The 144,179-nt window shown below is 40.7% G+C and overlaps 2 protein-coding genes and 1 long non-coding RNA gene across 4 annotated transcripts; all 3 read right to left on the bottom strand.

Moving 5' to 3' along the window:
• Positions 1–61,551: 61,551 nt before the first annotated feature.
• On the bottom strand, positions 61,552–108,244 carry LOC125383717 (ganglioside GM2 activator-like). 2 transcript variants are annotated; one of them, XM_048402502.1, is made up of 4 exons: positions 108,080–108,244; positions 105,859–106,057; positions 92,352–92,532; positions 91,980–92,084 (listed from the first exon to the last, which is right to left on the bottom strand). In XM_048402502.1, the coding sequence occupies exons 1-4, from the start codon at positions 108,168–108,170 to the stop codon at positions 91,995–91,997; spliced, it is 561 nt and encodes a 186-aa protein (XP_048258459.1). In that variant the 5' UTR covers positions 108,171–108,244; the 3' UTR covers positions 91,980–91,994. The 2 variants fall into 2 exon arrangements, with proteins under 2 accessions (XP_048258461.1, XP_048258459.1); XM_048402504.1 differs by lacking the exons at positions 91,980–92,084; positions 92,352–92,532 and adding an exon at positions 61,552–61,788.
• On the bottom strand, positions 70,342–70,987 carry LOC125383720. Its single transcript, XR_007222884.1, has 2 exons — positions 70,810–70,987; positions 70,342–70,508 (listed from the first exon to the last, which is right to left on the bottom strand). It is a non-coding gene; the product is annotated as an uncharacterized LOC125383720 (long non-coding RNA).
• Positions 108,245–126,950: 18,706 nt separating the features above from the next.
• On the bottom strand, positions 126,951–137,978 carry LOC125383718 (ganglioside GM2 activator-like). The gene is made up of 5 exons (XM_048402505.1): positions 137,819–137,978; positions 136,963–137,283; positions 134,838–135,036; positions 127,403–127,580; positions 126,951–127,101 (listed from the first exon to the last, which is right to left on the bottom strand). The coding sequence occupies exons 2-5, from the start codon at positions 137,051–137,053 to the stop codon at positions 127,012–127,014; spliced, it is 558 nt and encodes a 185-aa protein (XP_048258462.1). The 5' UTR covers positions 137,054–137,283; positions 137,819–137,978; the 3' UTR covers positions 126,951–127,011.
• Between the last annotated feature and the right edge of the window lie 6,201 nt (positions 137,979–144,179).

Raw genomic sequence — 144,179 nt, 5'->3', positions numbered from 1 at the left:
ACGCATCCCCTAGTATACACTGTCATTGTAAGGCATCCCCTAGTATACACTGTCATTGTAACACTTCACCTAGTATACTCTGTCATTGTAACGCATCCCCTAGTATACTTTATCATTGTAACGAAAACCCTAGTATACACTGTCATTGTAACGCATCCTCTTGTATACACTGTCATTGTAATGCATCCCCTAGTATACATTACCATTGTAACGCATCCCCTAGTGTACACTGTCATTGTAACGCATCCCCTAGTATACACTGTCATTGTAACGCATCTCCTTCTAAACACTGTCATTGTAACACATCCCCTAGTATACACTGTCATTGTAAAGCATGACCTAGTTTACACTGTCATTGTAACGCATCCCCTAGTATACACTGTCATTGTAACACATCCCCTAGTACACACTGTCATTGAAGCACATCCCCAAGTATACACTGTCATTGTAACGCATACCCCAGTATACACTGTCATTGTAACATATCCCCTAGTATACACTGTCATTGTAACACATCCTCTAGTATACACTGTCATTGTAACGCATTCCCTAGTATACACTGTCATTGTAACACATCCCCCAGTATACACTGTCAATGTAACACATCCCCTAGTACACACTGTCATTGTAGCACATCCCCAAGTATACACTGTCATTGTAACGCATGCCCTAGTATACACTGTCATTGTAACGCATCCCCTAGTATACACTGTCTTTGTAACACATGCCCTAGTATACACTGTCATTGTAACACATCCCCCAGTATACACTGTCAATGTAACACATCCCCTAGTACACACTGTCATTGTAGCACATGTCCTAGTATACACTGTCATTGTAACACATCTCCTAGTATACACTGTCTTTGTAACACATGCCCTAGTATACACTGTCATTGTAACTCATCCATTAGTATACACTGTCATTGTAACGCACTTTTCTCAATTTACTTAAACCTCGCCTGGAAACTCAGCTCATGGGTACGTGAATTGGTAAAGTCGCTCACCACATATTAATCTGAATGGTAACTCCGCTAACCTAGCTATTGTTGGTCCGAGACAGATACTCAGCTTAACCCATGTGTGACTGAGTTTGAAATTGTGCTTACCTTTTGTTAATTTTCCCTGGAAACTCCGTTCACCACATGCTAATCTGATCTAGAAACTCGGCTCACACCATATTAATCGTATCTGGGAACTCAACTCACCACACGTTAATCTGATCTTTAATCACCACTCGCCATATCTTAATCTAATCTAGAATACAGAATTTGAAAGAACGTTCACCCTCATGTCCCTCAAATTCGCCCACCACCTCACATCAATCTGATATTGAAAATACTCTCATTCCGTGTTAATCTGAAATGGAAACTCTGCGCACCCCATGTTAGTTCTACATGAATTCTCCCCTTGCCTCATGTAAATATAAGATGGTAACTGCGCTCCCTACATCTTGTATATGCGAGTTTCAAAGTACTAAAACATGTTTCCACCCATTGTGTAATTGTTGGTGTTTGGTTAAGACGTTTAATGTGTTCTGGCACGGCTATAATATGTCGTCTTTCATTTTATCACAAAACCTAATTCCTGCATAGGCATGCTGTCACTTTCTTAAACTTTGTCTTTAACATTTACATCCTCTTGTTAATCATCTCCAGCAAGGCAACACCCCCAACCGCCACCCCCCACCGCTTACCAGATGCTGACATCACACTTACTCAATACTTACCACGTGCTGACATCTCACTTACTCAACGCTTACCCTGTGCCAGCATCAAACTTACTCAACACTTACCATGTGCCGACATCACACTTACTCAACACATGCCATGTGCCGACATCACATTTTCTCAAAACTTACCATGTGCTGACATCAAACGAACTCAACATTTACCATGTGCAGACATCACACTTACTCAACACTTACCATGTCCTGACATCACTCTTACTCAGCACTTACCAGATGCTGACATCACACTTACTCAGCACTTACCATGAGCTGATATTTCACTTACTCAGCACTTACCATGTGCTGACATCTCACTTACTCAGCACTTACCAGATGCTGACATCACACTTACAAAATACTAACCACGTGCTGGCATCTCACTTACTCAACACTTACCAGATGCCGACATCACACTTACTCCACGCTTACCATGTGCCGACATCAAACTTACTCAACACTTACCACGTACAAACATCAAACTTACTCAACACTTACCCTGTGCCAGCATCAATCTTACTCAGCACTTACCATGTTCAGACATCACACTTACTCAACACTTACTCAGCACTTACCAGATGCTGATATTACACTTACACAATGCTTACCGCGTGCTGACATCTCACTTACTCAGCACTTACCAGATGCTGACACCAAACTTACTTAGCACTTACCAGATGCCGACATCACACTTACTCCACGCTTACCATGTGCCGACATCAAACTTACTCAACACTTACCACGTGCTGACATCACACTTACTCAACACTTACCACGTACAGACATCAAACTTACTCAACACTTACCCTGTGCCATCATCAATCTTACTCAGCACTTACCTTGTGCCGACATCACTCTTAATCAACACTTACCCTGTGCCGTCATCACTCTTACTCAACACTTACCATGTGCAGACATCACACTTACTTAACACTTACCACGTGCCGACATCACACTTACTCAACGCCTACCAGTGCTGACATCACACTTACTCAACATTTACCACGTGCTGACATCTCACTTACTCCACGCTTCTCCTGTGCCAGCATCAAACTTACTCAACACTTACCCCGTGCTTACATCAAACGTACTCAACACTTACAATGTGCAGACATCTCACTTACTCAACACTTACTATGTGCCGACATCAAACTCACTCAACACCTACCACGTGCCAACATCAAACTTACTCAACACTTACCACGTGCCGACATCACACTTACTCAACACTTAATATGTGCTGACATCAAACGAACTCTGAATTTACCCTGTGCTGACATTACACTTACTCAACACTTACCCTGTGCCGACATCACATTTACTCAACACTTACCCTGTGCCGACATCAAACGAACTCAGCACTTACCATGTGCAGACATCATATTTACTCAACACTTATCATGTGCTGACATCAAACTTACTCAGCACTTACAATGTACCAACATCAAACTAACTCAGCACTTACCATGAGCCGACGTTAATGAATCTCAGCAAAAGTGATGTGCTGCCGAGACTACCATACACATGGCAGGGCATAATCACGAAACGTCCGAGCAGGTTCTTCTCAATGAGAGCGTCCAGTGTGACCTGGTCAGCGAGATTGTGTTTGATTTCTCCCTCAAAGGACACGGTCATATCTCCGGGAAGCTTAATGGGGCTTGGCTGGATGTCGAACTGCTTCACGGAAACCCACGAGTCACCGACACCTGACATGGGAAAACAAATTATATAATTATCTCAAGGAAAAACCAGCTTAGTCAAACATCAGTAGTTGTGTGTATTTTTTACAGAGAACAAGCAGCTGGTCCAGAAAGACGCGAGACGTGCCTTACGGGAAAAAGACTCTGATGCACTCTCACATGTCCACTTTAACATACCGAGGCATGCATTACAGCATATAGACTTCAATACACTCTCACATGTCGACTTAACATACCGAGGCATGCATTACAGCATATAGACTTCGATACACTCTCACATGTCCACTTAACATATTGACGCATGCATTACATCATAAACACTCCGATACACTCTCACATGTCCACTTAACATATCGAGGCATGCATTACAGCATATAGACTCGGATACACTCTCACATGTCCACTTAACATACCGAGGCATGCATTACAGCACATAGACTTCGATACACTCTCTCATGTCCACTTAACATATTGACGCATGCATTACATCATAAACACTCCGATACACTCTCACATGTCCACTTAACATACCGAGGCATGCATTACAGCATATAGACTTCAATACACTCTCACATGTCCACTTTACATACCGAGGCATGCATTACAGCATATAGACTCGGATACACTCTCACATGTCCACTTAACATACCGAGGCATGCATTACATCATATAGACTCGGATACACTCTCACATGTCCACTTAACATATCGAGGCATGCATTACAGCATATAGACTCGGATACACTCTCACATGTCCACTTAACATATCGAGCATGCATTACAGCATATAGACTCGGATACACTCTCACATGTCCACTTAACATACCGAGGCATGCATTACATCATATTGACTCGGATACACTCTCACATGTCCACTTAACATACCGAGGCATGCATTACAGCATATAGACTCGGATACACTCTCACATGTCCACTTAACATACCGAGGCATGCATTACAGCATATAGACTCGGATACACTGTCACATATCCACTTAACATACCGAGGCATGCATTACAGCATATAGACTCGGATACACTCTCACATGTCCACTTAACATATCGAGGCATGCATTACAGCATATAGACTCGGATACACTCTCACATGTCCACTTAACATATCGAGGCATGCATTACAGCATATAGACTCGGATACACTCTCACATGTCCACTTAACATATCGAGGCATGCATTACAGCATATAGACTCGGATACACTCTCACATGTCCACTTAACATACCGAGGCATGCATTACAGCATATAGACTCAGATTGTGAATTGCATCTTCAAAGTGATATCCACAAGTGCAGTCTGGTATGTCTGATACATGTCGTCTAAACTTAACAGCGTTTAAGTCACTGCAACCGAGCCTAAGTCGACAGTGGACAATTTGGCATAATCTATGACCGAGTCAAAATTATTAATAATTGTATCAGAAAGATTAATTAAGGAATTGATTTCTTTTAATGAGTGAGTGAGTATGGTTTAACGCCGCTTTTAACAGTATTCCAGTTATATCGCGGCGTGTCAGCTTAATGTGGGAGGAAAGCCCGAAGTGATGCAGGTCTCAGACGTTTACCACTTCGGTGAAACCCACGAGCACGGGTATATCGCTGACAACAAATCTAGAAACATAATCGAGGCAAACCGGGATTCGAACTCACAATCATAGGTGTCTGGTGTGCCCAAGGGATGTAATTCTGCACAGAGAATCGCGGCGCCTCAGACGACTGGGCCACCCGTGCCCCCGATTTCTTTTAATGAACGAGCATTAGTTACTTCATCGGGTAGAGTGTTCAACAGGTTAATCGTATTCGGGAGAAAATTATTTAGCAAAGGTCTGGGTTCTACATTTGATTGTTTGTATGTTATATCTAGTTCTAAGTTTATTATTGCTATTATCAGAGACATGACTTGGAATGAGATCTTTGAGATTTACAGGTGAATTACCGTTTTTCATTTTGTAAAATGTAATCAATTAGAAGCGGTATCGTCGTTCTTCTAAAGATTGAAAATTTGTTTCGTTATAAATTTTAACATGACTGGTACCACGAACCGCCCCACAAATAGTTCCCAATTCGTCCAAATGTAAATTATCGAGTAACAATGATTGTTCGTTTGTACAGTTGTCCCTAATATGACAACAGTAGTCGAAGTTAGTTAGAATAAAAGATGTGTACATAATTTCAAGCTTATTTTTGTTAGTCTGTATTTAAAACTCCTTAGGCAGTTGATCATTGGACTAACTTTTCTAATGATTTCGTTTATATGTATTTTCCATGAACAATCAGACTAAGTGTAATTCCTAAATGTTTATGACTTTGTGTTTCATAAATAAGAGTACTCTCCAATGTTTAAATTTGGTCTAAAACCAGAATCGACTTTGCGAATGAATGTTATAGTTTTGGTCTTATCGGGATTGAATCCTACGTGCAATTTTCGGGCCCAGTTTGAATTGTTTGCCAAATCATTATTGATACAATTTGCTGCACAACTATATGATACAGATATGATGAATTGTTCATGATTTGAAACAGTAAAACACAATCATTTAAGGGGTTTTATACATATGTTCGTTGATGAGGTTCTTGGTCATTGTTGGGAACCATCCAAATGATAATATGTTGGATTTTGTTTTCAAAATATGTGATCAGCGTCCACAATATTTCTGAGTGTGAGAGTGAAATGGGTTTAACGCCCCTTTGAACACTATTTCAGTTATATGACGGCGTGTCATCTTGACGTGGAGGAAAGCCCGAAGGACTACATGTTTTAAAGTTTGGACTTTAGAGAACACATCACCTGGATATGGTGCAGACAAACCTAGAATCGTATTCGTGGCGAATCTGGGAATCGAACCTCCGACTATGTAGGATGTGTTCTCGTCGCTGTAGTGCTGACATATTAATTCACTCAATCAATTTACATACCACAGTCCCTCCACTCGAGAGTGCCGGTGTCTGTGAATCCTGGGCGGGCCCCCAGGGCAGGAACGATGAGAGCTACGACCAACAGCAACATGATGAACCTTACACTGACCGAGTAGAGCCAGACACTGACTGGCAACCTGTATATACACTCCGATAGCGAGGTCGAGTCCACGTGACCATAGGGAAGGTACCGGGGTTCGCCGAATCGGGTGGCCCGAGTTGACACGTTCTGAATACATTATTGACATCTAAATCATATCTGGTTTACAGATACCCCGGTTGTCAAGAAGCAGATAGTTTACTCTTTGAGAAGCATTCATCACAAAAGTTGTAATACCTTCGTTGCAAACCTGAGACGTCAATCGGCCACTCTGGGACTCAGCATATGGACGATTACATATTGTCGCCTGCACTCTGTTGCCTGTTATACTTTTAAATACTAATAATACCTGTGCATGGCTGACTATCATGGGAAATAATAGATAAACGCAAACAAAGAACGATTTCGCAACAGAACAATATATTGATGTCCATGAAACACGAATTAATCATGACTGCGTCAATACATGTCCAATGTAAACGAGGTCTGTCGTACGTAGCTGGACCAACGTCACTGGGCATTGCCTAAAAGTCGGGCCGGGCCGGGCCAAGACGGGCCAAAGTGTTATTGGCAAATTACTTTATTATCGGCGACCATACCTACATATTATTGATGAGACATACACACATGACCACAATTAAGTAATTCGGAGTAATTCGCTTGAAAACCAGAAAGTGGAGCCGTGTGTAAGCGTCGCTGATCTAAGTAACATGTAAAAAAGCAATCTTTTAACGAAATAAGATTTGAAACGTATCAAATACTTCTAGCTATCGTGATATAAATTTCTATCTGTCGGCATAGCGTTTATATTTATAGGATAGTACTATATCTAAGTAAATACCACTTTATAATGTCACTGTTCATCGCATTTAAAGCAGACACGTTGGTTAAAGTGGACCTCTTCTCCCTATACTCTCAACAGTCTCACAAGTGTTCGGTCCGACTTGGCCCGGGCTGTCAAAATCAACTTAAACCTCACAGATGTAACATGAAATGGATTCACATCTATAGATTAAAGTTATATCTACCTATAAACCTACAAAGTGCCTCTGATCCCGGTATTTAAAGAAAACAAGGTGCTCAAAGTGAAGCCCTTTTCCCTCTACATTTTCAACATAGTCTCTATCAAAAGTGTTTGGCTTGTGTTGGGTCCGACTTGGCCCGGGCTGTCAAAATCAACATTAAACACACAGACGTATCTTCAAATGTGTTTACATCTATAGACTAGCATTATATTAACCTATATGTCACTTCATAATGTCACAGTAAATCGCATTTAAAGACAACTTTTACTGTATTTTCGTAAGAAAATCTCTGTCATAAAGTTGTATATAGGAGGATATAATGCTAGTCTATAACTGGGCCTCAACCCAACAAAACCAACAAATCCAACAGATCCTTAAAACTAACATAAGCCCCAGACTCCAAGCTCTAGCTCGCAAAAACCCACAATTAATACCAATCTCTCAACGCATAATAAATTACCTAAATACACACAACCTAAATAATTTACAATTAAACACAGCAGCAAATAACACCTTAACACCCAAACTCCAAACACCCAAAATCGACATATCTCTCTCCACCAGACTAAAAAAAGAAACTGATCCAAATACCGCTAAATCCACCACACTAGCATACATTCACGAAAAATGGCCAAATTTACACAGACGGGTCCTTTGACCCGGGCTCAGAACGCACAGGATTCGGCATCCTTATCAACAAACCCAAAAAAGAAACACAATCCTATAGGCTCCCAAATAATCAATCCATTTTCACAGCCGAATTAATGGGGATAGTAACAGCACTGCACAGCGATCAAATAAATAGACACCAAAAAACACTCATATTTTCAGAGTCATTAAATGGGCTCCAGGCCATAAAAGCAAAAACACAAAAAGCGCCTAAAACTAATACAAGAGATTATTAAAAGTGCCAACAATCTACGTAAACCAGGTAAAGACATAGAAATAGTTTGGATCCCTGCCCACGTTGGAGTGTCTAGCAACGAACGACAAAGCACCCAAATCAGCACTAACATTAGAAGAAGTAAGCATCAACCTACCAATATCAAAAAACGAAATTAAAAGTATCAGAAGGGAGAAAATCTTCCAAAAGTGGCAAAATAACTATAAGAAATCTGATTGCAAACTAAAACACCTGCTACAAAAGCCATTAAAAAAAACAAAAATCAATCATAAAACCAAAAAGGTTGACAGAGTAATAAGTAAACCACAAACAGGCCACACTAAGTTAAACACCCACCTACAACAAATTAAAAAACACTTAACCGGTACATGCCCCCACTGCAACTAAAAAGAAACGCCTGAACACGTAATACTATATTGCACACATTACTAGCAACACAGAACAACACTCCAATCCACACTAAATTGCAACAATCAAATGACACCAGCAACGATACTAAACCCCCTAAATGACTTACAAACCTTTTAATCACAAGGCATATAAGTAATCAAAACAGGCACCTTTTGCATGGCATATTTCAAAATTCCGAATTTGTTCACATTTGCGCATCTTTTCGGACATAACCTTTTTGACCAAACACTAAATAGCCTGGCGGGCCCGTGCCCTAAATACGCATATGTCGGAAAGCGCACGTTAAATTTCCAATTTAAGTAAGTAAGTGAGACTGACTTTTCTACTGGGACTCACGGTATGTAGTCATAATTATCAGTTTATTACATTGTTGAAGATGCATTTTGATTCAAACTCAATTAAATGACCAAAACTATACGTGGACATTTGAGACCTGCCTTGATATGCACGTTTCGTTTTATTATTCTGCAATCCATTTTTAGCATAACCCGCTGGCCCGGCCCGGCCCGGCCCGACTTTTCTTGGCCCGACTTTAGGCAATCCAACGTCACTGGTTGGCTTGGAAGTAAACGGCGCTGCATTTTATTCCACACTGATGTAAAGTGATGTGACGTCCATGGATCTGAAGGAACGGGGATGGGGAGCGGGTGCGGGGGATAAGTTAGTGCACCTGTCACATTTCCATCGAACACCACCTGAGAGGTCCTGTGATGTGCAGTGATGGTTCCTCGCATTACGGGATGCAGAACGTTGAACGTCTAGTTAACGCTCCATCCTACATCGATAAACACGCTGACAGCCATCATTGCTGTCTAGATGAAATCTGAACTCATCTGTGAAGCGGACCAACAAACCGATTTCAAAGTACAAACTTTATTAACAACTTCTATGTTTACTATAAATATGACGTTTCGGTATAGATCCTTGGACCGTTGTCAGGCAAGGTTGAATAATGAACATAGTACAGAATGTATATAGTATGGTGTCCGTGTATAGTATCGCTTTCTCGCTTTCTCGCGGTAAAGCCATATCCCCCCTTGACCACTATAGGGACCGCTTGTGTTATCTGTTTCAATATGGGGGGTTGAACTTTTCTCACTATTTACTTAAAACATAATTTAACTGTACAGACGTAGGTGATTTTAAAACAATCCACATATTTCTGCGTAAAATGTCATTCATTGATTTATGGCCCTATTTAGTTTTATGTGACCTTCACGCCGAAAGCGATGACAATGCGCTCCAAATAAATCAGGTTAAAATCTAAATATATACTTTTCAAAGGAGACTATAGTTAATTAGTCATGGCGGATTGAATTGCAAAATACAATCTTATTATTGTGGGTGTTCTATAACTTGTTTTCAGGAGTATATGATGTTACAGTGTATCATACTGTTGTACGTAAATATTCTTTTTGAAATTTTGTTTAGGATCAACTTGTATTGTGTCTCTTGTCTTGTGCAAATCTACAAGTATATGTACTTGTAATAGTTCATTGATAAACACCGCTGTGAGTGAGTTTACTTAGCTTTTAACAATAATCCAGCAATATCACAGCGGGGGAACACCAGAAATGGGCTTCGCACATTGTGCCCATGCGGGGAATCGAACTGGGTCTTCGGCGTGATGAGGGTATACTTTAACCAAAAGGCTACCCCACTGCCCATAAGGAGAGACATCCTAATTAGTGTGGCCACATAGTTAATGTTGATGACAATATAAAGTGCATTAATATGATTATCTATAACATATGTTAAAATCAACTATTAGCATTAAATTTAATTCCCGATGACAGTTTGATCGAAAGGAATTATAAGAAACGAGTTGTTTTTAAATAATATTTACATCGCATTCCATTTTTTCACGGGTCACGAGTTAATGACGCTCTCAAAAATCGTATATGTGACTGAAGGTAGAGATACATATCTTATCGATATGTATTTTAAAAGGGAAACAACTTTGTACGCGTATAACTTTTGTCTGCATAATGTACATGCATCTTTATTAATATAATTGTCATCTCGAAATCGGACGAGCACATATTCGGCTTCAACTCTGTTGACTGACAAAATAATTCTTTGGAGAATGCAAACAGTGGCTGATAATTCTGACAATTATTTGTCAAAATATGATCTACTTGTAAATCATTATTTGTTTCCGTTTACTTTATCCTTTAAAGTTTCATTCTTAAGATTGATGGAAGAAATGGGTGGTATTATGAACAAAATGAAAATATGAATAGCGACTATTCTGTTGAAGTCTGTGAATCTTGCTTATTTACTACACCACAAAAAAATAAACACATGCGTGTATACAAACTAAATTAGATAGCATTATGTATGTATATGTAACATATTTATCCACTACAAGATGTTGGAAAACTAATTACAAGAGGCAAAATAGCGGTGAGAATTGCTGGAATGGATCACTGAATATCAGCAAAACGGTTTTAATGTACGGCATTATGGGAAATATCGCTTCCTGCTCTATCGCTTAATTGCTTTCTCGCCATCGCTTTATCGCTCTCTTGCTTTCTCTCATGACTAACAATAGTCATATGAAAGAATCAGGTCTTCTGTAACTTCTTTTGAATAGTATGTACTATAAATATTGAAATTAATGTTAGAGTTAATTATAAATGCAAAAAAAGAGAGTGGACTTTATTAATTAATCTTTGCATTTATGTCTCAGAAATGACTGTTGATAAGATCTGGTCATGGCGATTGTTGTTGTTTCACTGCTCCGGCAACAATTGTGTGAAAAGAAGAAAAAGTTTTCCAAACAAACGGAGGTGCATATGCTGTCTTAGTATATGGTGATCGCAAATAGCAGGTATGGGGATAGATAGCAGTATCTTGGGAGTTAGAATAGGACGTTTTGGTCCACGAGGTCGACGAGTCGGCGCTAGATACCCCGTTATGAAGCTACCAGGGGGTACCCGGCTGGGACTTAGACTGTTGCTTCTTTCTATTACCCCTGTACTTGTCGCCGGAGATGTCGAGTCGAACACACACACACACACACACACACACACACACACACACACACACACACACAGATGTTATGGAGGCCCAATCACATCGAAATAATCTGATTTTTCACGGCATACCCGACAAGAGAGGTAGAGAGTGAGAAGGCAGTGAGAGATTTTATGGCCTCAACACTCCATCTTGACTCGATGTGGCAAGGAAAGAGTTAAAAAGGAGTAATGACTTTAGAGTAGCTGATGATTTTATGCAGAGAGTTCGAAATGTGCGAAATTGTTTCCCTTCATGAAGCAGACCAAAGACGATGGTAAAACTGCCTATCTGAGTAATGATAAGCTGGTGGTCGAGGGATCTGTGTTTGTGTTGGATGAGGAACAGAGGGCCTCTCTAAAGTGGGACAAAGACGTCACTGGGTGTCACACAGACAGCCTATCGCAGAAACAACTTCAGCTGGGAGTGCTTATACCTAGGCTGGCAGTGCTTATACCCAGGCTGAGAGAGACTAGGGGTGCGGCCATGGCTACAGTCATAATCAGAGTAGCACTTGTAAACATCACCATGATGAGAAAAACGCTTGCTTTACATTCCTAGGTCATAGTTTTGTTGGTACTTCAGACAAGTGTACAAACATTACGACAAATGTTATCGGTACATCAGGTACTGTTAATAATGTGATAGTTACAGTAGCAACAGATAGAGTACTTGACAGTACTGCCAAGTCTCAGAACGCAGAGTATCAATCTGAACCCAGTGTTTCAGCCAGGAATGGTCAAGCCGTCGATGTGGACATCACAACTGGAATCTGTACTTGGAATATTCACGACTTGAGATCAAAAGCTGAATGTTCTGATTTTATTTTGTAAAACTTTTGATATAATTTGTCTCTTGGAAACTATGACTGATGATCTATGACTATGACTATATCTATGTTAAACAACAATTTCAGTAATTACAACATTTTCAAATGTAAGGAGAAGCGATCTGTAAACCGTGGTCGGTTCTCAGGTGGCATTTCCGTTTGTATTAAACATCATTTCCCAAAATGTCTGGTGTTTGTTTACATCTAACCTGAGGTCTCTCCAGTATATGCTAATGAGGAGGACAGTGGTGTAGACAAGTTAGAACACCAGTTAATACATATTATCCATGATCGTGGTGACTTGTGTCAATTCATCCTATGTGGAGATTTTAATGCAAGGACTGGTGAGGGATTATCTACCTATTGATAACGAATACACTTCAGATGAATTTTACCAACAACGATGTGTCAGAGATTTCCATATAAAAAACTATGGTAGAGCCTTACTTGACCTGTGTAAGTTACTTTGGGGTTCACATCGTTAATGGTAGGACCAACGCAGATAGTCCAGGTAATCTTACTTGCATTTCTCACACAGGAAGTAGTACTGTGGATTATTATATGGTTTCATCGAGATTTTTTTCATCTATTACAGATATGTCAGTGGTTGAACGAACAGACTCATTTGTCTTTTGTCTGTCACTTCAAAGATCCTATTCCTTTTTTATTTTCAACAAAATAATAATGTCAACGCTGCATATGCCTCATTAACCCCTGTCCCAAAATATAGACTTCCTCCTGAGCAAGTTGTTTCCTACCACCCCCATCTTGGTAAGTGGAGAAATGTTTAATAAGTTTGCAGTTATTTTGAATAATAACCTTAACTCAGCAGTTAATAAGCTCACTGACATTGTGATATGTTGTGATACAAGTGCTGGCACTGTTTATTCTTGGTCCAGTAAATGTCGTGTGTCTCAGTTAGCCTGGTTTGACAGCGAATGTCAAAATATGAAATCTAGAAACTATTTATATCTCAACAACTTCAGAAATCATAAGTGTGATTTAAACTTGCACAGATATTTTAGTGCAAAAGCAGAATTAAAAAGGATTTTTTAACTTAGGATGAAAATGTATAGCACATAATTGAGTGAAGAAATTAAGTTAGCAGCGCTTTATGGATATTGTAAAACGTTTTGGAAACTACGTAAAAAATCTTTACGTAAAAAATCACCAGACAGTTCTATAACTCCTAATGTATGGCTTTCCCATTTTCAGAATTTATTGATTCCGATGTGCATGACGGCCAAAACAAAATTTGATATATTAATATCTGATTTTTAGAAGTGAGGGAAGCATTACAAAGTCTTAAAAATGGTAAAGCGCCAGGCGTTGATGGAGTCCCACCAGAATTTTCCAAAATATCAGCAGATTTTATTCAATAAAATCCTTGTTTCAGGTATTTTCCCCGATGCATGGAATATTGGAATGATAATGTCTTTATACAAATCAGGAAATGTCAGTCAACCAAACAATTACAGAGGTTGATCTGTTTTAAATGTCATGGGAAAATATTTGCATTTATTGTTCAAAAACGACTTAGAATTTGGCTTGAAATAAATTATATGATATCTGAAGCTCAAGCAGGGTTTCGCTCTGGGTATTCTACAGCTGACAATATCTTTGTCCTACAGTCACTTTGCTCAAAATATTTATGTAAACCTAGGGTCGTTTTTTATTGCGCCTTTGTTGATTTCCGCAAAGCCTTTGATTACGTTGATAGAAAAACTGCTGTACCTATTGATCACTAAAGGATGTAGTGGAAAACTGTCAATAGTTCTTAAGAATGTGTATTCCTCAGTCAAAGCATGTATTAAAACTGACTCGGGTACAACTCCTTGTTTACTACTTCCAGTGGTGTTCGTCAAAGTTGCATCTTGAGCCCAGTCGTATTCATCTTTTTTTTTATAAACGAACTTGTTTCTGAAATTTACAAAGATTGTCATCAAGGTGTGTTTGTGACACAAGATATTATAGATATTATGTTATTGCTGTCCGTGGGTGATGTTGCTCTGGTGTCCTACTATGTGGTAGGCTTGCAGAAACAGCTTAATGTATTGCAGTCCTTTTGTCCTTTTGTACTTAGTGGGGTTTAGAAGAAAACCTTGAGAAAACCAATGTTATTGTTTTCAGAAATAGTGAAATTGCATCGAAGCATGAAAATTGGATATATGGTGATAAACATTTAAAAGTTGCAAGTTATTATAAGTATTTAGGACTATTAATGTCCTCGAGATTAAATTGGACCAAGGCTTGTAAGACCTTAGTTCTACAGGCATCTAAGGTAATGTTTCCTGTTTATAAATTATTCAAGGAAAACAAATTTATCTCATTTTCAACAGCAAATTCGATATTTGATGGTAAAATTCTACCCATTTTGTTGTACGGCTCGGAAATAAAGGGCATCCAATGAGAAAGTTCACACTTTTTATTTTAATCAGTTTTTTTTGCATTGGTAAATGCTTCAAATAAGGCAGTACTTGGTGGAACTGGTCGCTGTAGTATATATGTACATAGCCAACTGCGTGTTGTTAAATATTGGATAAAATTATTAAAAATAGAAGCTCACAGGTACCCATTTCAATGTTACAAAATGCTAAAGCAATTAGATCGTGAAGGGAAAACGAATGGGGTGTCAGGTGTAAGAAGCATATTATTTATTAATGGATTTTCCTTTGTATGGATCTCACAAGACACTGGTAAGGAAAAACTATTTTTGCTTAAATTTAAACAAAGATCATTAGACATATTTCAGCAAAACTGGCACCAGCAAGTTTCCTCTTCACACTTTCTCAAGCATTATGCTGGTATTAAATCATTGTTACATCCAAGAAAAATATTTAAGCATATTACAAGATAAAACTCAATTGAGAGCTCTTTGTAAATTTAGAATATCTCTCCATAACTTCCTTGTCAATAAATATCGTAGAACCAAGGATAGTGATTTTGAAAATTATATATGGTCTTACTGTACCAACCAGGATATTGAAGACGAGTTTCATGTTCTTTTTATATGTGAAAAAAAAAAAACGTTGAGATTAAAGTTTCTACCTATTTTAGATATTACACTCAAAGACAATTCAATTGATGATCAATTTGTTGACTTCGACCAATGGAGAAGTTATCAAATCTTTAGCAATGTATTTGAAACATGTATTTAGAATACATTATACTTTGTTCAAGATCACGTTGATTTTTATGTATCTGTTAAAACTGAACTGTACTGGGGGCCATATGGCCTTGCATACTGAATAAACTGTCTGTCTGTCTGCCTCACTGCACACTTTGAATAGCGGAAATACCAACTTGAATATAAACCAAACAACTATATATTTCCTCATTACGGTTATTGAGAACAATAGAAATTACAAAATGGACATGCGGTAGTGTTACCATTGCTGGGGTGTGGACTTCCAGTACGATGACATCTACTTCGCAAACAGAATAAACATTGATATAATCTAAGTGTTCTTTTTAGGAAAACACTGTTGTTTTTGAGGAAGTACTCTACTCAGCGCTAATGAACTGTGTTATTTGCTGTTTGTTTTGATAACTTGGCTTGGGGGCGGGGGATCCCATAAAACTCCTAAATGGGGCCATAAATCAATCAATTACTTTTTAAGCAGAAATCCGTGGATTGTTATAAAATCACCAACGTCGGTACAGTTAAATTATGTTTAAGTAGATAGTGAGAAAATATCAACATTTCCTCAATATTTATAATTTGAAATGTGATTGGAAAAATCCTAGCTCTCTTTTGTGATTAAAACCCACCTCAGCTCCCCCTTGGTTGTTGGAGATGATTTTGACGTTGTCCCATTTGATGTTGCGATTAAGGTTGCTGCTGATATGGTCTGAGATGGCTGATTTACTGTCTAATGTGATGGTTTAAGTTTTGTTCTCTTTGATTCTGGTGTTGGCGGGGCGGGATGTTTCCGATTTCGCAGATGAACGTGGCGGATGTGATAATCTGCCCGATATGCCGTTACTCCCACTGTTCCCAGTCTGTGTTCCCCAGACATACACCAAAACACCCAATAACCTATTGTGCAATTCCGGTGTCAAACATTGCAATTGAACGCAACCGCTCATTTTCAATCACAAGTACAAAACTCAAATTTTATAAGCTTGCCGGCCAAAAAAGTATACACCCATGTTCAATAGTGGCAACAAATGAAACGGCTTTCTTATACGCATATTTGATATGGATATCATAGGCGATATTACATGCATGACATCAATGTGTATCTCCCAACGGTGACGTGCACATGACGTCTCCATGGACGCGGAGGTCACAATTTCACAGTAGACAGTAACACACAGAGTAAAGCGGGTATTGTCATGGCTAGTTTAAGTTGGTTTACAGATACAAGACATTCTCAACAGCGAATATGGCCACCACAAGCTCCATGCACGCCAAGACTCGTCGTACTCTGAGAGACTCTTGGTTTGTACTGTAAGAGACTCTTGGATTGTACTGTAAGAGACTCTTGGGTTGTTGTACTGTAAGAGACTCTTGGGTTGTCATACTGTAAGAGACTCTTGGGTTGTTGTACTGTAAGAGACTCTTGGGTTGTACTGTAAGAGACTCTTGGGTTGTACTGTGAAAGACTCTTGGGTTCTCGTACTGTGAGAGACTTTTGGGTTGTACTGTAAGAGACTCTTGGGTTGTACTGTAAGAGACTCTTGGGTTGTACTGTAAGAGACTCTTGGGTTGTACTGTAAGAGACTCTTGGGTTGTACTGTAAGAGACTGGGTTGTTGTACTGTAAGAGACTTTTGGGTTGTACTGTAAGAGACTCTTGGGTCGTACTGTAAGAGACTCTTGGGTTGTACTGTGAGAGACTTTTGGGTTGTACTGTAAGAGACTCTTGGGTTGTACTGTAAGAGACTGGGTTGTTGTACTGTAAGAGACTCTTGGGTTGTTGTACTGTAAGAGACTTTTGGGTTGTACTGTAAGAGACTCTTGGGTCGTACTGTGAGAGACTCTTGGGTTGTTGTACTGTAAGAGACTCTTGGGTTGTCGTACTGTAAGAGACTCATGGGTCATACTGTAAGAGACTCTTGGGTTGTCGTACTGTAAGGGACTCTGGTGTTGTACTGTAAGAGACTCTTGGGTTGTCGTACTGTAAGAGACTCTTGGGTTGTCGTACTGTAAGAGAATCTTGGGTTGTCGTACTGTAAGGGACTCTGGTGTTGTACTGTATAAGAGACTCTTGGGTTGTTGTACTGTAAGAGACTCTTGGGTTGTTGTACTGAAAGAGAATCTTGGGTCGTACTGTAAGAGACTCTTGGGTTGTACTGTAAGAGACTCTTGGGTTGTACTGTAAGATACTCTTGGGTTGTTGTACTGTAAGAGACTCTTGGGTTGTTGTACTGTAAGAGACTCTTGGGTTGTTGTACTGTAAGAGACTCTTGGGTTGTCGTACTGTAAGAGACTCATGGGTCATACTGTAAGAGACTCTTGGGTTGTCGTACTGTAAGGGACTCTGGTGTTGTACTGTAAGAGACTCTTGGGTTGTACTGTAAGAGAATCTTTGGTTGCACTGTAAGAGACTCTCGGGTTGTACTGTGAGAGACTCTTGGGTTGTACTGTGAGAGACTCTTGGGTTGTACTGTGAGATACTCTTGGGTTGTACTGTAAGAGACTCTTGGGTTGTTGTACTGTAAGAGACTCTTAGGTTGTACTGTAAGAGACTGGGTTGTTGTACTGTAAGCGACTCTTGGGTTGTACTGTAAGAGAATCTTTGGTTGTCGTTCTGTAAGAGACTCTTGGGTTGTACTGTAAGAGAATCTTTGGTTGTCGTTCTGTAAGAGACTCTTGGGTTGTACTGTAAGAGACCCTTGGGTTTTTGTACTGTAAGAGACTGGGTTGTTGTACTGTAAGAGACTCTTGGGTTGTACTGTAAGAGAATCTTGGGTTGTCGTACTGTAAGAGACGCTTGGGTTGTACTGTAAGAGACTCTTGGGTTGTCATACTGTAAGAGACTCTGGGGTTGTCGTACTGTGAGAGACTCTGGATTGGGGTAAATGACCACAACTGGGACTTGAGCGATGTGTAAATGATCAAGGATGAGTTTTTAAGGATATATTGTATCTGAGGAACGGACAGTATGTCACAGATTATCGCCCACACTCACTTTAACTTCAAACAAATAGAAACTATGGCTTATGTTCCATATAAGTTACATTCATACAATCAGAAAGTTCCTAGACAAGGATATGCTGAACAAATATTTCAAAACACGATAAAGGGATTTCGCAGAACCCATCACACAGACCTATCATCCAGACCAATCACACATTCCCATCAGACATTTCTAATATATAGAAACTCACAGTTATCCAATCCCCTGAAATCCGTAAAACATCTTGACGGAATGCAGATAAACAAAGGGTTTTCTCACCGGAAAGCATGGTACTCGCCAAATATCCCAAGGGAGCTAAACAATACTTGCCACGAACGAGGAGACACAATAAAGCGCTCTTATTTACACACTGATACCGACTACCGTTACACTCCCCCGAAATCAGTATCAACCTAATCTACATTAAACAATGAGAAATGCCGATGTGGTATAAATATAAACACAATGGTTTGGCTAACAATAAAGTATTGCTAAGTTGAAATATTAAGCTAAGAAAATATAGCCAAGTGTCATTCCCTGACAATGAACAAAGGTCAATGCTTTCTGGCAAAACATATAATCATACAAACTATAAAAAATGAAAATACACATAATTGTTTATAGTTTATAGCTCGGATCGGATTCGGAATCATCACTCACAAAGTTCAATGTACCTGAAATAAATTTAGCAAAGTTCGGAACACAATACTGCAAATGAATTCACACACATTTGAAAACAGTAAGTTTTCTTTTTCTAAGAGAAGCACAAATTTGTGAACTGGTCTCACAAAGTTTGATTCATCACATTCTACTTTCACAGTTCTGACTACACCATCTTCACTAAGGTACACTTCTGAGATGCGTCCAAGTTTCCAATGATTCCTTGGACTATTGTCGTCCTTGATTATCACGATGTCGTTTACAGAAAGATTTCTGCATGGGGCAGTCTACTTCTGCCGCAACTGAAGACTTTGCAGATACTCTTTCCTCCAACTACTCCACAATTCATTAGCGATGTATTGAACTCTGCGCCATCGCTTCCTGGAATACATGTCCTCCTTAATAAATGTTCCAGGTGGTTGAAGGATTACCTTAGACTTAAATGTAAGAAGGTTCTTTGGTGTCAGAGGTTCTGGAGAGGACGGATCGCACAGAGTGTCAACAGTTAAGGGTCCGTTGTTTACAATGGCAGAAGATTCACACATCACAGTACGAGGGGATTCATCATCCAACTGTGATCCAAAGTCATGAAGTAAAGCAGTTATCACATTTCTTGCAGTTCTAATCTGCCTCTCCCAGACACCACCCATATGGCTTGTATATGGTGGGTTAAACTTGAACTCAGAGAAATCACAGTCTCTCTGCAATAGGAATTGTCTCACATTTCTTTGATCAAGAACTAATAGAACACCATACAGTTTGTTCTTTGCCCCTACAAAGTTAGTACCTTGATCGCATCATAGTTGACGGATCGGAAAACGCACTGACATAAAGCATCTTAGGGCGTTGATAAATGAGTCTGTACTCATTGGCACAACACTCTCTATGTGTATTGCTCGGCAACACAGGCATGTGAACAGAACACCGAACTGCTTTAACTCCTTTCTCCCTTCCTTTATATATAAGGGTCCGAAACAGTCTACTGCATAGAATGAAAATGGTGAAACTTCTTTTGTCCTATCAATGGGAAGATTTGAGCCTTGCTCCTGAGTTTCCTACACGAAACACATTTCAAAATGTAGTAGGACACTCCTGAGCTACAGCCTATGATCCAGTATCCACTTGATCTGATCTGATTGAGTGTTAGACCTCTTCCCTGATGATGAACTTGTTCATGGCAATGGCGGATAACAAGTGTTGTTATGTGGTGTTTCTTTGGCAAGATAACAGGGTGCTTAAGGTCTTCACTAATCTGAGCATGTTCTAACCGTCCACCGGCACGTACGATCCCATTGCTGTCCAGGAATGGATCTAGAAGATACAAGGCACTGTTGACTGTTGACTGTTTTCAAAAATGTGTTGCGTTCAGTTGCCTTCTCGTTCTTGAATGGTCCTGTTTGATTCAAGGACTGAAGCACTTTCAGTTCTTCGCCAAATGCTTCTTCAAGATTACGATCTCTGCCTGTTCAATTTCTTTGACTTGCACTGAACAAGCGACTGATTCACAATCACTTTGTTTACTTTTCAGAAGCTTGCGTTTCAGATTCAGACAGTGAACAACAGCACGCTTGGCATGGAACCAGTCGGAGATATATTCCAAGCGATGAAGTATTGAGTACGGAGGGCTGTTCTCACAGTACCACAGATTTCTTTCCTTACATTTCAGGGTCATCAGCTGCCACGAAGTATTCAGAAGCAGAGACTGTTGATAGAATCTCCTTTTCTGAAAGGAAGTCTGGGCCACTTAACCACTTGGATGTCAACAGTTTGTTGACGGTTAACCCTTTGGATGCACAATCAGCAGGATTGTCAGATGAACTTACATGATGCCACTGTTCAGGTGACGTTTTGTCTCTGATCTTTAGGACAGGATTGGCTACGTACACATGAAATCTGCGAGAGTCATTTGAGATGTAGCCCAACACTATTACGTAGAAGTAGAAGTTTTGCACTTCGCCGAGATCCAATTCATGAGTTAGGAATTGTCCAAATTTGACTGATGTAAGTGCAGCGGTCAGTTCAAATCTCGGAATGGTGACGGATTTGATTGCCGCAACCCGTGCCTTACCCATTATCAGAGAACAATGTACCTGTTCATGTTCATTCATTAATCTGAGGTGGGAGCACTGTCCATAACCAGTCATGCTTGCGTCAGAGAAGTGCAACAGCATTCCCAAAGTCATGTGTTTTCACACATCTTGGAATTCTCAAATCATGAACTGATTTCAAGTCTGTTTTCCAAGAATTCCATGCCTTCAGGATACCATCAGATAGCAGAGTGTCCCAATCATACTTATCCTTACACAACTCCTGAAGAATTGCTTTACCTCGGAGAATAACTGGGGCTAGTAGTCCAATTGGATCAAAGATGGAACTAACCATTGACAATATTGTGCGTCTTGTGACAACTTTGTCCTGGTGACTGCCAACTTGAATCTGAAACATGAAACAGTCCGATTCTGCACACCACTGTACGCCTAAAGCTTTTTCTGTTGGCAAAGTGTCACAATCAATCTCAATGTCCTGAACACCACTTACATGATCCTCAGGCGGTATAGCTGACATGACCTCCTTAGAGTTGGAGAAGAACTTATGCAAATAAAGGACTTTCATTGAACATACACTTCTGCTTTCATTGATGAGTGTCACTGCATCACAGGTTGTAGGAACAGAACACAGCGCCGAAAAGATGCACTTTCATTCGGAATTCGACAACTTCATCCTCAACGTTCCCATTTCTCCACCAAAGGAACCTTAGATATTCCCTGTGTCACTTCAAGCCTAAATCTGCAGAGCACGCCTAACAGATTATTGGTTAAGTCGGGTCCTTTCAGGAGACAGTCATTTAAGCACTTGCCATTATATCTCGCACTACAGTCGAAAACGACGATTTGTATCTGGCTTCTTAGGGTGATAGACCCCATAGGCGGGATATACCATCTGTCACATGCATGTAGTTCACCTACATGAACTTCTTCTGCATATTCACCTTCAATCATGGCATTTATGAAGGCGGAGTAGTCACTATGGAACTTTGGATTTCCACGGAAACGTGATTTTAGTCCATCAAGTCTTTGAAATGCCATCCTCTTGTTATCTGGAAGATCTGGAGTTCCAGTCTTGAACGGAAGCAGCATTTCATAATGTCCTTCTGCTACATGAATGCCTTCTTCCATCTGTTTCATGAATATCCTATCATCATGAGAGATGTTTGAAGCATTGTAGTCATTCTCATTAAAGTCTACAGACAACATGCGGATCATATCATTTGGAACAAACTGCTCCTGCACAGATGTTCTGTGAGATAGATGAACTTCGGATGGCGACGTAGCTTGAGCGGATTTTCACATGATATCCTTTCTGACTGATGCCAATTGAATCAGAGTTCTCAATTTGTGTTTGATCAGTGATACCGACCACACCCCATCCTAGGTCGGTACGTTTTCCATATGGTTGACCTTCCAGAACTTGTGCGATAACCCACGAGGTATGAGGGCTTGTGGGCAATTATAGCCTATCAATAGACCGATGTCAACATCATATGTTGGCTTCAATACATCACACAGTTGTCGTAAGTGTGACCATGCTTTCACTTTGTCAGGGGTCGGAATATGGTCCTTATTGGCTGGTATCACATCCCTTGAATATGTTCCAGGGAGAGCAGGCATTTGTTCTGGAAGTGAGATAAAGGGCCAGTGGGTGGTAGGATAGAGCCATTGTGGTGTACACAGACAGTGTTGTGGCAAAGTCTGTGATTAACAAAGGGAGGAGTAAAAACAAGCTGGTTGTTTTGGTTTTGTGCGCATTGGAACTTCACAATAAAAGCGATTCACATACCCGGCAGATTGAACATCATTCCAGATACTATTTCTCGACTCCATGAGCCTCACATGCTTAAAAAATTATGCACATTACTCAGTAACTGGTTTCAGTCCTGTAAGCCAGTACTCAGGGTGCTTTTAGACTTTGTAAATTCAATGTCCCTCCAGTCCAGGATGTTTTTGTATTGCAGATGGGCAGAGCAAGCTGGCAGAAGAGCTCATCCAGGACGTTTCTGAGTACCGTGTATCGACATTCTCAGAGAACACTGTGAGAACGTACAAGTGGCATTTGAGTGTATATCTGAAGTTAATAGGGAGTTAATAGGGAAGGCTCTCGTCCCAGTCACAGTGTGGCATGTTGTGCTCCATGCCGCCTTCCTAGCAAGAAGATTGAAGCCTACTTCAATCAAACAGTATTTGAATATTGTGCGAATTTTGCATCTTGAGTGCGGGTATGAGCACCCATTTCAAGATAGTTGGCTTCTGAAGTCTACTCTCTGAGGAATTTCAAGAATTAAAGGATGTGTTGTACATAGAAAGACACCTATGACTCCGATCATGTTGCTACAACTCAAGGGAGTGCTCGAATTCAGCAACCTTTCACATGTAAACTTGTTGGCTGCTATGCTGTGGATGTTTTTTGGGATTATTTCGCAAGTCCAACCTTTTCACTGAAGTTATTCAAGCACGAAGCAGTTTTCAAGAGGAAGTTTCGTTTTGTACTCGGACTGTTCTCTTGGAGTGAGAGTGAATTGGTCCAAAACTATTCAGTTTAAGGACAGAATGTATGAAGTGAGACTACCATGTATTCACCCACATCCCCTTTGTCCAGTTAGAGCTTTCCTTACTTGTTCAATGTGAACAATTGCGGTTCTCTGGAATCACCAGTTTTCCTCAATTACCAGAAGGATAAACCAGTTGTTATGACCAGCTCAAAATTCACTACAGATCTCAAAGCTCTCGCTACCAAGGCCAGGGTAGAGGGTGATGTATCAAGTCATACCTTCAGGCGAGGTGGCGCCACCTGGGCGCTTGGCTGTGGTGTGCCGGGGGAAATTGTGAAGCTCATGGGCGATTGTAAAAAAGAACTGCCTACTTGGCATATGTTGATCAAATTCCTCAAACTGTTCTCAATCATTACAGGACTGTTGTTACAAATATGCTTCCCGATTGTTTCTAGGCGTGTGTTGGGGTAAAAGAGTGTCTTTCTCTTTTTGAGGGGTTAAGAGTTTCTGCTGGCTTTTTCCCTTTTGCTTAATGAAAAGTTTCCCATGTCATTAAACGAGACCCTCTCTTTCACCCAACACATGTGGTTTTTTTCTCATTCCTTAATGTTCTGCATTTGCTGTTCCAATATGTTTGCATTGTGCCTACTCTGTTAGAAGTTTAAAGCGACAAAATCTCTACCAAAAGCAGAGTCGATTGTACGACCGCGACCACACTACGAGCATGTGTTTATGAATCACCATAAAACAGCGACGATACCATTTTATAGTATGCTTGTACAAATGGAAAGGTAGTAAAGGTTGGTCATCTAGGAATAATCATACACTACTGGTCTATGGATTTGGATTTGTTTGGCAAGAACAGATGGTTAGAACTGAAACGTTACTTTTAAATGAATTGTTTAGACTTAATGTTTCTTATCAATCAGACTGGTATTCTGCATTTAGTAAAGGGCACAAAAACATGTGGATACCCGTTGTTTCATCCTATTTTCAGTGTTGAACCATATATCAAACTATTTGAAAGATAAATGTTCTCTTTCTCAGTTTAGATCGGGTTCTCATAAACTATGAATAGAATCTTGCAGGTATATTCGAGAAGCTAGAAATGAGAGATCGTGTAATATCAGTAAACTGACATATATAGCAGATGAATATCATTTCTTACACATTTGCAATAAATATCAAGCAATGCGATGTATGTACATTCTTTTAAAATTGTATGTATGTCCAATAATCTGTCAAATTATGCAACCATATATATACATATCCAGCTGTGTTAGTTTGTCTTCAATATAACATACTTTCTCACTCTGTACTTCTCGATGTGTAATACGGGCCTAAGCTATGGCCTATATTACTTCTGAAAAAGACTACTACTACTACGATGACGACAACGAAGAAAAGTACTACTACTACTATTATTTTTGTTTTGTCAGTATTATACAACATTGCTCGCTTTTGATTGTTTGAATGCCATTAACCAAGCAGACCAACAAAAGCCACCAAACCGACGTGTAATAGACTACCAACTAATGCTTAGGTCACGCCAAATAAGAAACAATTGACCAAATGAACGCGCTACCATTCTTTTGACTGTTGTAGAGGATACTTACAATAAATAATAAGAAATATGAATTGTTTGATAGGCATTACTTAGAGGTTGACGGATGACAAAGTAGACACAATTTATGGATAACAACTTCTTTAATACTGTAAAGGCGACAAAGGAGTAAGTAGATACTCCGAAACGTTGTGTTCCTCATATTAAAGAAGTTAACATCCATAAATTCCTTTACTTATGAAATTTGAAGGGTTGTTATCAATAGACAATGACATGTCTACAGAGACAGACAGAAACTCATCTTATTATATTACTTATTGTCTTTATTTTCTATCATCAAAAAAACATGTACAGGTATTTGACTTGGTATCACACCGCGATTACCAGGTACGTCTCCGCACAACCACGAAGTTGTTTAGTCACCTTGTCATTCATGGAGATTTTTATGTGGTACTCGCCCTGGAAATTAAAAACACTTGAAAACAGGAATATATCAACCACGCGATGAATCACTGTGACATCTTATAGATCTCTAAACGTCACCAAACGGTGATTCGCTTTGTTTCACTATTGTCAGTCTTTGGCTCTGAACGAGAAGAACACCCTGACAAGCACACATTGTCAATTATTATATCAAAATGGTCTTGCCAAGATTCGGCAATTCATCATATCACAGACAGATAGACAAGAAAAGGTGTGTCTTTTCTCACGTGTGGTGAAAATCAATAATCATTTGGTTTATAGTCTTTACTTACATCAATCAACAATCTCCAGGCATCACTGATGCTGACGGTGAACGTGGTTGGAGGCATGTGGTGCGTTTTAGGGCTGAAGGGGCAGATGCAGGAGAGGCCGTAGGCAGACAGCTGGGGCGAACATGATCCCTGTTGTTGCAATGTGTACAGGAAGTTGCAGGGGTCGGTGTGGTGGCTGTGAGCGAAACAATATATTCTCACCGACAAAAGAAACGCGAATAACACCAATGTTGGTTAATATATGAAGAAATGCTCATATTCAAGAAATATTAAATTGGTTCGATGCACAAACGAACATACCGGTATGCTGTGTGAACTGACGCTCAAGAACACATCACATGTGATGGCACAGGTCCATGTCTCGAGATGCACCATTTGTCTCGTGCAGGATCAGCAATTTTTTAATTTTTTTTCACTTTTTTTATTCATTCCAGAAATATATACAGAGAAAGCATGACATATGATACTATACATTGTTGACAGGATATAATATGATCGATTACAATATATTTTCATGTTACAACATGATGGGGTGTTGTTTTATCCCAGATATATACTCAAACATTATAACTTATCGTTGAAATTGGGAATGTTATTATTCTTTATTGCTATGTATATTTACAGACAGACAGGCAGATTCATTTGTATTAGACCATTTGACCCATTGTACAAAATACATTTACATTATATTTATCTAAGAATTACCTAATTGATACTTTTTTGTGTGTGTTGGAACACTTACATTAGAAATTTTGTAAAAATTATCATTGTATCGTTGTTGGATAGTTGACAGAGTCTTTCTAAACAAAAATGATTATGATTAACTGTCTTTGGGATATACATTTCCCGCCGACTTGCATAAAGAGGACAGTTGTATATAACATGAAGTTCATCCTCAATTACATGACAGTGTTTACATGAGACGGCATCCTCCTCAATATAAGCAACACCCCTACAAATAAGTTGAATACCAAGAGTATTCTGTCCGCATCTAAATTTGGCTATTAGCCTTCTATATTCACAATGCTTAATATTTGATAAATATTTTTCACAAACGATATAAGATTTATGCAGTTTATAGAATGAGAGGGTCTTGCTGCCTAGAGATGCATGCCAATATTGTACGAACAATCTTTAACTCTTTCCCTGAACATATGTCCAAATAATTCTGCATTGCCAACGCTTTGTGCAGCCCATACATCCCCAAAATCATAATGACTTAGCAAAAGTCTGATATGCGACGATCAGTTAGGACGTTTTCTATCAGCAATGGATAATAACATTTTATAGCACTGGTATGGGTATCTGTTTGGACTCATTTGCAAAATCTTAAGCCAATATTTAATGCATTTTACATTATGAAGTGGATACCTGCCACATTCACCATAGGCTACTGCATTTGCAGTTCTGTAGCCCAAAATTTGCGCTGAACAATATCAACCATATTCCATTTTTGGTATCCCCAAATCTCAGCACCACACATTAATTATCGGATCAATATTTTTATCAAATATAAAGAATGTTTTCGTAACCGAAATGTCATAATGTCTTATTAACGATTTAACTGACCAAAGTGCTTTGCTTGCTTGCTTACATCAAGTTTTACAGGCCTTAGTCCAAATTAATTTGGGAGAGAAAACAAGTCCTACATATTTATAGGCGTTAACCGTATTCATACGTTCACTGTTAAAGTACCATTTCTCATTAATTGACAAGGGTCCTCCCATTTTAAACACAATAATTTTACTCTTCTCAGTATTAATATCCATACCCCATTTATAAGAGTATTAATATAATTCATCAAGATGTTTTTGTAATTTTAAGGCACTGTCTGCAACAAGTATTAAATCGTCGGCAAACAACAGGGCAATTATATTTAACATTTCCTCTGCGATAAAAACAGCATCCTGGAATTTACTTTCCTAACATATAACTAATTCGTTGATAAACAAAGAAAACAGTACTGGACTAAGAGTACAACCTTGTCTTACCCCACATGAACTATCAAAATACTCAGTAATTTTCTTGCCATAATCGTATGTTATAGTTGCTTTAACATGATTTATACATACTCTGGATAATACATAAAAACTTGCCATAAATACCATTTTGCAATAAAATATACATTAACTTACTCCTATTAGCCATATCATATGCTTTTCGAAAATCAATAAAAGCGCAACATACTTTTCCTTTTTCGCGAGTTATATACTTTTGTATAATAGCTTGCAAATTGAAAATGTTATCAATAGTTGAATGATCTTTCTTAAACCCCCCTTGATATTCACCAATTATGCCTTGGTAGTCTAAGAAACATTGTAGTCTTTTATTCAAAACATAAGAAAACATTTCACCCATTATAAGTGATATACACCCAAGTTATTAGGATCACTTTTACTACCTTTTTTTTTGCAGTGGCATTATTATTCCCGTTGACCATAATATTGGGTAATGTCCACTGGACAACACTGCATTAAACAAAATGACAAGATATGGAGTTAATACATATTCAACAGATTTGTAAAATTTTGGTGGGAGTCCATAATCACCAGGTGATTTTCCCCACTTTAAATGGTGAAGAGCGTTTACAACACCTTGTTCGATAAAATCACACGATAAAATATCATCTTGATTTTGACATTCTGGGCATAAGCTATCATTATGATGTTGAAGAAACTCACTAACTTCAGTTCAGAAATTCTTATCCCCTATTGACACTGGATTAAGTAATTCCTTAAAATAATCTACCCAAGTAACGGGCACGATGCTAGAGTCCTGCGAGCGTGAGGTGATATAACATTTAACAAGTCTCCAAAAAGATCATTCGCAGCATTAACTAATGCCTTTGTAATGCTCTTCTTAAAATGAGTCTGTTTCTGTTTACATAAAGATTTAAATTTGTTTCTAATGTTCTTGTATAAGTTATAGTTTTCCGAAGAAGACACCTTTCTAAATGTATTCAAGAGTTCATACTTTTATCTCTTCATGATCTAGTGTTCAAACTCTTCATCAAACCATGCTGGTTGTTACTTAAAGCATATATATTTGGACCTCTCCACTTTCATATTCCTTCCACAGTATTGTATTATGTGCTGTAACTTCTCTGTGGCTTTATCAACATCCATTTCCACACAGGTTATACATTCATTTAACATTTCTTGCACTAATTCACTTTCAAAATTATTCTTATAGTCTTCACTCTTATTCGCGTTCCATATATATCTGTCCTCACCTAGGCTGTAATCCTGATCTAGAGTGTCTACGACATTAAACAATGATGAGAAAGAAGCAAATATGGGAAGATGGTCTGACTCAGTGCGACTTATAACTTTAAAGTCCTCTACATACTTGTAAATGGATGCTGACACACAAGTATAATCTGGTGAGCTAACACCTGTTGCTCCAACATAGGTATAATCCCCTTCTTTTGAAAACCTGCAATTTAGTGAATATAAACCAAACGTCTTACAAACGTCTAAGAAATCTTTCCCATAATTGTTAACGACTTGGTCCTTGTTCTTTCGCTCTGCAAGGCTGTCATACTGATCGTACACAATATCATCCATTGGTAGATGATCAACTGCATCAAAATCAATATAATCTAATTCGGTTCCAGTTCTGCTATTAAAATCACCACATAAGATGTAGTCACTTTCCGGGATTTCGTCCATGAGCACTGCAAGAATATTTTCGAAAACGTCAATGCCCTCATTATTGCCCAATGTTTCAGGTTTCAAGTACACACATCCAACTATTAGCCTTCTACCAGTGATGAGTACACCATTAGATACAACACAGTCAACCCATTCGTCATGTATCCTTGAAAAATACGATGAAAGTTTATCACTAACATATACCGAGACACCTCCACTGTATCGACCTGCCTGCTACTCTTTAGGTCGAACTGACTGAAATTAAATGAAATCAGGAAAAACAAACTTAAGGTCAGCTAAACATTTTGCCCACGTTTCGGTTAAACAGATAATATTCTCCTTACACACAAAGTCAAGGAAGTCATTATTTTTTATCTTAGAGTATAAACAGTTCATATTCCAATACAACACATAAGTGGGTTGCTCTGCTTGAGAAGTGCACTTGCATTTCGTGTTGACGCCATCTGGTGAAGTTATTTCTGGGTCAGGACCTCATCGTTATAAGGCTTCGTAACGTGTGTCAGATGAGAGTTCACTTGGCGGTGACTTCCCATAATCTCTTTCCTTCGTTACTTTCACAAGGTCTTCTGTCTGATCATCAAAAAAGTACATTTCACCATTGATAAATAAATAGTCATTCTTCAAAAATACACATTGACCTTTTTCTCTAGCATTTATCATGAACCCGACAAGTTTCTTTCTTCTTTCCCTGGTTTTGAACGAAAAGTCCTCTGACACACGGTACGTGGTAGTTCCCTTTAACTGTTCTTTGGCTTTGAAGTATACAGATGCTTTATCGTCCCTTGACACAAACCGTACAATTATAGGCGGGTTTGATCCTTGTTCACGTTTAGCACCCAGTATATGAACCGTATCAAAATGAATGTCGTCATAATTACTCATGTCAAGCTTTTTCTTCAAGAAATTTCTTACTTTTTCTTTGGTTTCATACGGTTCTTCCTTCCCGTCCATTTCAATGCCGAAGAAAAGTAGATTATTTTTTCTTGAGTAATTCTCGCTTCTATCTAATTTGTCATCTAAGGCCGCAATCTTAATAGATTGTTTGGACACAGTTGACTTAAGTTCACAGTTTTCTTTCTGAATATCGTCTAACTGTGTACTCACTCGTGCGTTATTTTCTTCAACTGTGAGTGTCAGGGCTGTCAGTGTTGAACTCATTGTCCTCATAGTCGTTGTCAATGTTACCATTTGGTTGGATAGTCCTTCAATGGCGTCCTTTTATGAGGCTGTGGCGAGATCCTGATCTTCTTTCTCACGACTCTGTTCCGTATTTCTTGCCGACCTTGGTGCTGGGTTTAACTCAATATCACCAGACGTAAGGAGTCTCCAAACTGGGTCAAATGATTATGTCAACATTATGTATATTTATAACGTGCATAGTCCTGAGATCACGTGCAGCTTATCGTGATAGTTAAGAATAATGACACTCTGTGGTAACATTTCACCGATTTTTGGTTTTGTCATTAGTGGTACACATTGTAAAAATTTCTTTTTAACGTACATACTTCTCTATATGTTTCAATGGTTTGCGTTTGAGTTGTTGTTGGGTATGTATCAGGTCGTTTCTTTTATCAGAATCTTAAATACGTATTTTTTAGTTGTATTGGATTATCTCCATTTGTATTATTATATGGGTTCGCGTAAAATTTAATCAAATATGTAACTGTGTTTCCTTATCACTCAGTCAATTGTACCAACCGAGCATCGTTTATACACACACTGTACCAACCGAGCATCGTTTGTACACACTCTTACCATCCGAGCATCGTTTATACACACTCTTACCATCCGAGCATCGTTTATACACAAACTTACCATCCGAGCATCGTTTATACACTCTTGCCATCCGAGCATCGTTTATACACACATTGTACCTTCCGAGCATCGTTTATACACACACTTACCATCCGAGCTTCGTTTATACACACACTGTACCATCCGAGCATCCTTTATACACACATTGTACCTTCCGTGCATCGTTTATACACACATTGTACCTCCCGAGCATCGTTTATACACACACTGTACCACCCGAGCATCGTTTATACACAAACTTACCATCCGAGCATCGTTTATACACTCTTGCCATCCGAGCATCGTTTATACACACATTGTACCATCCGAGCATCGTTTATACACACATTGTACCTTCCGAGCATCGTTTATACACACACTTACCATCCGAGCATCGTTTATACACACACTGTACCATCCGAGCATCCTTTATACACACATTGTACCTTCCGTGCATCGTTTATACACACATTGTACCTCCCGAGCATCGTTTATACACACACTGTACCACCCGAGAATCGTTTATACACACATTGTACAATCCGAGCATCGTTTATACACACACTGTACCTTCCGAGCATCGTTTATACACACACTTACCATCCGAGCATCGTTTATACACACACTGTACCATCCGAGCATCGTTTATACACACATTGTACCTTCCGAGCATCGTTTATACACACACTGTACCATTCGAGCATCGGTTACACACACACTTTCCACTCGAGCTTCGTATATACACACACATACCATCCGAGCATCGTTTATAAACACTCTGTACAATCCGAGCATCGTTTATACACAGACTGTACAATCCGAGCATCGTTTAAACGAACTCTTGCCATCCGAGCATCGTTTATACACACACTGTACAATCCGAGCATCGTTTAACACACTCTTACCATCCGGGCTTCGTTTATACACACTCTTGCCATCCGAGCATCGCTTATGCACACACTGTACCAACCGAGCATCGTTAATACACACACTGTACCATCCGAGCATCGCTTATACACACACTGTACCATCCGAGCATCCTTTATACACACATTGTACCTTCCGTGCATCGTTTACACACACACTGTACCACGCGAGCTTCGTTTATACACACACTTTACAATCCGAGCATCGTTTATACACACACTGTACCACCCGAGCATCGTTTATACACAAACTGTACCACCCGAGCTTCGTTGATACACACATTGTACCTCCCGAGCATCGTTTATACACACACTGTACCACCCGAGCATCGTTTATACACAAACTGTACCACCCGAGCTTCGTTTATACACACACTGTACAATCCGAGCATCGTTTATACACACATTGTACCTTCCGAGCATCGTTTATACACACACTGTACCACCCGAAAATCGTTTATACACACATTGTACAATCCGAGCATCGTTTATACACACACTGTACCTTCCGAGCATCGTTTATACACACACTTACCATCCGAGAATCGTTTATACACACACTGTACCATCCGAGCATCGTTTATACACACATTGTACCTTCCGAGCATCGTTTATACACACACTGTACCATTCGAGCATCGGTTACACACATACTTTCCACTCGAGCTTCGTATATACACACACATACCATCCGAGCATCGTTTATACACACTCTGTACAATCCGAGCATCGTTTATACACACACTTTACAATCCGAGCATCGTTTAACACACTCTTACCATCCGGGCATCGTTTATACACACTCTTCCCATCCGAGCATCGCTTATGCACACACTGTACCAACCGAGCATCGTTAATACACACACTGTACCATCCGAGCATCGCTTATACACACACTGTACCAACCGAGCTTCGTTTGTACACACTCTTACCATCCGAGCATCGTTTATACACACACTGTGCCATCCGGGCTTCGTTTATACACACACTGTACCATCCGAGCATCGTTTATACACATTCTTACCACCCGAGCATCGTTTATACACACACTTACCACACCAGCATCGTTTATACACACACTGTACCAACCGAGCATCCTTTATACACACACTGTACCATCCGAGCATCGTTTGTACACTCACTGTACCATCCGAGCATCGTTTGTACACACACTGTACCACCCGAGCATCGTTTATACACACACTTACCACCCGACCATCGTTTATGCACTCTGGCCATCCGAGCATCGTTTATACACACTCTTGCCATCCGAGTATCGTCTATACACACTGTACCATCCGAGCATCGTTTATACACACACTGTACCATCCGAGCATCGTTTATACACACACTGTACCATCCGAGCATCGTTTATACACACTCTTGCCATCCGAGCATAGTTTATACACACACGTACCACACGAGCATCGTTTATACACACACTTACCACACGAGCATCGTTGATACACACACTGTACCAACCGAGCATCGTTTTCACACACACTGTACCAACCGAGCATCGTTTACACACACACTGTACCAACCGAGCATCGTTTACACACACACTGTACCAACCGAGCATCGTTTATACACACACTTACCACACGAGCATCGTTTATACACACACTGTACCAACCGAGCATCGTTTATACACACACTGTACCATCCGAGCATCGTTTATACACACTCTTACCATCCGAGCATCGTTTATACACACACTTTCCACTCGAGCATCGTTTATACACACATACCATCCGAGCATCGTTTATACACACTCTTACCATCCGAGCATCGTTTATACACACTCTTACCATCCGAGCATCGTTTATACACACACTTTTCACTTGAGCATCGTCTATACACACACATACCATCCGAGCACCGTTTATAAACACACTGTACAATCCGAGCATCGTTTATACACACACTGTACAATACGAGCATCGTTTATACACACTCTGTACCAACGACCATCGTTTATATACACACTGTACGATTCGAGCATCGTTTATACAAATTCTTCCCATCCGAGCATCGTTTATACACACACTTACAATCCGAACATCGCTTATACACACTGTACCATACTAGCATCTTTTATACACACTCTTACCATCCGAGCATCGTTTATAGACACACTTACCACACGAGCATCGTTTATACACACACTTAAAACACGAGCATTCTTTATACACACACTGTACCAACCGAGCATCGTTTATACACACACTGTACCATCCGAGCATCGTTTGTACACTACCTGTACCATCCGAGCATCGTTTGTACACACACTGTACCACCTGAGCATCGTTAATACACACACTGTTCCATCCGAGCATCGTTTATACACACACTGTACCATCCGAGCATCGTTTATGCACTCTTGCCATCCGAGCATCGTTTATAAACACTCTTCCCATCCGAGTACCGTCTATACACACACTGTACCAACCGAGCATCGTTTATACACACACTGTACGAACGGTGCATCGTTAATACACACACTGTTCCATCCGAGCATCGTTTCTACACACACTGTACCATCCGAGCATCGTTTATTCACACACTGTACCATCCGAGCATCGTTTATACACACTCTTACCATCCGAGCATCGTTTATACACACACTTACCACACGAGCATCGTGTATACACACACTGTACCAGCCGAGCATCGTTTATACACACAGTGTACCATCCGAGCATCGTTTATACACACTCTTGCCATCCGAGCATCGTTTATACGCACACTTACCACACGAGCATCGTTTTTACACACACTGTACCATCCGAGCATCGTTTATAAACACACTGTACCATCCGAGCATCGTTTATACACACACTTACCACACGAGCATCGTTTATACATACACTTACCACACGAGCATCGTTTATACACACACTGTACCAACCGAGCATCGTTTACACACACACTGTACCAGCCGAGCATCGTTTACACACACACTGTACCATCCGAGCATCGTTTATAAACACTCTGTACAATCCGAGCATCGTTTATACACACACTGAACCAAACGAGCATCGTTTATACACACACTGTACCATCCGAGCATCGTTTATACACACTCTTACCATCCGAACATCGTTTATACACACTGTTCCAACGGAGCATCGTTTATACAAACACTGTACCATCCGAACATCCTTTATACACTCTCTTACCACACGAGCATCGTTTATACACACACTGTACCAACCGAGCATCGTTTATACACACACTGTACCATCCGAGCATCGTTTACACACGCACTGTACCAGCCGAATATCGTTTATACACACTCTTACCATCCGAGCATCGTGTATACACACACTTACCATCCGAGCATCGTTTATATACACTCTTACCACCCGAGCATCCTTTATACACACTCTTACCATCCGAGCATCGTTTATATACACTCTTACCACCCGAGCATCCTTTATACACACACTTACCATCCGAGCATCGTTTATATACACTCTTACCACCCGAGCATCCTTTATACACACTCTTACCACCCGAGCATCCTTTATACACACTCTTACCATCCGAGCATCGTGTATACACACACTTACCATCCGAGCATCGTTTATATACACTCTTACCACCCGAGCATCCTTTATACACACTCTTACCATCCGAGCATCCTTTATACACACTCTTACCATCCGAGCATCCTTTATACACACTCTTACCATCCGAGCATCGTGTATACACACACTAACCATCCGAGCATCGTTTATACACACTCTTACCATCCGAGCATCGTTTATACACACACTGTACCAATCGAGCATCGTGTATACACACATTCACCCGAGCATCGTTTATACACACTCTTACCACCCGAGCATCCTTTATACACACTCTTACCATCCGAGCATCCTTTATACACACTCTTACCATCCGAGCATCGTGTATACACACTCTAACCATCCGAGCATCGTTTATACACACACTTACCATCCGAGCATCGTTTATACACACACTGTACCAATCGAGCATCGTTTATACAGATACTGTACCACCCTATCATCGTTTATACACACACTGTACCAATCGAGCATCGTTTATACACACTCTTACCACCCGAGCATCCTTTATACACACTCTTACCATTCGAGCATCCTTTATACACACTCTTACCATCCGAGCATCGTGTATACACACACTTGCCATCCGAGCATCGTTTATACACACACTTACCATCCGAGCATCGTTTATACACACACTGTACCAATCGAGCATCGTTTATACACACACTGTACCAATCGAGCATCGTTTATACACACACTGTACCACCCGAGCATCGTTTATACACACACTGTACCAATCGAGCATTGTTTATACACACACTGTACTAATCGGGCATCGTGTATACACACACTTACCATCCGGGCATCGTTTATACACACTCTTACCATCCGAGCATCGTTTACACACACATTGTACCTTCCGAGCATCGTTTATACACACTCTACCATTCAAACATCGTTTACACACACACTGTACCAACCGAGCATCGTTTATACACACACTGTACCAACGAGCATCGTTTATACACACACTGTACCATCCGAGCATCGTTTATACACACATTGTACCTTCCGAGCATCGTTTATACACACTCTACCATTCAAACATCGTTTACACACACACTGTACCAACCGAGCATCGTTTATACACACACTGTACCAACCGAGCATCGTGTATACACACACTTACCACCCGAACATCGTTTAAAAACACACTGTACCAACCGAGCATCATGTACACACACTCTTACCATCCGAGCATCGTTTAATGGTGAATAGATAAACTACAACCTGACGAACGTTTTGTGGATACAAGCATTCAGAGTGAGTCACCCAAACTCCGCTCGTCTGAAGTACAAATTACCATTACACATTAGCATATCATAATGTCGGGTACCTATTCATTTCTGGGTGAACAGATGCATATTTGCCTAAGGTAACACCACATGTCCTACACTCGAATCGGTGTGGGGGCAGGAACGAAACCCCAGAAACTCTCAGGAGTCAAGCTGCCAAACGCGGTCACCCATCCAACTATTCTCCGTGACCGACGTTGCTTAACTTCGCCTGAGTGAGACCTGTGTGTTGTGCACAGGACCACGTACCGCTCACCACTCCGTTCACCTCATGTATATCTGAGCTTGAAACTCCTCTCAAGTCATGTATATCTGATCTCAAGATCAAGTCGTTTTATTGTACTGAAGGCCTCCGGCCCACATACAAAACAAGAGTACGAAGAGATAATATCAGTGAGTACCACACAGCTATAGAGATGTGCTGCATACAAAAAATCTTTGAGGATAATGTTACAAAGTCATTGTACACAATTATTTTATGAAGGGACGTCATGATACGATTAAATTCTTACGCAGACAAAGTGCATGGTGAACAAATAGTGCTGACCTAACAAATGTTTATCCATCCGCAGACGTACAGAGACTTACATGAATAAATCCGTACAAACAGTAGAAACATAACTTATATGAAATTTATCCTCAAAACAAGTTTGACAGCTTGATACTCCGCTCACCCAACAAACATCGAATTTGGAGGCTCCACTCACATCGTGCTAGAAAGTGCTGGAAAATTCGTTCACCTCATGATTGAAAGTACTGGAAACTCCGCTCACCTCATGTCAAAAAGTGCTGGAAACTCCGCTCACCTCATATTAGTCAATGCTGAAAACTCCTTTCACCTCATGTTAGTCAGTGCTAGAAACTCCGTTTACCTCATGTTAGACTTTGCTGTAAACTCCGTACACCTCATATCAGACAATGCTGAAACCTCACCACATTTTGTATCTTAAGCCCCATGGATCAACGAATGAAGTTATTCCTTAAGTTTGTCTTGTGGGATAGTGGTGTACCGTTCACCTCATGTCAGTCAATGATGGATTCCAAGACGGTGACCGTGGGAGTCTTTATGAAAGTTGTAATTAATTACCTTTTTACACTGCTGCTATCAATTCGCCCTGACAATTCCAAGCACACACGTTCCACAGTCTTCTTAGGCAAATGTGTGTGCCAAGTTATTTCCGAAACACTGTTCAAACCAGGTGTTCTGAAGACATGTTCGTTCATTAAAATTGTGCTCCAAAACGCACCCGGAGCCTATAGATCGCGCTTCACGTGCACTCGTGTTAGTGTTAAATAAAGAATCTGTTCTCCAAAACGCACCCGATGCATAACGATCGCATCGCCTGAACGCACCAACGTATGGCTGTGACTGCACGTGAAATGTGTGGGTTGTGAGCAAATATAAGGCGGTAGCGCGCATCAGTTAGTTACTTGGTCAGAATTCGTTAATTAGATGGTTAGTTAGATGGTTAGAAAGTTGGTCATAGTTCGCTATAGAGCTGGTTAGAGAGTTCGCTAGATGGATAGTTAGATGGTTAGAGAGAGAGAGAGAGAGAGTTGTTAGAAGGTTCGTTAGAGAGCTGATGAGTTAGATGGTGTTAGAGTGTTAGAGTGTTTGACAGTGTTAAGACTCCATTAGGAGTAACTGTTACAATTAGCATTTAGTTTCTTTCATTTGAGGTTGATTCATCTTTCCTTCACATAATAACAGGTAATCACGTTCAGTTCCTTATAGATCTTCATAGTTTTATAATAGGTTATCACGTTTAGTTCCTGGATTCATTCAAAAAAGGTAAGTCATACAAAGTTTAGATTAGTTTTCATTTTAAGTTAAACCACGCTCAAATATTCAGTTCCACTGCGCAACACCAGGGTTTAATCTAGCCACCCAATCACTCAGTGTACCAGCATCAACCTTACTCAACACTTACCATGTGCCCAAATCATGGAAACAGGGCACCTTGATGAAAATCCCGAGCAGCTTCTTCTCTATGAGAACATCTAGTGTGACCTGGTCAGCCAGATTGTGTTTGATTTCTACCTCAAGGGACACAGTCATATCTCCGGGAAGCTTGATGGGGCTGGGCGTGATGTCAAACTGCTTCACGGAAACCCAGGAGTCGCCAAAACCTGACATGGATATACAAATTGAATAGTTATCTCTTATCCAGAATCAAGACAGAAACACAAACCTTCATTGACACACTAACCAAATCGCCCCAAAATGAAATGTTTCTATATATTCATCAAAAGTGAATAATTGACCACTCTCTGTTATAAAGTGGATAATGGAAGTTAATTCTAATATTAGCAAAGGCAATCTCCTGACTGGAACTCTGAGGACGTCTTCGTCCCACAACGAATAAATGTCAACTTCCACATGTTACCCCGTTCAACGTAGTGGTCCGTCACATCAGCATGACACGCACGAGATTTACCAAAAAAAAGAACATGCGCAACGGGTGTGTTTGGGCGAGCACTTCCATATTAATCGAGTGTAATTGGACGAGCTATACCAACCCAACCAAGAACAACTGTTTCCGTCTGTTCATTAGTCGTTGAAAGTAATTTGTACTGGGAACATGCAGCTGGTCCAGATAGACTCAGACATGTCCACATAACATATCGAGGCATGTCTTTCGGCATATAGAGTCAGATAAACTCAGATAGACTCAGACATGTCCACACACATCGAGGCATGCCTTACGGCATATGGACTCAAATAGACTCAGATATGTTCACATAAACATATCGAGGCATGCCTTTCGGCATATAGAGTCAGATAAACTCATATGGACTCAGATATGTCCACATAACATCAGTTGTTCATGATTTGTAACAGTAAAACACAATCATTTAAGGGGCTTTATACATATGTCCGTTGATGAGTTTCTTTATCATTGTTGGGAACCATCCCAATGACAATATGTTGTGTTTTTCAAAACATATGATCAGCGTCAACAATATTTCCGAGTGTGAGAGTGAAGACAGTTTAACGTTTTGAATACTATTTTAGTTATATTATGGTGTGTCAGCTTGATGTGGAAGTGAAGCCTCTGCGGTCTTTAGGTTTTAGACGTGGGAGGGAGGTCTGAAGGTGTGCAGGTTTTAGACGAGGGAGGGAGGGCCGAAGGTCTTCAGGTTTTAGATGTTGGAGGGAGGTCAGAAGGTCTGCAGGTTTTAGATGTGGGAGGGAGGCCCAAAGGTCTGCAGGTTTTAGATGTGGGAGGGAGGCCCGAAAATCTGCAGGTTTTAGACGTGCGCGGGAGGCCCGAAGGTCTGCAGTTTTTGGACGTCACCATTCTGGTGAACTTAAGGCATGGATATGAAGCTGACAACCCTAGAATCGTATTTATAAGTTACGCACGCAGTTTACATGCCACAGTTGCGATAACTTTAGCGCTACGATAATTTTGTGGAACGGACGCCTGAATTCTAAAGGTGGACCGTTGTATAGTATTAAATTCAACCGTTTCAACTTTTGACGTGTTTGAAGTATGATTCAATTGGATAATGCCATGGATCATATAGGTGTCAGCCTATTCACACTCAACAGTATAATTCTAAAAACGTTATAAATGGCAAGTAATAAATAAAATACTAAACTCGTTCCCGTGTACAACGAATGTTATGATACTCGTGAATAGTTGGGATATCTGATTCGCTTTCGCTCGTCAGATACCAGAACTATTCACTCGTTTTCATAAAAATGGTATTACACGGGAGCTCGTTTAGTATTTTATATTTATCACTGGTTGGGAACCATCCTAATGATGATACATCATGTATTTGTGAGTGAGTGCCAACAAAGTCACGTCAAACGTTTTATACATCTGTTGGTTGATGCGATCTTTATCAATGGTTGGGAACTATCCCAATGATGTCTTTTCAAAACGTATGATCAGAGTCTACAATATGCGAGTGAGTGAGTGAAGTGAGTTTAGTGCCCCTTTGAACACTATTTCATTTATATGACGGCGTGTCATCTTGATGTGGAGGAAAGCCCGAAGGACTACATGTTTTAAAGTTTGGACTTTAGAGAACACATCGCATGGGTGTGGTGCAGACAAACCTAGAATCGTATTCGTGGCGAATCTTGGACTCAAACCTCCGACTATGTAGGATGTGTTCTCATCGCTGTAGTGCTGATATTGCTGACGTTAAAATATTAATTCACTCAATCAATTTACATACCACAGTCCCTCCACTCTAGACTGCCTGTGTCTGTGAATCCTGGGCGGGCCCCCAGGGCAGGAACGATGAGAGCTACGACCAACAGCAACATGATAAACCTTAGCTGACCGAGTAGAGCCAGACACTGTCTGGCAACCTGTATATACACTCCGATAGCGAGGTCGAGTCCACGTGACCATAGGGGCGATATCATGGGGTCGTCGGACCAGGTTGCCCGAGTTGACACGTTCTGAATACATCACTGACGTCTAAATCACATCCAGTTCACAGATGCCCAGGTTATCAAATATTAAATAGTATCTGCTTTGGGAAGCATTTAATTGCAATACCTTTGTTGTAAACCTGAGACGTCAATCCGTCACTCTGGGACTCAACATATGGTAGATTCCATACCCTGTTGCCTGATATACTTTTTTAAAAATTCCTGTACATGACTGACTATCATTGGAAAAAATAAAGCAACACAAACAAAGATGTACATTGAAACAAAACAATATATTGATGTCAATGAAACACGAATTCATTATGGTAGTGTCAACATATGTCCTCTGTAAACGTCACAGAGGCCTGTCGAACGTAGCTTGACCAACTTCACTGGTTGGCTTGGAAGTAAACGGCGTTGCATTTTATCCCACACTGATGTAAAGTGATGTGACATCCATGGATCTGAAGGAACGGGTGGATGGGGGTGGGAGGTGTGGGGGGGGATCTTGAGGGTTAACGGTTAAGTTAATCACGGTACTGTGCACCTGTCACATTTCTATCAAACACCACCTGAGAGGTCCTGTGATGTACAGTGATGGTTCCCCGCATTACGGGATGCAGAACGTTGAACGTCTGGTTAACGCTCCATCCTACGTCGATGAACAGGCTGACAGCCATCATTGCTTCGATGCTGTCAAGATGAAACCTGCACTCATCTGCGAAGTGGACTAAAAGCCGATCCTTGTAATCTGAACGTCAAATTGACCTTGCCAGGCGTGAAGTTCAGTGACGTGGCAGCAACGTGACGTACAACTTGAAGTCGTTGTCGGATGTTATGCTCCCGTTACCGATTCCTTACAGTCAAGCCTTACAGCGCCAATCAGACATAATCCAGGGATGCTGCTGACAGCCAAAGTTGCAATCTGAAACCGATTTCAAAGTAGGCACAATTTATGGATAACAACCTCTTTATTCACCTAAAGGCGACGGAATTAACACGGTCCAGAATATATACAGTAGTTGGAGGATTAACAGTAAGAACAATTGCAAACATGAGAGAGATTAACATGAATAGGTTAAGTAATGACAACAGAAGGATAATACTGTAACATGATGAACAGGGAACACACGATGAGCCTTCAAGGAAGCTAAACGATGAGGTCTAAAGGCAAGTCTTACAGTTGACAGACTTCATATAAATGATCGCAGATGCTACCCTGGTGATGACCCGTTCGAGCAAACCAAACCAGACCATCACACACAGCGACCTTCGTATGCCACAATCCTCGATAGACAGCCTGAGAAAATTCGTAGGATGCACGTGGACGAAAATGCCAGTACTCTGTAGGCAAACAGACTTTACTTGTACACCAGTCAGATATATTTTACGCCTATTTCCTAAGGTTCATGGGTCGTATGTTGAAAACATAAAATTGTTTTTGTAAATGTTTTTTCGGATTTGTTTATAAGTTTATTTGTAAGATACAACTCCGAAACGTCTTAGGCGCAGAAAATGTTTGGTATTTACATTGAATTGATGCACGTTCAGTCTCTGGAACCTGATGATGAACCTACGCCTCATTACCCGTTACCAAACATATATAAACTTTGTTTCGTCTGAGTTATTACATGGTGGAGACCTTGCAGACTCTTCAGACTGTTGCAGTACTGTCACATTGAATACTGTTTGGGGGTTATATTCTTTGTATATACCACTCACCACTTACGCACTTTTTGACCGGATTTAATTCGGATCTATCATTTTGTAATATAAACATTGTTTCTTGGCTTCTCTTATTTTCCTGAGAGGCTGTAGACCAGTTTCTTTGCATAATTTACTATGGCTTGCACCACGTGTTGCCCCACATATTGTTCTCAAGGCATCAAGATGAAGCGCCTCTAAAAGTAGTTCAAGAGATATGCAATTATCCAATTTATTGAAGTGGTAAGTGAGTACAAGCAAAATAATAGATAAATACATTGTTTCCAGCGTTTTCCCGAACTCAAGCGGTACTCTTCTTCAAGTAATTAATCATAGGACTAGCTTTCTTATCATTTTTACTGATATGTTCTTGCCGCATTCAGTTCATGATTTTTCAGTATCTACACAAACTCTTCCAAATGTTGACTGCAATCTGTTTAGTTTACACATAGATAGGCATTATGTCACTGAAACACACTTGATAATTTTCAACACATAAATACTGCATTTATATCTGACCCCTCTGATGTACACCTCTCAAGTACCAGCTTGCCTCTTTCAGCTATCATGGATGGTGTTGATGACGAATTAAGTGCACACATACGCACTGGTAAGAAAATAAATCTTGAGTTGTGAGTATTCTCGGCTGCTCCAAGTGAGAGCGTGTTACTACATCTTGTCCATCTTAAGTAAAAGCCAAATCCTAAAGAAATAAAAACGGATAACAGACTGGACATCAACTTGTATGATTTATGTTGGTATTTACATTCAAAGACATCCTTCAGCTGTCCATGGGCTATTCAAATACACTAAACTACGGTTATATCGAGCTCGAAGGGACCAGTAATTTGATTTCTCTATAACTGTTTTTCGTTATAAGCATATATACAGCATATATAAGCAAATGGCTGGAACTAAAAAAAAACAGTTCGTTATTTCCGTCTGTTCGCTATGAACGTGTCCGTTATAAACGTAGTTTACTGTATATGAATACCATTTATCAAGTTCCTGTCCGTCAGAGTGTAAGATGAACAATTCAGATTATGTCACCACACAATCCAGCAAACCTATGAGGGCAAAACTAAGTTTGTGAGTGAGTTGGCTTTAATGCCGCTTTTAACAGTATTCCAGCTTACTGTGGCGTGTCAGCTTGATGTGGGTGGAAAGCCCGAAGTGATGCAGGTTTCAGACGTTTACCACTTCGGTGAAACCCACGAGCACGGGTATGGTGCTGACAAACCTAGAAACATAATCAGTGCAAACCGGGATTCGAACCCACAATCATAGGTTTCTGGCGTGCCCAAAGGACGCAACTCTGCACAGCGAATCGCGGCGCCTTAGCAACTGGGCCACGCGTGCAGGGCAAGAGGAATGTTGTAGATGTCGTATGTCGTATCACGGTCAGTTCCCACGTCTTGTCCTCACATGCAATCAGTTCAACCAAAGCCAGTGATATCGACAAAGGTGCACATTTTGCGACATCTGCTCCAACTGTGAAAACAAACATCAAGCACAGCGATGCTCTCCACTCGGTTCAGCATCCAACCAGTTCCATCTGGGACAGACACTGATGAAAGTTCAAGTATTTAGCTGCAAGGCCTAATGGTTCTGACTTTTTCTTTTGACGTATAAACAAGATATCCGTATTCTGCAATGGTATCACAATCTAACAAGTTTTTAAGGTATGAGCCCTATAAGTCGCACTTGTATCGGACTGGTGCTGCAACTACAGCTGCGGATATGTGTTCCTGTTGACACAATACAGCAGGGGGAGAGACAGTGGTCGAACGTTTACTCTTCTTACCAGCAATAGGCCCCAAATAACCTGTGCACAGTGTATCATGGCTATGTCACAAGCTACATGACATGTATAGCGAATTGCAGGCACGAGGTTACACACCTGTCTGTTTCTATGTTCCCTTTGTTGAACAGTTTATTTATATGAATAGATAGTAGGTTATATTGGGCACACAGACAAGCACTGCTTAAACTAAGAATCCATCTAGATCTAACAAAATTGGGACTGTGAATCCACTGATTTGGTAAGGGGGGCATGAGATGGATGAACCTTTATGGAATTATATCATGATTCAGCTACAAGGAATACCTTCTCCAAGTATCCTAATATATGCACCTTGGTTCTTAACTGATCACATTAAATCAACTCAGGATAATGCATCCGAAATAACGTTGTCTTTGCCTTTGATATGCTTGTTGTCTAAATCACATTCTTGCAAAGACAGGCTCCAGCGCATAAGGCGTTAGTTTTTGTTCTCCATTTGATGAGTGAGTGAGTGAGTATGGTTTTGCGCCGCTTTTAGCAATATTCCAGCAATATCATGGCGGGGGACACCTGAAATGAGCTCCACACATTGTACCCATGTCGGGAATCGAACCCGGGTCTTCGGCGTGACGAGCGAACGCTTAAACCACTAGGCTACCCGACCGCCCCTTCATTTTATGAAGGAAAGCCAGTGGATTGTGATCAGTGTTCAGTTGAATAACTTTCAAGCTTGATTGGATTCATCCGGTAGGGATGTTGTTTCACAGGCACAGCGCCATCTACATCTACATCATGACACACTAAATCTGTATGGTCAGGCACATCCGTGAACAAGTGAGCAAACAATTAATTCTGACACTTCAGCCTTTTGCTCAGAATTTGACTTAAGTATCCAGAGTTAGCCGAAACTCCAGAATTGTTTAGCCTAGGGCTAGCATAGTCAGCAATGTCATCAAACTTGGCAAAGTCACAATTCACATCAGTATCACAATCTGATGCAATATGCAAAGGAGAAACAGTGGCAACACACTGAGTAGGTGCAGGAGTTTTCCCTCCGTAACAAAACTAACTGCTCAGAACTAGGTACTGATTCCTCAACAGCAAAACTGTCAGAATTTTGAGTACTCTCCCTCGAAAATTTACACAGGTCATCAAAATTATCCATAAAAGTGCCAACCAAATCACAACTGGAATCATTATCGGAGGAACATTGAGAAAAGCTTTCAAAAAGTTTTATGGTAGACATGTGGAGGACATTTCCCTATTGGACCTATGTCCGATGCTATTCCCGATATTGACTTGTATCACGTGTTCCCGTGTTGTCTCAGGTGAACAATTCTCTTGACTTTGCATATATTTGTGACGGATGCTACCGGTGGGGCAGGATACTCTCACCGTTTCGCGAACACTGTTTGATAGTGATTCATAAATACATTTTCATGATATAGTCGGAATTGTAGAATCGACTCTGCTTTATGCAGAGCTATCTATTGAATATGGAAAGGGTTTTGTCACTTTATTTACTTAGCCATAGCACGAGTAACACCACACAAAGGAAAAATACCCTGAATTTATTTTTCAGTACTTTCCGAAACGTTAGGCTCAAGACAAACAATCAGCCAAATATCTCCTCCCTGCCAAATCATTCCCAATAAGCAAGTCTACACCTTTTAACAGGTAGAGTTTCTACAACCCCCACCTTGACCGACACAGATACAATCACTGTTAAACAATAAAATACACTGCCATGTAACACTTGGTAAACCAGCGGAATGGTTAGCTGAATCACAGAGTCAACAGCATTCTTTATTTGGGATCAGTTTTATCATAGGTAAAGTAAACATTTGGTCAGAGGTTCTACCCAGGCTGTACTGTCATGGTGTTATCAGTCCCAAAGCAATGAAAGTCACTTTGGAGACTTAGAATAAAACGCCTTTCTTTCTTTTTTAAAGTAAATATAAAGGAATAATTGTAATTAGTCAAGGACTTTTCTACATGGACAGACAGAAACACATATTTTGTTATTGACTTTACTTTCCATGATCAAATACACACGTATAGATATCTAACTGTACTCATTTCTGGATCTGATATTTACACATCAATAGTCAGATAGGTCTCCACCCAGCCACGAAGTTGTTTAGTTTGCTTGTCGTTCATGGTGATTTTTACATGGAACTCGCTCTGGAATAAACGTGAGGATAGAAAAATGTTACTATTTGATTATATGAAACCTTTGTTAAATCATGGAACTGAGATGTCAAATGGAAGAAAAGAAATACCACCAAAAGGTTATTCGCTTTCTTTAACTTTTTTCACTGTTTGGTCCTTGAAGAACACCCTTACAGACAGATTTTGTCAATAACTATGCCAAAAAGATCATGCCAAGATCGTTTTTCACCTGTACAACTGATTCCTAAGTAGATAACTTTGGATAACTATCCCCCCTCACCCCCTCATTTGATGACGTCACAAGTGCACCTAGTAACCCCACGTGACTGATGACGTCACATAACCTTGACCTTGGGGGTGGGGGGGAGGGGTGTTGTCAACGTCATTGCCTCATTAATATGCAGAATAACTCATTAATATGCAAATGTATGCATGACGTCACAGGTCAATTAGGTTAATAAGGGGTCAACTGACCAGATGCAATCATGCAATTAATGACTTGACCATTCGTTAACCGTAGAACACGGGATAGTTATGAATGTCCCTATATGAACATGTTACTATGACCAGGGGTTGGGTTGGGTCTTGACTCATGCGGAATGGAATGTCATTGTGAGACCATTTTGGCGCGAGAACATGTGGTGAACATTTGAACCTTTTGCTTTGAAGACATTTCTCTGTGCACATTCGGTGGCGGGCTATGTGTGGTAGGATTAAAAAAAAATGTCCAGGAACAGGTTCATGTAGAAAGATCTCCCGATATTGATATTCAATTACGTTAATAAAGAGTCAACTGACCGGATGCAATCATGCAATTAATTACTTGACCATTCGTTAAACGTAGAACAACACGTGTCTAAAAACAAGATGGCGGACGTTGCCATGAACGCTCACGGGCGTCACGTGTCCTCGGTTTGAATCTCGCGCCTGACCTACAAGTCAGTTCTATGAGGCCCCATTCCACACCTCAGACTAAGTTGATCCATAAGTGCAATAACTAATTCATTGTCAAATATAATCATGACGTCACGGGTCAGAAAGAGTAATGAGAGGTATGTTGTTCCAATGCAAGAAGGAAATGTGTTAATGAGTCCTTCATTAAGTGAGAACAAAGTGTAGTAATAAGTGTCCCTATATGGAAGTGGCTACTATGAGGTTCAAATGTGATTCACGGGGAAAGGAATGTCATTGTTAGACGTATTCCATTGACGCGTGTATTTCGCGTAGTAATGACTGTCACATGTGGCAAAGAGGGGTGTGAGTTGAATTTCCATAGAAACCACATGTCCAGTTAACTCTTCTAGTGTTACCTATTATACGTTCCTTGTAACATTCAGTTGCCATGACAACTAAATAAAAAAATAAGGGTTAACAGTCTTGACTCAAAGAGGTCAGCTCAGATAAATATAGAGTCGGTATCGCGAAACCCGTGTGTTGAAGACTGTAATGTATGCCAATCTGGTATAAGACGTTTTAATACTGTACACTTCTATTCTTTTTTTTCTAAAAGATGTTTGAGTTCAAAATGTCGGTTCAGTTTCCTTTTTCAATGGAAAAAATACTCGTTTAATCCATACCAAGAATCATTTTTCATGAAAACAAAATAGAGTGCAATAACGTAGCTTAGTAGATAACTTTGAAGAGATAAGATAACTCATTAATATGTAAATGTGTAAGTGATGTATCAGGTTAATTAGATGAATACAGGGTCAACTGACCAAATGCAATCAGGCAACTAATTACTTGAGCATTCATTAACAAAGAACAATGGATAGTAATGAATAACCTTATATGGACACTTGACATCGTGCGCGAAATGGAATGTTATTGCGACTGCATTTTGCCGCCTTTTCGCACATTTTCTCCATCCGCATTCAGGGGCTGCGTATGCTGAGATCATCAGCCCAGGAATAAGTGTATGATCTATGTCAATATGTGTTATAAAACTCAACGGTAGTGTTGAGTGACTGACATTTTCACTCTAACCTTGCTGACAGACAAGACGTCCGTTTTCAACATGAAGAGAGTTTCAGAGGATATATTTGGACCTACAGTCATTTTCACAAAGCATAGCAAGACCAAGTCGAGAAAAACATGTCGGAGAAAATCAATGGCATCAAAGGGGTCGCCGAAGAGACTGGTTGCATCTAAGAAGAAAAAGATGACAACCAAGAAGGGGAAAATGACTATACTGAAAATACAACCTGTGTCGAAAGTAAAGGCTGTTGTGCAACGAATCCGACCTGCCTTGAAGCGAAATAAAAGAATGCTTCAGACCCTCTCATCGCGCACTTATTGTATTTGATCACTATGGAGGTTACCACCTGTCCAGACTGTGGCAAGAGTTTTTAGGCGAAAAGATAATCAACAGAGACATCAGAAGCAGATGCACGGGTCAACTCAAGACTCGCCTCCTCTTCTTACTCCTCTGGATAAACATCTTACTCCTCCTACTCCTCCTCTTCCCGATAAACACCCTCCTCCTCCTCCTCTTGATATACACTCTCCTCCTCCTCCTCTGGATAAACACCCTCCTCCTCCTCCTCCTCCTCCTCCTCATCCGGGTAAACAACCTCCTCCTCCTCTGGATAAACACCCTCCTCCTCCTCCTCCTCTGGATAAACACCCTCCTCCTCCTCCTCCTCTGGATAAACACCCTCCTCCTTCTCCTCCTTCTCCTCCTCCTCTGGATAAACACCCTCCTCCTCCTCCTCTGGATAAACACCCCCCTCCTCCTCCTCCTCCTCCTCCTCTGGATAAACACCCTCCTCCTCCTCCTCTGGATAAACACCCTCCTCCTCCTCCTCCTCCTCCTGTGGATAAACACCCTCCTCCTCCTCCTCCTCCTCCTCCTGTGGATAAACACCCTCCTCCTCCTTCTCCTCCTCCTCTGGATGAACATCCTCCTCCTCCTCCTCCTCTGGATAAACACCCTCCTCCTCCTTATCCCCCTCCTCTGGATAAACACCCTCCTCCTCCTCCTCTGGATAAACACCCTCCTCCTCCTCCTCCTCTGGATAAACACCTTCCTCCTCCTCCTCCTCCTCCTGTGGATAAACACCCTCCTCCTCCTCCCCTCTGGATAAACACCCTCCTCCTCCTCCTCCTCCTGTGGATAAACACCCTGCTTCTCCTCCCCTCTGGATAAACACCCTCCTCCTCCTCCTCCTCCTCCTCCTCCTCTGGATAAACACCCTCCTCCTCCTCCTTCTCTGGATAAACACCCTCCTCCTCCTCCTCTGGATAAACACCCTCCTCTTCCTCCTCCTCCTGCTCTGGATAAACACCCTCCCCCTCCTCCTCTGCATAAACTCCCTACTCCTCCTCCTCTGGATAAACACCCTCCTCCTCTGGATAAACACCCTCCACCACAACCAACACCTCCTCCTCCTCCTACTCCTCAGGAAACCTGTGTCGAAAATAAAAGCTGCTGTGAAATGAACCCAAGCTGTCTTGAAGCATTGCATGGGTGAAGGGTATTAAAGAATGGTTCAGACCCTCTTATCGCGCACTTGTATTTGATCACTATGGAGGTTACCAACTGTCCAGACTGCGGCAAGAGTTTTACGCGAAAAGATAATCTACAGAGACATCAGAAGCAGGTGCATAGATCAACTCAAGACTCGCCTTCTCTTCTTCCTCCTCTGGATAAACACCTTACTCCTCCTACTCTTCCTCCTCCCGATAAACACCCTCCTCCTCCTCATCAGGAAATATCTCCACGTTTGCTTTCATCTCGGGAACACCAGCGACACGGACGATTCAAGTTCCTTATACCCTCCAATAGCACCGTTGTTGGACCCAGTGGATGCGGAAAGTCGGTGTTTGTCTTCAACCTATTACGTCGTGGATTCGTTCAACCCATGCCCGACTGTATTGTCTGGTGTTATACTGTGTGGCAACCGCTTTACGATAGCATTCTTCAAACTTTACCTCAAGTACGGTTTGTGAAAGGAATACCTTACAATCTCGAAGATGAAAACTTCTTCGATGCCCGTAATCAGAACATGATGGTGTTGGATGACTTTTTGTCTGAAGCAAAGAATGACAATCGGATTTCCCGTCTATTTACCCAAACCTCCCACCACAAAAATGTCATTATCTTTTTGCTGTTGCATCTTCCCGAGAGGTAAGGAATCTAGGGACATTGCTCTAAATTCTCATTATGTCACACTTTTCAATTCGCCAGTGGACAGACAGCAGGTGAAGTTATTCGCCAGAAGAATATTTCCTGAAGACATTGGTAAATTTATGACTCTTTATGAAAGGGCTGTTGAAACCCCTTATGGACACCTTACAGTGGATCTCAAACCCGGTACAAGTGAGAAGAATAGATTACATGTCAACGTCTTGACAACCAACGACAATCAACCTGATCACAGTGCTTCACAACAACAACAACAACAACGGGTAAAAGATGCCTCTCTAGCATTAGACATGCAGACAGCTCCTGACATTCGTGCTGATCACACTTCAATTTCCAAAGAAAGGTCTCTAAGCTCTGACGACGACGACGTTGAAACAGCATCCATCTCAACTGTCGACACAGGACCTTTTACCATGGCCACTGCGTGTACTGACTGCGACGTATTGATAGACAATATGCACGATCTACAGCGACATATTAGATCATGGTGTCCAGCAAACAACAACTTGAAATGCAAAAGAAAATGTCTCAGATACGAGAGTGACGACAACGGCGACGACGATGAGGAACGACTTCCTGAACAGAAAGGTGGAGGTCTCGCTGTCAAACGTCGTCGCTGGAAGTCGCCAAACGCCGACGTGGATGCGGATGAGTGGCAAAATGTTGGTTTACAACGCATCTGGATTCGTGTGTACAACATCAAGCATGACGCAATGAAACTCAAGAGGAAAAAGTACAGACAACAGGGTCGAACAGAAGAATGGATTGACAGAAAAATGAAACAGATGTGGGAAAGCGAATTGACCGACAGTCTCAAAAGTGTCATAGAGTTCTCCCAATATTTTAGACAGGCGCCTCTATTTCAACCCATCCTAGACAACCTGAGCGATATGGATCCTGGCACTGATCAATCTATTATCAAAAACAAGATCGCTCGTTTCACGAAAACTGTGATGAAAGACATTCTGACTCGTGTAGACATACCTGAAGCAGATAGTGACACTGAATCTATCTCAGCCGCTGATGATGGCGATGACGAGCAGAGCGAGCAAGAATAAAAACCTTGCTCTCGTGTTACAACCCTTCAGTTGAGATTTTGTGTTACCCAAAGCAATGACACGGAAGAATCGGTCACCGAGTCGAGGTAAAGGAAGAAGATTTGGACTTATCCATGTACTGAAAACAGGACCTGTCATTAAGTCAAAACAGATTTCCCTAAATGACAGCTCCCTGACGTCAAAGAAACGCCTGGTCGTATACATCAGGAGACCGGTCAAGTTGGGACCTCCGGGACGCAAACATCTATAAATGTCACAAAGATGGTCGTCTCCATCAGATGCATCTGAGTGGTGTATTTCATGTCGAGATTAAACACTTAAAACTTTTCTAAAATCATTGAACCGTCAAGGTTTTTAAGCATTTTGTAAATCGTTGAAATCACTCGAATTCTACACTTGTAAAGACAACACCCTGTGTTGTTAATAAAAGCCTCTTTACAGTTTATATTTTGTTGTTGTTTTAATTCATGTCATACATATGGTCAATATGCCTCTGGAAAGCAATTATCTCTACAAGCCGATCACACGACAGTTTGCTTGTGGTTTTTTTGGTTATTTTTTTTTTAGTATCATACAGTTACTAACACGAACTTGTCTATAGTAAAACCACACTGTTAACACTTCAATTCAACGAGAACTGTGAACCTACAGTGAGTGAGTGAGTATGGTTTTAAGCCGCTTTTAGCAATATTCCATCAATATCATGGCAGGGGGACACCAGAAATGGGCTTCACACATTGTACCCATGTCGGGAATCGAACCCGGGTCTTCGGCGTGACGAGCGACGCTTTAACCAATCAGCTATCCGACCGCCCCTCCGTACAGATTCACATCATAGATCTATCCAACTTCATTCGAGGTGCTCTGACGTCAGCACTTACAAAAAAGGAGCTCTTTTCAACAAATTGTCACAGGATAGGTTTTCAATAGCCTATTTAGGCTGAAATTCGATTGTTAAAACGAACCAATGCTCGGCACTCAAGGGGTTAAACTTTTGGAACTATATTTAAATGAGAATCTTGCGTGCCCGGAGACTTTAGAAAATTGGAATCTTTGTATAACGATTTAGTGTTAAATATTATTGTTTAATCACGTTTGTATACACGCAACGAATAAATATTATTGATGTAAGTGTATTGTCATTTTGTTTGTTTTTTAACATATACCCAACCTGATACAAAACAGTCAATTAACCTTGTGATATTCGCTGCAAGAGGTTTTGAGTTAAAGGTAATGAACGCTGTGATGTGACATGGTGAAATAATAGAAAAAAATATACAATAATTGGTATCAATAAACTTAAGAAATTTTGATTTGGTAAAAACAATGTATAACACTTAGCATGGATTTTTTAAATTTTCCGACTCGCAGACGAACTCGCATTAGTCTTTTTGTTCAAAATCGAAATGGATATATTTATTAAATCCAAAAAAGTATAAACGGATGTACAAGTGCTATTCGATAACTAAACTTCGGAAAGATGCATATGAAAATCATGCACATGTTGCTGAGATGATCTCCTGACTTCTACATACTCTTTGGAAGATATGAGACATAAACACAATTAACGAAAATTATTCTTATAACTGCAAATTAACACGAATATACACTCATACTGTAAGTAGGTCAAGGGTCAGATGCATTCCGCCAGTGTTTGAAGTAAAATGCTCGAATTTCAACTCGTGAAATAGTCGTTCGTTGGTTTCTCCTGTAATTACAAATACTCTGAATCAGGCATAATAGACACATACTTTGGAAGACATCCTCTCTCCGACTTTAATTTCTCGTGCAAAACACTGTATTCTCCCACCGAATATCATGTTTCCCACTTGATTTTGTTATAACACACAGAGGTGAAGTTTCCAGCTAACACCCCATGCTCTCAATTAATTTCCAATAATTATCAAATTGACTTCCAAGTTATCAGCCATCATCCCACAGTCCACAATTTAAATCAATTTAAAATATCAAATGCAAAAGCTCGTCGTACTTTTAAGCAAAACAAACGGCAGTCTTGGCAGAATTATGTTTCAAAAATTAATTCACGAACCCCTATGTCTAAGGTTTGGAATATGGTGAATAAAATTAAAGGAAAAGGCTCCAAAGCAACTGTTAAACATCTTAAGGAGGGTACTAACTTACTTACAAATAAATCTGATATAGCAAACAAATTAGGTGAAACTTTAGCTGAACATTCCTCCTCATTAAATTATACTCCAACATTTCAGAAAATTAAAGAACGTCAGGAAAAAACTAACATCAATTTTAATTCTAATAACGGGGAGGATTACAATGAAATCTTTTCCCTTCATGAAATGCATACTGCTTTGGACCAGGCTCATGATACGGCTACAGGGCCTGATAATGTTCATTATCAACTTCTCAAACATTTGCCTGATTCGTGTTTAGAAACACTATTAAATATATTTGACTATATCTGGACAACGGGTAACTTCCCTTCATCTTGGCGGAATGCTGTCGTCATTCCAATACCTAAACCTGGCCGGGATCATACGGATCCTTCTAACTATAGGCCAATATCTCTTACGAGCTGTGTTTGTAAGACCATGGAAAGAATGGTCAATAACAGATTAATATGGTACTTAGAAACAAATAATCTTATTACAAATATTCAATGTGGTTTTAGAAAAAATAGGAGTACCATTGACCATTTGGTTCGATTGGAGACATTTGTAAAAAATGCTATCATCAATAAACAACACACTGTATCAATATTTTTCGATTTAGAAAAAGCCTATGATACAACCTGGAAACACGGCATTTTAAAAGACCTTCATGACATGGGATTGAGAGGCCGTTTGCCTAATTTCATATCACAGTTTTTAACAGATAGAAGTTTCCAGGTACGTGTAGGATCCACCTTGTCTGATGTTTATGATCAAGATCAGGGTGTCCCACAGGGTAGCATTTTATCCGTAACTTTATTTAGTATAAAGATAAATAGTTTATCTAAGGTTTTAACTGACTCTGTTGATGGGTCATTGTTTGTTGATGATTTTAATGTATCCTGTCGAGGAAAAAACATGCACACGATAGAGAGACAGTTGCAGCTTTGTCTTAATAAAATCAATGCTTGGTCTGAACGTAATGGCTTTAAATTTTCTAAATTAAAAACAAATTGCATTCATTTCTGTCGGAAATATAAACCCCATACTGATCCAGTCTTACATCTAGCAGGCACTCCAATTAAAGTTGTAAAGGAAGCAAAATTCTTAGGTATAATTTTTGATCACCATCTTACTTTTCTACCACACATTAAATATCTTAAAGCAAAGTGCCTAAAGGCGCTAGATCTATTAAAAGTTATCTCAAATTCCCAGTGGGGAGGGGACCAGTCAACCCTTCTTCACTTATATCGTTCACTCATCCGTTCTAAACTGGATTATGGCTCCATCATCTATGGTGGAGCCTGCAAAAGCAATCTAAAACTATTAGATGCTATTCATCATCAAGGTCTAAGACTCTGTCTTGGATCTTTCCGTACTTCTCCAATTAACAGCTTATATATTGAGGCCGATGAGCCATCACTTAAACACCGCCGCATTAAACTATCTTTACAGTATATTACAAAGTTATATTCTAATGAATCCAACCCTGCCTACAACTGTGTTTTTAATCCCCTTTATGAGGATCTGTACCATAAGAAATCATCTCTTATTCCCCCTCTGGGAATAAGAATTAAACCTTTCCTTTCTGCTGCTGATATTGATCTCAAAACTATATCTCCTTTCAGACTCCTGTCTTCTCCTCCTTGGCAATTGGTGCAGCCACATGTGGACCTGTCACTGTCCAAACTAAAGAAAGCAGACACAAATCAACTTCAGTACCAACAAGAATATAATCAATTACGAGCTTCTTACAATACTTACAAATCAATCTTTACGGATGGATCCAAGGATGGTGGCGCTGTCGCCAGCGCCACCATCGTTGGAACCAAAACTATATCAACCAGATTGCCAGGTAATTCTTCAATATTTACAGCAGAATCAAAAGCTATTTTAACAGCTCTTGAATATATTCAAGGATCTAAACATATGCAATTCATTATTTTTTCAGACTCTCTGTCCTGTCTTCAGGCTATTAAAAATAATTCGTGTAAGCATCCCGTTTTACTTGACATCATTGAATTACAAAATGAGCTTGCTACTGGCCAATACGAAATCGTCTTCTGTTGGTTGCCAAGCCATGTTGGTATCATTGGTAACACAATGGCCGATGCTGCTGCAAAAGCAGCACTCAACAAATCTGTGACACCACTTCTGATCCCATACACTGATTTTAAACCCATGATTCGATCTTACATCCGAGATCTTATGCAACAGAAGTGGGACGCCCAAGTAGGTATCAATAAATTACATGAAATTAAACCAAATATCGGTTACACCTACTTGGGCTGTCAGTCCAGATTTGAAGAGGTCATTATGCGACGATGTCGTATTGGCCACAGCAGATACACAAATGAATATTTATTAAAAGGTGAGGATCCTCCGTTTTGTATCCCTTGTGATGAAAGAATCACGGTCAAGCATGTCCTGCTTGACTGCATTGATTTTTCCATCACAAGGGATAAATATTTCAATTCGTCATCTATTAAGGATCTTTTTAGCAGTATCGATTCTCGTTTAATCATTGGTTTTTTAAAAGAAATAGAGTTGTGTGCAAAATTTTGATTGTGTTTTGTGAAATATAAATATTTTATGATCGGTAGATTAAATTAGCAACTGAGAATGTTCGTGGCTGTATCCTCGAGGGGGGTTAAAGTACTGTAAAATTATTGTCCTCCTGAGAGGGTACATAAGTTCCACTTCTTTCAAGGTAAATTTAGAACTACCGTGTTTTTAATCGTAGAATATGTGTCATTTTAAGATGTAAGGCTAACTCTGCCAATAATCGCCACCACTTGAAGGGATGATGTAAATCCTGCTGGGACCCATGCAGGTAGCTAAGGTACTGTAAGTCCCCATGGTCCCCAGTATGGTGATCTCCCTTCAGGGGCTGGCGATCTATAGCCCGTTTTTATCATATTATTGTTATGTATCAGTGTTATCTTTTTTATGATCCCATACTAGTTTTAAAATCTTTTTCTGTGATAAGTCTAGTACTTTTTACTGTCCTTCGTTGGCAGGTTTTTATATAAGTATAATTGTATTTATAAACATAAAACCTTGATAGTCACGATATGGCTGCAATATTGCCGATGTGACTTTAAATATAACTCACTCACTCACTCACTCCAAGTTATCAGGTAACGACCATTCCGTTAGCTAGCTATCGCGGTATTATAATATGTATCTAGCAAACAATGGTTACATGGTCAGTTTGAAGTTAAAACTATCATGAAATATTACACAATGATTTTGCAAATTCGTACTTTGCAGAGTTAAAGGATATGGTTGTAAATTTCACACAGGCGAATTGGTGTTTTTTCATATAATTAGTATTGTTCTTTTACAAAATTAGATCCTGATATTCTTAGTATTCAACATGCCTTTATTGAATAGCATGTGTATAGTAACTCATACCATATGTGAACTTTCTACAACGGAGTGGAGCTATGGTTAACCAACCCCCTCCATTCATAAGCAGGCTCACGATAAATGGCATGTGGTGACCTCAATTTCAGGAGGCTCTCTAGTCAGTATTTCACAAAACAGCGACACGGACAAAACAAGGTGTTATGCGTATAACATATGCCAACTCATTCGGAGTGTTGTAAAATAAACCTCACTTGTTACCATATAAGCAATATGATCTACTGTTAGATGCGTCGTCAACTGTGTACATAGTACACTAACTAAATATGGAAATATTACTATGCCCATTGAGCGCTGTAAAGAAGGTGATCACGTGACTCCCCAGCGAATATGTATTTGGTGAAGCTTGCGTTGAATTGATCATTGGGTTATCTTCCTGACCACTGAGAGAGAACGATTAATCTTAAGGTTTTAAAAAACTAATCATGCTAAATTCAGAATATTCTAACTTTATCTCGAGTCATAGAAATTTATCATGACAATGGTTAACTAACACTATGCTAAGATCACCTTTTTAAAACCTTAAGATTAATCGTAACTGTTTTGTAAAAAGAGATAAAAAAAGACAATATAAGAATACATCGATCGATGTCTGACTTTATTAAAGAGCACATAGGTAAAGGTAACTACATCACTATGTCTCTTCATTACATGGTTCTTCAATGGGACGCAATTTGTGGTGCACACATCCTGGAACAAAGGGAACATTGAATTTGTACATGTACTCTTTTTTTTCCTAATTCAGAATTCTTTGGACTCATGATAAGATAATAAACTCAATCAAGGTTTTTTTTCATACACATCATACATCATGCAGAAACAGACTATAACATCTACAGCCAGGAATCGCAATGCCATAGCATGTACCCAAAAGTTGTGCGCTGCACGCGCAACAAAGTATAGTCTGTATCATAAATCACTTTGTTACATTTCATAAAAAGTAAATTTTCATAAAATCACTATGAGTATTCTATTTCTTGCTTTGTAAAATGTTTAACGAGTGATGTTTTATCAACAACAACCAAAAAGAAGAAGAAGAATTATATCTGATTTCTGTTGGGTATTAAACTCTACAAATGGATTGGTAAAATAAGAATCTGTTTTAAGTTTAACTGTTAAATTATATGAATTATTTTGTCAAAAGCATGGTGTACAAATGCATACATAACATTACAAAAAAGCTTTACACAAATATGCATTAGAGGTAGACAGATGAAAAAGAAAGAAAAAAGGTTTCAATGTAACTAATTACATATTAGTAAATAATTTGTAAAAATATTTAGATTAAAATTATTACTCACCTAAGACGACTCTGACACAGAAGCACGTGACCTTCATTCTCCTCATTCATTCCGTCTTCAATACTGTGAGCAAGGTTAAAGTGAAAATGTCAGTCACTCAACACTACCGTTGAGTTTTATACACATATTGACATAGATCACACTCTTATTCCTGGGCTGGTAATCTCAGCAGACGCAGCCCCCCGAATGAGCATGGAGAAAAGGTGCAAAAAGGTGGCAAAATTCAGTCGCAACATTCCATTTCGCGTGCGATGTCTCCATATGAGGATATTCATTACTATCGAGTGTTCTTTGTTAATGTAAGTAAATTGCATCTGGTCAGTTGACCCTGTATTCATCTAATTAACCTGATACATCACTTATACATTTACATATTAATGAGTTATCTTGCATATTAATGAGGGATTGGTGACCTAAGTTTCCATATAAGGATATTCATTACTATCCATTGTTCTTTGTTAATGAATGCTCAAGTAATCTTATCTCTTAGAAGTTATCTACTAAACTACGTTATTTCACTCTATTTTTTCTCATGAAAATGATTCTGGGTATGGGTTAAACGAGTATTTTTTCCATTGAAATAGGAAACTGAACCGACATTTTGAACTCAAACATTTTTTAGAAAAAAGAATAGAATTTTACAGTATTAAAACGTCATATACCATACATTGGGTTTCGCGATACCGACTCTATATTTCTCCGAGCTGACCTCTAGCTAGGAGTCAAGACTATTAACCCTTATTTTTTTTTTATAGTTGTCATGGCAACTGTTTGTTAAAAGGAACGTATAATAGGTAACACTAGAAGAGTTAACTGGACATGTGGTTTCTATGGAAATTCAACTCACACCCCTCTTTGCCACATGTGACAGTCATTACTACGCGAAATACACGCGTCAATGGAATACGTCTAACAATGACATTCCTTTCCCCGTGAATCACATTTGAACCTCATAGTAGCCACTTCCATATAGGGACACTTATTACTACACATTGTTCTCACTTAATGAAGGACTCATTAACACATTTCCTTCTTGCATTGGAACAACATACCTCTCATTACTCTTTCTGACCCGTGACGTCATGATTATATTTGACAATGAATTAGTTATTGCACTTATGGATCAACTTAGTCTGAGGTGTGGAATGGGGCCTCATAGAACTGACTTGTAGGTCAGGCGCGAGATTCAAACCGAGGACACGTGACGCCCGTGAGCGTTCATGGCAACGTCCGCCATCTTGTTTTTAGACACGTGTTGTTCTACGTTTAAAGAATGGTCAAGTAATTAATTGCATGATTGCATCCGGTTAGTTGACTCTTTATTAACGTAATTGAATATCGGGAGATCTTTCTACATGAACCTGTTCCTGGACATTATTTTTAATCCTACCACACATAGCCCGCCACCGAATGTGCACAGAGAAATGTCTTCAAAGCAAAAGGTTCAAATGTTCACCACATGTTCTCGTGCCAAAATGGTCTCACAATGACATTCCATTCCGCGTGAGTCAAGACCCAACCCAACCCTTGGTCGTAGTAACATGTTCATATAGGGACATTCATTACTATCCCGTGTTCTACGGTTAACGAATGGTCAAGTCATTAATTGCATGATTGCATCTGGTCAGTTGACCCTTTATTAACCTAATTGACCTGTGACGTCATGCATACATTTGCATATTAATGAGTTATTCTGCATATTAATGAGGCAATGACGTTGACAACACCCCTCCCCCCACCCCCAAGGTCAAGGTTATGTGACGTCATCAGTCACGTGGGGTTACTAGGTGCACTTGTGACGTCATCAAATGAGGGGGTGAGGGGGGATAGTTATCCAAAGTTATCTACTTTCCTAGTACCGCTTTTTTGTGAAATAGTGAAATCAATCACATCATTTGGTTAAAAGACTTCACTTACAGCCTCCAAAGCAAACTTCCAGGCATCACTGATGCCAGTGACGGTGAACTTGGACGAGGCCAGGTGGAGCTTGTCGGGGCTGAAGGGGCAGGTGCAGGGGAGGCCGTTGGCAGTCGGTTGGGGCGGACAGGTGCCCCGACTTTTGAAGGTGTTCAGGAAGTGGCAGGGGTCGGTGTAGTGGCTGTGGGCAAACCAAGAAATCTGAGGTCGTTGCTTTTATCTCAGAGTAAAACTTACACCTTTTTCTTACTTTATTTATTTGTATAATGTATTGTTATAAGGGTTTCGCGCAAACTTTAATAAAACATGTACCTGTATTGCCTTTTCATTCAGTCAGTTGTAAAGCATTCACTAGTATGTAATGTCAATGTTATCAGCTATATCCCCCCACCCCCCTGTCTGCTAACTTTTTAATCTCAACACCTATATGAATGTAACACACAGGCAAAACAAAGTATGGGATATCGTAAATCATATTCGATTATTCTAAGAAACGATCAATGTTGGAACTTAGGAAATGTGACCCATCCATGGTCACTAGGTAATAACAAAATGCAACGCCTCCACTGCACGTGCATCATGCAAAGATTCTTTTTGTGCGTGGCGTGATGGATTTCGGATTTTGACACTTTTTCGGGGAAGCGAGTCATCGTCGTGAATATAGCTGACCTGAGTGATTCACACAACTCTTGAAAACACACACTGTTCTCTCTGAGCATCGTTTGATGTCCAAAAAATTATATGAAGCCAGCAACCTGATAAACGTCTTGTTGCTAAAGTCAGTCATCCGGACTACCCTCAGCACATGTGTATCTGAGCTGGCAACTCCACTCGACTCATGTATACACCTCGTCAAAAGTATCGCACCACCATATTTGGAGTTCATTTTCAGTGAAGAAATGTTCAAATGGTACACTGTGTGTTGACACATCATCTGCCTGTAGAATGGTAACCACCTTAACTGCCCAACCTTGTGGGTGCGTTTATGCGAGCCGTATACATACCTCAGGGGTCTCTAAAGAGAAATTCATGTTTGATGACAGAAAGTTCATGCGTCTTTATTGCTATTAATTTTGAATGAAATTTCTACCAATTTGGATATCTCTCTTGTAATTGAAATGCCTCAGGGTTCTGTCCCAGAAAATCAAAGATGGCAAATTATTATCATGCACCAAACTGGCATGTCATGTCGGGCTATTGCCACCATGTTGAACATTAAGCAAAATGTAATCAACTGACTCATCAGATAACACACACTGACTGGACATGTGAGGGATTGCTGAGGTCAGAGAGGCCAGGATCCCAATACAACTTGCACTGCTTTTTGTCATCACTGGCATATCCACATTGGAACTTGAGGGCATGGATGAGGATTGATTGGTCTGAGGAGAGTCGGTTTTTATTGCACCATACTTACGGTAGGATGTCTGGAGGCTAACAGATAAAATTATCATCAACGTAACATCCAGGATGGCATATGTTGGGGGCTCAATGTGGGGGATGTTGCTCCTCTGATAATTGTAAACCTGATTTGGGCACAGCTAGGGGACATTAAATGGATAAAAGTACCTTGGTACCATATTAGACGGTTTTCTTGTACCTCATTTTGATAAACATGACACACACACCCCGGAAGACCCTCCCATGAATTGACATACACATTGCATCAGGAATGGCAACACATCCATCTCCTGAGATGTGATCTGTGTACGGGGTGCCTTCACCAGGTATTTGCCTTACACTGTTGATCATTTAGCTATGACATGGGTACAACGTTACTAAGATCTGTCCATCTCATTCCTGACAGTTACCATACTTTTACTGCGTCTATTATCCCCAATTTCTGTCCTTGGCTAATAAAGTTGCTTTTTTCTTTGCAAATGATCATTTTCCTATAATTAAAAAGAATTAACATCATATTTGATATTCAGTAACACTTTTGATTGCTTTTGTTTCCAGCTTCTCCCTGCAAATCTCTTTTCCGATTATAATATTTATAAATGTAGGTTATAGTAATACATTTAATTCGTACCATTGGGATATGTTTTAATACGTATCATATCCTGTGCATTCTGGGTGTCGTTGTACAAAACAACCTTAGCACTAAGGTAAACTTATATCCTTAAAGGGCAAGTTCACACGGAAATAAACCTATTTTTCTTGTACTTTTTCCACATTAAAAGTGTTAAACTAGTATTGTCATAGACAAAAATATAAAAATATCACAATTAATTAACATATTTTTTTCATTAAAACGATTTATATTCTTAACATTTATCAAGTGTTCTATTCCCATAACAAAACACCATGGCTTATGCCCCTTGCAATATGACGTCATTGGTGCCAATTGATAAACATTATGACGTCATCATGCTTTGTTAGAGCCGCTTCACGTGGTGTAGGTACAGGTGAGTGATTCTAGCGTCTCAGATGCCAGCAAGCATAGTGTTATGCTGAGTCACCACTGCGCCGGTGTGTGTCGTAGGCCATGTTGTTGTACCGCAAACTGGTACTTGATATCTTTTGCGTTGAGAATAGACAGGGACCAAGTTGAATTGGCACCAATTACGTCATAATCTAAGGGGGATAACTCAGGCCTGTTTAGCTCGAAAAACGAAGGCCTCATAACGACATATCATTTTCACACTATTGTGAGCTTCCTACTTTCACTGTGAAAAAAATGAGTTTATATTTTCAAACACAGATACTAACTAATTCTAAAATTGCGTTTTGTTTAGAAAAAGAAAGAAAGTGATTTTTGCGTGTACACTTCCCCTTTAAGTTTTAACCTTAGGCCTTTACTAAGGTTGATCCCTCTGTTGCATGAAACTGCCTTACGCTAAGGTAGCCTTAGTTAAGGTGAAAACTTAAGGTTGGTCAGACCCAACCTTAGCGTGGCTAAGGTTGATATTTCATTGAATTTCAACTTTCTTGTTGATGTGTAAGGAAACTGAGAGAAGTTTGAGGTAACAGCGTGTTTTCCAAGATCGCACCATGCAGCTTGAGATACTGACAGACTGGGACCTTATATCGCATTATCGACCCAAACTCCCTTATTGTGGATTGATTGGCGATTGTTGCAGAAAATGAGCCAAATAAAACATGGTTGCGACACTTGACTTCTTCGGCCAAGAGTGTCAGTTCACTTGATGTAAAGTTTGATTGCCGACACCGTTTCTGTGCACTGGTAGACGACTGTGTCATGGTGAAGTATCAATATTAGTCGTCTGCAGATGCGAGCAGGGGAGATAACTCTCAGCCGTAACTACAAGCTCCTTCCCAGCGCGTGACACCTTCGTTACACTCTCGGTAACATCGCTGCCACCAGTGTGGGCGCGGCCATTACAAGAATCTTGAAATTTGCCCTCAAACCCCAAATGTAGTAACGTTCATTCTTTTGTTTATGTCTTTGGGAATGCCATGATATTTCATTTTGAAAAAGGTTTACGACTGACCATGTTTTCCAGATGAATTTACTTTGTTGTTTTAATAATCAGATTGGTTCGAGATTGCAGACTAACGGAAAATCAACCAACTTCTCCCTTACTTTCTTACTATATCAATAACACGATAGTTTTAATGAAACAGAAATTCAAATTGACAAACGAAGAAAGTAATTTAGCAGCGATAAGTGTATTCGGCGTCATGACAGTCGTCACTTGTTTGTAAACATAACGGTCATTCGGTTGCGAGTTCCACTCCAAGCATGGTTGTGGCCACCTATTCACAGTGGGGAGTTTTGACTGGTGGCAGCGATAGTATAGAGAGCTCCGCGAACGGGCTATCGCTGTGAGGAGCCTACCGTAACTACAGACATAACTGAGTCTCCCACACTAAAGAGTTCAACCTTAGTTAAGGTTGCCGCTAAGTATCCTGTTCACGTTAAGGTTGTCCAAAGGTAGTTATGTGCAACGGGCGTAACGTTTTGTTAAGGTTACCTTAAGATTAACCTCAGTAACTAAGTTCAACCTTAGTAAAGGTTGTTTTGTACAACGGCACCCTGGGCTTTTTTCAACTACTAACATTCTAGTCTGAACCATCGACAGCTCCCCCAGGAAGCACGTGCACGATTACGTCAACTGAGCTATTTATCCTTACCATCTGGTATTCGTAACAGTTAAGGTCTCAGTTGATATTAGCGTATGCTTAAGTTGTTTTTCTGACTTGTTTGATTTGGATGTATGACGTTAGTGATGTGATAAGGTTTATCTGTTATAAGGTTCTGTGACCTTTTGGAGACCGGAGAGTGTTTGTCAGACTCGTTTGTGTGAACAAAAGAACTTTAAACTCTGCAAATAGTAGCACATCAGCACACACGTATGTAATTGTTTCTTTGATTGTTTGTTGTTTAACGCTGCACTCAACAATATTCCAGCTATATGACGGCGATCTGTAAGTAATTAAGTCTGGACGAGACAATCCAGTGATTGACAACATGAGCATCGATTCACGCAATTATGATCGATAACATGAATCAACCAATTACGAGTCTGACCACCCGATCCCGTTAGTCCCCTTACGACAACCATGAGTTGCTTAAGACCAATTCTAACCCGGAATCTTCACGGCAATATGTATCTCTTTGTACTTATTTAAAGGGAGCTTTTGAATTAAGTACAAAATAGCTTTTGGAGTCAAGCCAAAAGTTAATAGTTCTTATTTTTATTGGTTTCTTCATTTCTTGATGTGGCTTTTGTAACACAAAACGTGGTGAACACAGATGCAGACACGTATTCAGAGGTTCAGGTGAATTTGGAGGTAAGACATTTAGGCAAGAAGTGGGCATCTCCATGGCCACCAATTGTGCACCCCTTCTTGTGGATCTGTTTCTTAATGCATATGAATCAGAAACAAGGTAAGTTGGCCAAGAAGTTTAACTTAAGCATCCGGTATATCGATTTCGTTCAATAACAATCAAATAGCCAATTCCCATCAAATGGCTTACCCACATGGACTAGAAATAAAGGAGACCAGTGACACCGTCTCATCTGTTTCACATTTAGATCTGTGTATGAGGGTGTCAGAGTGCCAACACACTCTCCACATGACTGTATGACAAGAGGGATGACTTCAACTTTCCGACAGTCAACTCTCACTTCATGTCGAGCAATTCCAGCAGCTCCAGCCTTTGGTGTTTACGTTTCACTTTTGAGATACTATCGCGCATGCCATTTCTACCCAGATTTCAAAGAGCGTCATACGACTCTTGCTCAGAAGTTGTTTGATTAGGTTTACAACCTTCAAGGCCTCAGTAAAGCTTCCATAAAGTGTTATGGTAGACATGTGTTTCTTCAGGTGAACAATTGACTTCCCTGTGCATGTGTTTGTGACCGGTGTCACCTGAGGGGCAGGAAACGCCCACCTTTTCGCAAACACCTGGTATAATCACTATTTGAAAGTGATTCATTAACACGTGCTCATGATATTGTCGGAATCGTACAATCGACTCTGCTTTATGCAAATATTTCTATTGGATATGGAAAGGGTTGTGTCGCTTTTTTATTTTGTGTTTATTATGTGTGTATATATGTGTGTGCGTGTGTCTGCATTTTTATGTATGTGTCTGTGTTTATTTGTCTTGTTATGTGTCGATTCCCAGATTGAAAGAATTAGTAAACTAAGTAATCTCAATGTAAAATAATTTTGTGCGAAACCAACAAATAAACAACAAATGACATATAATCAACAATGCATTACAACATTAACTAGGTTTACAAATCAACACAATTTACTGCACAACAATAACAATGGCAGAATACAATTGAGCAATTGTCCAATATTCAATAGCATTATATAATATGATGGCAGTGGCCAGTATCAAATACAAAAATACAGAGGTGATAGCAAACGTCAGTGATGATAATATATCCACCCAGCGGCGACAGTGGTCAAGCTTCCGAGATGGTCCTAGGCAGGGCATGCGGGGTGATACGTGATCTTCACACGAAAGCTGGTCTTGATGTAATGAAATGTGTGAGAGACGAAATGTGTGAGAGGCAAGAGTCAAGTGCTGTAATGACCGGACTATTAGAATAAGCGAGATTTAGAGTTACCTTCCTTGGGTGTTGACACGCATAACAGATTTGATCTATCAAGAGATTTTGTGATATGACAGTTTGTAGACGGCTTGCTGTACCTATTATATCAGATCGACGCGAACGTAATTCAAGGCATATTTCGATCTGACTTGCAGCTTTTCCACTTGCCAAATACGGATTGAATATCTATCTGAAAACACAGAATTTCTGCCAACTTCCAACACTGCAACTGCCACTTCTGTCACTTATTTGACCCATCGTCTACCTTGTTATGTTACCATAAACCGAATATAAGTTATTTATTCTTCATTGGTAGTTTGTTTTGGAGTTAACATTTATATTTCAATTTGGAAATGGCTTCGTAACATTACTGATGTAACTATATCGATGGTCACCATCGATTTAGTGACAAATGTACAATGGATCAAGTCTTGTCCACCTAGGCCTATTCGTGTTATAACAATTGTCATAACATTTACAATGTCCGTGGGAGGGTGTTGTCTGAGTTAAGATAACTGTGGTACAGGCATTTGGTCTTTGAATGGCAGTCATATTGATGTGTGCTTGAAGGACTGTACTTGGTAAAAAAAAGTCTGATAGTCCCTTAGGGATCCTGACTTCAAAACTAGACCATTCCGCGTCATTATCTATCCTCAAAAGTATTACAGTCAGGGCCCATCTTGGTAACTGATATGCAGTAAACAGGGATGTTTTAATTAGATGCATTTATAACTGTCAAGTCTCAAATTTGTGGTTGACAAGTTTATATCATGTGCAAAATACCAACAAATGCCCAAACTTGTCACACAGCATTGGAAGCGTTCTACAACATGGTTTCACTGTACTGTGCAGCGCAGGTAGACTTTACCTGTGAACCCAGCCCATCTTTAGAGTCGGCCAATTGGTACAGATAAAACCGGCAATGATTCAGATATCTTGGAAATGCTAGGGGATGTGCCAACTCACCCCTTCAAAATACCTTATACATTGGTCTGTTGTACAAATTCAAGGTTGCATTGACACTTGCATTGTTCCTTGGTAACGTTTTTCCCTAAACCATTAAAGAGTTGTCTTGTTTCATTGTTTAACTGTTGATTAATACTGGGAGAGAAACAGTGATAAATATTATCTAATTCAACATTCCATCTGTGCATTTATGTCATCATCAGTATTACGCCGAAGGCCGTTATTAAGGATAACACACAATGCGACTGGCGGTTATCAATACAGGGTATGCCCTCCAAGTCACGATTCAGACGAACGTTAATGTGTTCAGAAAATTTACTTCCGAAGAGACACCTTCATCCTTTTGTTAATCATCTTGTTTTAAAGCCCTAACATCGGATCAGCCTAATTGGGCCGCATGCGCAGTAAATGTGTCACATATAAGGGAAAATGGGCCGATCCTGCTATTAATAGTAACCAACGTGTCTCGATCTAAAACACATGTGGTGCATCGTTATGCATACTACTGTACTTGTAACAATTTACCGTTTTATATAACTTCATTATCAAAAGGTACCTCTGTTCAATCGAGGAACACGGCGTTGCAGCTGCAGTAATTTTAAGATAGAGTTGTAGTAGTTATTATTGATCACACAGACCATACCTGCAACTGAATAGATTATTAAGATTGCTTGTTTGTTCATGCTCATATTTTTCAACACTTTCAATATTTTATCCAAGTTTATTGGTCCAGTGAATGTTGATCCAATGCACCAAGAATCCATTCGAAGTTTGTTCCATTACCACGGATGGGACTACCATGGCGCTGTGCAGGATGTTTCAAAATGTGATGAGAGTTCAGACGCAGGAAAGTGATGCAACGATTGCTGAACCCATTGAAGAAAAATTGAATGATTGAGGTATATATATCACCCGTCAAGAAACCTCGTCCTAGGAATCTCCTAATCTCCTAATTGAATTGGTGCTGAAGATGAGGGGAATGTTTGGGATTGTGATGTTAAGTGTTAAGTGTTAAGACTTCTCCTGAAGTGTAATTCCACTATTCACAACATGTATATCCCCATAGAGAAACACTGCCAATATATTTTAAGTTGATAACTTTGTTTGTAGAATCTAGAATGAATTTATATTCGTGTAACTATGTAATAATGTGAACAACATATAAGCAAATTGTTATTGGCTTTCAGTTGCCAAATCCAGATTTATTTTATTTCGAATTCTCTTGTCAAAAGTTGTCTGCATCGCTTCTATCATATTGTGGAAACTTAAGGGAAGCCATAAGATAATTGGCGCTGATAGGTATCTACCCCGTGCTTGGGATTTATTGCGTTGATCATTGTCGGTACTTATTATCCAGCTGGCTTCCATTTGTCCATTGTGATTTCCATTCTATTTCCCATCAGCGCTAATTACTCCAAGACTCCCGTTTGCCCATTGTCCATTGCCTGTTACCGATCAGTGATAAGTAAAGTATTGGCTTCCATTTGTCCATCACCTATCAGCACCGAGTATCTGTTGGCTTCCCTTGTTGAGTTTCCACCTTTGTAATCTTATTACTTTATATATAATGTTTTCTACCTCATCGCATTTATTCACCTGATAAAGTAGTGAGTACCCTTGTGTTCCTCATGATAAAGAAGTTGACATCCATAAATTCTCTTCCTTATGAAATTTGAAGGGTTGTTAGCAATAGACAATGACATGTCTACAGAGACAGACAGAAACTCATCTTATTACAAACATGTATATTATTTATTGTGTTTATTTTCTATCATCAAATAAACATGTATATGTATTTGACTTGGTATCACACTGTGATTTCGATGTACGTCTCTACACAACCACGAAGTTGTTGATTTGTCTTGTCATTCAGGGTGAGTTTTACGTGGTACTCGCCCTGGAAAAAATATTGAACACAGGAATATATCATCTACATGCCCAAGCGGTCATAATGATCACTAAACGTCATCAAATGGTAATTCACTTTGTTTAACTGTTGTCAGTCTTTGGCTCTGAACGAGAAGAAAACCCTGACACGCACACATTGTCAAATATTATTTCAAAATGGTCTTTCCAAGATTCGGCAATCCCTCATCACAGACAGACAGACACGAAAAGGTGTGTCTTTTCTCACCTGTGCAACTGATCCTTTGTATTGGTTAAAATCAATCATCATTTGGTTGATAGTCTTTACTTACACTGGCCAGAAATTGCCAGGCATCAGTGATGTTGTTGACGGTGAACTTGGAAGGGGGCATGTCGAGCTTGTCGGGGCTGAAGGGGCAGGTGCAGGGGAGGCTGTTGGCAGTCAGCTGGGGCGGACAGATGCCCTGTTGTTTGAAGATGTTCAGGAAGTGGCAGGGGTCGATGTAGTGGCTGTGGGCAAACCAATATATACTCATCGACAAAAGAAACGCGAATTACTTACATTTTGGTAAATATATAAGGAATGTTTATATTCGTGAGAAATAAGATTGTTCGATGCACAAACGGACATATGGGTATGCTGTGTGAACCGAAGGTCATGAACGCATCACTTGTGACGTCACAGATCCACGAGTCGACATGCACCATTTGTCTCTTGCAGGATAAGCATGTATTTCTTCACTTTTTGTATTCATTACAGAAAAAAACATGACCTGTGATACTATACCTTGTTGCCAGTATATAATATGATCGATTACAATATATTTTCATGTTACAGCATGGTGGGGTGTTGTTTTATACCAGATGTGTACTCAAACATTGAAATCTCTTCATCAGTTCTTGCCACTTAGTGTTGAAAGTAGGAATGTTATTATTCTTTATTGCTGTGTACACTCATAGCGTGTAAAGTTTGGAGATCATGTGCAGCATATCATATTAAGAATATAGACACTCTGTGGTAACACTTCACTGATTGTTGGTCAGTGCTGGAAACCCCGTTCACCTCATGTTAGTCAGTGCTGTAAACTCCGTTCACATCATGTCAGTCAGTGCTTGAAACTCCGTTCACCTCATATTTGTCAATGTTGGAAACTCCGTTCACCCCATCTCAGTCAGTGCTGGAAACTCCGTTCACCTCATGTTTGTCAGTGCTTGAAACTCTGTTCACCTCGTGTTTGTAAGTGCTGGAATCTCCGTTCACCTCATGTTAGTCAGTGCTTAAAACGACGTTCACCTCAGAGTAGTCAGTTCTGGAAACTCTGTGCACCTTATGTTAGTCAGTCCTGGAAACTCTGTTCACCTTTTGTTAATCAGTGCTGAAAACAACGTACACCTCAGACTGGTCAGTGAAGGAAACTCCGCTCACCTCATGCTAGTCAGTACTGTGTAAGAATCACTAATTTCTAAAAGGTCTTAATAAGAACTGATCAAGCAGTTCCATGTTACATTTAGTCACTATCGTTATAGTATGGCATATCAAATTTATATATTTGTCAACAGAGACCAATTGTTTTGCTTCGTTAATGCATATAAAATTATCAATATCTGATGTTATAAACCTGTAAAACTTACTAATTGCATGTTGGATATATATACACACCCCACCTGAGAGTCGACAATGCTCAGATAATGTAATCACAAATGTTTTTACAAGACACACTATTTGGAATTTGCTTGGGTAAGGGATGAAGTCGCTGTCATCTTTTTCGGGGCTCAATCCATTTACGTTCCAACACAAGAAAGTTACTTTCTTATCTTCACACACAGTAGTGCTCATGAAATCGATCGTATCACCGTTGTCTGATCTTTTACATCCATGTGATGTATTATCCGGGCCTCGGCCATCGTCCTATGGAAGCCTATTCGACGATGTATCAGTTACAGCTTCACTGATCCTGCCGCGCCTGTGTTGGGGTGTTTCTTGTTGCGTACGGGGGTTACTATCCGAACTTTCTCGAGGTCTTGTCACAAGCTTACCGTTCTCAAGAGTAACCAAAATAGCCGGTGTCTTTAAGAGCATTGACTTGTTGACGTTGACGTGTGGTCAAGTCACTTGAAATTCCCAGCCCGTTTTCCTTCAGCACGGGATCTGTCTTTCAGGGTTCGAACTTTGTCGTCTGATATCAGAAGCATGGCAGTTAGAAGGCCTGCTTTCTCCGCATTTCGACGTCTCATTTTAAGGCGATGGCCACGGATAATGTCAGATGATGGCCACATTTCTCCTTGCAAGCCATCGATGTCTCGCTTTCTGCTTCTGGTACACCGTGGAGAATGATGCTAAATAATTCCAGTTTGTCCATATCGTCATTAATCTTAGGTAGACGTTCTACGACAGTTTCAATTTTATCAGGAACAGCATCAATGTCAGTATTCATAATGTCATGATTATGTTTCATGTCGTAAATATATCAGATTTGTTTAGTGTTACTGTCACCACAAGTTGACCATATTTAGAGCAAACTGCGTTCACTGCAGTTTTTACAGCTGTAATTTGTAACTTAGTTCCGACTTGACGTCGGGAAGCTCCGACTAGATAACATCTCTTACTTCTTTTTGAGAAATGGGTCCCGGGTTTGTTAAAACGTCGTTTGAACAAAACATGATCTGTGTGATAATCCCCCCGGTCCACCCCAGGACACCTTTCACGTGCAAGCCAAGCGTGGTAATTTGTCAAAACTGGGTCATAGTCCATCGCAGTGACGTCAAATGATACACAGAAAGAGCTATTTTCTTTTGGAAAAACCGATCAAAGTTCATTTTCTCGAAATGATTGAGCAGGGCGAAGAATGCAGAGAGGTGTGCAGCAAATGCAGTGGTGCAAATGAGCAGTCTGAAATGAACATCAGTCCCAGACACGAATGGCGAGTACTCACTGTCTCTGTGCAGCGTCAGTTGTCGAGTTCCCCTCGGGTGGATAAACGAGCCGATTCTGGCTCTTTTCACATCAGTCGATACCATGTTGATGTCAGGAGTGTTGATCATATACCAAGTCATCTCCTAGCGTTGGCAGTGTGGTATATGCATCCTACCTTGGCATATATTTTGAAAACAGTTCAGCTCGACATTACATGGTGTCACATCTAGACGACGACTGTGGGCCTCTTTACGTAACATGTAATTAATTACCTATGTTACTCTGTTGCTATCTATTCGCCCTGCCAATTCCAAACACAAACGTTCCACAGTCTCCTTAGGCTCCGGAATGTGCTGTGCGCACCATGTTTTTGTCTGAAACACTTTTCAAAACATGTTGAATCTCTTGATTCAATCCCTCAACGTACTAACATCAACCTTACTCAACGCTTACCATGTGCCAACATCTTTGACGCAGGGCACCTTGGTGAAACGCCTGATAAGGTTCTTCTCCATGAGAACATCTAGTGTGACCTGGTCTGCGAGTTGGTGGCTGATGGTTCCATCAAGGGTCACGGTCATATCTCTGGGAAGCTTGATGGGGCTGGGCGTGATGTCGAACTGATTCACGGAAACCCAGGAGTCGCCAACACCTGACAAGAAGATACAAATTACATACACGTGGCTTGGCTCACAAAGTGGTCAATGAAAGTAAGGTGTACAGGCAACTACATGTAAAATTGAACAAATAACATAGACTCAGACATGTCCACATAACATATCGAGGCATGCATTGCAGCATTCAGACTCAGATAGACTCAGACATGTCCATTTGTGTGGAAGTATGATTATACAAGCGTTATCTTTCATCTGGATATTTTTAAATGATTCGGACTTTAATATCATACAGTTGTTGTCACTTGGTCGTTAATTGTATCGTTATCAGCTGATATGTGTGCCAACACAATCATATTAGGGGGTTTATACATATGTTCCGTTATGGGATCTTTATCACTGGTTGGGAACCATCCCAGTGGTGACGTGTGCTGTAATCCTTGAATTATTATTTGCAAATACTCATTTGTGACTGGTTTGTATCCTTGTACACCAATTTGTAACATGTCCTCCCATTACCATCAATTTTTAACATTTCCTTACAATGTGTTTAGCTGAACTCCCTCCAAAATTACCGACAGGAACACATGTGTCTCATCAAGATCAAAGTACATTTTATCAATCAGATAACAGGTGTTCGCGAAAAGGTGAGCTAATTCTGCCCAACCGGTGACACCCGTTCACTTGAAAAAACACGCACATGTCCTCCACATGTCTCCACCTTTTGAAAGCTTTACTGCGGTCTTGAATGTTGTAACTTTGTTGTGTTGTGAACAACTTCTGAGCAAGAGTCGTATGACGATTTTTGAAATCTTAAGAGAAAGAGCTCGATTGGAGCCAAAGGCTGGAGGGGCTGGAATATTGCCCAATATGAAGGGAATGTTGACTACAGGAAAGTTAAAGTCATCGCTCTTGTCATACAGAGTCTTGGAGAGAGTTTGGCAGCTGAATCTTTATACATAGATAAAAATATGAAACAGATAAGGCGGTCTCTATGGTCTCCTTTGTTTCTTCGTCACGATATGGCTGAAATATTGTCGATGTGACGTTAAATATTAACTCACTCACTCACTCCTATGTTTTTTGTTCAGGTGGGTAAATCAATGGAAGGGAATTGGCTATTTGATTGTTATTGGGCGTTATCAGATCATCGATACACCTGAGGCTTAAGTTAAACTTATTGGCCAAATTACTTTGTTTTGACTTTGACAATCCGAGCAGATATTCCGATTCATATGCATAAAGAAACAGATCCGCAAGTAAGTGAGTTAAGGTTAGATCCACATCTGGTTTACTAACTGCCAAAGTGGGGAAGTCAAAAGTTACTTTGTTATTGTGGAGATCTACGTAAAGAAGATTAAAAACACTGTTATTAGGCGGATTGGATTTCGAAGAACATAATTTAGAAATATATTGCAAAGATAATTTGATGCGACGTTGTTTAAGGGATGGCTCATCTGTCTCCATATACAGACTTTGGAAATTCGTAGGGTTCCAAGGCAAAGCCTCGGTCATTGATGGTGAATAGAATCTAGTATTTTTAAATTACAAGCCCCACCATAAGTGATGGAGTTTTGAATATTCATATCCCCTCCCCATTTTGGGTTTGAGACAACTGTCAGTAAATCGAGGGTCCTCAGATATTTATTTTTCAAATATTTAATATGAGGCAAAAAAGGTCAAATGGTAGTCGAAAATTATACCCAGGAACTAGGCCTCTTTCACAACCTAAATAGGTGTGTCATTTAAAATGAGTTCCGGGTCTTTGTGCAGTTAATATTTTCTCGAAAAATAAATAAAGCTTGTCTTTGATTTTAGGAATTTAAAATCCATTTTTTAAAGACCATTTCCGGAACATTCAAAAGTAATATTTTCTTTCGCCATGACAGGAAATATTAAAAAATCAACAAAAAAGCGATCCATCAATTAATTTATTAAACGCTTTTGATAAACAGTTGATTTTATGCTAGACAATGTGACAGGCAAAATACTGCCTTGTGGGACACCTGGTTATAATGTTCAGACAGGGTAGCACCGACGCGGACCTGCAATTACCTGTCACTTGGATATAACAGTACTTCGATTCGTTCGAAAGTCACACTGAATATTTGTTATTAAATTAGAAGGTTCGAAGTACCATTTTTTAATCATGCGATTCATGGTTTTGCAAACGCAACTGGTGAATGAAATGGGTCTATAATTTCAGGTTATCAGTATGTTCTAGACTACACCAAACTACACCAATAATCATCTGAAACAAAACACAACACAAATATGCACTGGAACGGCTGTGCGGTTTATTTACGAAGCACAACATGCAACACACCACAGTGACATTATCACTTCACTCCATGTACCTAATTACATATGATATAAAATATATAATATAACATATCGAAACATACATAAATATACAGATGGTAACGGTGGCTGAAGCCCGACTCGTAAAACCAGAGATAAAAAATTTTGTTACGACAAAAAGCTTAGGAACCGTGTTCTCCTACGAATGCAACACCACCAGTAACTGGGGATCAAACAGTATTTGAATTACCTTTCACACACGTCATACATACTTTTAAAAATACAGATAATACACAAACTTTTGTTTTACCCATCAAACATGGGTCACAGACACCCCAATACAGAAGTATTATAATGGTTCTGCCAACCGAACATTTCCAAGACCAAGTATTCTAAAGGCTCTCCAGCCACAACACACATTTGATGGTAAACACAATTATACCAATGAGTCTCTTACAGCTCTCCAGCATCATCAACAATCATGGCCTGTCAACAGCGACATATGACCAAAGCAGAATGTGGCCTCATCGCCACACGTCCACATCTCAAACGAAATGCCTGAAGCACATGATTATGATATTAGAAACGGAATAAAAAAACAACATATCTACATACTCATGAAGCAAAAATCAATAGATTTACAGATTGTTAATTGAAGTGCCATGAGAGAAAGCGAGAGAGGCGACAACATAACACCCTAGCCTTATATAGGCCCCAAATATCATCGCCGTCTACTGGCATTATAACCTCCCTTGATTATAGAACGTACCACTCGTAGAAAGTAGTTTCCCTCTAATTCACTACTTCAAACGAGGGAAACATCATATCCCGTCCAGGTTTCGGTATTGGTACAACTATGGCATCACGCCATGAAGGTGGAAATTTACCGGATATCCAGATATCATCAAAAATTAACAAAAGGGTTTCTGAACACGACTCTGGTAAGTGCTTCAGGAGTTGATTGAAAATATTGCATTGTAGTTTCCCCCATTATCTGATGTAAAATTGATATACTCTGTAAAAAAGCAAACGCAAAACGGATATCTTTGGCCATCAACACGTGATCGGCCAAGATCGGGACAACAAAGAGTAACCACTCCCGCCCAAGATCGCTTCATCCGACTGCGCCACCTACGTGAAAGGACGACCACAGACACCTCAACCGCATCCCAAATACCCAGACTGCGCAGAATCTCCGACCAGACTGTACGAAAAGAGCAAGACGTCCTGTTCGACGCGTCATATTGAGTCGACAACATCGGCAACAACGAATGTAGTGTATGGCGTCAACTGCGATGGAGAGATGTCAGGTTCAGCGACGAAACAAGGTTTCTCCTCCGTCGAGGGGATAGACGAGCATGGGTCTGCAGACGTCGGGGAGAACGTTACGGAGGAAATTGCGTACAGGAAGTGGACAGGTTTGGTGGAGGTAGCGTTATTATGTGGGTGGCTATCTCTCATCATGGCAGGACAGGTTTGGTCCATATCCAGGGCAATCTTACGGCTCAACGATACATCAAGGAAATTTTCCTACCACACGTCCTCCTAATTGCAGCCAACGGCAACGGCGTATTCCAACAGGACAACGCTCGACCGCATAGTGCATGGATCACAAGAGCATGTCTACACAACAACAGCCGTTGGCTTTTGCGTTGCAGGCCGAATGGGCTACCATTCCCTAGGATGTGATTCGCATACCCTTCCATAGGTAGATGTCAGGCTGCTATCGATTCCAACATGGGACATACGCATTATGACCTTCAGCTGACCTTCACCTTGGCCTTTTCCTATGTACCGATAACTGAGATGACTACAATCACCAAGAGTTCTCTCCACAACATTTTAGCTCAATACCCTGTACAGTTCCTCGTATAAATGTATTTTCCTACCTCAAACAAATCTGCCTTTGTGTTTATTTTTGTGAAGAGAATAGTTTTCTTTTCTTGCTGTTGTTGTTATTTTTGGAATTGAGGGACATAGTTTGAGGAAGAAGAATATTTTGCCAACGTTTCACCCAGTGTATATGCTATATAACATGTATCAGTAAATAGTTCATCTCCATTCTTAATATTGTGGGTGCTAGATTTTGTACCGTTACCTTTTATTTTTTCCATCATGTTCCATACCTTGGACATGGGTGTTCGTGAATTTAAGTTTGAAACATAGCTTTGTTCAGATTGGCGTTTGTTATGTTTTAGCATTTAAAATTTTGAAATTGTCCAAATTATGGACGACAGGATAGCGACGGAAACTGTTCAGCCTTTTCCTTGCCTTCTTAGCTTGCTTGCAGTCATTGTTAAACTATGGTTTACCGATGTGTGGATTTGTAGAGGACTTTGGAATACATTCATCAGCTATTTTATTTAATTTGTCAGACAATATTTGTACAGGGTCGGGAACGACAATAAAGAGATCAGACTTTAAATTATTGGATGTGAGTATTTCAAACATAGGTCAGTCAGATTTATTAAAGTTTCATCCTGTTGAAGGAGAAACATCGGACGTTTTAAAATGGTAGGAATATGGTCACTTCCACAAAGGTCATCTTGGATAAACCAGTAGCAAAGTAGGTTCCTGCACCGGGGTGTAGATATGCTTCTAAACAATCATTATGAATACACAAGTCGTTGTTGGCAATAAAAGTTTCTAACAGCTTCCCCTTGCTACTTGTCTGAGCACTACTCTAAAGTGGATTGTGCCCTTTTAAATCGCCCATTATAATACAGGGCTTGGGGAGTTGATCACAGAGAGCTTAAAGTTCAGACTGTCAGAGAGAAGGAGATGGTGGAATATATAGCGAGCACAATTTAAAAAACAACGTGCAAAGTTACACAGATTGCAACAGCTTTAGGAGAGAAGTAAGATGAACGGGGCTATGGATGACGTCATGTTTTTTCTTCACATTAAAGAACCTTCAGAGGCTTTATGCATTCCGAGGTAAATGGGGATGCTTCATGGTTTCTCGGACGTTTTAATGGCTGAACATGAGTACGTTTCCACTGTACTGACAGTCCGCCCCATTGGGGTCCAGGTTAGAACGGGTCCACAGCAACCTAGGCCTGTCGGAAGAGGCGACTTAAAAGATCGGGGGATGAGGCTTGGGCACTATAAGGCTATACAAAATTTCAGATTGCATCTTTTACCCTTTCTTTGTGTGAATGGAAATACTTATTCTGTCACTGGTCACGGCGAAGGCATAGAAAGTCCACGAAAATGCAATACTCCAGTAACTGATAAAGGGCCAGTGCACACATGTCTTCTGAGTCACCACGACTGAGGCATGCTACAACTAATACCATATCGTTTATGCATAGTCCATCAGATTACAGTACGGAGAGGTAATTTTGTCTTCTACGGTTTCGTATTTTTATGTACATGTAGTTCTTAATATGGATCGTTGTATATCTAGGATCCACATGTGCACATTGGCAATAAAACAGGTAACTTGTCAACCTGCCAAAGATATTTGTTTGAGACTTGATATGTAACATGGCGTCATGGGTGATAGAGGCCAAAGTGACGAAGGCATTAAGCTGGAATAACCCTGCCGCCATACCTAGCCAGGGCATTTGTTGAACATCCGTTCATGCTGTTACGTTTCTCCTCAGCCACTACACTGATCCCTGCCATTTCCTGAACCGTTACCTGAACCGTGCATCTTGTCCTCCACAACTGACCGCCAAGGGTATTCCATGTACCTGTCCCTTCAACCCTGACAGACTCCACATGCCGCCCAGTAGGTTCACCGTCTCCAGTATCAGTGACACCTGGAAGTTTCTAGCCTCTGTGAGTAAACCATGGACCCAAACTATCCAATAAATGTGTTAACTGAAGGCAAGAGATATTAATAATTGTATATTGACCGACTTGGTAATGGTTGTAACGTTACGATAAATCAAACATCGGAGTCCACCAGTCTGTCTTATTAAAGGGTGACTACCACGTGAAGATTACCTTGAACGACAAGCACACCAGTCAGCTCCGCGGATGTGTCGAGGCCTATCTGAGTATCGAAGTATAGAGATACCACCCAGAGCAGGACTGACTCATGACATGATTTATAAGATATTTATCTCAGCAGATATGAAATGCAGATTCCCAGAAAGATATCTGAATTAGTAGACCTACGTCACCCTGGACTCAAAATGTAAACCACCACGGACACATAGTAGTATAGTCTGACTCAAGAGGGATGCATTTCCTCAGTATCCTTCTAAGTCAGCCATTCCAGTTTCCACTCAAACACAGATTGACGGCGGTCTGTAAATAATCGAGTCTGGACCAGACAATGTAGTGATTAATATCATGAGCATCGATCCACGCAATTGGGATCGATGACATGCATCAACCAAGTCAGCGCGCCTGACCACCCGATCCCGTTAGTCGCCTTTTACGACAAGCATAGTCACCTTTTACGGCAAGCATGGGTTGCTGAAGACCTATTCTACCCCGGAATCTTCACGGGCCAAAACACAGATTGACTGCCTACAGATGTCCTGACTAACACAGATTGACTGCCTACAGATGTCCTGACTAATTTATAATTACCATGTATCCTCTTTCATGCCTATCTGTCGGATGCCTGGACGAAACACTGGTCAATATATAGGATTTAGGATGAACAATAAAATACTGCAAACATTTACTTGTCCGCATCATTTTTTTCAACTGGGGATATTTTATTCACAACAAACAAAAGTGACAGAACCATTTCCATAACCCTACGACACCTCTGCTGGCAGCAGAGTCCAGTGTGTGTCCACATGAGGATGTTTTTTGTGTGAATCACTGTCACTATACCAGGTCTCTGTCAAAATAAGAGAGCGTGTTCTGCCCGCACAGTGGCACCCGTCACACACTTGCACAGGCAGGGTAAAATGTTCTCCTGATCAAACACGGGCACATATTGTTCAAGTCAAAAAAAAAAAAAAAAAAAAAAATAATATAGGCACTCGTGAAGAGCAACCTCCTCGTGGTGAGTGCTGGGTAACGCTAATCGCTCTTCCCCCGTGTGGAACCGGGGTAGAATATTTCCACAGCACCCCATTGCTGGTCGTAAGAGGCGACCAAAGTGGGCAGCCCGTTTGCCGTGGGTTGCGTCCCTGTGTCGGCGGAGGACGGGAGTCTGGTAGTTGAGGGCACTGGTTCCTGGAACTGTGTTCCTTTGCCCAACACACTTCTTCGACCCTTACTTCGCCTAGACGGGTGGTAAGATGGGCCCGGTCTTATCAATCGGCTGGTCATGCCAGGCCCTGTGCGTAATATTGTACATACACACGTGTGTTGTATTTTACTGTATATTTCGGTCTTGGCCATCCATAACTTGTGTGAATTCTAACTTTTGGATTGAATAAATTGCCTAGAGTCTTACGCCAGAAGGCGGTGGCTCATGGGCCAATCTGGTACTTTCGACCTCTGAGTTCTGTATGTCTTCAATTTCTTGTCATGGGCCGGACCAGCCTGGCATTTTATTTGTTAGACAAATGCAGCTATTCATGTTGTTTTTACTGGAGTATAACACCTCTGTATCCCTGATGTTTGCATGTTGGAGATCCGGTGCAGGAACACATCGCTCTGTGTAGCACTCCATGGTGGGTGGGGAGCAGGGGTGCTGAATCAATTACTTTCATCATGGCACACAATCATACTGGTTCAAACCGCACTGACAAGAAGAGACGTCTGGAAGCTGAGATTTTCTCATCTGACGACGATGCTTCTATTTCACAAACTTCAAATTCTTGGGCTCGGTTTATCGTAGTGGAATCACGTAATCAACTATCTTTGAAAATCAATCCCTTCGCTATTTCTAAAGCCATTGAAGGAATCTGTGGTGAGGTGAAGAATGTTTCACGGCTCCGGAGCGGCTCTCTTTTGGTGGAGTGTGCACGGAGACAGCAGGCTATTAATCTTTTAAAATGTACTAGCTTTGCTAACACAGAAGTTGTTGTTTCCGAACACAGAACGTTGAATTCGAGTCGGGGGATCATCCGCGACAGAGCTCGTTGCCTGGCAGAAATGTCAGAAGAAGACATTTTGGAAGAACTCAAAGGACAAAGTGTCACATCAGTGAAACGTTTCAATAGAAAAGATGGTGAAAATTTCGTTCCAACAAATACTTATTTGTTCTCCTTTTCTCTTTCAACAATTCCACAATCTATTAAGGCGGGCTATTTTAACATCGGAGTGGAGGTGTATGTCCCCAATCCGCTCCGATGTTACAAATGTCAGAAGTTTGGGCACGGCTCCAAATCATGTGATCGTCCAACTGTTTGCCACCGTTGTGGTGGAAATCATGATGGTACAGGCTGTACAGCAGACCTGAAATGTACAAATTGTAAGGGTGAACATGTAGCATCATCTAAATCCTGCCCTTTTTGGACACGTGAAAAAGACATTTTGACAATCAAATGTCAAAACAACATCAGTTACTTTGATGCCAAAAAACTCTTTGATAGCCGGACACCTTCATCCAAACAATCTTATGCTGCTGCTGCTGCTGCTGCTGCTGCTGTCTCTCGCCCTTCAACAAGTAGATCTATAGAATGTCAGACGGACTTGACGTGGACACATTCTGAACACCCGCTGCCTCTGACTACATCATGTGACAGTCAAACAACTCATTCTGTCAGCCCAGGTGAAATGTCTCCAGATTCTATCATTGTGACTCAGGTTGTGGCCCCATCTACACCCACTCCTGATATACCAGCTACCAACAAACCATTAACTGAAATGCCCAAAAAACAAAAGAAGAAGCAAAACAAGAAAATTTCTACGAAGATCCCTACTCTCACTGAAACATCTGTAGATGTTCACAATTACTTTGAGCCTCTTGAGATGGATGTCACCCCATCTTCACACCACAGCAGTGGTGACTCCTCTTCACGTTTACGTGAACGATCTCCGGTAGAACCACCATGAATCATTCGAATCTAATTCAATGGAATTGCCGAGGACTTAGGCACAATTTTAACGAACTGCAATTATTATCAACGGATATTTGTCCATCAGCAATTTCTTTACAAGAAACGTACCTTAAAACAACCGACAAATTTGATTTAAGGCAGTATAGTTCGTATCATTCCTTCTCTCCTCCGGGAGATAAAGCTACTGGAGGAGCTTCTATTTTGGTGCGGCGGGGCGTTGTTCACAGTCCTGTTCCGCTTGACACAAATATGCAAGCTGTTGCAGTTAGACTTACACTGCATATTGCCTTCACACTTTGCTCCTTATACATTCCTCCATCCTCAAATCTTCGGCGTAATGATCTCCAAAAACTGTACGACCAGCTCCCAAAGCCCTGTGTCATCATGGGTGATCTAAATGGGCATAATCCTTTATGGGGAGGTTCTATCATTAATCCAAAGGGTAAAGTCATCGAGGATTTTGTTTCTGATAATGACCTCTGCATCTGTAACGATGACTCGGACACCTACTTACACCCTGCAACTGGTACGTATTCATCATTAGATCTGTCTTTGACGGATTCAGTTTTGTTGAATGAATTCTCATGGTCCATCCATGATGACCTATGTGGGAGTGACCATTTCCCCACCGTGCTTAAACCCATTCATCCCGTTGATGATCCACCTTCACCTCGATGGAATTTTGTGAAGGCTGATTGGCTTTTATTTCAATCTTTATGCAAAGATAAATTACAACCTACGTCTTTTCAGGATGTTATTGACCCCATTCAGTTGTTCTCAGATCAACTGAATGAAATTGCTGATGAATCAATACCTAAGTCCTCTATCAACCCACGTGTTCGTAAACCATGGTTTGATGACACGTGCAAACAAGCTAGGAAATGTCGTAAGAAGGCGGAGAAATACTTCCGTAAACATCCTACTGTCCATAATTTAAACACTGTCAAAATTTCAAATGCTAAGGCAAGACGTCTATTTAAGCAAAATAAACGTCAATCATGGAGGAACTATGTCTCCAAAATAAACACTCGTACCCCCATGTCCAAGGTATGGAATATGATCAAAAAGATCAAAGGCAAGGGATCAAATTCTACAGTTAACCATTTAAAGGATGGTGACACTTTGCTAACGGATAAATCTGCTATTGCCAATAGAATTGGGAAAACTTTCTCTCAACATTCGTCTTCATCAAATTACGTTCCCAAATTTCAAAAATATCAGCTTTTAGTAAATTTTACATCTGATAATGGTGAAGATTACAATGAGGTATTTTCACTACATGAGCTACATACTGCCTTAGGGCAAGCTCATGATACAGCAGCAGGCGCTGATAATATTCATTATCAGCTACTTAAACACTTGCCAGAATCATGTCTTGAAACTTTGTTGAATATATTCGATGATATTTGGACAGCAGGGACATTTCCACCTTCATGGCATAAAGCCATTGTTATCCCCATACCCAAACCTGGGCGGGATCATTCTGATCCATCAAATTACCGACCTATCTCTCTTACTAGCTGTGTTTGTAAAACGATGGAACGCATGGTAAATAATCGATTAGTGTGGTACTTGGAAACAAATAATCTTCTTTCCAATATACAATGCGGTTTCCGTAAAAACAGAAGTACTATCGATCACTTAGTGCGTTTAGAATCGTTCATAAAAAATTCCATTGTAAATAGACAACATGCTGTATCGATCTTTTTCGACTTAGAAAAAGCTTACGATACAACATGGAAACATGGTATTTTAAAAGATCTTCATGATTTTGGATTAAGAGGCCGTTTGCCTCATTTCATATCACAGTTTTTAACAGACAGGCAATTTCAAGTCCGAGTGGGTACAACCCTGTCTGATCATTATAATCAGGATCAGGGTGTCCCACAAGGCAGTATTTTGTCTGTTACTTTATTCAGTATAAAAATTAACAGTTTGTCCAAAGTTTTAAATGATTCAGTTGATGGATCACTTTTTGTGGATGATTTTAATCTATCTTGTCGTGGTAAAAATATGCGCACAATAGAAAGGCAATTACAATTATGTCTTAATAAAATTCACAAATGGTGTTTAGAAAACGGGTTTAAATTTTCCAAATCAAGAACTAATTGCATACATTTCTGCCGAAAATATAAACCGCATAAGGACCCTGAACTATTTCTGAATGACACTCCTATCAAAGTTGTTAAGGAGGCCAAGTTCTTGGGACTTATTTTTGATCACCACTTAACTTTCCTTCCACATATAAAATACCTAAAAGCTAAATGCCTGAAGGCACTCGATCTCTTGAAAGTTGTTTCCAATTCAAAGTGGGGAGGGGATCAAACAACCCTCTTACACTTATACAGGTCACTGATCCGTTCAAAACTTGATTATGGCTCCATCGTCTATGGTGGAGCCTGCAAAAGTAATTTACAAAAACTAGATACGATACATCATCAGGGTCTGAGGCTTTGCCTTGGAGCCTTCAGAACGTCTCCCATTCACAGTCTCTATATAGAAGCAGATGAACCTTCTCTTAAACAACGCCGACTAAAATTATCTCTACAATACATCACTAAATTATATTCTAATCCGTCAAATCCAGCTTTTGAATGTATATTCCATCCTCTTTACGAAGATCTTTACAATAAGAAATCAGCACTCAATCCACCACTCGGAATTAGAATAAAATCTGCAATATCGGCTTCGAATATTAAACTCCAAGATATAGCTCCTACTCAACTTTTCTCATCTCCTCCTTGGCAAATGGTAAAGCCAGAGGTAGACCTGACATTAACCAAACTTAAGAAATCAGATACTAACCAATTAATATACCAACAAGAATACCATCAACTAAGAAACAATTATGACACTTATAAATCTATATTTACAGATGGATCCAAGGATGGTGGCGCAGTTGCTAGTGCCACTGTCATTGGATCCAGAACAATCTCTTCACGTTTACCTGATAACAGTTCAATATTCACTGCAGAAGCAAACGCCATTTTTACAGCACTTAAATATATCGGTAATCAATCTAAACATAACCAATTCATACTGTTTTCAGATTCTCTTTCATGCCTTCAGGCAATTAAAAATATGTCTTCAAAACATCCACTTTTAATCCAAATTCTTGAGTTATTTAATGATCTTGCTACTGGCCAATATGACATCGTCTTTGGTTACCAAGCCATGTTGGTATCATTGGTAACACAATGGCCGATGCTGCTGCAAAAGCAGCACTCAACAAATCTGTGACACCACTTCTGATCCCATACACTGATTTTAAACCCATGATTCGATCTTACATCCGAGATCTTATGCAACAGAAGTGGGACGCCCAAGTAGGTATCAATAAATTACATGAAATTAAACCAAATATGGGTTATACCTACTTGGGCTGTCAGTCCAGATTTGAAGAGGTCATTATGCGACGATGTCGTATTGGCCACAGCAGATATACGCACGAATATTTATTACAAGGTGAGGATCCTCCGTTTTGTATCCCTTGTGATGAAGGAATCACGGTCAAGCATGTCCTGCTTGACTGTGTTGATTTTTCCATCACAAGGGATAAATATTTCAATGTAAAAACAATTAAGGACCTTTTTAATGATGTTAATTCTCGTTTAATATTATGTTTTTTAAAGGAAATAGAGCTTTTTCATAAATTTTGATGTGTTCAATGTATTGTTTTACAAATTGGTAGTGCGAAATTCATAACTTAGATTGTTAGTGGCTGTACCCTTGAGGGGGGTTGAAGTAGCGTAAAATTATTGTCCCCCTAAGAGGGTATGTAAGTCCCAAATCATTCGAAGTATTTTTCTGCACACTAGGCTTTTAAACGTAGTATCTTCGTTATTTTAATCTAAGGCTTAACTGGTACACTGTCGCCAGTGACTGAAGGGATGATATAAATCCTGCCGGGGTCCATGCAGGAAGCAAAAGTACTGTAAGTCCCCATGGTCCCCAGTATGGTGATCTCCCTTCAGTTGCTGACGATTTCTAGCCCATTTTTAAATTGTGATGTTCATTAATGCTTACTGCCTTTTAATATTCTCAACTAGTTTTAAATCAAGTCTGTGATATTCTAGTTATTCTACTGTCCTTCGTTGACAGCTTTTTATTCAGTTTAAATATATGTATCATAAATGTATCATAAATGTACTTTCTCGTCACGATATGGCCGAAATATTGCCCATGTGACGTTAAATAATAACTCACTCACTCACTCAAGTCAAAATATACTCTTCAAAAAAAGAAACTTGACACTGACTTTCAAAATGTAATGGAATGCGATTGTTTCAAAATAGGACACAGAAACCATAATTGAAACACTGTTTGAAGATCAATGTACACAATGTTCAAAACATTAATCGTGTCACCTAGACAGACACACGTAAACAATACAGTTAATGTCACAGGGGTACATAAAATGTCAGTATCGGTTGTGCCCACCAAGTGCATCAATCACCGCTTGACATCGACGACCCATAGAAGCAATCAAGTTGTCAATAACACGCTGTTGGATGTGCTGCCATTCATGCTGAAGTGCATCAAGAAGCGCCGAAAGCGTTTGGGGCGGTGGATTCCTTCTAAGAACGCATCGATCCAACTCGTCCCACAGAAGCTCAATCGGGGACAAATCTGGTGACCGAGGTGGCCAAGGTAATGTCTGAATGTTGTTGTGCTTTAAGAAGTCCTGACAAACACGTGCAATATGCGGCCGAGCGTTGTCCTGCTGGAACTGTCCGCCATGAACGTTGACGTGAGGAAGAACGTAAGGCTGTAGGATCAAGTCTCTGTAACGCACACCTGTCAATGCACTTGCCACATGCACGAGAGGCGTCCTACCACCGTGATGAATTCCGGCCCATACCATGACACTCCCGCCGCCAAATGGGACAACCTGCTGCACACAGTTGGGGGCGTAACGTTCACCCCGACGTCTGTAGACACGTGCGCGCCCATCAGCACGTGTGAGTAGGAAACGGGACTCGTCAGGAAACTGTACATTTCTCCACCTTGCACGTGCCCATATAACCCTCTGTTGGCACTAAAGCAGACGGTCCGCCAGATGACGTGGGGTCAATACATGACGTCGAACAGGTCTTCGTGCAAAAAGCCCAGCCTCCCTCAGTCTGTTGCGTACCGTTTGATCTGATATTCTGCGTACCCCAGGGATCTGTGTGGTTGTAGACGTGGCTGTGGTAGTGCGGTCTCGGAGGTGTCGCAGCCGGATGTATCGATCTTGTGCTTGGGTTGTCACCCTTGGTTTTCCTGACCTTGGTCTGTCGTCAACTCTGTTGGTGTTGTTGTATCGGGTCCACAGTACGGAGCTTGTCTGTCTAGATACGCCAAAGTGCCTGGCCACTTCTTGCTGAGTTGCTCCAGCTTGTAATCTCAAATGGCGTTGTTCCGTTGAGATGCATTCAGTCTTGGCATTCTGTCACCGCCTCTACTGCCGTTATAAGGACTGTATCAACAGCCGTTGATGTGGATTTTTATACCCATTCAGCAGGGGGGCCTGCATGCCAAAATGCAGGATCCTGTGCTGCACGTTTTTAACAGGCGGTTGCGTTTGGATGAAGCTGTAAAATTTATCCCCAAACGCTACGTTTATGTGCTTTGCATGTGTTTTCGCGACTAAGACACATCATCTTTCTGTTTGACATATTTGGTTTTCATTTAATGTAATTATTTTAGATATTTGGCAAAAGGTGGTTTTACATATATGTCGAGTTTCTTTTTTTGAAGAGTATATTAACTGTAGCGGATAATCTCGCAGAGATGAACACTACCAAGCTATCTGTCGTTCATTTACTGACGAACGTCAGCATGTCACGTGATTACGTTGTCAATCGAGCGGAGAGATACAGAACTACTTTATGGGAATTCCTCAATGTCAAAAAATAACGTCAAATATGGACGGTATCGTCGTGCGAGTCAGGCTATTTATTATACAGTATTTGAATCCAGACAGATCATGATATGTTGGGTCACCGAAATTAAGCGTCTATTCGAAATTACAACAGAGAATGCTCTACTTACCAAAAGAAATCACTAAACTCCATACTGTTGATGGCCACCATGCATCACGAATTCAAAACTCGCCGCCTCAAGCGGTAATCCCTTCGCGCAACATGGAATTTCCTCAGCTCATGAACGTCAACAAATACAACTTCAATCCTTAAATATAGAATTGCATCAATTTGGTCACAGGCCAAATGTGGAAAAACATTTATGAACGCCCACTAAAGCACTGCAGTAGTGTGTGACTCTTCTTGACCTCCTCGCAGAAAGACCATACTGATTTGTACTGCAAAGTACATTGATTTGCTTGTTGGGACATTCTGTATGCTGAGGGTTACTCTGTAAGCAGCAGAATCTCTGTACTGATATCGTTTTAAGTTCCAAAACAATCAGTGAATACGATGTCGTAAAACTGAAATGTCTGGTCCATCACTGGATTATGTGGTTAAAACTCGATTGTTGACAGGCTTTCGTTGTATGGCTGGATTACTGCTGCGCGCGTTAGGCAACAAACAAACACTGTTTTATTCAAATTGTGTGGGTGCCGGGTGCTACTGGAAGAGCAGGACATGCTTACCATTTTCGCAAACACCTGATGTTATCACTCTTTTTCACCGATCCGTTCATATAATATTCATCACTATGTTGCCTTTTAGGTCCGATGGATTCTATTTCGGCAGATAATCGAGACTAATTATTCTCTGGCATTAACGTTTTATATCTATTGACGTTAGTTGGGCTATAGTAATAGTTAAATTATAGTCTTTGAGGTTGGTGGTGAGGGCTGTGATGGTGTCGGCTCGTGGCTTGATGGTGGTTTCCCTGTGGCTTTAATTGTGTTCTGAATGGTATGACTTCTCTTGAAAACTACATCAATGTTGGCCTGTTTCTTGAGGAGTAGACCCTAGCAAGACGAGCTCACAACATCTGTTCCACGAAGCAACATCTAACTACTGAACTAAGCCACCTCAAACAAGTTTAATAAGCCATCATCCCGTTGTTTTATTACTTTCTTCATCCTTTGTTTATGTCACTGACTTCAACGATGATTGTCATCACGATCCTTGTGTGTACATAACAGGCTTCTCTACTCCAGTATGACAATATCTACTCTCCTGTATAAACATTGCCTCCCACTTGTACATATACTTGCCAACCACACACTGTATATCACTAACTGATATGCCTAACTGGCTCTTACTGGGGAGCATCCAAAGATACCCTCCTCTCTCTCTACATATCACTAATTAGATCAAAACTAGACTACGGCTGCGCCATATACAACACCCTAAACAACTCTCTATCTAAAAAACTTGACTCAATACAATATCAGGCTCTCAAACTAATTACACGCACCCAACATGGCACCTCCTACACCTCACTTCAGGCCTTAACAGGAGAAATGCCACTAAGTCTACGCAGGGAACAGCTAAGCTTAAATTTCTGGGCCGCGTCCCAATCAAACCCTCTCATCCAAAACTTAATAAACCAAAACATCAGCCCCAAAAACCAAGCTCTAGCTCGTAAACACCGCTTACTTACACCAATATCCCAAAGAAAAACAAACTACCTAAATGAACACCAAATTAAAACAATCAAATATCTTCACCCCTAAACTTAAAATACCCAAAATAGACACAACACTAGCTAGCTAAATAAATAAACAAACCGACCCAAACATAGCTAAAACTACCACACTAGCATACATACACGAAAATTGGCCAAATTGGTGTCACATTTACACGGACGGATCCTCAGATCCGACCTCCAAACACAAAGGTTTCGGAGTCCATACCACACAACCAACTAAAACCACACAATCCTTCCGACTCCCAAACAACCAATCAATATTCACGGCAGAACTAATGGGCATGGCCTCAGCCCTCCATAATCAAGAATAAAAAAAAACACAAAAAAATCCTAATACTTACCGACTCCCTAAGTGGACTGCAAGCCCTCCAAAACAAAAATACCAAAAACCGACCTAAATTAATAAATCAAATACTTAAAAGCTCCAACGACCTAACTAAGGCAGGCAAACAAATAACCTTCTTGTGGATACCCGCCCACGTAGGAATATACGGTAATGAAAAACGCCGATAAAGCAGCTAAACTATCCCTCAAAATCCCAGAAATAAGCTTAAACGTACCCATCTCAAAATCAGAAATTAAAAGTGTAAACAAGCAAAAAATCACAAAAAAATGGCATAACCTATATCTTAACTCAAATAGCCAAATCAAAAAAGTGCTCAGCAAACCACTAACCAAACCAAAAATTCTCAATCCATCCAAACAAATAACCACCTAAAAAATTTTAAAAAACACACTACAGGTAACTGCCCACACTGCAAACAACCAGAAACCCCAGAACACGCACTCATCCACTGCACACACTACCTAACACATCGAACCGCATTACAAACCACCCTCAATCTAAACAAGGCTCTAATTAATTCTTTTCCACACTTAGTACTCCAACTTCTAAATGCCTATCAAAGAAGTTAACCGTATATCATTACTAGTCGATAGTGGTTCATAAACACATGCTTATGATATGGTCGGAATTGTAGAATAGACCTTGCTTTCAAAGTTGCTGAAACATTAAAAAAGCCAAAAGGCATTCGTTTTTCTCTCTGTTCAACTAAGCATGAAGGATTTTTATCATAAGCCAAGGATTATTCTAAATAGACAGACAGAAACTCATTTTTATATTTATTACTTTCAATCATGAAATAGACACGTATAGGTATTTACACATCGATAGTCAGGTAGGCCTCCAAACAGCTGCGAAGTTGCATAGTGGTCTTGTCGTTCAAAGTGACCTTTATGTGGTACTCGGTCTGGAAATACACGTGATGATGTAAAATGTGAGCTCAGGAGTATATCAAATACATGGTGAACAAATGGTGTTAGATAGATCACAAAAGGTCATCGAACGCTTATTCGCTTTGTTTAACTATAATCATTCTTTGGGTCTACAAGAGAGTAAGAAGACTCGGTATAATTTGATAAGTATCGGGTTCTTCTCCTGTACAACCGATTATTAGTACCGCGTTGTTTGGCGAAATATCTATGAAAATCAATCACATCATCAAGACTTCACTTACATCCTCCAAAGCCAACTTCCAGGCATCACAGATGTTGGTGACGGTCAACTTGGACGGGGGCAGGTGGAGCTTGGTGGGGCTGATGGGGCAGGTGCAGGGGAGGCCGTTGGCAGTCAGCTGGGGCGGACAGGTGCCCCGTTGTTTGAAGAAGTTCAGGAAGTGGCAGGGGTCGGTGTAGTGGCTGTGGGCAAATCAATCAATCTGAGGACGTTACTTTTATCACAGTGTAAAACCTTTTTATCACTTTATTTATTTGTATCATGTATTCTGGCATCTCATGTAATCTTAAATCAAACATGTACGTGTATTTCCTTTTCACTTAGTCCTATCCAACGCATCCCCTAGTATGCAATGTCATTGTAACGCATCCCCTGGTATACATTGTCATTGTAATGCATCCCCTGGTATACACTATCATTGTAACGCTTACCCTGGTATACACTTTCATTGTAATGCATCCCCTAGTTTACACTGTCATTGTAACGCATCCCCTTGTATACCCCCTGGTATAAAGTGTCATTGTAACGCATCCCCTGGTATATATTGTCAATGTTACGCTTCCCCTAGTATACACTCTCATTGTAGCGCATCCTCTGGTATACATTTTCATTGTAACGCATCCCCTGGTATACAATGTCAATGTAACGCTTCCCCTAGTATAAACTCTCATTGTAGCGAATCCCCTAGTATACACTGTCATTGGAACGCATTCCCTGGTGTACATTGTCAATGTAGCGCGTCTCCTGGTATAAAGTATCATTGTCACGCATCCCCTGCTATACATTGTCATTGTAACGCATCCCCTGGTATACATTGTCATTGTAACGCATCCCCTGGTGTACACTATCATTGGAACGCATCCCCTAGTATACATTGTCATTGTAACGCATCCCCTAGTATACATTCTCATTGTAACGGATCCCCTGGTATGCAATGTCAATGTAACGCTTCCAACACTATACACTCTCATGGTAACGCATCCCCAAGTACACATTGTCAGTGTAACGCGTCCCCTAGTGTATACTTTCAATGTAACGCATCCCTTAGTATACACTGTCATTGTAACGCTTTCCCTAGTATACATTGTCACTGAAGCGCATCCCCTAGTATACATTGTCATTGTCACACATCCCCTCCTATACACTGTCATTGTAACACATCCCCTACTATACACTGTCATTTTAACACATCCCCTGCTATACACTGTCATTGTAACACATCCCCTGCTATACACTGTCATTGTAACACACCCCCTGCTATATACTGTCATTGTAACGCATCCCCTGCTAAAAATACTGTCATTGTAACACATCCCCTGCTATATACTGTCATTGTAACACATCCCCTAACATACACTTTCATTGTAACACATCCCCTACTATACACTTTCATCGTAACACATCCCCTGCTATACACTGTCATTGTAACACATCCCCTGCTATACACTGTCATTGTAACACATCCCCTGCTATACACTGTCATTGTAACACATCCCCTGCTATACACTTTCATTGTAACGCATCCCCTAGTATACACTCTCATGGTAACGCATCCCCAGGTATACATTGTCATGGTAACGCATCCCCAAGTACACATTGTCAGTGTAACGCGTTCCCTAGTATATACTTTCAATGTAACGCATCCCCTAGTATACACTGTCATTGTAACGCTTCCCCTAGTATACATTGTCACTGAAGCGCATCCCCTAGTATACATTGTCATTGTAACACATCCCCTGCTATACACTGTCATTGTAACACACACCCTGCTATACACTGTCATTTTAACACATCCCCTGCTATACACTGTCATTGTAACACCCTCTACTATACACTGTCATTGTAACACATCCCCTGCTATACACTGTCATTGTAACACATCCCCTGCTATATACTGTCATTGTAACGCATCCCCTGCTAAAAATACTGTCATTGTAACACATCCCCTGCTATATACTGTCATTGTAACACATCCCCTAACATACACTTTCATTGTAACACATCCCCTGCCATACACTTTCATTGTAACACATCCCCTACTATACACTTTCATCGTAACACATCCCCTGCTATACACTGTCATTGTAACACATCCCCTGCTATACACTGTCATTGTAACACATCCCCTGCTATACACTGTCATTGTAACACATCCCCTGCTATACACTGTCATTGTAACACATCCACTGCTATACACTGTCATTGTAACACATCCCCTGCTATACACTGTCATTGTAACACATCCCCGGCTATACACTGTCATTGTAACGCATCCCCTGACATACACTTTCATTGTAACACATCCCCTGCTATACACTGTCATTGTAACGCATCCCCTGACATACACTTTCATTGTAACACATCCCCTACTATACACTGTCATTGTAACACATCCCCTGCTATACACTGTCATTGTAACACATCCCCTGCTATACACTGTCATTGTAACGCATCCCCTCACATACACTTTCATTGTAACACATCCCCTTCAATACGCTGTCATTGTAACACATCCCCTGCTATACACTGTCATTGTAACACATTCCTGCTATACACTGTCATTGCAACACATCCCCTAACATACACTTTCATTGTAACACATCCCCTGCTATACACGTTCATTGTAACACATCCCCTGCTATACACTTTCATTGTAACACATCCCCTGCTATACACTGTCATTGTAACAAATCCCCTGCTATACACTTTCATTGTAACACATCCCCTGCTATACACTGTCATTGTAACACATCCCCTGCTATACACTGTCATTGTAACGCATCTCCTAGTATACATTGTGATTGTAACGCATCCCCTAGTATACATTGTCATTGTAACACTTCCCCTGGTATACATTGTCACTGTATCGCATCCCCTACTATACACTGTCATTGAAACGCATACCCTAGTATACACTGTCATCGTAACGCATCCCCTGGTATAAATTGTCAATGTAGCGCGTCCCCTGGTATAAAGTATCATTGTCACGCATCCCTGCCATACATTGTCATTGTAACGCATCCCCTGGTATACATTGTCATTGTAACGCACCCCCTGGTATACATAGTCATTGTAACGCATCCCCTGATATGCATTGTCAATGTAACGTTTCCCCTAGTATACACTATCATTGAAGCGCATCCCCTAGTATACATTGTCATTGTAACGGATCCCCTGGTATACACTATCTTTGTAACGCGTCCCCTAGTATACACTTCCATTGTAACTTGTCCCCTAGTATATACTTCCATTGGAACGCATCCCCTAGTCTACGCTTTCATTGAAACGCATCCACTAGTATACACTTTCATTGTAACGCATCCCTTAGTATACACTTTCATTGTAACGCATCTCCTAGTATACACTTTCATTGTAACGCATCCACTAGTATTCACTTCCATTGTAACGCATCCCCTAGTATACACTTCCATTGTAACGTGTCCCCTAGTATACACTTTCATTGTAACGCATCCACTAGTATACGCTTTCATTGTAACGCACCAACTAGTATAGACTTCCATTGTAACGCATCTCCTAGTTTTCGCTTCCTTTGTAGCTCATCCCCTAGTATACACTTCCATTGTAACGCATCCCCGAGTATACACTTTCATTGTAACGCATCCCTTAGTATACACTTTCATTGTAACGCATCTCCTAGTATACACTTTCATTGTAACGCATCCACTATTATTCACTTCCATTGTAACGCATCCCCTAGTATACACTTCCATTGTTACGCACCTCCTAGTATACGCTTTCATTGTTACGCACCTCCTAGTATACGCTTTCATTGTAACGCATCTCCTAGTATACACTTTCATTGTAACGCATGCACTAGTATACACTTTCAATATAACGCATCCACTAGTATACGCTTTCATTGTAACGCATCCATTAGTATACACTTTCATTGAAACGCATCCCCTAGTATACGCTTTCATTATAACGCATCTCCTAGTATACACTTTCATTGTAATGCATCCACTAGTATACACTTCCATTGGAACGCGTCCCCTAGTATACACTTCCATTAGAACGGATCCCCTAGTATACGCTTTCATTGTAACGCATCTCCTAGTATACACTTTCATTGTAACGCATCCACTAGTATACACTTTCATTATAACGCATCCACTAGTATACACTTCCATTGTAACGCACCCCCTAGTATACGCTTTCATTATAACGCATCTCCTAGTATACACTTTCATTGTAACGCATCCACTAGTATACACTTTCATTGTAACGCATCCACTTGTATACGCTTTCATTGTAACGCCTCCCTTAGTATACGCTTCATATGTAACGCATCCACTAGTATACACTTTCATTGTAACGCATCCAATAGTATACGCTTTCATTGTAATGCATCCACTAGTATCCATTTCCATTGTAACGCATCCATTAGTATACACTTCCATTGTAACGCATCCACTCGTATACGCTTCCATTGTAATGCATTCACTGGTATTGTCACGCATCTCTTAGTATACACTTCCATTGAAACGCATCCACTAGTATACACTTTCATTGTAACGCATCCCTTAGTATACACTTTCATTGTAACGCATCTCCTAGTATACACTTTCATTGTAACGCATCCACTAGTATTCACTTCCATTGTAACGCATCCCCTAGTATACACTTCCATTGTAACGTGTCCCCTAGTATACACTTTCATTGTAACGCATCCACTAGTATACGCTTTCATTGTAACGCACCAACTAGTATAGACTTCCATTGTAACGCATCTCCTAGTTTTCGCTTCCTTTGTAGCTCATCCCCTAGTATACACTTCCATTGTAACGCGTCCCCGAGTATACACTTTCATTGTAACGCATCCCTTAGTATACACTTTCATTGTAACGCATCTCCTAGTATACACTTTCATTGTAACGCATCCACTATTATTCACTTCCATTGTAACGCATCCCCTAGTATACACTTCCATTGTTACGCACCTCCTAGTATACGCTTTCATTGTAACGCATCTCCTAGTATACACTTTCATTGTAACGCATGCACTAGTATACACTTTCAATATAACGCATCCACTAGTATACGCTTTCATTGTAACGCATCCATTAGTATACACTTTCATTGAAACGCATCCCCTAGTATACGCTTTCATTATAACGCATCTCCTAGTATACACTTTCATTGTAATGCATCCACTAGTATACACTTCCATTGGAACGCGTCCCCTAGTATACACTTCCATTAGAACGGATCCCCTAGTATACGCTTTCATTGTAACGCATCTCCTAGTATACACTTTCATTGTAACGCATCCACTAGTATACACTTTCATTATAACGCATCCACTAGTATACACTTCCATTGTAACGCACCCCCTAGTATACGCTTTCATTATAACGCATCTCCTAGTATACACTTTCATTGTAACGCATCCACTAGTATACACTTTCATTGTAACGCATCCACTTGTATACGCTTTCATTGTAACGCCTCCCTTAGTATACGCTTCATATGCAACGCATCCACTAGTATACACTTTCATTGTAACGCATCCAATAGTATACGCTTTCATTGTAATGCATCCACTAGTATCCATTTCCATTGTAACGCATCCATTAGTATACACTTCCATTGTAACGCATCCACTCGTATACGCTTCCATTGTAATGCATTCACTGGTATTGTCACGCATCTCTTAGTATACACTTCCATTGTAACGCATTCACTAGTATACACTTCCATTGGAACGCATCCCCTAGTATACGCTTCCATTGTAACGCATCTCCTAGTATACACTTTCATTGTAACGCATCCACTAGTATACACTTTCATTATAACGCATCCACTAGTATACACTTCCATTGTAACGCACCCCCAAGTATACGCTTTCATTATAACGCATCTCCTAATATACACTTTCATTGTAACGCATCCACCAGTATACACTTTCATTGTAACGCATCCACTTGTATACGCTTTCATTGTAACGCATCCAATAGTATACGCTTTCATTGTAATGCATCCACTAGTATCCATTTCCATTGTAACGCATCCATTAGTATACACTTCCATTGTAACGCATCCACTCGTATACGCTTCCATTGTAATGCATTCACTGGTATTGTCACGCATCTCTTAGTATACACTTCCATTGTAACGCATTCACTAGTATACACTTCCATTGTAACGCATTCACTAGTATACACTTCCATTTTCACGCATCTCCTAGTCTACACTAATTTACAATGGACGTAGTGCTGTTTCTTCAGCTGATATATGTAAACTGTGGGGTGACTATTATTCAGACTTGGCAAAACCTCACCAGTCTGATGATTTTGACGAAAACTTTAAACTCACCATTGTATCAAAACTTCATTATATCATGGAACAAAATCGTCATAATCATGATCCACTAGATGATATCATGTATACAGAAATCCAAGTCCCAGAAATCAGATCACATATACACAACCTTAAAAGAAACAAATCTCCAGGACCTGATGGTATTACAAATGAACACCTGATATTTGGAGGAGAGATGCTTGTAGTAACCCTCAAACACCTATTCAATCAAATACTTGCATCCCAGTATTATCCATGTGCCTTCAAAAAAGGCATGATAATACCTATTTATAAAGGCAAAAACGACAAACATGATCCACGTAACTACAGGGGCATAACTCTTACATCGTGTCTATCTAAACTCCTAGAGAAAATCATTTTAAGTAGAATAGAAAAATATACACCCAGTAATCTCCAATCATTCCCCGATACTTTACAATTTGGTTTCAGAAAGGAACATGGAGCAATCATGTCTGTATTCACCGTTTTAGAATGTGTTAATTTTTACCTAGAAAGAGAATCACAAGTGTTTGCTGCATTTTTAGATAATGAAAAAGCTTTCGATCGTATTTGGCACGACGGTCTTTTTGTTAAATTACATGACCTTGGTGTGAAAGGTAAATTATGGAACTATACAGACAGCTGTGCTTTTATATCCTACAACGGAGAAAGATCTGATGTGTTTCCCATTAAACAAGGTGTTGGGCAAGGTCGAGTTATGTCAGAATGGTTCTTTCTCGTTTTCATAAATGACCTTATATGTGAACTAAGGAAAGCAAACGATGGCCTCTCTGTTTATGGCATCTATATACCCTGTGTGTTATTGGCCGATGACACAACGCTCTTGTCTACAACCCCACGGGGCTTACAGTCTTCCCTTGATTCAGTTGGTTTATATGCCAACAAATGGAGACTCACCTATAATGCCTCCAAGAGTAAATCACTTGTATTCTGCAAAACACGCCAGCGTCATAATAAAGTAACCTACAAATTTGGCGATGCAATAATTGACACTTCCGACTCCGTCAAATATGGCGGAATAATCATAAACAATAATTTATCCTGTAAAGAAAGAATCATGACATGTTGCTCAAAAGCAAGAAAAAGTGTTAATTCACTACGATCACTCGGCCTCAACGACTCAGACCTCCACCCAGTTGCATGTGTCAATATATGGAAAAGAATGATTTTATCTACAAGCTTTTATGGATGTGAATTGTTACCAGCCTTTTACGGTAAAGAACTTGAAATGATTGAATGTACACAACGTTACTTTGCTCGTCATATACAAGGATTTGGTAAAAGACATCCAACCGATTCGTCTATTTCTAACTTGGGAATGTGGTCAATGAATGGCTACATTGATAAATGTAGACTACAATTATTAGGAAGGCTCTGCAATAACGATTGTAACTCAATAACAAAAGACCTATTTTGTGCTCACATTGCTACCAACGCTTTTGTCAATATTAGCCGTCCAGTAAGCATATGCAACATCCTTCTATATACTGCTAAAAAATACCATTTGGATAACTATATAAAGGGATATACTGATAGCGGTTCGTTCCCAACAAAATCGGCTTGGCGAGCTCTTGTAATCAGACGTCTATCAGAGAATGAACAGTACATCTGGAGAGAGAGACTAGCACAGAGACCGGATCTTTCACGATACCATAAAATTCATAAACGGTTACAAATGCATGTTCTTTATAATGTAATGTATCTCTATCCACATCTAAGACAACCCCTGCAACTTTGTATTAAAATCGGATCAAGAGCAAAAGTGTCGAAAGAAGTAACCATTGCAATAGACATTGCTATGACTATGATTGCCATATTATTTTGCACTGTGAAATGTTTATGCCTGACAGAAATAGTTTCTTCTCATGCCTAATTGATAAACTTGATGTAGATGTATACGTGAAAATAGATATGCTTGACGATGATGATATGCTTTCTTTCTTTCTCGGTGCAGATGTCCATGACTTGACAAACGAACTTGATTACGATACTTGGCAAAGCATCATACTGTCTTTCTGCCACTTCATATGGAATTTAAAGAAATACCTTATGTATATCTACTAGATACCTTACTGCTCTCAAAATGTACATTGTAAATTGTTTATTCATAGCAGTGTATAACATGATTTCTTTGTATATAGTCAAGTAATTTAATTGATGTATTGTAAATAATGTACTTGCCCATGTAAAATCTTCGGATTCAACTCTGGAGGAAATAAAGAAATTCATTCATTCATTCATTCATGAAATGGGAAATGAAATAGAAACTAACTAAACGTTAATGTTGTGGAAAATAACTCCAATGAATTGGAGTACACGCACATGAATTCGTATCATAAACTGTCAAAACGTTTTGAGAGGTAAGGCCGGATTCATTAAAGATCGCTACAATATGTAAAACAGGTGAAATTTGTAGAACTTCTATAAAGGAAACATCCAACCAAATGCCCTTTTTAAATAGTAATGTAATGATATAATATAAAGAATATTTCACATGATACAGTATACTTTGCACACAGTTAGTTGAAGCTTTAAAGGGACTGACAAAAACATGGGCGAAATATTTTAATAACGCCGTAAAAAAGTTGAATTAAGTTAAAATTTGTTAAATTATGTGACATGAAACTTATAAGAACTATGTATAAGCGACACTAAAACACAAGTTTTGAGCAAAGGGAAATAATCTCGCCCATGCGCCTGCCCATGGGCCAAACCTTTTCTCGCCCATCGGTGAAATATTTCAATAACGCTATAACATAGTTGAATTAAGTAAAATTGAGTAACATTATGTGCCATGAAAATGGTAAGAACACCTGCATGTGTTTGCGAAACAAAAACATAGGTTTTGAGTGAGGGAAAATATTCTCGCCCATGGGCCAAACCTTTTTCTCGCCCATGGGCGAAATATTTCAATATCGCTATAAAATAGTTGAATTAAGTTAAAATGAGTTACATTTTGTGTCTTGATACTTGAATGAATACATTTAATGTAAACTGAAGTACAAAAGAAAGTACACACCCCTAAAATATCATATATTACGCATATGGTTGAAAAAGTTGTTACATTTTTGGCGCTATCGTAATGTAATGAACAACACCATTGAGAGCATATCGCAGAAACGTAACCTTGACATTATGATAGGCAACAAAAGCACACATTGTGAAAATGGCAATTTTCTCTATTTGCACGTGCAATATGCGTAGAAACAGTATAAAAAGGCAGTGGATTCTATCGTTCATTACACATTCAACGAAAAAAACACAAGACAAATGCCACGTTTAACAGCAGCGGAGCGAGAGAGAGCCGTGGGAATGTCCCAAGTGGGGGCGTCGAACAGTCACATCGCAAGGACCCTTGGCTGCACCAGGCAAACCATTATCAGACTCCTTCGTCGTGTCAACCAGACTGGCCAGACATCCGACCGCCCAAGAAGAGGAAGACCGAGAGTGACGACCCCTGCAGAAGACCGGTACATACGCACATTACACCTGTGCAACAGGTTCCTCACCATGGCATCAACAGCGTCGACAGCGTTAGGTCACCACATCAGCAGGAACACAGTCATGAGACGACTACGAGCTGCCGGTATCCGGGCTTATCGACCATTCCGTGGGATGACCTTGACCGCTCAACACCGTATCAGACGTCTTCGCTGGGAAAGAAGAGTCAGACGCTGGCAACGTCGTGACTGGTCACGAGTCCTCTTTACCGATGAAAGTCGATTCAACCTCTACCATGCTGACGGTAGAGTGAGAGTCTACCGACGTAGAGGCGAGCGACTGGCTGGAGCATGTGTCCAACAAGTTCATCCTTTTGGCGGAGGCAGCGTTATGGTTTGGGGAGGCATTTGCGGCGAACAGAAGACGGATTTGGTCATTCTCCACCAGACCCTGACAGCCCAGAGGTACAGGGACCAAGTGTTACAGCCGGTGGTGATCCCCTTCATGCAGGGGCAAAGGCAGGGGTTTCTTTTTCAGCAAGATAACGCCCGACCACACACCGCTAGACTCACTATGGACTTCCTGAACCGTCAGAACATTCAGCTTTTGCCTTGGCCGTCACGCTCTCCGGACTTGTCACCCATTGAACACCTGTGGGACCATCTCGGTAGACAGTTGCGACGACGTGCACAGCCACCAACCACCATACCACAGCTGGAACAGGCTCTGCGAGAAGAGTGGCAGCGGATCCCTAATGACGTCATCCGACGGTTGACCTTTTCCATGAGAAGGCGTGTCCTGGCTTGCATTAACTCAAATGGGGGTCAAACGAGGTACTGAGACCACTCGCATGGCCTTCATACCTGGGACTGTCATCATTTCTACAAGTGTGATTTTTGATGAGTGACCGCCTATGGACGTTATTGTCAACTGAAAAGTTTTATGTGGCCTCAAATCTTTAAATCCATTCTAAACATGTTTGAAAATGACTCAACAATGGCATTAAACATTACAATCACAATAAAGTTTGCCCTGTCTTCTTTTACTGTCAGAATAGTGGGGTGTGTACTTTCTTTTGTACTTCAGTTTATTTGCGAAACAAAAACATGAGTTTTAAGTAAAGGAACATATTCTCGCCCATGGGCCAAACCTTTTTCTCGCCCATGGGCGAAATATTTCAATATCGCTATAAAATAGTTGAATTAAGTTAAAATGAGTTACATTTTGTGTCATGATACTTGAATGACTGCATTTAATGTATTTGCGAAACAAAAACATGAGTTTTGAGTAAAGGCAGGCCCATGGGCGAGATAGTGTAAATATTGAGTTTTTTAACAAATTTTTTTTCATTTTGTCTTCCTTGGTATGTTCCCATGAAAACAGCATGTTTAATTTTGTAAATACCTTTGACCGAGAGTCGGCAAAGACCGTAGAGTTTCTGGACTTTTGGGTTTCCAGAATTAAAATGGGACGTGTTACTTCCATTGTAACGCATTCACTAGTATACACTTTGATTTTAACGCATCCACTAGTATATGCTTACATTATAACGCATCCACTAGTATACACTTCCATTGGAACGCATTCACTAGTATACACTTTCATTGTAACGCATCTCCTAGTATACGCTTCCACTGTAACGCATTCACTTGTATACACTTTCATTGCAACGCATCCACTAGTTACGCTTTCATTGTTACGCATCCACTAGTATACACTTCAATTGTAACGCATCCACCAGTATACACTTTCATTGTAACGCATCCACTAGTATACGCTTTCATTGTAACGCATCCACTAGTATACACTTCCATTGTAACGCATCCACTAGTATACACTTCCATTGCAGCTCATCCCCTAGTATACATTTTCATTGTAGCTCATCTCCTAGTATACACTTCTACTGTAACGCATCCCCTAGTATACACTTTCATTGTAACGCATCCCCTAGTATACGCTTCCATTGTAACGCATTCACTGGTATACATTTCCATTGTAACGCATCTCCTTGTATACATTTCCATTGTAACGCATTCACTGGTATACACTTCCATTGTAACGCATCTCCTTGTATACGCTTTCATTGTAAGGCATCCACTAGTATACGCTTATATTGTAACGCATCCACAAGTATACACTTCCATTGTAACGCATTCACTGGTATACACTTCCATTGTCACGCATCTCCTAGAATACACTTCCATTGTAACGCATCTCCTAGTATACACTTTCATTGTAACGCATCCACTAGTATACGCTTACATTGTAACGCATCTCCTAGTATACACTTCCATTGTAACGCACTCACTAGTATACACTTTCATTGTAACGCATCCACTAGTATACACTTTCATTGTAACGCATCCCCAAGTATCCATTTCAATTTTAACAGTAAAAACTCAATTCACCCCTTTTTAATCTGACATGGTAACTTTCTCAATTCACTTTAGCCTCATCTGGAGATTCGGCTCAGTTCATTGGTATGTGAATTGCAGTTAGATCCGCTATCTGTCATAGATCTCCTAAAGCCAAGAGATGCAATAGCGAAGGCCAAACTAACTCTATTTCTGAGAGATGGACGTATATAAACAGAGCAGCCAAAGATAAAATGAAATTATATCAATAGACGGAAATAGAAATCATATCAATACAAAAACAGAAATGACATGAATACCAAACTCACAATAGATATATACCCTAGTCACACACAGGAGTGCCAAAGAGGGACAGGTCAGCCGAAACTGATTAGGCAGAAGGCGACCTCTTAAACCCTTAATGCAACAACAACACCACATGTTAGTCTCAGCTGGAAACTCCACTCGCATAATGTATGTGCGAGTTTCAAAGTACGAGAACATGTTTCCGCCCATTGTGTATTTGTTGGCGTATGTGTAAGATGCTTGATATGCGTTCTGGCACGGCTATAATATATCGTCTATCATTTTCTCAAAAGACCTAATTCCTGCAGAGGTATGCTGTCACTTTCTTAAACTGTGTCTTCAACATTGCTATCCTCTTGGTCCTCATCTCCAGCAGGGCGACATACCCTCCTCTGTATACTGGGATGCCACTACGGTGACAACAGGGCTCTACATAACTTGTACTAAACTACTCATCTGACACTGTTGCTCTCTATTCCCCATTACAATTCTAAACACTCGTTCCACACAGTCGTCTAAGGCGCCGAAATTCGCTGTGCACGCCATGTTGTTACTGAAACACCGCTCAAAACAGCGTCAAATACATTCACTCACTCATTAATAACCATGTGCCAACATCTGACTTACTCAACCCATACCATGTTCCAACATCTGACTTGCTCAACACTTACCATGTGCCGACATCAGACTTACTCAACACTTACCATGTGCAAACATCTGACTTGCGTATCACTTACCATGAGCCGACATCAGACTTACTCAGCACTTACCATGTGCCGACATCTGACTTGCTCAACACTTACATGAGCCGACATCTGACTTGCTCAACACTTACATGAGCCGACATCTGACTTGCTCAACACTTACCATGTGCCGACATCTGACTTGCTCAACACTTACCATGTGCCCACATCAGACTTACTCAACACTTACCATGTGCCGACATCAGACTTACTCAACACTTACCATGTGCCGACATCAGACTTACTCAACACTTACCATATGCCGACATCTGACTTGCTCAACACTTACCATGTTCAAACATCTGACTTGCTCAACACTTACCATGTGCCGACATTAATCTGGCAGGGCACCATTATGAAAGTCCCGAGCAGCTTCTTCTCCATGAGAACGTCCAGTGTGATCTGGTCAGCGATATCGTGGCTGATAGTTCCATCAAAGGACACAGTTATATCTCCGGGAAGCTTGAGGGGAGTGGGGCTGATGTCGAACTGCTTCACAGAAACCCAGGAGTCGCCAACACCTGACATGGAGACACAAATAACATAATTATATCTTTTTCAGAATCAAGGAAAACAAGGATGGTTTAAACATTTGTCGTTGTAAGTAATTTGTATAGATTGCATGCAGCTACTCAAGATAGACATGACCACATAACATATCGAGGCATACATTGAAGCATATAGACTCAGATGGACTCAGGTATGTACACATACCATATCGAGGCATGCCTTGAAGCATATAGACTCAGATGGACTCAGGCATGTACACATAACATATCGGGGCATGCCTTGAAGCATATAGACTCAGATGGACTCAGGCATGTACACATAACATATCGAGGCATGCCTTGAAGCATATAGACTCAGATGGACTCAGGCATGTACACATAACATATCGAGGCATGCCTTGAAGCAAATAGATTCAGTTGGACTCAGGCATGTACACATAACATATCGAGGCATGCCTTGAAGCATATAGACTCAGATGGACTCAGGCATGTACACATAACATATCGAGGCATGCCTTGAAGCATATAGACTCAGATAGACTCAGGCATGTACACATAACATATCGATCCATGCCTTGAAGCATATAGATTCAGTTGGACTCAGGCATGTACACATAACATATCGAGGCATGCCTTGAAGCATATAGATTCAGTTGGACTCAGGCATGTACACATAACATATCGAGGCATGCCTTGAAGCATATAGACTCAGATAGACTCAGGCATGTACACATAACATATCGAGGCATGCCTTGAAGCATATAGACTCAGATAGACTCAGGCATGTACACATAACATATCGATCCATGCCTTGAAGCATATAGATTCAGTTGGACTCAGGCATGTACACATAACATGTCGAGGCATGCCTTGAAGCATATAGATTCAGTTGGACTCAGGCATGTACACATAACATATCGAGGCATGCCTTGAAGCATATAGATTCAGTTGGACTCAGGCATGTACACATAACATATCGAGACATGCTTTACGGCATGTAGGCTCAAACAGACGTAGACATGTTCACATAATCGAAGCGGTTAAATCAAAGATTTCATCTGTGTGATTTCAATAGATTCTGACTATTTGATACAGATATGATCAATTTTATTGTTAATGATTTCTAACAGTAAAACACAATCAATTACGGGGTTGTATATATATGTTCGTTGATGAGTTTCTTTATCATCTCGATGATAATATGCTGTTTTTTCAAAACATATGGGGGCACGGGTGGCCCAGTCGTCTAAGGCGCCGCGATTCGCTGTGCAGAGTTGCGTCCCTTGGTCACGCCAGAAACCTATGGTTTTTTTGTTCGAATCCCGGTTCGCCACGATTATGTTTCTAGGTTTGTCAGCACCATACCCGTGCTCGTGGGTTTCACCGAAGTGGTAAACGCCTGAGACCTGCATAACTTCGGGCTTTCCCCCCACACTAAGCTGACATGCCGTGATCTAACTGGAATACTGTTAAAAGCGGTGTTAAACCCAACTCACTCACTCAAAACATATGGTCAGCGTCCACAATATTTCTGAGTGAAGAAAGTTTAACGTCCCTTTAAATACTATTTCAATTATATGACGGTATGTCAGCTTGACGTGGGAGGGAAGCCTCAAATGTCAGTAGGTTTTAGACGTGGGAGAGAAGCCTCGAAGGTCTGTAGGTTTTAGACGTGGGAGGGAAGCCTCGAAGCCTCAAAGGTCTGTAGTTTTTAGGTGGAAGGGGAGCCTCGAAGGTCTGCAGGTTTTAGACCTGGGAGGGAAGCCTCAAAGGTCTGCAGGTTTTAGGCGTGTAAGGGAAGCCTCGAAGGTCTGCAGGTTTTAGGCGTGTAAGGGAAGCCTCGAAGGTCTGCAGGTTTTAGGCGTGTAAGGTCTGCAGGTTTAAGACGTCATCACTCAGGACATGGATATGCAGCTGACACAACAAGAATCGTACTCAGGGCAAATCTTGGAAACGAACCGACGATCATTGATATATTATATATTGCTGACGTTGCGACGAGAAAATATGAAGTCGCTCACGCACTTTACATACCACAGTCCCTCCACTCTATAGTGCCGGTGTCTGTGAATCCTGTGCGGGCCCCCAGGGCAGGAACGATGAGAGCTACGACCAACAGCAACATGATAAACCTTAGCTGACCGAGTAGAGCCAGACACTGACTGGCAACCTGTATATACACTCCGATAGCGAGGGAGAGTCCACCCCCGTGACCGTAGGGGCGATACCAGGGGGTCGTCGGACCAGGCTGCCCGAGTTGACACGTTCTGAATACATCACTGACGTCTTAATCACATCTAGTTCACAGATGCACTGGTTATTATATTATATTATATATTAAATAGTATCTGCTTTGGGAAGCATTCAGTTGTAATACCTTAGTTGTAAACCTGAGACGTCAATCCGCCACTCTGGGATCAACATATGGTAGATTACATACTCTGTTGCCTGATATACTTTTTTTAAAATTCCGCTACATGACTGATCATGACTATCATGGGAAATAATAAAGCAACACAAACAAAGAACGACATTGAAACAAAACAATATATTGATGTCAGTGAAACATTAAAACAGAGGCCTATCGTACGTAGCTGGACCAACTTCCCTGGTTGGCTTGGAAGTAACCGGCGCTGCTTTTATCCCACACTGATGTAAAGTGATGTGACGTCCATGGATCTGAGGGAACGGGGGGGGGGGGGGCTTGAGGGTTAACGGATAAGTTAATCACGGTACGGTGTACCTGTTCACATTTCTAGCGAACACCACCTGAGAGGTCATGTGATGTGCAGTGATGGTTCCCCGCATTACGGGATGCAGAACGTTGAACGTCTGGTTAACGCTCCATCCTACGTCGATGAACAGGCTGACAGCCATCATTGCTTCGATGCTGTCAAGAAACCTGCACTCATCTGCGAAGTGGACTAACAGCCGATCCTTGTAATCTCAACTTTTGATTGACCATGTCAGGCGTGAAGTTCAGTGACGTGGCAGCAAAGTGACGTACACCTAGATGTCGTTGTCGTTTTTTTATGCTCCCGTTATCGATTCCTTACAGTCAAGCCTTACAGCGCTAATCAGACATAACCCAGGGATGCTGCTGACAGCCAAAGTTGCAATCTGAAACCGATTTCAAAGTAGGCACAATTAATGGATAACAACTTCTTTTTTTACTTAAAGGCGACGTTTTGTTATAGATCCTTATGCCGTTGTCAAGCAAGACTGAATTAATGAACAAGGTCCAGAATATATATAGTAGTTGGAGGATTAACAGTAAAAACAATTGCAAACATGAGAGAGATTAACATGAATAGGTTAAGTAATGACAACAGAATGATAATACTGTAACATGATGAACAGGGAACACACGATGCGTCTTCAAGGAAGCTAAACGACGAGGTCTAAAGGCAAGTCTTACAGCTGACAGACTTTATATAAATGATCGCAGATGCTATCCTGGTGATGACCCGTTCGAGCAAACCAAACCAAACCATCACACACAGCGACCTTCATATGCCACAATCCTCGATAGACAGCCTGAGAAAATTCGTAGGATCCACGTGGACGAGAATGCCAGTACTCTGTAGGCAAATAGACTTTACTTGTACACCAATCAGATATATTTTACGCCTGTTTCCTAAGGATCATGGATCGTATGTTGAAAACATAAAATTGTTCTTGTAAATGTTGTTTCGGATTTGTTAATAAGTTTGATTGTAAGATACAACTCCGAAATGTCTTAGGTGCAGAAAATGTTGGGTGTTTACATTGAATTGATGCAATGATGAACCTACGCCTCATTACCCGTTACCAAACATATATAAACTTTGTTTCGTCTGAGTTATTACATGGTGGAGACCTTGCAGGCTGAAGTTCCTGGGTTCCCATCTTGGATGACACCTTAGATATGCGAAATGTTGATGGATGATGTTTTCAGTGCTCTTCAGACAGTTGCAGTACTGTGACATTGAATACTGTTTGGGGGTTATGTTCTTTGTATATACCACTCACCACTTACCCACTTTATGACCGGATTAGATTCGGATTTATCATTTTGTAATATAAACATAGTTTCTTGGCTTCTCTTGTTTTCCTAAAAGGCTGTAGACCAGTGGCTTGCACCACGTGTTGCACGACATATTGTTCTCAAGGCATCAAGATGAAGCGTCTCTAAAAGTAGTTCAAGAGATATAAAACTATCCCATATATTGAAGTGGTAAGTTAGTACAAGCAAAATAATAGATAAATACATTGTTTCCAGCGTTTTCCCGAACTCAAGCGGTACTCTTCTTCAAATAATTAATCATAGGACTAGCTTTCTTATCATTTTTACTGATATATTCTTGCCGCATTCATTTCATGATTTACAGTATCTACACAAACTCTTCTAAATGTTGACTGCAATCTGTTTAGTTTACACATAGATAGGCATTATATCACTGAAACACACTTGATAATTTTCAACTAATAAAAACAGTTCGTTATATCCGTCTGTTCGCTATGAACGTGTCCGTTTACTGTATATGAATACCATGAATATCAAGCTCCTGTCCGTCAGAGTGTAAGTTGAACAATTCAGATTATGTCAGGCACACAATCCAGCAAACCTATGAGGGCAAAACTGAGTTTGTGAGTGAGTGAGTTGGCTTTAATGTCGCTTTTAATAGTATTCCAGCTTACTGTGGCGTGTCAGCTTGATGTGGGGGGAAAGCCCGAAGTGATGCAGGTCTCAGGCGTTTACCACTTCGGTGAAACCCACGAGCACGGGTATGGTGCTGACAAACCTAGAAACATAATCGGGGCGAACCGGGATTCGAACCCACAATCATAGGTTTCTGGCGTGCCCCAAAGGACGCAACTCTGCACGGCGAATCGCGGCGCCTTTGCAACTGGGCCACGCGTGCAGGGCAAGAGGAATCTTGTAGATGTCGTATGTGCACACCCCATATATCTAGGAAAGTCCAAGTTCATTTTCGTGCAAACACGGTGATCAATCAAAGTATGGAAGCTCATTTCACGGTCAGTTCCTACGTCTTGTCCTCACATGCAATCAGTTCAACCAAAGCCAGTGATATCGACAAAGGTGCACATTTTGCGACATCTGCTCCAACTGTGAAAACAAACATCAAGCACAGCGATGCTCTCCACTCGGTTCAGCATCCAACCAGTTCCATCTGGGACAGACACTGATGAAAGTTCAAGTATTTAGCTGCAAGGCCTAATGGTTCTGACTTATGACGTATGAACAGACGTATGAACTTATGAACAGGATATCCGTATTCTGCAATGGTATCACAATCTAACAATATTTTAGGTATGGGCCCTATAAGTCCCACTCATCGGATCGGTGCTGCAACAACAGCTGCGGATATGTGTTCCTGTTGACACAATACAGCAGGGGGAGAGACAGTGGTCGAACGTTTACTCTTCTTACCAGCAATAGGCCCCAAATAACCTGTGCACAGTGTATCATGGCTATGTAACCAGCTACATGACATGTGTAGCGAATTGCAGGCACGAGGTTACACACCTGTCTGTTTCTATGTTCCCTTTGTCAACGTTGAACCGTTTATTTATATGAATAGATAGTAGGTTATATTGGGCACACAGACAAGCCCTGCTTAAACTAAGAATCCATCTAGATCTAACGCAGTTGGGACTGTGAATCCACTGGTTTGGTAAGGGGCATGACATAGATGGACCTCAATGGAATTATATCATGATTCAGCTACAACGAATACATCCTCCAAGTATCCTAATAATGCACCTTGGTTCTAAACTGATCACATTAAATCAACTCAGGATAATCCATCCGCAATACCGCTGTCTTTGCCTTTGATATGCATGTTGTCTAAATCACATTCTTGCAAAGACAACAAAAGTCTGTCATCAGTGTTATACTTAAATAAGCTTCAAGCTGGATTGGTAGGGATGTTGTTTCATAGGCACAGCATCATCATCATCTACATCATGACACACTAAATCTGTACGGTCAGGCACATCCGTGAACAAGTGAGCAAACAATTAACTCTGATACTTCAGCCTTTTGCTCAGAATTTAAAAGGTTTAACTTAGTATCCAGAGTTAGCTGAATTGTCTAGCATACGCCTAGCATAGTCCGCAATGTCATCACACTTGACAAAGTCACAATTCACATCAGTATCACAATCTGATGCAATATGCAAAGGAGAAACTGTGGCATCACACTGATTAGGCGCATTGTGATTTCTTTCATGATACTTTCTGATCATATTGATATGAAGAAGTCTTTTAACGACCGTCTGGTGTTTGTACAACATAGTCAGAATCACTGACTTTTCTGTCAATAACATACAGACCGTGGTACATTGATCAGTGATTGCCAGGACTGAAACGTCTCTCTTGAGACTTTTAGGTCACAATGTACTTTCATTTTGTCCTGAGAAGGTATATTGAATTAGGACAAATGAAATAAGACATAATTTTGTCACAAGTTTGTCACTCAAAACTTGTTTTCGATTTGAAAACGGAAGAACAACTTGATGGAAAACAATTTGATCAGCAGGCCTCCATTTCCTCATCAAAACAGTGTCCTTGAAATAATAGCAAACTGGAACTTTGTTGAATTTTCCCTCTCTGATTTAATTAAATGATCTCTACCCAGAACTGGTTCCTTAACAGCCAAACTGTCATCAGAATTTAAGTACTCTCCCTCGAACATTTAGACAGGTCATCAAAATGATCCGTGAAAGTCCCAGCCAAATGATAACTGGAATCATTCTCAGAGGAACTTTGAGAAAAGCTTTCAAAAGATTTTATGGTAGAAATGTGGAGGACATTTCCAAATTTGACCCATGTCCGATGCAATTCCCTATATTGACTTGTGCCGCTTGTTCACGTGTTTTTAGGTGACGGGTGCTACCGGTGGGAATTGTACAATCGACTCTGCTTTATGCAGAGATTTTCATTGAATATGGAAAGGGTTTTGTCATGTTATTTGCTTAACCATAGCACGAGTAACAACACACAAAGGAAAAATACACGGAATTTATTTTTCAAGATTTTCAGTACTTTCCGAAATGTTAGGCTCAAGACAAACAATCAGCCAAATGTCTCCTCCCCGCCAAATTATTCCCAATAAGCAAGTCTACACCTTTTAACAGGTAGGGTTTCTACAACCCCCACCTTGACTGACACAGTAACAATCACTGTTAAACAATAAAATACACTGCCGTGTAACACTTGGTAAACCAGCGGATTGGTTAGCTGAATCACAGAGTTTATAGCATTCTTTATTTGGGATCAGTTTTATCATAGTAAAGTAAACATTTGGTCAGAGGTTCTACCCAGGCTGTACTGTCATGGTGTTCTCAGTCCCAAAGCAATGAAAGTCACGTTGGAGACTTAGTAGAGCAGGTGTGAAAGGAGGTATCCATGCCATCAGGTTACCATGTGAGCAACTGGTATGTACAAACAAAAGCAAAAGCATTTCGTCATGGATCTTGACGCACAAACTAGGGTTTTCAAAGCTTAGCAAACTTGGCAACTGGTAGTATTTGTTAACATGAGACTTGACAGTGATGTGTAGGACAACATAGAGCAGGTTAAGTTGACATTGTTAGGTAAGGTTAAAATAAGTTTTGGTTACAGTACACAAAGCTGGGTTTTATTTTTCACAGTATCAATTTATATATGTTCGTCAGTTGAAAAGTATTACTGGCACAGGTACTGGAGGGTGGGGTTTGTGGTGGGATACTTGTGGCTTGGGATGGTGAGTATCGGTTTGGGGTCGTTTGTGGCTTTCCACACTGGGCCTCGTTTACTGTTAATAATGGTTGGATTAAACATTATGTGACAACATTTCTTTGTATGCCACACGTTTTGTTCAATGCTACAGAGAGCATGTGCGCGATTACGTCACCTGACCTATTTATTTTTTAATTTGGTCATCGTGACAAGGCAAGGTTACCGAGAAAGTTAGTTTGACTATTGTCAATATTGTTATATAAATATATAACGTCAATACAAGAGAATCTTAATTATCCACCTGTGCAGGTTCCATTTGATGATAAGGGAAAATAACATGAGTTTACTTTAGTTGTTTTTTTCTGACTGGGTTGATTTGCATGTATTACATTACAAATTAAACATTTTAAATAATTTAATAACTGTTTGTCCAAATGTGTTAGCCACGTGTACATGTAATCTTATACAACCATGTCCTACCCAGCTGTTGATCACCTGTTTGATACCAGCATCCGTTACAACAGTCAAACCTTTCTCTATTGTATGTGTGTGTATGTGTGTGTTGCTTGTCGTTAGAGGCGACTAACGGGATCGGGTGGTCAGGCTCGCTGATTTGATTGATGCATGTCATCGATCCAAATTGCGTGGATTGATGCTCATGATGTCAGTCACAAGATTTTCTGGTCAAGCCTCGAGTATTTACAGACCGCCGTCACATAGCTGGAATATGGGAAGCTGGAGTGCAGCGTTAAGCAACAAACAAACAAACAAACAAATTATATGTGTGTGTTTGTGTAATTTTCACACACTATATCGTTGGCACAAACGCAATTATATAAAGTAAATATCAAGGAATAATTGTCATTAGTCAAGGACTTTTCTACATGGACAGAAACACATATTTTGTTATTTATTGTCGTTACTTTCAATGATCAAATACTCACGTATAGATATCTAACTGTACTCATTTCTGGATCTGATATTTACACATCAATAGTCAGATAGGTCTCCACACAGCCACGAAGTTGGTTAGTTTGCTTGTCGTTCATGGTGATCTTTACGTGAAACTCGCCCTGAAATAAACGTTAGGATAGAAAAATGTTACTATTTGAATATTTGAATACATGAAACCTTTGTTAAATCATGGAACTGTGACGTCAAATGGAAGAAAAGAAATACCACCAAAAAGTTATTCACTTTCTTTAACTTTTTTCAGTGTTTGGTCCTTGAAGAACACCCTTACAGACAGGATTTGTCAATAATTATGTCAAAACGATCATGCCAAGATCGTTTTTCACCTGTACAACTGATTCCTTTTTTGTGAAATATTAGTGAAATCAATCACATCATTTGGTTAATAGATTTCACTTACATCCTCCAAAGCAAACTTCCAGGCATCACTGATGCCAGTGACGGTAAACTTGGAAGGGGGCATGTCGAGCTTGTCGGGGCTGAAGGGGCAGTCAGCAGGGGCGGACAGCTGCCCTGATTTTTGAAGGTGTTCAGGAAGTGGCAGGGGTCGGTGTAGTGGCTGATGGCAACCAAGAAATCTGAGGTCGTTGCTTTTATCACAGTGTAAAACTTACACCCTTTTATCACTTTATTTATTTGTAGTAGAGGTGCGCGGTATAACCGGTATACCGGTTAACCGCGATGTGGCTTCGTGTCCAATACGTATTGCGATACAGTTTCAATATCGCAATAAATTGCGGCCATTTAAAAAAAGTATTACCGATTTGAATTTCGTGTTTTAATTCGTTGTTTCAAAGGCGATCGATAAAGCTGATGTCACGTTCGATTAGAGTTACGTCCCTTCCTATACAATAACGCGATATGCTACGAGATCTCGCCGTATCCATGGTAACAAAATGGCGGATCACGACTGGGAAGTCGTGAGAAATACTCGCGGTAAATCCGATGTGTGGCAGCATTTCGGGTTGAAAAAGCGTACAATCGATCAAACAATCGCAGAAAATGTTGCTGTTTGCAGAAAATGTACATCATTTGTGAAATACGCCGGCGGAACAACAAACTTGACAACGCATCTTTCTAGGACACCATCCGACTTTGGCGGGAAAGATAGGCCCATCAACAACGATGTTTTCTCAAACTCGTATTGATTCTATTGAAGAAACGAGATCGAATGCAAAACAATCCCCATCTCAACCTACCATCATCAATTTATTTGCAAGTACTAAGAAGTACATACGTCCATACAGTAGTGTTGATTCAACAGAGTTCAGAGATCTAGTCACCTGTCTTGATCCTCGGTACAGGATGCCATCGAGAAAACAGTTCTCCGAAGTTATCATTCACAAGATGTATCAAGACATATCATTGCACTTGGAAAATGCAGAGCAGGTAACATTATTAGGCCTAAATATCTAACAAACTTTTAAATAATTGTATAATTTATCATTTTTATCAGTTTTAAAAGCAGTTTTTTTTAGAAATATGATTTATGAATGTACTAAGGCCTAAATATCTAACAAACTTATAAATAATTGTATAATTTATAATCTTTATCAGTTTTAAAAGCAGTATTTTTTAGAAATATGAATGTACTTTAGTCATCTTTATATTTCAGAATGTTTTAATTGTATTTTTGTAGGTGTCATTGACTACAGATGGATGTACATCATATGCTACAGATAACTACACTACCATCACATCAACCCACATAACAGAAGATTGGAAGTTGGAAAATTATGTGCTACCGACCAGACCATTGAATAGCAACACAGGTACCAAATACATATTTTTTTATCGACATTAATTAACCACTAGTTAAAGATTCATGAATTTTTGTTTTATAATATGTGAACAATGCTAACTGACGATTTAATTAGTTTTAGTCCACAAAATTGTTATATTTAGAATTAGAATGTTTCAATTAGGCCGCATGAAGTTAATTACTTGGTTCTCTGGCACTTTTTTCAAAATATTGATGAGGGAGGGAGGGAGGCTTTTTATTTTTATTTTATATTATGGCATTATAGATTCCTACTTTGTTCCAGGCGAAGCTGTTGCTGGTGTTCTGACAGATGCAGTGGACGAATGGAAACTTCCAACAACACCTCTTCCCACTGTAGTCACGGACAATGCAGCTAACATGATAAAGGCAGTAAATCTGTTTGGATCATCCCATGTACCATGTTTAGTGCATACATTGAATCTTGCAGTGCACAAATCTCTCAAGGTGAAGCGTACATCCAACGTTATCGCTAAAATTAGAAGAATCGTCGCATTTTTCCACAGGAGCCCAATGGCAACAAGCATTCTCACACAAAAAGCTGTTCTTTTGAATTTGCCCAGTCATAAGCTGAAAATTGATGTCCAAACTAGATGGAATAGTTCTTTTGAAATGGTTGCAAGGTTTCTTGAGATGCGAGTGGCAGTTATCACTGTTATGATGAGCAAGGACATTGCAAAATTCAAGTCCAGTACCAGTGATCTTTCTTTCCCTACAGAAGAAGAGCTTACTTATGCTGAGGAGTTAGTCAAGTTTTTAGGGCCACTGAAGCAAATAACAACTATGTTGTGCAAGGAGAGTACACCTACAGTATCTCTCGTGGAGCCTCTCTGCCACCAGCTACTCACTAACATTCTTTCTCCTATTGAAGATGACACAGCTTCTGTGAAGGAAATGAAATCCATACTGTCAAATGATCTTAAGGGCAGATATAACACACAAGATGAGTTCCTCAGTATCGTCTGTGCCCTAGACCCTAGGTTTAGTTTAAGGAGCTGCCTTACCTAACAGATATGGACAAATTTGCTGTTTACAGCAAAATAACAGAAGATGAATCAAAATGCACATTGATAAGGATAAAGCAAGAACCACAAGACACAGCTGTTGGTCCAACTCCACCAAACCTTCCTGAGCTTCCTCTGTTACCTAAGTCCATGGTGAAGGATGAATCCAGTGCATCCACATCCCATAATTCATCTGGATCGAGTGATGAATGTGCTACACCAGCAAAAGTCAAGAGAGACAACCAGCCTGCAGATTCTTCTCTCATGAATCTTCTAGGAGATGTTTTCATAACAAGTTGTGAACCCGCCAAGTCCCCTATTGAAATGGCTCAGCAGGAAGTTGGAAGGTACAGAGAAGAAAAGCATATCACTCTCAACGAAGATCCTCTTTTGTGGTGGAAAAATCATGCCGACATGTATCCAAGACTGGCAAAAATGGCTAAAAGATACCTTTGTATCCCTGCAACTAGTGTCCCATCGGAAAGAGTGTTTTCGACTGCAGGAGACATTGTATCACATCAAAGAGAAAACCTAAAAGCAAAGCATGTAGACATGCTCATATTTCTTAAGAAGAACTTAAAGTAGAGTACAAACTACCAATCAGAAGATTAGAAGTGAAATGCTTCAAACTTGACTTAAATGACTTTGCTAACTGTTAAGTCTGCTGTTCAATAGTAGACATATTTTATTGTTCAAGTTCAATGTTAAGCAATGTTGTTATAATTGTTTAGTTAAGAGTGATAGGTATTTCTACTTTTTACTTTGCAACTTCTGGCTGAAAGTGAAACTGTTTGAAACTTTATGCATTGAGTCCATTGATGATTGTGATATTCATAATTTTCTATATCAAGATTTTCTCAATTGAGTTGACATTTCAGTGAACCTGATTACTGAACATGTAATTAAGTTGCAGTTTGTTCATGGTTGTTATTAATGTTTCTATAACACTCATTGTTAGATTACTGCCTAATATGTTTATTAATTAGAATGGCAAATAAAACAAGATGGCATCAAAGTGCTATAAGTCTAACACTTGTAGTTGTAGACAATATACATGTAAGGTTCATCAGATTCAGATGAATATCACAAAGATCTTGTGCAATTTGCATTTGTATTTGATTATTAATTGGATTGTTGTTTTTAATATTACTTCATTCATTATGTCATTAGTTGGCAATTCAATTGACACATATAGACAATTATAACTCAGTTTGCATTTGACTAGTCACACAGAAATATATCATTTTGACTTTTGAAATGAGTTGGTGCTAAATAATACTCCATGATGATAATGTGTCTTTTCTAGTCAAAAAGAACGTTTGTTTTTACCCAAATATAAAAAAAAAAAGTCTTAAAACAGAAGAATTTCTTTATTTTTTCTCAGAAGTTGAAAACATTTGGTTTGGGCAATATATTGTGGTACGTATCGCAAAACACGACTTTGTATCGCAATATATGGGCAATACCTATCACTAACTTGTAGTATGTATTGTTATATGGGTTTGCGCAAACTTTAATCAAACATGTACCTGTATTGCCTTTTCATTCAGTCCATGGTAAAGCATCCACTAGTATGTAATGTCAATGTTATCAGCTATATCCCCCCACCCCCCTGTCTGCTAACTTTTTAATCTCAACACCTATATGATTGTAACACACTGGCAAAACAAAGTATTGGATATCGTAAATCACATTCGATTATTCTAAGAAACGATCCATGTTGGAATTTAGGAAATGTGACCCATCCATGGTCACTAGGTAATTACAAAATGCAACGCCTCCACTGCACGTGCATCATGCAAAGATCTTTTTTGTGCGTGGCGTGATGGATTTCGGATTTTGACAGTTTTTCGGGAAGCGAGTCGTCGTCGTGAATATAGCTGACCTTAGTGATTCACACAACTCTTGAAAACACACCCTTTTCTCTCTCAGCATCGTTTGATGTCCAATAAATGATATGACGCCTGCAACCTGATGAACGTCTTGTTGCTGAAACTCACTCATCCGAAGTACCCTCAATACTTGTATATCTGAGCTCGAAACTCCACTCAAATCATGTATACACCACGTCAAAAGTATCGCATTACCATATTTTGAGTTCATTTTCAGTGAAGAGATGTTCAAATGGTGCACTGTGTGTTGACACATCATCTGCCTGCACCTTAACTGCCCAACCTTGTGGGTGCGTTCATGCGAGCCGTATACATACCTCAGGGGTCTCTAAAGAGAAATTCATGTTTGATGACAGAAAGTTCATGCGTCTTTACTGCTATTAATTTTGAATGAAATTTCTACCAATTTGGAAGACTCTCTTGTGACTGAAATGCCTCAGGGTTCTGTCCCAGAAAATCAAAGATGGCAAATTATTGTCATGCGCCAAACTGGCATGTCATGTCGGGCTATTGCCACCCTGTTGAACATTAAGCATACTGTAATCAACTGACTCATTAGAAAACACACATTGACTGGACATGTGAGGGATTGCTGAGGTCAGGACGTCCACGGAAGACCAGTGCCAGAGAGGCCAGGGTCCAAATACAACTTGCACTGCCTTTTGTCATCACTGGCATATCCACACTGGAACTTGAGGTCATGGATGAGGATTGATTGGTCTGACGAGAGTCGGTTTTTAATGCACCATACTTACGGTAGGATGTCTGGAAGCTAACAGATAAACTTATCATCAACGTAACATCCAGGATGGCATATGTTGGGGGCTCAATGTGGGGGATGTTGCTCCTCTGATAATTGTAAACCTGATTTGGGCACAGTTAGGGGACATTAAATGGATAAAAGTACCTTGATACCATATTAGGTTTTCTTGTGCCTCATTTTGATAAACATGACACACACACCCCGGTAGACCCTCCCATGAATTGACATACACATTGCATCAGGAATGGCAACACATCCATCTCCTTAGATGTGATCCGTGTACGGGGTGCCTACACCAGATATTGACTTACACTGTTGATCATGTAGCTATGACATGGGTACAACGTTACTAAGATCTGTCCATCTCATTCCTGACAGTTACCATACTTTTACTGCGTCTTTTTATCCCCAATTACAGTCCTTGGCTAATAAAGTTGTTTTTTTCTTTGCAAATGCTCATTTTCCTATAATTAAAAAGAATTAACATCATATTTGATATTCAGTAACACTTTTGATTGCTTTTGTTTCCAGCTTCTCCCTACAAATCTCTTTTCCGATTATAATATTTATAAATATAGATTATAGTAATACATTTAATTCGTACCATTGGGATATGTTTTAATACGTATCATATCCTGTGTGTTCTGGGTGTCGTTGTACAAAACAACCTTAGCACTAAGGTTAACTTATATCCTTAAAGGGCAAGTTCACACGGAAATGGACCTATTTTTCTTGTACTTTTTCCACATTAAAAGTGTTAACCTAGTAGTGTCATAGACAAAAATATAAAAATATCACAATTAATTAACATATTTTTTTCATTAAAACGATTTATATTTTTCACATTTTTCAAGTGTTCTATTCCCATAACAAAAACACCTTGGCTTATGCCCCTTGCAATATGACGTCATTGGTGCCAATTGATAAACATTATGACGTCATCATGCTTTGTTAGAGCCGCTTCACGTGGTGTAGGTGGTGTAGGTGTGTGATTCTAGCGTCTCAGATGCCAGCCAGCATAGTGTTATGCTGAGTCACCACTGCGCCGGTGTGTGTCGTAGGTACTTGATATCTTTTGCGTTGAGAATAGACAGGGACCCAGTTGAATTGGCACCAATTACGCCATAATCTAAGGGGGATAACTCAGGCCTGTTTAGCTCGAAAAACGAAGGCCTCATAACGGCATATCATTTTCACACTATTGTGAGCTTCCTACTGTCACTGTAAAACAAATGAGTTTATATTTTCAAACACAGATACTAACTAATTCTAAAATTGCGTTTTGTTTAGAAAAAGAAAGAAAGTGATTTTTGCGTGTACACTTCCCCTATAAGTTTTAACCTTAGGCCTTTACTAAGGTTGATCCCTCTGTTGCATGAAACTGCCTTACGCTAAGGTAGCCTTAGTTAAGGTGAAAACTTAAGGTTGGTCAGACCCAACCTTAGCGTGGCTAAGGTTGATATTTCATTGAATTTCAACTTTCTTGTTGATGTGTGTGGCAACTGAGAGAAGTTTGAGGTAACAGCGTGTTTTCCAAGATCGCACCATGCAGCTTCAGATACTGAAAGACTGGGACCTTATATCGCATTATTGACTCAAACTCCCTTATTTTGGATTGATTGGTGATTGTTGCAGAAAATGAGCCGAATAAAACATGGATGTGACACTTAACTTCATCGGCCAAGAGTGTCAGGTCACTTGGTGTAAAGTTTGATTGCCGACACCGTTTCTGTGCACTGGTAGACGACTGTGTCATGTTGAAGTAGCAATATTAGTCGTCTGCAGATGCGAGCAGGGGAGATAACTCTCAACTGTAACTACGGACATAATTGAGTCACTCACACTAAAGAGTTCAACCTTAGTTAAGGTTACCGCTAAGTATCTTGTCGACATTAAGGTTGTCCAAAGGTAGTTTTGTGCAACGGGCGTAACTTTTTGTTAAGGTTACTTTTAGATTAACCTTCGTAACTAAGTTCAACCTCAGTAAAGGTTGTTTTGTACAACGGCACCCTGGGCTTTTTTCAACTACTAACATTCTAGTCTGAACCATCGACAGCAACCTCAGGAATCACGTGCACGATTACGTCAACTGAGCTATTTATCCTTACCATCTGGTATTCGTAACAGTTAAGGTCTCAGTTGATATTAGCGTATGCTTAAGTTGTTTTTCTGACTTGTTTGATTTGGATGTATGACGTTAGTGATGTGATCAGGTTTATCTGTTATAAGGTTCTGTGTCCTTTTGGAGACTGGAGAGTGTTTGTCAGACTCGTTTGTGTAAACAAAAGTAGTTTAAACTCTGCAAATAGTAGCACATCAGCACACACGTATGTAATTGTTTCTTCGTTTGTTTGTTGTTTAACGCTGCACTCAACAATATTCCAGCTATATGACGGCGATCTGTAAGTAATTAAGTCTGGACGAGACAATCCAGTGATTGACAACATGAGCATCGATTCACGCAATTATGATCGATAACATGCATCAACCAATTGCGAGTCTGACCACCCGATCCCTTTAGTCCCCTTACGACAACCATGAGTTGCTGAAGACCAATTCTAACCCGGAATCTTCACGGCAATATGTATCTCTTTGTACTCATTTAAAGGGAGCTTTTGAATTAAGTACATAATAGCTTTTCGAGTCAAGCCAAAAGTTAATAGTTCTTATTTTTATTGGTTTCTTCATTCCTTGACGAGGTTTTTATTACAAAACGTGGTGAACACAGATGCAGACACGTATTCAGAGGTTCTAAGACATTTAGGCAAGAAGTGGGCATCTCCATGGGCACCAATTGTGCACCCCTTCTTGTAAGGTAAGTTGGCCAAGAAGTTTAACTTAAGCATCCGGTATATCGATTTCGTTCAATAACAATCAAATAGCCAATTCCCATCAAATGGCTTACCCACATGGACTAGAAATAAAGGAGACCAGTGACACCGTCTCATCTGTTTCACATTTAGATCTATGTATGAGGGTGTCAGAGTGACAAGAGGGATGACTTCAACTTTCCAATAGTCAACTCTCACTTCATGTCGAGCAACTCCAGCAGCTTCAGCCTTTGGTGTTTACGTTTCACTTTTGAGATACTATCGCGCATGCCATTTCTACCCAGATTTTAAAGAGCGTCATACAACTCTTGCTCAGAAGTTGTTTGATTAGGTTTATAACCTTCAAGGCCTCAGTAAAGCTTCCATAAAGTGTTATGGTAGACATGTGTTTCTTCAGGTGAACAATTGACTTCCCTGTGCATGTGTTTGTGACCGGTGTCGCCTGAGGGGCAGGAAACGCCCACCTTTTCGCAAACACCTGGTATAATCACTATTTGAAAGTGATTCATTAACACGTGCTCATGATATTGTCGGAATCGTACAATCGACTCGCAAATATTTCAATTGGATATGGAAAGGGTTTTGTCGCTTTTTTTATTTTGTGTTAATTATGTGTGTATATATGTGTGTGCGTGTGTCTGTATTTTTATGTGTGTGTCTGTGTTTATTTGTCTTGTTATGTGTCGATTCCCAGATTGAAAGAATTAGTAAACTAAGTAATCTCAATGTAAAATATTTTTTGCGAAACCAACAAATAAACAACAAATGACATATAATCAACAATGCATTACAACATTAACTAGGTTAACAAATCAACACAATTTACTGCACAACAATAACAATGGCAGAATACAATTGAGCAATTGTCCAACATTCAAAAGCAATATATAATATGATGGCAGTGGCCAGTATCAAATACAAAATTACAGTGGTGATAGCAAACGTCAGTGATGATAATATATCCACCCAGCGGCGACAGTGGTCAAGCTTCCGAGTTGGTCCTAGGCAGGGAATGCGGGGTGATACGTGATCTTCACACGAAAGCTGGTCTTGATGTAATGAAATGTGTGAGAGACGAAATGTGTGAGAGTCAAGTGCTGTAATGACCGGACTATTAGAATAAGCGAGATTAAGAGTTACCTTCCTTGGGTGTTGACACGCATAACAGATTTGATCTATCAAGAGATTTTGTGATATGACAGTTTGCGCAGTAAATGTGTCACATATAAGGGAAAATTGGCCGATCCTGCTATTAATAGTAACCAACGTGTCTCGATCTAAAAAACATGTGGTGCATCGTTATGCATACTACTGTACTTGTAACAATTTACCGTTTTATATAACTTCATTATCCAAAGGTACCTATGTTCAATCGAGGAACACGGCGTTGCAGCTGCAGTAATTTACAGATAGAGTTGTAGTAGTTATTATTGATCACACAGACCATACCTGCAACTGAATAGATTATTAAGATTGCTTGTTTGTCAATATGGAAAAATATGTTTTTCATATAATGAGCTCTTGCAAATTCTAACGATTTCTAATGGGTATCTAAAATAAGGAAATTTTGTCAGGTCGTTTTTATGTTTGTTCACTGCTCATATTTTTCAACACTTTCAATATTTTATCCAAGTTTATTATTCCAGTGAATGTTGATCCAATGCACCAAGAATCCATTCGAAGTTTGTTCCATTACCACGGATGGGACTACCATGGCGCTGTGCAGGATGTTTCAAAATGTGATGAGAGTTCAGACGCAGGAAACTGATGCAACGATTGCTGAACCCATTGAAGAAAAATTGAATGATAGAGGTATGTATATCACCCGTAAAGAAACCTCGTCCCAGGAATCTCCTAATCTCCTAATTGAATTGGTGCTGAAGATGAGGGGAATGTTTGGGATTGTGATGTTAAGTGTTAAGTGTTAAGTGTTAAGTGTTAAGTGTTAAGACTTCTCCTGATGTGTAATTCCACTATTCACAACATGCATATACCCATAAACAAACACTGCCAATATACTTTAAGTTGATAACTTTGTTTGTAGAATCTAGAATGAAATTATATTTGTGTCACTATGTAATAATGTGGACAACATATAAGCAAATTGTTATTGGCTTTCAGTTGCCAAATCCAGATTTATTTTATTTCGAATTCTCTGGTCAAAAGTTGTTTACATCGCTTCTATCATATTGTGGAAACTTAAGGGAAGCCAAAAGATAATTGGCGCTGATAGGTGATTATCTACCCCGTGCTTGGGATTTATTGCGTTGATCATTGTCGGTACTTATTATCCAGCTGTCTTCCATTTGTCCATTGTGATTTCAATTCTATTTCCCATCAGCGCTAATTACTCCAAGACTCCCGCTTGCCCATTGTCCATTGCCTGTTACCGATCAGTGATAAGTAAAGTATTGGCTTCCATTTGTCCATCACCTATCAGCACCGAATATCTGTTGGCTTCCCTTGTTGAGTTTCCACCTTCGTAATCTTATTACTTTATATATAATGTTTTCTACCTCATCGCATTTATTCACGCGATAAAGGAGTGAATAGATAGAGAATACGACACTCATTCTCGTTAGACACCATTTTTACGAAACGAGTGGACTTTCTATGGTATCTGACCGAGCGAAAGCGAGGTCAGATAAGATAGAAAGTTCACGAGTTTCGTAAAAATGGTATCTAATGAGAATGCGTGTGGTATTTTATTTATTACCCACGTTAAATATGTATGTAAGTGTAAATACATAACAACTTTTGTTCGTTGACAGACCAAACTGAAACCGGTTGCAAAATCTGGTTGCGCATGAATATTGACATATGCCCAAATATGGGCATTGCTTACATTCCTATGCATACGTATTAACAACATGCGCCTGCAGATGTATTTTCAAACAGCACCGACGTTCAAGATCCTTTTGGAAGAATTTCTTCAACTTATGAGAATTTAAGCGCCATGTTGTTAGTACGCAGAACACCTATAAGATCATTTGAAAAGTCACATAAGCGCCGCGCTTTGAATATCGGACCAACAGCTGGTCACTCGCACTGCCGGGATCCCGTCTGTGCATTCAAAATGGTGCGGTTTCCTTGATCTATCAGCTGAATTTATATCATGTCCGTACCATTTTTGAAGAGGGACATCAGAGTGTTCGCCAAAACCATGCATGACTGTACCACCCTTTACTGAAGACGTGAAAATCAACACGCTCAAGTCTGCTTGCATGTCAGTGACAGCTTCGAACGAAGGGCAAGGTCACCACCGGAATAAGAAAAGACAACCGTGATCTACTCAGCGTTTTACGCGAGAGATAGGGAATGTTATTGTTCACCTTTCAGATATTTGGGGCGACATAATCAGAATCAGGCACACTTCTACGGAGTATTCGAATGATTTGTATCGGAAATGTTCACCTTGAGTGATCTGGTCGTGCAGTCGTGAACAAACAACTCCCAAAACAGTACCACAAAATAGGCTTCGAAGAGGACTTGATGGCACAACCGGATCATTACAAGTAAGTCTGGATATCTGTCAAGATAATTTAAACTGACTTCATTTCACCACGCTTATCCTTTCTACGTTAAATCTTGTTTGGTTTAATAAAGTTTTTGTTAATATCCCTCGCTCACATGAGATTGCTTCAGTTCTGCCTTGTTGCAAAATGAATGACGTCTCGCGATTTTTTATGAATGAAAAAAGTAGTCCCGGTGTGACAGAGTTGACGGTTATCCAATCAAAACAAATAAAACAAGGTCAACCTTGTACGACACACGTGTGACGAACGGATTTTGTATCTTACCACCTGTATCTTCAACACGTGGGTAATAAATACTCCGAACCCTTGTGTACCTCATAATAAAGAAGTTGACATCCATAAATTCTCTTCCTTTTGAAATTTGCAGAGACAGACAGAAACACATCTTATTACAAACATGTATATTATTTATTGTGTTTATTTTCTATCATCAAATAAACATGTATATGTATTTGACTTGGTATCACACTGCGATTACGATGTACGTCTCAACACAACCACGAAGTTGTTGAGTGGTCTTGTCATTCAGGGTGAGTTTTACGTGGTACTCCCCCTGGAAAAAATATTGAACACAGGAATATATCAAATACATGCCCAAGCGGTCATAATGATCACTAAACGTCATCAAACGGTAATTCGCTTTGTTTAACTGTAGTCAGTCTTTGGCTCTGAACGAGAAGAACACCCTGACAAGCACACATTGTCAAATATTATTTCAAAATGGTCTTTCCAAGATTCGACAATCCCTTATCACAGACAGACAGACAAGAAAAGATGTGTCTTTTCTCACCTGTGCAACTGATCCTTTGTATTGGTTAAAATTAGTCATCATTTGGTTGAAAGTATTTACTTACGTCAGCCAAGATTTTCCAGGCATCACTGATGTTGGTGACGGTGAACTTGGACGGGGGCAGGATGAGCTTGTCGGGGCTGAAGGGGCAGGTGCAGGGGAGGCCGTTGGCAACCAGCTGGGGCGGACAGGTGCCCCGACTTTTGAAGGTGTTCAGGAAGTGGCAGGGGTCGGTGTAGTGGCTGTGGGCAAACCAATATATACTCATCGACAAAAGAAACGCGAATAACTTACATTTTGGTTAATATATAAGGAATGTTTATATTCGTGATATATTAGATAGTTCGATGCACAAACGGACATATTGGTATGATGTGTGAACCGACGGTCATGAACGCATCACTTGTGACGTCACAGATCCACGAGTCGACATGCACCATTTGTCTCTTGCAGGATAAGCTTGTATTTCTTCACTTTTGGTATTCATTACAGAAAAAAACATGACCTGTGATACTATACATTGTTGCCAGGATATAATATGATCGATAACAATATATTTTCATGTTACAGCATGATGGGGTGTTGTTTTATACCAGATGTGTACTCAAACATTAAAATCCCTTCATCAGTTCTTGCCACTTAGTGTTGAAAGTAGGAATGTTATTATTCTTTATTGCTGTGTACTCTCATAGCGTCTAAAGTTTGGAGATCACGTGCAACATATCATAATAAGAATATAGACACTCTGTGGAACACTTCAATGATTGTTGGTCAGTGCTGAAAACTCCGTTCACCTCATGTTGGTCAGTGCTGAAAACTCCATTCACCTCATGTTAGTCAGTGCTGGAAACTCCGTTCACCTCATGTCAGTCAGTGCTGGAAACTCCGTTCACCTCATGTTAGTCAGTGCTGGAAACTCCGTTCACCTCATGTCAGTCAGTGCTTGAAACTCCGTTCACCTCATGTCAGTCAGTGCTGGAAACTCCGTTCACCTCATGTCAGTCAGTGCTTGAAACTCCGTTCACCTCATTCAGTCAGTGCTGGAAACTCCGTTCACCTCATGTCAGTCAGTGCTGGAAACTCTGTTCACCTCGTGTTTGTCAGTGCTGGAATCTCTGTTCACCTCATATTTGTCTATGTTGGAAACTCCGTTCACCTCATGTCAGTCAGTGCTGGAAACCCCGTTCACCTCATGTCAGTCAGTGCTGGAAACTCTGTTCACCTCGTGTTTGTCAGTGCTGGAATCTCTGTTCACCTCATATTTGTCTATGTTCGAAACTCCGTTCACCTCATGTCAGTCAGTGCTGGAAACTCCGTTCACCTCATGTCAGTCAGTGCTGGAAACTCTGTTCACCTCGTGTTTGTCAGTGCTGGAATCTCTGTTCACCTCATATTTGTCTATGTTGGAAACTCCGTTCACCTCATGTCAGTCAGTGCTGCAAACTCTGTTCACCTCATGTCAGTCAATGTTGGAAACTCCGTTCACCTCATGTTAGTCAGTGCTGGAAACTCTGTTCACCTCATGTTGGTCAGTGCTGCAAACACTGTTCACCTCATGTCAGTCAGTGCTTGAAACTCCGTTCACCTCATGTCAGTCAGTGCTGGAAACTCTGTTCACCTCATGTCAGTCAGTGCTGGAAACTCTGTTCACCTCATGTCAGTCAGTGCTGCAAACTCTGTTCACCTCATGTCAGTCAATGTTGGAAACTCCGTTCACCTCATGTTAGTCAGTGCTGGAAACTCCGTTCACCTCATGTCAGTCAGTGCTGCAAACTCTGTTCACCTCATGTCAGTCAGTGCTGCAAACTCCGTTCACCTCATGTTAGACAGTGCTTGAAACTCCGTTCACCTCAGAGTAGTCAGTTCTGGAAACTCTGTTCACCTCATGTTAGTCAGTGCTTGAAACTCCGTTCATCTCATGTCAGTCAGTGCTGAAAACTCCGTTCACCTCATGTCAGTCAGTGCTTGAAACTCCGTTCACCTCATGTCAGTCATTGCTTGAAACTCCGTTCACCTCATGTCAGTCAGTTCTGGAAACTCTGTTCACCTCATGTCAGTCAGTGCTGGAAACTCCGTTCACCTCATGTTAGTCAGTGATTGAAACTCTGTTCACCTCATGTCAGTCAATGTTGGAAACTCCGTTCACCTCATGTTAGTCAGTGCTGGAAACTCTGTTCACCTCATGTTAGTCAGTGCTTGAAACTCCGTTCACCTCATGTTAGTCAGTGCTGAAAACTCCGTTCACCTCATGTCAGTCAGTGCTGGAAACTCCGTTCACCTCTTGTCAGTCAGTGCTTGAAATTCCGTTCACCTCATGTCAGTCAGTGCTTGAAACTCCGTTCACCTCATGTTAGTCAGTGCTTGAAACTCCGTTTACCTAATGTCAGTCAGTGTTTGAAACTCCGTTCACCTCATGTTAGTCAGTGCTTGAAACTCCGTTCACCTCATGTCAGTCAGTGCTGGAAACTCCGTTCACCTCTTGTCAGTCAGTGCTTGAAACTCCGTACACCTCATGTCAGTCAGTGCTGGAAACTCTGTTCACCTCATGTTAGACAGTGCTGGAAACTCTGTTCACCTCATGTCAGTCAGTGCTGCAAACTCTGTTCACCTCATGTCAGTCAATGTTGGAAACTCCGTTCACCTCATGTTAGTCAGTGCTGGAAACTCCGTTCACCTCATGTCAGTCAGTGCTGCAAACTCTGTTCACCTCATGTCAGTCAGTGCTGCAAACTCCGTTCACCTCATGTCAGTCAGTGCTGCAAACTCTGTTCACCTCATGTCAGTCAGTGCTGCAAACTCCGTTCACCTCATGTTAGACAGTGCTTGAAACTCCGTTCACCTCAGAGTAGTCAGTTCTGGAAACTCTGTTCACCTCATGTTAGTCAGTGCTTGAAACTCCGTTCATCTCATGTCAGTCAGTGCTGAAAACTCTGTTCACCTCATGTCAGTCAGTGCTGGAAACTCCGTTCACCTCATGTCAGTCAGTGCTTGAAACTCCGTTCACCTCATGTCAGTCATTGCTTGAAACTCCGTTCACCTCATGTCAGTCAGTTCTGGAAACTCTGTTCACCTCATGTCAGTCAGTGCTGGAAACTCCGTTCACCTCATGTTAGTCAGTGATTGAAACTCTGTTCACCTCATGTCAGTCAATGTTGGAAACTCCGTTCACCTCATGTTAGTCAGTGCTGGAAACTCTGTTCACCTCATGTTAGTCAGTGCTTGAAACTCCGTTCACCTCATGTTAGTCAGTGCTGAAAACTCCGTTCACCTCATGTCAGTCAGTGCTGGAAACTCCGTTCACCTCTTGTCAGTCAGTGCTTGAAATTCCGTTCACCTCATGTCAGTCAGTGCTGGAAACTCCGTTCACCTCTTGTCAGTCAGTGCTTGAAATTCCGTTCACCTCATGTTAGTCAGTGCTTGAAACTCCGTTTACCTAATGTCAGTCAGTGTTTGAAACTCCGTTCACCTCATGTTAGTCAGTGCTTGAAACTCCGTTCACCTCATGTCAGTCAGTGCTGGAAACTCCGTTCACCTCTTGTCAGTCAGTGCTTGAAACTCCGTACACCTCATGTCAGTCAGTGCTGGAAACTCTGTTCACCTCATGTTAGACAGTGCTTGAAACTCCGTTCACCTCAGAGTAGTCAGTTCTGGAAACTCTGTTCACCTCATGTTAGTCAGTGCTTGAAACTCCGTTCACCTCATGTCAGTCAGTGCTGGAAACTCCGTTCACCTCATGTCAGTCAGTGCTGGAAACTCCGTTCACCTCATGTCAGTCATTGCTTGAAACTCCGTTCACCTCATGTCAGTCAGTTCTGGAAACTCTGTTCACCTCATGTCAGTCAGTGCTGGAAACTCCGTTCACCTCATGTTAGTCAGTGATTGAAACTCTGTTCACCTCATGTCAGTCAATGTTGGAAACTCCGTTCACCTCATGTCAGTCAGTGCTGGAAACTCTGTTCACCTCATGTTAGTCAGTGCTTGAAACTCCGTTCACCTCATGTTAGTCAGTGCTGAAAACTCCGTTCCCCTCATGTTAGACAGTGCTTGAAACTCCGTTTACCTCAGAGTAGTCAGTTCTGGAAACTGTTCACCTCATGTTTTTCAGTGCTTGAAACTCCGTTCACCTCATGTCAGTCAGTGCTGGAAACTCCGTTCACCTCATCTCAGTCAGTGCTTGAAACTCCGTTCACCTCATGTTAGTCAGTGCTTGATACTCCGTTTACCTAACGTCAGTCAGTGGTGGAAACTCCGTTCACCTCATGTCAGTCAGTTCTGGAAACTCTGTTCACCTCATGTCAGTCAGTGCTTGAAACTCCGTTCACCGCATGTTAGACAGTGCTTGAAACTCCGTTCACCTCAGAGTAGTCAGTTCTAGAAACTCCGTTCACCTCATGTCAGTCAGTGCTGGAAACTCTGTTCACCTCATGTTAGACAGTGCTTGAAACTCCGTTCACCTCAGAGCAGTCAGTTCTGGAAACACTGTTCACCTCATGTCAGTCAGTGCTGAAAACTCCGTTCACCTCATGTTAGTCATTGCTGGAAACTCCGTTCACCTCATGTTACACAGTGCTGGAAACTCCGTTCACCTCATGTCAGTCAGTGCTGGAAACTCCGTACACCTCATGTTAGTCAGTGCTGGAAACTCTGTTCACCTCATGTCAGTCAGTGCTGAAAATTCCGTTCACCTCATGTCAGTCAGTGCTTGAAACTCCGTTCACCTCATGTCAGTCAGTGCTGGAAACTCCGTACACCTCATGTCAGTCAGTGCTGGAAACTCTGTTCACCTCATGTTAGACAGTGCTTGAAACTCCGTTCACCTCAGAGCAGTCAGTTCTGGAAACACTGTTCACCTCATGTCAGTCAGTGCTGGAAACTCCGTTCACCTCATGTCAGTCAGTGCTGGAAACTCCATTCACCTCAGACTGGTCAGTGCTGGAAATTCCGTTAACCTAATGCTAGTCAGTGCTTGAAACTCCGTTCACCTCATGTCAGTCAGTGCTGGAAACTCCGTTCACCTCAGACTGGTCAGTGCTGGAAATTCCGTTCACCTCATGCTAGTCAGTGTTGGAAACTCTGTTCACCTCAAGTCAGTCAGTGCTTGAAACTCCGTTCACCTCATGTTAGTCAGTGCTTGAAACTCCGTTAACCTCATGTTAGTCAGTGCTTGAAACTCTGTTCACATGATGTTAGTCAGTGCTGAAAGCTCCGTTCACCTCATATTTGTCAATGTTGGAAACTCCGTTCACCTCATGTCAGTCAGTGCTGGAAACTCTTTTCACCTCATGTTAGTCAGTGCTTAAAACTCCGTTCACCTCATGTCAGTCAATGTCGGAAACTCCGTTCACCTCATGTCAGTCAGTTCTGGAAACTCCGTTCACCTCATGTCAGTCAGTGCTGGAAACTCTGTTCACCTCATGTTAGTCAGTGCTTAAAACGACGTTCACTTCAGAGTAGTCAGTTCTGGAAACTACGTTCACTTTTGTTAGTCAGTGCTGAAAACAACGTTCACCTCAGACTGGTCAGTGCTGGAAATTCCGTTAACCTCATGCTAGTCAGTGCTGTGAAATAATCACTTATTTCTGAAAGGTCTTAATAAGAACTGATCAAGCAGTTCCATGTTACATTTAGAGTCACTATCGTTATAATATGGCATGTCAAATTTATATATTTGTCAACAGAGCCCAATTGTTTTGCTTCGTTAATGCATATAAAACGATCAATATCTGATGTTATAAACCTGTAAAACTTGGATACATATGCACACGCCACCTGAGAGTCGACCATGCTCAGATAATTAAAATTGCGGGGCTGTAGAAGTCATCATAACCAATTAATGTCCGACATATCATTCAAATGTTTCTACAAGACACACTATTTGGAATTTGCTTAGGTAAGAGATGAAGTCGCAGTCATCTTTTTGGGGGCTCAATCCATTTACGTTCCAACACAAGAAAGTTACTTTCTTATCTTCACACACAGTAGCGCTCATAAAATCGATCGTATCACCGGTGTCTGATCTATTACATCCATGTGATATATTATCCGGGCATCGGCCATCGTCCTATGGAAGTTGCCTATTCGACAATGTATCAGTTACAGGTTCAGTGATCCTGCCTCGCTTGTGTTGGGGTGTTTCTTGTGTTCTCTTCTACGGGGGGTACTATCCGAACTTTCTCGAGGTTTTGTCACAAGCTTACCGTTCTTAAAGTAACCAAAATAGCCGGTGTCTTTAAGTGCATTGACTTGTTGACGTTGACGTGTGGTCAAGTCACTTGAAATTCCCAGCCCGTTTTCCTTCAGCACGGGATCTATCTTTTAGGGCTCGAACTTTGTCGTCTGATAATGTCAGATAATGGCCACGGATAATGTCAGATGATGGCCACATTTCTCCTTGCAAGCCATCGATTTCTCGCTTTCTGCTTCTGGTACACCATGGAGAATGATATTAGCACGTATGCTAAATAATTCCAGTTTGTCCATATCGTCATCAATCTTAGGTGGACGTTCTACAACAGTTTCAATTTTATCAAGAACAGCATCAATGTCAGTATACATAATGTCATGATAATGTTTCAAGTCGTAAATATATCAGATTTGTTTAGTGTTACTGTCACCACAAGTTGACCATATTAAGAGCAAACTGCGTTCACTGCAGTTTTACAGCTGTAATTTGTGAACTTAATTCCGACTTGACGTCGGGAAGCTCCGACAAGATAACATTTCTTACTTCTTCTTGGGAGATGGGTCCCGGGTTTGTTTAAACGTCGTTTGAACAAAACATGATGTGTGTGATAATTCCCCGGGACACCCCAGGACACCCAGGACACCTTTCACGTGCAAGCCAAGCGTGGTAATTTGTCAAAACTGGGTCATCGCCCATCGCAGTGACGTCACATGATACACAGAAAGAGCTATTTTCTTTGGGAAAAACCGATCAAAGTTTATTTTCTCGAAATGGTTGAGTAGGGCGAAGGATGCAGAGAGGTGTACAGCAAATGCAATAGTGCAAATGAGCAGTCTGAAATGAACATCAGTCCCGGACACGAATGGCGAGTACTCACTGTCTCTGTGCAGCGTCACTTGTCGAGTTCCCCTCGGGTGGATAAACGAGCCGATTCTGGCTCTTTTCACATCAGTCGATACCATGTTGATGTCGGGAGTGTTGATCATATACCAAGTTATCTCCTAGCGTTGGGAGTGTGGTATATGCGTCCTACCTTGGCATGTATTTTGAAAACAGTTCAGCTCGACAATACATGGTGTTGTCACATCTAGACGACGACTGTGGGACTCATTACGTAGCATGTAATTAATTACCTATGTTACACTGTTGCTATCTATTCGCCCTGCCAATTCCAAACACAAACGTTCCACAGTCTCCTTAGGCTCCGGAATGTGCTGGGCGCACCATGTTTTTGTCTGAAACACTTTTCAAAACAGTGTTGAATCTCTTGATTCAATCTCTCAACGTACTAACATCAACCTTACTCAACACTTACCATGTGCCAACATCGTTAACGCAGGTAACATTGGTGAAAATCCCGAGCAGGCTCTTCTCCATGATAACATCCAGTGTGACCTGGTCAGCGAGATTGTGATTGATTGCTCCCTCAAGGGTCACGGTCATATCTCCGGGAAGCTTGATGGGGCTGGGCGTGATGTCGAACTTATTCACGGAAACCCAGGAGCTGCCAACACCTGACAAGAAGATACAAATTACATACACGTGGCTTGGTTCACAAAGTGGTCCATGAAAGTAAGGTGTACAGGCAACTCCATGTAAAATTGAACAAATAACATAGACTCAGACATGTCCACATAAAATATCGAGGCATGCATTGCAGCATACAGACTCAGATTGACTCAGACATGTCCATTTGTGTGGAAGTATGATTATACAAACGTTATCTTTCATCTGGATATTTTTAACTGATTCGGACTTTAATATCATACAGTTGTTGTCACTTGGTCGCGTGAATTGTATCGTTATCAGCTGATATGTGTGCCAACACAATCATATTAGGGGGTTTATACATATGTTCCGTTATGGGGTCTTTATCAATCTCAATCAATCTTTATTTCACGTACTGAAGAGGCCACAGGCCTATAGTACAATTTGAAGACTTATACAATTTCATACAATTTATGTACATATCTCACCAAATCACCTCACGTCATTCCACATCGCATCTCAACGCAGTCACATAATTTCACACATACAGTACAATACCATACCCTGTAATTTCATAATTTCTATTTTACCATATCACAACTTGTTATATCATACAACATATTCTATAACATCATTTCATATTGTATCATTATTATAATATCATACTATATAGTATTATTTCATATACCATTATCATATCATAACATACCATACATACCATCGTACCATATATCACACCTATATTATATCACATTTCAACATGTCATATCACACAACACATTAGCAATTTCATAGCTTGTCCCATCATATCTTATCATATCATACCATATAATGCCATGTCATTCCATGCCAATTTAAATCATATCAATCAATCAATATTTATTCAACACTGGAAGACCGCAAGCCATATAATATGTACACTAAAAAACAGTATTTACACAATTTCTATAAAACACATAACATATTGCATCATATCCCCTCATGTATCATATCACACCACAACACTTATCATATCATATCACATCATGTCATGTCACATCATATCATTTCATATACATATAACTATACTAAACCATTTGTAATATCACGTCCCGCATATGACAGCCTAATAGTTTAATACCATTTCTAACTCTTTTGTTTGTAGTTTATTCAGATGACAAATATCTATAAATATGTACTTAATGTATGTACACAATAGTTTCCTAATACCAAGCAGCTAAGATTATTCTTTCATAAGGTTCTGTCGGTATAAAGAGACATAACATATGTACATGGAAACATTTTGTAAGATACTTCTTTTTGTGTTTGACAGCAGTGTAACACATTTAATAATATTAGGGTACCTGTAATAATAAGCTTGCAGGTATTTTTCTCTAAGGTGTAAATACACTGGACATACAAGTAAGAAATGAAATTCATCTTCTACTGAGTTTAAACTACATAGATTACAGATTCTATCTTCACGAGGAATGTTTACATAGCGCCCTGTTTCTATTAAAAGGTCGTGAGAAGAACATCTAAAACGTGAAAGAGCCGTTCGAAAATTTTTAACATTAACTTTTGATAAATAATCTTCCATAATTATTTCTGATTTAAACATTTTGTAATAAAAGCACTTGTTTGTTAGAGTCAATGATGCAGTCCAAGATTGTAAATAAATATCCTTTAATCACTGGGATCTTTATCACTGGTTGGGAACAATCCCAGTGGTGACGTGTGCTGTTTTTCAACGCCACTTTGAACAGTATTTCAGCTGTATCACAGCGTGTCAGTTTGATGTGTGAGAACAGTACGAAAGTGTGCACGTTTACGACTTTGGTGATATAGTGCTAACTTAGCTATGACCTGATCTGAGGCGAAACGAACCTCCGTGCATGTTCAATGTGTTCTCTCTTCGCTATATTGCTAACTTTGCGACATTAAATATTAATTCACTCGATCAATATACATACCACAGTCCCTCCACTCTAGAGTGCCGGTGTCTGTGAATCCTGGGCGGGCCCCCAGGGCAGGAACGATGAGAGCTACGACCAACAGCAACATGATAAACCTTAGCTGACCGAGTAGAGCCAGACACTGACTGGCAACCTGTATATACACTCCGATAGCGAGGTCGAGTCCACGTGACCATAGGGAAGGTACCGGGGTTTGCCGAATCGGGTTCACAGATGCCCTGGTTGTCAAGTTGCAGATAGCATATGCATTCACTGCAGGGGCTGCAATACCTTCGTTGCAAACCTGAGACGTCAGTCGGCCACTCTGGGACTCTACACCTGGTAGATTAAATACTGTCTCCTGGATTATGTTATATCAGAAAGATGACGGTGAATGGACGCACAGAGAAAAAAGGACTTTTGTTTGTACGTTTCCTAAATGGTGCATAACTATTGATGCAACTGCTATAGGCAAGGCACATCATTTTGAACATATTTTATATCATGTATTTATAAGAACAGAGAAGACATACAACTTTATGGATAACATGTACAACATTTGGTGTTCTTTTAACATGGAGCGACGTTTCTTTCTGATGTTTGGTAGAGAGGATTTGGATTTTGCCAAACTGAACTGGATCTAGGGAACTTTTGCTGCTAGTCTGCTTTGACTATTGAACGTATATGTTCTGTGATGCTGATATCTACTGGGCGGGAGGTTTCACAATGTCACCGCAGTCACAATTAATCTTAGTGATGACTCCTTCAGGGAACTGCCTGTTTAGGGAGGGTGAGGGCCGTTAGCGTGGAGGATGGTCCTGAGGGAATGGGAGCCAGTGGAGATAATATCGGTACATGCTTGGTGTTTACGTACTCTGCTGATTTGATGTGAAATCTTGCCAATATCGGATAGGATGGTTCAGTAGGAGGCGAATTCTGGTCGGTTTGGGTTTGGGCTGAAGTGTTGTGGAGATGGTCCTCTGGCCTTGTTCGGTGTTATACTGGTTGAGGTTGGTGAAGACATGCTGCACATGTCACACTGTGACTGGTGTATTGATCTATTTGTGTATGGACTTTGACACTGTCTGCAGTTTATGTTAGTTTGCACATACCGTCATATAGGTCATAGACATAGCTTGATAAGAATTGCGTCAGCATTTGTGCATTTACGCAACGACTGATAAAACAATACGCCAGCTATGAAATGTTATAAACGTGACTAATGCAGGCATATAATGTGACACTCCTGCACTACACACACTTCATCATGTGTTCACAGTCAGACAAAAGAGAGCACTGAGGTCATTAATCAAACATACAAAACGCAAATGTTATTTCTCACGGCGGTATTTTATAAATAAGTAATTGCCGACATTTGCAACTATTTTGCAACTTTTCTTAATGAACACCGGCAATTAGTTCACTGAAGAACAAAGGTTCCTGTGACATTGAATAAGATGCTGTACATACGATTACGTAATGGGCGAAAATTCGCTTCTGAAAATCCCGCCTACATCTGCAAGTGAACACATCTGTTGTGGAAGAAGGTTTCCCCTACCTAGCTATTCGTGAACATTGTTGTACATATAAACTGAACAACAAAAGTTCCTGTGACATTGAATAATATTTAATGCAAAGTTATGTTTTTTACTAAATCGGAAACAATTTCGGTTTGCAACAGCTAAAAGACTCCTGTTAGTGTTCACATGGTTTAATTTGCAATACTGACTTCAGAAAATGCGTGATTTCATATAACAAATCATGAACACCGCTGGTTGCGATGCAAGCAACATATCTTCGTCTCATGGAATGGACAAGGCTCCGCATAAAGTCCTGCGGGATACCTATCCATATCTGCGTGAGCATGTTTCGAAGTTCATGGAGTGTCTGTGGAACACGTGGTTGACGTCGAAGGCGCCGATCCATCACATCCCACATGTGCTCGATTGGTGAGAGATCAGGGGAGCGAGCCGGCCAGGGGATGACATTCACGTTGTTTTGTTGAATCCTGAACAAGTCGAGCAACATGAGGTCGGGCGTTGTCATGTTGAAAGGTAATGCCTGGGCCATGACGACGCAGAAACGGTAGAACAACAGGGCCGATGATCCCATCGCGGTAGCGCTGTCCACTGAGAATTCCCTCTACCACTATCAAATGTGTCCTCTGTCTTGTTGTGATCCCACCCCATACCATAACGCTGCCGCCCCCGAACCGATCTTCTTCCATGACAAAATGAATGACGTAACGTTCGCCTCGACGTCGGTACACTCGAATCCGTCCATCGCTGTGGCTGAGGTGAAAACGAGACTCGTAAGTGAATAGAATTTGTCCCCACTGCATGGCCGTCCAGCGTAGATGTTGTCTGCACCACTGTAGACGTGCTTGGTGGTGGTTTCCTGTCAAAATGGGACGTCTGGCGGGTCTTCTGGCGACAATCCCTGCACATCTGAGGCGACGACGTTCGGTTTGTGAAGATATTCATCGAAGGCCATGGATGCTTCATGCAGTCACTGTTGCTGGCTGGAATCGATTTCGTAGGTGTGTTGTTCGAATCCAGTTGTCTTGTCGATTATTGGCATATCACGTTGACTCGATCCTGCTTCAAGCATACCAATGGCTCGCAGACGCTCATTTTCGGACAGGCGTGGCATTTCGTAATGTTGAAAAATTGTGTAATTTTGTTTGTTTATCCATCACTCACAACCATCACACATACCTATCACACATACCTATCACACACACACACACCACATACACCCATCACACATACCCATCACACATACCCATCATACACACACCCATCACACCCACATCACACACACCCATCACACATACCCATAACACATACCCATCACACATACTCGTCACACACACATCACACACACACATTACACACACCCACCACACCGACATCACACACACCCATCAAACATACCCATCACATACACCCGTCACACACACCCGTCACACACACAAATCACACTAACCCGTCACACATACCCATCACACACACACATCACACTAACACACATCACACATACCCATAACACACACACATCACACACACACACACACACATCACACACACACACACATCACAAACCCAGATCACACATACCAATCACACATACCCATCACACATACCCATCACACATACCCATCACACATACCCATCACACATACCCTTCACACATACCTATCTCACAAACACATCAACCACAACCATCACACATACCGCATACACACCAATCACTCATACCTATCTCACAAACACATAAACCATACACATCATACATAGCCATCACACATATCAATCACTTATACCCATCACACACACACATCACACATACCTATCATCCATACCCATCACACACACACACATCACACATACCTATCATCCATACCCATCACACACACACACATCACACATATCTATCATCCATACCCATCACACATACCCATCACACATACCCATCGCATATACCCATCGAACATACCCATCACACATACCTATGACCCATACCCATCACACACCCATCACATAAACCAACCACCCATACCCGTCACACATACCCATCATACATACCCATCACATACACCAACCAACAATACCCGTAACACACTCCCAACACCTATACCCGTCACAAACACACCCATCACACACACACATCACACACACCCGTCACAAACACCCATCACATACACCCATCACACATACCCATCACACATACCCATCACATACAACCACTACCTATACCTGTCACACAAACCATTCACATACACAAATCACATACACCCATCACATACACCCATCACACACACCCATCACATACACCCATCACACACACCAATAACACATACCCAACACACACACCCATTACACATACCCCTTCCACATACCCATCACATACACCCATTACACATACCCGTCCCACATACCAGTCCCAAATACCCTTCACACACACCCATTACACACACCCGTCCCACATATCCTCTACATACACCCATTACACACACCCGTCCCACATACCCTTCACACACACCCATTACACACACCCGTCCCACATACCCTTCACATACACCCATTACACATACCCGTCCGACATACCCTTCACACATACCCATCACATACCCCATTACATACACCCATCACACACACCATTCACGTAACCCCGTCACACATACCCACCACATACACCCATCACATATACCCATCACACATACCCATCACACACACACACACCCATCACACAACCCAATCACACATACCCATCACACAACCCCATCACGCATACCCACCACATACACCCATCACATATACCAATCACAAACACCCATCACACACCCCCATCAAGTTACCCCATCACACAACCCCGTCACACATACCCTTCACATACATGCATTACATACACCCATCACACACACCAATCACACACACACACCCATCACATAACTCCATCACAAAAACCCATCACACAACCCCATCACACATACCCACCACATACACCCATCACATATACCCATCACACATACCCATCACATACAACCACTACCTATACCTGTCACACAAACCCATCACACATACCCGTCACACATACCCCCCACCCATACCCGTCAAACATACCGATCACATACACCCACTACTTATACCCGTTACACATACCCATCACCCATCCCAATCACTCATGCCCATCACACATACCCATCACACACACGCATCACACATACCCATCACATATACTCATCACACATACCCATCACACACACCCATCACACTAACACACATCAAACACACGCATCACAAATACCCATCACACATACCCATCACACATACCCATCACACATACCCATCACACACACACATCACATATACCCATCACACATACCCATCACACATACCCATCACACACACCAATCACGCACACGCATCACACACACACATCACACATACCCATCACAAATACCCAACCCACGAACCCATCACACACACCCATCACACATACCCATCACACATACCGATCACACATACCAATCAAACACTTTCACATCCCACACACACAAATCACACACACCCATCACACACCCATCACACACACCCATCAAACATACCAATCACACACACCCATCACACACCCATCACACACACCGATCACACATACCGATCACACATACCCATCACACATACACATCACACATACCCATCACCCATACCCATCACCCATACCCATCACACATACCCATCACACATACCCATCACACATATCCATCACCCATACCAATCACACATACCCATCACACATACCCAACACACATACCCATCACCCATACCAATCACACACACCCATCACAGATACCCAACACACATACCCATCACATACACCCATCACACATACCCATCACACATACCCATCACATACAACCACTACCTATACCTGTCACACAAACCATTCACATACACAAATCACATACACCCATCACATACACCCATCACACACACCCATCACATACACCCATCACACACACCAATAACACATACCCAACACACACACCCATTACACATACCCCTTCCACATACCCATCACATACACCCATTACACATACCCGTCCCACATACCAGTCCCAAATACCCTTCACACACACCCATTACACACACCCGTCCCACATATCCTCTACATACACCCATTACACACACCCGTCCCACATACCCTTCACACACACCCATTACACACACCCGTCCCACATACCCTTCACATACACCCATTACACATACCCGTCCGACATACCCTTCACACATACCCATCACATACCCCATTACATACACCCATCACACACACCATTCACGTAACCCCGTCACACATACCCACCACATACACCCATCACATATACCCATCACACATACCCATCACACACACACACACCCATCACACAACCCAATCACACATACCCATCACACAACCCCATCACGCATACCCACCACATACACCCATCACATATACCAATCACAAACACCCATCACACACCCCCATCAAGTTACCCCATCACACAACCCCGTCACACATACCCTTCACATACATGCATTACATACACCCATCACACACACCAATCACACACACACACCCATCACATAACCCCATCACAAAAACCCATCACACAACCCCATCACACATACCCACCACATACACCCATCACATATACCCATCACACATACCCATCACATACAACCACTACCTATACCTGTCACACAAACCCATCACACATACCCGTCACACATACCCCCCACCCATACCCGTCAAACATACCGATCACATACACCCACTACTTATACCCGTTACACATACCCATCACCCATCCCAATCACTCATGCCCATCACACATACCCATCACACACACGCATCACACATACCCATCACATATACTCATCACACATACCCATCACACACACCCATCACACACACCCATCAAACACACGCATCACAAATACCCATCACACATACCCATCACACATACCCATCACACATACCCATCACACACACACATCACATATACCCATCACACATACCCATCACACATACCCATCACACACACCAATCACGCACACGCATCACACACACACATCACACATACCCATCACAAATACCCAACCCACGAACCCATCACACACACCCATCACACATACCCATCACACATACCGATCACACATACCAATCAAACACTTTCACATCCCACACACACAAATCACACACACCCATCACACACCCATCACACACACCCATCAAACATACCAATCACACACACCCATCACACACCCATCACACACACCGATCACACATACCGATCACACATACCCATCACACATACACATCACACATACCCATCACCCATACCCATCACCCATACCCATCACACATACCCATCACACATACCCATCACACATACCCATCACACATATCCATCACCCATACCAATCACACATACCCATCACACATACCCAACACACATACCCATCACCCATACCAATCACACACACCCATCACAGATACCCAACACACATACCCATCACCCATACCCATCACACATACCCATCACACATACCCATAACACGCACACACATCTTACATACCCATCACACATTCCCATCACACACACACCAAACACACATACCAATCACAAATAAAAATCACACATACCCATCACACATACCCATCACCCATACCCATCACACATACCCATCACA

Source organism: Haliotis rufescens, unplaced genomic scaffold (genome assembly GCF_023055435.1).
Source record: "Haliotis rufescens isolate VD_foot unplaced genomic scaffold, xgHalRufe1.0.p SCAF_26, whole genome shotgun sequence".
Classification (NCBI taxonomy): Eukaryota; Metazoa; Mollusca; class Gastropoda; order Lepetellida; family Haliotidae; genus Haliotis; species Haliotis rufescens.
Note: the sequence above shows the minus strand (reverse complement) of the source record. Positions and strands in the feature narration are given on the sequence as shown.

Bases quoted from the DNA above. Each gene is read 5' to 3' on its own strand.
- LOC125383718 (XM_048402505.1), bottom strand. From the start codon at position 137,053: ATGTTGCTGTTGGTCGTAGCTCTCATCGTTCCTGCCCTGGGGGCCCGC. The intron at 135,037-136,962 runs GTATGTATATTG...TCTTCTTGTCAG, and splicing joins TCTAGAGTGGAGGGACTGTG to GTGTTGGCAGCTCCTGGGTT. The intron at 127,581-134,837 runs GTAAGTGTTGAG...GTTTGCCCACAG, and splicing joins GTTAACGATGTTGGCACATG to CCACTACACCGACCCCTGCC.
- LOC125383717 (XM_048402502.1), bottom strand. From the start codon at position 108,170: ATGTTGCTGTTGGTCGTAGCTCTCATCGTTCCTGCCCTGGGGGCCCGC. The intron at 106,058-108,079 runs GTATGTAAAGTG...TCTCCATGTCAG, and splicing joins TATAGAGTGGAGGGACTGTG to GTGTTGGCGACTCCTGGGTT. The intron at 92,533-105,858 runs GTAAGTGTTGAG...ATTTGCCCACAG, and splicing joins CAGATTAATGTCGGCACATG to CCACTACACCGACCCCTGCC.